The following is a 144,179-nucleotide window of genomic DNA, read 5'->3' as shown; positions in this document are numbered from 1 at the left end:
GGCAACCAAAAATATCCATTTTTATATGTCAACATATCCTGCAAACAATGTATTCAACAGAACATTCCAAACCATAAGCTCTTCAAGCATTGTCGTGCTAAAGTGCACCATTTTTTGGCATACACATCTACCAAAGCATATTCAAGCACAACATATTCCTCAATAGCATACATCCAAGTCAAGTACACCGAGCCAATATCAAGTGCCAATAATCCATCTGAGTGATGATAATGTCCAAAAATCCATATCCTCTCTGATTTTTCCGTTGTGGATGCGAAGCATCAGGAAAACGCTTGTACAAGATTTGCTTAAATCATGAAAAGTGTGAGTGTTTATGGTACAACAAGGGAAAATTGGGACACATAGTGTCAAAAAATGGGATATCCACAAATATGGAGAAGATCGAGGCCATTACTACAGTGTTTAGACCAACCATCGTAAAGGAAGTGTAATCATTCATGAGACACTACATGTATTATAGAAGATTCATATACACGTACGCAATGTTGCCAAACCCCTTTATGGAAAGATGAATGACTTCAAATGGATTGAGGAATGCAAAGAATCATTTCAAAAATTAAAAGACACTTTAGTCTCCACACCCATCGTGAAAGCACCAGATTGGAACAAAATATTCCATGTACATGTGGATGCTTCAAACTTTGCTATTGCATGATATACCACTAGTATTAGAATTATTTAAGTACAATGTTTGTAGGAAAGAGACCCCCTTTCAGTATGCAGAAAGTAAAAGAACTTCCCAAGTCATCAGTGAGTGTTCCATCTAGAGTAAAGTAGCTTGCCAAAGTAAAAAAACCTTTTGCAAGATAAGATAGGGTCCTTACCTGCATCCATCCAAACAAGACAATAATTTAGTTAGCCTTGGATGTGTTTTACAACTATCAATGGACCATACCAGTTGTTATCCATGTCCATCTCTTAAAGAACTTTTTTATTTTAAACAAGCTAGGTTATTAGTTTTTATGCTTCTAGTATTAATTATTACTTCCAGTCTAAGTGACAGAATCCCTCTTTTAATCAGAGTGGTACAATCCCCCAAGAACCCAACCATCATGAGTTTTTTTTAAAAAATTATACTAGTGAGGTTCTTTTTGAATTAAAGCAAAGAAATTTCCTTCTAATTATAGAATTGATGCTGTAATATTGTTCTCGAGTGGAGTCCAATGTACATTCAATCTTAAACACTAATGGCTAGCCAACAGGTAGAGGCATAGCACGTTCAAAAAAAAAAACTAATTTGAATGCCATAATGATCCGATCGTTTAAAGTATGTCACGGACCATGTTCCAACTCATGGAAAGCATCATAGCCCAATATATAAGTCCAAAAAATGCAACAGCTTAGCATTACCTCCATACTCCAAGAAGCGGTATCTAACATGCCATATAATATTACCAGCGGTCAGAATAGTAAAGAATCATTTTTTGGTTCCTTTCCACATGCCAAGCCCAAAAAAGCCATATACTTACCTTCAAAAAGAGCAAAACAGTCAACCATTGGCAGTTCACCTAAAAAAACCGAGGGTTATGCCTAGCACGAGGTCAACTTTCCTCACATTGTGAATCGACACAAGGTACCCAATGATTTGAATGATACAAAGCTAAGATTAGCTTTAATTTTTAAAAAAACCAGTTTAACGTCGAAAGACCAGTCAGGACTGTAGTCAAAAAATCCTACAACGGTTTGAAAAGGGCCCAAAAAAACAAAAAATTGCCATATACTTACCATCAAAAGAACGAGCACAGAGAGGCAAATTACCAACCATAAGCAGCTCAGAGATCGGAATGTTACTGAAGTCCATTTTTTTCCATGTGAGTCCCCACAGTAAAACAAAGTACCAGGCGCATCAGACGCTACTAAGACCAAGACAACCCCTCTATATTGAAAAAAACCCAATATAATGCCGAAAGTTTTCTGCAGCCAGTAAAACGCTGCCAAACTATTGAAAACTAGGTACATGGTCAAGCAGTAACAACCATATGCCATGCTACAAATCAAAATGTCTAAGAACCACAATAAACGACTGTCAAACAAAACCAGTCAAAGCAAAACCACCACAATGTTTTTCTAAACATCTTTCCCTACTGTGTTCGGCAAAACGGCAGAATAAAGCTTAAGAGAATCCAATCAAAAAACGGCCGTGAGATAAGTAAAGGCCAAAAGAAAACCTGAGATTTTGAGTAGTAATCTCCATAGCTCTAATTGTGAAGCAGGTAGTAAATCCTCTCAGACAAAAACACAATAGAAAACAACCACAGGCTAAGTGAGGGGCAAGGTGCACCCTCACCTTATTTATATAGAGGTTGGACAGCCAGTCCTCTGAGTGTGAATGATGAGAGAGGCGAGCCGCCCTGCTATGTGATAGTGTGGTGCCATCAAGCGGTACACAAAAACCCTTGCAAGGGGAGATCCATAGCTAGGAAGAGCAAGCTGCCTACTGAGCATATGAGAACAGAGCGTTTACTCACGCTCGTCACTCCAGGGGAAAACATTATACACTTTTTTATTCAAGGGCAGGGTCCCATAGCCTATACATGGCTTATTGTAAGCAGTATCCCATCAAACGTCGGGCAAGATTAATGAGCATTGGGGGGGGGGGGGTGGAAAGAATAGTAACTAAGTATCTATAGTACCATAGTGTGTGTGTGTGTGTGCATGCGCGTGTGTATGTGTGCGTGCACATTGCCCAGTTTGACACGAGGCCTCAAGTGGCTCCTCATGAGCATTAGCACTCTAGAAGCCCTGCATTTATCTCTCTCTCTCTCTCTCTCTCTCTCTCTCTCTCTCTCTCTCTCTCTCTCTCTCTCTCTCTCTCTCTCTCTCTCTCATTTTTTCACAACTGAAGATTGAGAGAGAGAGAGAGAGAGAGAGAGAGAGAGAGTGTGAAAATTAGGGAGATAGGGAGAGATTGGAGAAGAGAGAAAGAAAGAAAGAAAGACTATAGTAACACCTATGAAAGGCCAAAATTGGCCTATGGGACAAATTTGTGCACGAGAGAGAGAGAGAGAGAGAGAGAGAGAGAGAGACCCTACATTCATTTTTTGATGATAAGAACCTTGCCACCAGGGAGAGTGTAGGTCACAAGCTCCTTTGTTTGTAGGAGCCCTACATTTCACTACTCTGCTTCTTAGAGAGACTGACGTCAACATGGTAGCGAATCTACGATGGCCTCAGAGTAGTGAAATGTAGGGCTCCCGCAAACAAAGGAGCTTGTGACCTACACTCTCCCTGGCGGCAAGGTTCTTATCATCAAAAAATGAATGTAGGGTCTCTCTCTCTCTCTCTCTCTCTCTCTCTCTCTCTCTCTCTCTCTCTCTCTCTCTCTCTCTCTCTCTCTGTGTGTGTGTGTGTGTGTGTGTGTGTGTGTGTGTGTGTGTGTGTGTGTGTGTGTGTGTGTGTGTGTGTGTGTGTGTGTGTGTGTGTGTGTGTGTGTGTGTGTAGCAGTTTTAAATGACCTACTCTAGGCGAAAAAAGGTCCGATTTTCACATGTAACAAATCTTCCTTGGCTTTCACAAAACCCATTGTATCAAACAATGAACCATTTACTATTGATAGAAGCATACTATTTTGGAGCTTATGATCATACTTAGAATGATTGATAGTCCTTCTATAATGAGTATCTTTTCAGAATTGAAAAGATAACGGTGGTTTTTTTTTTTGAGTTCATATTTAAGATAGTCGTTAACGTTTGAAAGTCAAGAAGAGCACGGGCCGCGTCCACTTGCTCTTTGATGAGAATGGGAATACAATTCAAAACCAAGATGAGATGGCTAGTCTAATGCTGAACTATCTAAGCCAGATTATTGGCCAACCAGAGATCCAATCCCAGGAAGTGGATGAAGCCATAGCGACTTTGCTTGAGAGGGTTGTGAAGAAAGTTCCCCAATCGGAAGGAAGCCACCCGGAAAGGGCATTCTCTGAAGATGATTGTTCACTAGCATTACAAGCTCTTGGCAAGGAAAAGTCCCTCGGTTGGGATGGGATGATGGCTGAGTTCTTTAGAGAATTTTGGGATGATCTCAAGGTCCTAGTCACACGGTTGGCTAACCAAGCCATTATTGAAGGGTCGTTGGATACAAGTGTAAAGAGAGGGCTTATCAAACCCATCCCCAAAGAGGTATGTTGCTCTCAACTTAAGCATTGGCGACCTATTATGATGATGTCAGTAGCTTACAAAATTATTACCAAGGCAGTAGCCCTCATACTAGCCCCCCTACTAGACAGGATCATTTCTCCCCATCGGCATGGGTTCATTAAAGGAAGATCCATCTATGACAACATCTTGGCAGCAATGGTAGGCATCAAATACGTAGCCTCCACCAAGCAAGAGTGAATTTATACAGCTTGACCTTGATAAGGCTTATGATAGAATAACATGGTCATATACAGAAGCTATCATGGAAGCTCTAGGCTTTGGGCCTTGCCTATGTCGCCTCATTCGCACACTGGGGGCTGGCAGCCAGTCAGAGCTCTTGTTTAATGATGGAATTGTGGGATCCTTCGAGGTCCAAATATCTATCAAGCAGGGATGTCCCTTGGCCCCCTACCTTTTGCCATCGGATCGCATCCTCTCATCACCATGCTCGAAGCCAGTGCCGCACGAGGGGAGTTACAAGGCCTAAATTTACCGGGCAATGACTAGCTCTTAGCAAAACTATCCGTAGATAATTTGCTCCTTTTCTTGAAGGCCTGCCCCCAGGTTGTCAGGAAAGCACTAGAGATTGTGCTAACGTTTGCAGTGGCCTCGGTTTCCAAGTGTAATATTGAGGAGTCAAGGTTGATCTCCCTATCAAAAAATGACTCCTTGGACCCTTTTTACTGGTCAGATGAGATTGTCTCAAAAGGGAATATCTTCAATTATCTGGGGGGTCCCTTGGGGGTGGATGTAACTCACAAACAAAGATTTAATTGGGTCCTTGAAAGAATCATAGCAAAAATGAAAAGGTGGGAGTTTTCTCTTCTCCCATTTTCAATCCAAATTAAAGTAATAAAGTCATTTAGGCTCCCCTATATTGCCTTCAACAGCCCAATTCTCAAGATGGCTAAGTGTCACCCAAAAGAGTTCTTAAAACCAATAAAAGATTTTTATGGAAAAACACACAAAATCCTCCAGATCATGGCAGTGGGTCAGATGGGAGCTTGTCGTTCGACCAGTGGACCAAAAAGGTCTCCAAAATCCAAAAATGGAACCCCACTCTAAAGGCATATATCATTTAATCATACACGAGAATAATTGGTATAGCCCCCTCACAGAATATAGAAGAGACAATGGCCAAAAGAATGGAGGGAGAAAGTCATGGAGGACATTTGGAAACCAAAGTGGCCGCATTTTATGAAGATTGTCTTATGGAAGGTGATGTGGGTGCCCTACCTACGGGCATAAAGATCCAGGAGAGAGGCATTGGGCCGAATCGATGCTTGGGGTGTAGGATAGCTAGTAAGGATCTTGCTTACCTAATCATGGAATGTCACGTGATCAAAGGCCTGGCAGGGAAAATCAAGGACGTGGCAGATCGGATTCTTTAAGACTGATATGTTCCTTGGTGGCAAGAAGTTGGGAAGCCCTGCTCTACTCATCTGCACTCAAACTGTCGGGTACTTCTTATTTCATCATATATGGCAAGCGAAGAACCGTCTTGTGTTTGAAGGAGATCTTGGCATGGGAAGCTTCTCAGAGATAATACAAGAAAGTAGAGTAGTGATCTATACGCTAGGACACAAGCAAGACTTGGAAGACTGGTCTAGGACTACCCATGCGATAAGTAAAGCTTAGAGCTATAGTTCACCTACACTTTTAAGTTGATGATGATATGTCTCGATGAGAGGCATTAGACATCCGACTTGTAATCTTCAGCACCTCAAGGCTCAGTCTGAGCTTGAGGTTGGTTTGTAATTTTATGATGTGCTTAATACAACGTACTGTGAGTTTTGGAAAAAAAGAAGTTGTTAATGTGTTTAAGAAATCTGATCACTTTTAAGGATCACATGGTCTTTCATTGAAGAGGTCATGAAATCACTAGGCTTTGGGCCGCGGATGTGTCAGATGGTCAACACATTGGGTGCTGGTAGCCAATCGGAGCTTTTGTTTAATGAGCAGATTGTGGGGGCTTTCGAGGTAAAAAGATCAATCAAGCAAGGCTTCCCACTATCTCCTCTGTTGTTTGCAATTGGATCTCATCCCCTGGTGACAATGCTTGAAGACAGTGCTTCAAGAAGAGATTCAAGGGCTATCCTTTCCCAATAACGACCAACTGCGGCAAAGTTGTTTGCAGATGATTCCTTGCTCTTCCTCAAAGCTTGTCCTCAGGTGATTAGGAAGGCGCTAGAGATTGTGCAAAGGTCTGCCATTGCATCAGGGTCAAAGTGTAATTTTGAAAATTCTAGGCTAATTTCCATCTCAGAAGATGACTTGTTCACTCTAGCAATGTGGACCGGGGAGATTGATTCCAAAGGGACAATATTTAGGCACCTAGGATCCCCTCTGGGGGTGGATATAACCCACAAGGAAAGATTCTCATGGGTGTTCGATAAGATAAGGAGCAAGTTGCATAGGTGGGAGTATGTGCTTCTCCCTTTCTCAAGAAGATTGAAAGTGATCAATTCGTTTATGCTCCCCTATAGAACATTTAATGGCCTACTTCTTAAGATAGCCAAATGAAACTGGAAGGAGTTCTTAAAATCCGTGAAAAGATTCCTCTAGAAAAAAAAACAATAAAGACTCACTGCCATGGCAGTGGGCAAGCTAGGAGGCCAGAGCAAGACTAGTAGAGCAAGGCGATATTGGAATACTCAACCCTAGTACTCACATGGAGGCCCAATATGCCAAGTTTGGGGTTGCAATCACAAAGCAAGACCAAGCCTGGGCTGTTATGACAAAGGTCATGATGGACAATGCCAAACTGTGCTCGCAAGATGGCCAGTGGAAACGACTGGAGCTACACAAAAAGCAACTTGCAATCACAAAGCAAGACCAAGCCTGGGCTGTTATGATAAAGGTCATGATGGACAATGCCAAATTGTGCTCACAAGATGGCGAATGGAGCTGCACAAAAAGCAACTTGCCCCTCAGTGGTCTAACTTGAAACTTGGGGGCTTAATGGGCGAGCTAGCTTGAAAGTGCAACAAAGCAGCGAAGGCCTTGGAATGGGGAGAGGAAACTAGGTATTCTCACAAATTGATGTCTCACTGGTCCCCTTGGCTGTCTGTCACAAAATCTAATATCTAACCAACCCAAATGATTTTCTCATATTAAATTGATCATTTAATGGGGGAGAATAAACGGGAACGGGAACAAGGGTCATGATGGACAATGCCAAACTGTGCTCGCAAGATGGCCAGTGGAAACGACTGGAGCTACACAAAAAGCAACTTGCAATCACAAAGCAAGACCAAGCCTGGGCTGTTATGATAAAGGTCATGATGGACAATGCCAAATTGTGCTCACAAGATGGCGAATGGAGCTGCACAAAAAGCAACTTGCCCCTCAGTGGTCTAACTTGAAACTTGGGGGCTTAACGGGCGAGCTAGCTTGAAAGTGCAACAAAGCAGCGAAGGCCTTGGAATGGGGAGAGGAAACTAGGTATTCTCACAAATTGATGTCTCACTGGTCCCCTTGGCTGTCTGTCACAAAATCTAATATCTAACCAACCCAAATGATTTTCTCATATTAAATTGATCATTTAATGGGGGAGAATAAACGGGAACAAGGGTTAGGATATAGACATGTGCTTATAAATCTACTCTCAACACGGGGCCAATAGGAAAGGGGCCCAAATTAGAGATGGTCCATCAAAGAGCAAGGCTAACCAATGGAGCATAAAGACCTAATGGTTAGCCTCATTGAAGACCTCTAATAGTTTGTGTTAAAAGTCCTTTGACCTTAGGTAAGCTAGGGCTGTGCTAGAGGTGGGAACCCGGCACAAGCTTAAGGTGCTTGACATGCCCGAGGACTGAGACGCTTGAAGTGCTTGATGATTGAGATGTTGAGGTGCTTGTCATGCTTGAGATGCTAGGGTTGTACTTGAGGTGAGAACCCAGCCCAAGCTTGAGGGGCTTAAGGGCCAAGCTTGTGGTGAGAACTAGGCCCAAGGTTGAGGGGCTTGAGGTCGCACAAAATTCACAGTGAATCCCTAAAAGGAGGGGGTGAGCCATGCAAGGGGGGGGGGGGGGGGGGGGGGGGGGGGGGGGGGGGGGGGTGTCTTGACCACTCTCTCTCCCAAAGGGCACCCCTTGCCCAAGAGGCAAGTAGGACACATGTCAAGTCCTTAGCTAGGTTATCCTCATGGTGTGCCTAAAGCTTATTTGTTGGCCTTCCAAGGGGTCCAATGATACTTTAGTGGATTTAATTAATTTTTTTTTAGCATTTATCAAGCCCTCTCTCAAAGGGGAAAGGGGGACACTTTTGTCCCAAGGCTACCCTTGTTGCTTGGCATGACTCTTGCTTGTGATTGGATAGGCCTGGAGGGGTCCAATGAGCTTCAAGCATGAGCTACAAGGGGGTCGATCAAAGCAAGTAGGGGGCCTGCTTGAGGGGTATACTCTCCCACACACACACACACACACACTCTCATTGTGTGAAGTGCAAAGTGCAAGAGCTTCCTCTCCTTCTCCAAGCAAGTAGAGGTTGAGAGCCTACACCAACGCTCTAGCTATGGAATGCAAATCCAACCAAGATCCATGTTTCAATGCTTAAGCTTGCCATCTTCATTACTATGCTATTATGTATCCTAGCAAGAAGAATGATGATAAGTGAGGAACTAATCTTTCTCCTATGAAATGTTTCTTCTTCCTCTTCCCTACCGTCATTCCCTGCTAGCTCTCTCCACCTTCGAAGGTGTTTGAGGTCTTGGGACTGAGGCTTGGGATAGCTAATGCTCTCCACAAAGTTTATGTTATGCTCGTGATGCATGAAGCTTTCCATCTTCATTGCATCACCTAGATCACAAGGAACACAAAGATTGTATTGTAACAAGTCTCTCTTGATGGGAGAAACCATAATACAAATGCCTATTGAAGGGGGGACCGGCTCCACATAAATGCGGTCCTCAAATGTTGTCATGTTCTCTAAACTCTCTCTCTTGCAAAAGTATTGTTCATGCCAAGTTAACTAAATGCTATGTTTATGTTGCTACCATCAATTATGTTCACCCGTTGTGCTCACAAAGTAATTTCACAAAAGTACTCTCTCAAATTTCCGCTACTCTGAAGTTAATAGGCCAATTCCATTACATTGGTATCATAGCATTTGGTTTATCTTTTCTTGCTTAAGAAGAGAGGTCCTTATGTAGCCTATAAATGGTTGATTTTGTTAATTTTATTAGGGTAAGTGGGATTGGGATCTATTATCGTTTTTGTTGAGCACACTACATGGGATATGGTGCACACACCTTTGGAGCTTTGGACTTAATAATGGAATCTTTTTAGACTTGGCTACGGCTTTACCATTATTGAGCCATAAGAAGTCCGAAAGGAGCTAGCCCTCGACAACTTTGCAATATTAGACCCACTCCACTACTCTCTATAATTAACCACTTCGAGCCGTGGGTGTAGATACTTAAGAGACAATTTTCAAAGGCTAAGAGGAGTAGCAACTATGGTTTTGAATTGCCAAAGCATACACTAAGTACGTACACAAATTTTGTTAACATGCTTGACAATAACCAAGAGAGTAGAATGAACATTGATAGCTTTGATTTTGCATATGAAGGTGCTAATGATGATGCCCCCATGTTTGTCAATTATCTCATTACTAGGTTGCAACAAGCTATGCGCAACCCTGCTTTGCAAGCCTAAGTTACTCAACAACTTCGCACTTATGGGATTTCCTTTCTGAGGAGAGAGAGCTTAAGAGGCCTCTTGAAGACACCCCCAAAAGAAGACTCTCTCCCATACGAGAGGAGGTATCCAAAGAGCAAGAAAGCAATGAAACTTTAAGTTCCTTTGAAGATGTGGCTCCACGAAGATGGCAATCTAGACGGTCGCCAACTCCTCCAAAGAGGAAACAATCAACACACAGTCCTTCTCCTTGTCATTTCAAAAGGGAAGAGAGGAAACAAAGGAAGAAAAGGGCAAGAAAGAGGTCACCCTCTTCTCCTTCTTCTTCACCTTCCTCCTCTTTCAATGAAAGCTATGGCTATTCTCCTAGAGAATATAGGAGGGGAGGACATCGCAAATCATACCCTACATGGCGAAGGTCACAAAAGCTAAAGAAGTTCAAAGAGGGAAGAAAGAGTATCTCGTTTCTCACCTATGATGGCACCTTTGGTGCTTGTTGACCGTTGGGTCAACAACACAACATAACTCAAGTTTCGTACCAAAGTCTTATCTTTTGCGAGTTATGAAATGCTGCGGATTATGGCTATAAACGTCATTTGTAATGAGTAGTTATTCTAGTTTCAGAAGCCGGGGTGCAATGGCACTTCCAGATTGTAAATAAAAATCCATTTGACCCTTTCAACCCCAATTTTGGTTAAACCTAAGGTAGCCTTAGTATATAAGGTACCTAGGTCATTTTGTAAAAAGACTTTTTCATAATCAAAACTTAGCGCTGCCGTCTACTGTGTGTGAGAGAGAAAGAGAGTGAGCGTGAGCTTCATCCTCTCGCTACGTCCGGCTCGCTCAACGCATTGGAGATCCGACTGCACCATTGCTGTAGGCTCGAGGAGAGCTACGCGACAACGCCAAGCATTCCACGCGAGACGAAGTGCACACGCCGACGCATCTACGAGCTATTTGTGGCCGTAAGTGTATCAAACGATGTCTGTTTTTTGCGTGCTAATAGTCTATAGAATCGTGGCGACATAAGCTACGCATAGGTACTCATAAATTTCAATTTCAGCACTTTCAAATTTTGGCTCTGTCATCCTACGCGTTTTCCGCAGATGGGTTTAGAGTGAGGGTTTTGAGTGTAGAAGCTTAGGGACAGGTGTATCCTAGTGAGGGGATGGTGTTCCTTAAGTTTCGTACGAATCTGGCATGATTAGGTGAGTTACCTTCCGTATGTGTGTATGTGGCTAGGTGGTGTAGTTGAGAGCAGTGAGGTTCTTGATTGTGGTTTAGTTGGCCTTCCAGAGTGTTGTATGTGTAGGATGGTCTCAGCTTGACAAGCTAAAGAGATTTCCTCCGTGTGCCTATCGTGTCATATGTGTCCTTGATTGACATTATGTTGATCTAGGTAGTGTTTGCATGTACTTCATGGGTGTGTGAGTAGCTCCCCGTCCAACATTGGCGCCGCTGCCGGGGACACAAAGACCTAAGTAGGTTTCCTACTAACACTCATGTGATGGTTGCTTGATTTAGTTTCGGCTAAAGAAAGCGTTTTTCTTAAGTGGATCCGGAAGAGGATATTCCACGATCAAGTGGATAGCCAGGAAGCGTGTCTTGCTGAGGGTCTGCGACTAGATAGGTTAAGTTAGGATCTGTGGATTAGAGTAGTTGTTGGTGGTCGAGTGATTTGTGAGGTGATAAAAACGTTTACTAGTCCGTGTGTGGCAGTGAAGTGTTTTTCTACTAATAGATGCAAAACCCCATATGATTTGTAGGAGTAGCTTTAGGTAAGTGATCCGATTCTAATCTAGAGCTATTCAACACTGAATTATTTGCTAAAGTGCTTGATTGCATTTCAAATCACGAAAAAGTATGCTTTTGAGGATAAAAATGCATTAAACAAGCTTGTGTGGATATTTTTGTATGACTGACTGATGCTGTGCATATAAAAGAGCATTTGCAAGGGTTCTGTGAAGAAAACCTGCAATTTTGTAAACATAGACGTCCTACGCGTAGGATGTCTCAAGGGGGTTCTAGAGACCAAATTTGAAAATTCTGACTGCACCAATGGGTTCAGAGGGTAGGTTTTACCCTAGTAACATATTGACTTGGGTGTTTTTCCCTATTTTTGTTGACCAAAAGCCAAAAGGCGGAGTCAGAAAACGCAAAATTTCAAAAAAGGCTTAAATTGAGTGATTTTTGCATGTTTTTGCAATTGTGAAGCATACTTGCAGTTGCTGAGAGCATAAGGAAGCATCAGGGACACTTCAGTCTCAAAAAATCAGCAGTAGACATCCTACGCGTAGAATGTCTACAGGGTGATCTGGTGGAAATTTTGAAAATCTGAGGTTACCAGTGTGTTTAGAAGGTAGGTTTTACCCTATTTTCACCTGGAAAGTGGAAATTTGACCAAATTTTGACAGATCAAAGCCAAAAGACGAGAATTGCCAGACATCCTACCCAAATTGTGCCCAAGGCATAATTTTGAGACCAAGCCATAGGATGACTCCAAAGGCATGTTCTAAATGTTGTATTGATTGCATGTGAGAGTTTTCAGCTCATTTGGGTGAGAAAATTGGGTTCAAAGCGGACTTTAACACTTTTGATTGAAAAAGGCAAGAACAGCTAAAAATTGGGACTTTTGAAATCCAAACCAAAATCTAAGCATTTCACCGGGTTGCTGACATCAAAGGGAAGCTTTGGGCCAAAAAGACATCCTACGCGTAGGATGTCATATGTGTGATTTGGCACTCCCAACTTAATTTTGAGCATACCACAATGATCAGCACCTTAAGGAGAGTCTGTAGTTCAAATTTGGGTTCATTCTGAGCAAAAAGACATCCTACGCGTAGGATGTCTCCTGCATGATTTTGAGACCAAAATTCTACTTTGACCATACCATGCTGTCATATAGCCTTAGGCAAGCCTCCTAGTCAATTTTGGTCCAATTTGGAGTTGAGTTGACTTAGGAATTCATCAGAACAGACATCAGGCTTCTAAAGAAGATTCTTGATCATTTGACCAACCTATAGGTGTCAGAATCAAAAAGTAAAAATAGATGTGAGTTGAGCACATCAAGGGGAAGCTACAGTGCAAGTTTGAGCTGAAACAGAGCAAAAAGACATCCTACGCGTAGCATGTCTCCAGCTTGATTTAGGACTCCAAACCAACCTATGAACACACCACTGTGATCAGCACATCAAGGAGAAGCTGGGGTGAAAATTTCAAGTCATTCTGAGCAAAAAGACATTCTACGCGTAGGATGTCTCCAGGCCAGATTTAGTGTCCAACTGTACTTTTGATCATACAGAAGTGTTCACAGAGTCACAGAGATCCCAAATCTTCTTTCAAAATTGAATTTGGACTCATTTTGACCAGTCTAAACTGCATTTCACTATTTTGGCCGTAACTTTCACAAACGGTATCGGATCGGAAAAGTTTTTATATCAAAACGTAGCCTGAGAGCGGCTTTACAGATCTTAGAGCAAAACTTGAACTAAATGTATGCCTATGACCATTTAGTTCAACTTTGAAAAAAACGACGTTTGAGGCCTCAAAATTCATCCGGGAGTCGGGGGTGTCTAAAAGCGACAATTTACGAGAATTGTGACGAAACGGTTGCGGTTTTGGACATAGTTTCGACTCTTCCCTAACCAAAGCACGTGAACACAGTGGACTAAGTCTACTTGAATCAAGCAAAAGCTCTTAAGCCCAGAAATCATGTCTACCCTAGATTCAAACGCAGCTTACACAAGCTTGGAGATCCCGACGATAGAGGAATATCCTCCCACAATGGATCTTCCAAACTTGCAATTGATAAAGACCCATCTTGTTGAGAGAGTTTGGATGATTGGTCATGAGAGTGAAGGACTATATAGATACATTGACGACAATGAGGTCAATCTTTATAGGTGCTCAGATCCATACCTAGAAGAGATAACGGATTACAAGCTCTTATATGTCTACACATACGGAGTCGACTGTCAATGGAGATCTATAGTTGTCGACAAGTATGGACGAGAATATAGAGTTGTAGAAAGCACAAATCCACAGACTGTACTAGAAAGAGGTGGATATTTGGTCAATGAAGGACCACAAATGCCTCCACCAAACACGAGAATTCCTATAGGAATTCCAAGAAGAGAGCCATCAGGATTCCCTTCAAGAGCGATAACGAGAGAAGGATTGGGAGAGTCTCTGGTTAGACTTGTAGACAATCCACGAGTTAGACCATCCCAAGTCCAGAAATGGGTAAACAGAAAATACTCCGAAGATAAAGATCCGAGAGATCACGTAGCGGCTTTTAGAAGAGTGATTAGAGCAGAGAAAGTTTCAGATTTTGCGACACAGTTTGCGGGATTTGGATTGACTCTAGAAGATGATGCAGCTACATGGTTCGACTCGGTGGAAAAATGGGATTTTGAGACCCTAGATGAGCTGTTTGAGGAGTTTATTGAAGAATTCTCGCCAAAAGGCATTGCTCACAACACGGTCTCGCAAATCCATAGATTCAAACAGAAAGAGGATGAATCAGTACGCAAAGCATCATTACGACTCAAGAGATATGTTAGGCTCTGCCAGAGAGAGGAATTACCTACGCAAGCACGACTGATGCTGATCTTTATCCATGGAATGAGACATGCGGGCCTTCAGAAGGATTTGCATATGATAAGGAGGATGACGCTAAACGAGTTGATCAAAGAAGCTCTTTATCTAGTGGATAACTGTGAGGCATACAAAGAAAAGGACTTAAAGAGTCAAGGAGATGACACATCCTCTCAGCACAGTGTTTCACAGATAAGTGAGTCCATTGCCAAGCCAACGGCACCTATTGATCAAAAAAAGCTTATCGATGACTTGGTCAAGAGGTTGATTCCTCTTGTAAGGTCCGATTTGGGGAAGCCGAAGTGGTGTGAAATTGAGAGAAAATGGACGAACCATACGGGGGAAGAGTGCTATTATAGCATGGAAAATGCTAGGGAGAGGTATGTACAACCTGTTCCAGAAGCACCTACTCCACCTAGATACATTACGGGGAATGCGCCAAGACCAGTAGGAGTTTTAAGGCCACAGCTTGTCTTAGGACAACAACCTCCGCTGCCAGGTGCTAGAATGCAGGTAGACATGAGATACATGCCAATGATGAAAGCATCAAATAAACCAACGCCAGTACCAGCTACAATGTGGTATAGCAACCAAAGTAAGTACTACCCTTCGGAGAAACAAAATGTGAAAGAAACACATGGAGTGGTGAGGCCGGTACAACCTCCACCTCCTGGGTTTCAGTCAAAAGAAAGAAGGTATGAAATGGACGAAAGGACATTTCGATTCATTGCAAATAGCGTCTTATCTAGGTCAAAGCTTGCTTATAGCCAAGAGAAAATGCTAAAAGAATCTCCTCAACCAGAGACAGACAAAAGTCGTGACAACCACTTGGTCAAACAATGTCCTCATACGGAGATCACTGAAGTAAATGCCTATTGTCTTGAGTGTGGCATCACTCACTTGATCCCTGATTGCCCGAAAAAACCAAACCAAATCAGGAAAATCACGACAAATGTATCAGGGATTGTTCAGCTCCCAAGTAGCTCAGAAAATGAAAATGTTGTACCAGTTCAAGTGGTTACGAGAGCACAAGCTCAAAAGAAAGCTGATGAGAATCCAGAGACAAAGAACACAGAAAGTGACACGAGTCCAAAGACAGATGATGGACCAAAGACAGACGCACAAAGTCAAAAAACCAAGAGCAAACGAAATAGTTGGAAAGCTAGAAAGACTAGGATGAAAGCACGCAGGGAACGAGAGCGAAAATCCCTAGCTGAGAAGCTTACCAAAGCTGAGGAGAAGATAAAACAACATGAGGAAAAGGAGGCACCTTCTTTTACACAGATGGTTAAACCTCTAGAAGAACCATCCACGGATGAGAAACCGAGAAGTGCTAGTTCAGGAGGATATGTGTTGGTAGAGAAGGTTAATGAGACATTAGATGCCCTCTTGAAAGCCTATGATGCGAGGCTCAAAAACAACCAAACCCAAGAACACAGGTGGATGACATATCCCTATACGGAACTAGAAAAGCAAAGGTTTGAAATGTGCCATAAAATGATTCAAACAACCCAAGCTTTACTAGAACCACCAAGTGCAAAACCTGAGGATGTGATCCGTGTCATGCCTACACAAGCAATACCACCAAACCGGGAACTAAAAGAGCCAGATTCTAGTCATGAGCACATACCAAACCTCAAAGACCCAGCATTAGAACCAAGGATAGTACTGAATACCACGGATAACTCTTCCGAGGGATTTCACCAAGCTATACCTGAGGATTGTAAAGAGATAGATGGTCTTGACGAATTGTGGAAACAAGTCAGAGAGGCCAATGAAGCCGATGACCTAAGAAGACGAGTAGACAAGACTGGTGATGAACGAGGAGTGTTTCTACCACCAATAGAGGAATTTGAGACTGGATCTCAAATGAATCTAGACGTGCGATCGTATTGGGGCGACAAAGGATCTGTACAATCTATGGATAGTCAACCCCATTCGCTAAGAACACTACCGTCCTACATGGGAGAGTACGAGACCAAGTCAAATGTGGTTGCAATCCCATCACAGAGACTGTCTCCCAACAAGGCCATCGATTCAAAGGGGCTAGTAGATATTCTATCTACCCTAGTCACCTGTACAATAATGTTAGCCGAGTTGCTCAGAATAAGACCAAACATGTGGGCTAATGTGGGTAAATATCTAGAGAAATTTGGTGTAAAAACCCCAATGACTCAAATCGAGGAAGGCATCAAAGAGCTTGAAATGCCTCAACTAAATACTAGGCCAGTGCCATTAAACAAGGTAGGTGAGTATTACGAGGGAGAAGATGGAAACACCACCCTTACTTTGGAATTCAATGGTGTAAAAACCATGGCAATCCTTGACAGTGGAGCTGGTGTGGCCATTGCAACCAAAGAGGTTTGGAAAAAGTGGGGAAAACCTGCCTTGATATCCACACGAATGACCCTGCAGCTTGCAGACGGACACAAGGAAAAGCCCATAGGACTGCTAGAAAAAGTAATTGTTACTTCTTGTGGCATTGAATACGAACACACTTTTGCTGTTGTTGACTTTGGCAAGAAGAACAACTATGAAATCATTCTGGGAAGACCATTCATGCGACAATTGAAAATGGTCCAAGATTGGGGTTAGGACCATATATACCTGAGACATATGGAAACCATAACAAAGATAAACTTGAGGGACCATAGCTACAGGGATGTGACGAGAACACCGGTTGAGGAGTTTGATTCCGCCACAGTAGCAGGATCAGAACTTCCAGCTTGGTTAGGTAAGCCTAAAGAACTGTGGATGTGTGGAGCTTCACAATGTGGTAGCTTGAAACGTGAGGAATGTATCCTAGAGCGAGCTATGGAGGATAGGGACTATATCCCAAAACCATTTCCCAAAGAAGAGTTAGAGCCTTTTGGATGGGAACACATCTTGGCTACTCTGGACGTGTGCGCCGTGGAGGATGCTCCCACAACAAAGTTTTGTGATGAAAATGGCTATGATGTCGTTCCTTATTTTGCAGTGAGTGTAATCCAAGAAAACAAAGAGCACCAGACATCAACAAGCTCTCGAAATAAGGAGGAAACAAAGAAATGTGGAGAATCAAAAGATGAAGAAGACGACGAGTTCTATGACTCTGTAGAACACTTCGAGCTTCAAGAAGATCAACGACCAGGGAATCAATGTCATCGCTACACGAATAAAGTGCATCAAAAGTGGATTCCGAAGTCCTCGGTGAAGACACAGCCACCACAAGCATCCTCATACAGGGCTCCTAATAAGGATGCAAAGACTCAGCTAGGAGGAATACGACCAGAGCAACGAGCTAACAATGCTCTAATCAATGGGCTAGAAAAGTCATCCAAGAAACTACCACCCACGAGCAAACAGACAATAACTTTCCACTACCAGCCAAAAAATCAAGGGAAAGTACAAGAAGTCAACCTTGCTGAGGATAGTAGCGCTAGTGATGAATCTTACGACATCCCCTATCATCAACTCAGGCCATCACTATCACCAACCCCTTCAGCAACAACCATGACAGGTCAAAAGAACCGGACAACAAGTCAAAGCCAAAAATCTCGACAAATCTGGATACCAAAAAGCCAGATCGACCGAAAACAGATATGGATCAAGAAGACAAAGATCTCTAATGACAAATCACAAGATCCAACACCAAAACAAAAACATGAAAGCGTGCACGAACAAGTAAGAAGATCACAAAGTCGCAAGCTTTCACAACTCAGGTTTGGGCTCCAAAGAAGTTGATTCAAGCACAAAACAGTCAGGAATTCATTTGGATTCCAAAACAACCACAATGTCAACTTTCAAAGCCTGAATCCCGTCACCAACCAAGCATACAAGGGCTGAAGCAAAGACCACTGTCGACTCACACAACAAAAAGGTGGATCCCAAAGAAGTCTCTTCAAACACAAACGAAGCACGGGAAAGTATGGGTTCCCAAACGAGCGTCAGCAACAAAACAGCCAATAATCACAAAGAAATGGGTCCCAAAGAAGAACAACAAAACTGCTGTCAGTGCATCGCCGCTTGAATTCTTACAATTCTTCCTGCGATTACAGTACAGTTAGAAGAGAGCAAGTCGCTTCAATCAAGCAACGATACAGGAGCTTCAAAGACCATTACATTGCTTAGAATAGGAAGCCTCGCCAACAAATGCCAATAAGCAAATTGCTTATACCCACATCTTGCACATCATAAATCTTTTCCATGCATTGACTGTGTATGCATAATAGGGCTACATTACAAGGCCTGCATAGGCACAACTTTTAATTGCCCAAGCACAACACATACCCTTTGCGATACCCTGTTGTAAAGGATGACTCCAAATAGGAAGGGGGGAGGCATTCTGAATGCGGACCTAACATTATGACTATTAGAGGGCAATGTTTTGTGAGATGCATTTTATTGTGATAATTTTTTGACGAAATTTAGAGTATATGCCCTCATAGTAGTGTTACAGAGGAGTATGGGGACGAAATCCATATATGAGCCCCTAGGGACATGTGTATAGTGTACATAGCATTTAGATTTCTATTTGAATTATTTTTCTTTTGTTTAGTTGTTTTAAGATTTTCTTTGTTTATTATTAAGAAAAGATAAAAAAAATCCCATAATCCAAATGAAGAACAGACTGACGAGAGGCCTGAGCACTACAAAGAGAAGAAGGTACCGAAAAATGATGAAACTTCACGAAGTATGTCTCAGCAGCCACTACAACAGCCGAAGAACTTGTCACAAAGCAGTGTCAACATGCAACCGACAAATCATACAAGTCAGAATCGAGTAGCTAAGCCACAAAAGGAGTGAGGTGTTAGTCCCAAAGCTTCAAGTAATATTCTCTGTGGTCTAAGCGTCTTAGCTATTCTAGGTACTGCTCAAGCTGGAAGAGTTGAGCATATTTACGTTGTGTCGCTCATGCTGGTATAGGTGAGCAAAAGAGTCGAAGTCTAAGTACTTAAGTCCGGTGAAGTGAAGGAGAAGGTCCAAAAGACACTCACGTACTGGGCACAGTGAGATACGAGTGGAGAAACTTCTACATCGAAAACCCTTCTTGGAAAGGTGGAAGCTATTGAGACATCTTTTGATGTCACATGTGCTACATTTATTCCTCGAAGCACCCATCATCTCCTTCTTTCACATTGCATGCTTTTGTTGACAAATTTCTCGTATGCATATAGAGTGTCCCATAATTGGCACTTGCATCAGGCACTCTTTCCGTGTTTCACCCAAGCACTCACCTTTCATGAACATGTACTTCACGTTCAACTGCTCAACTCTAATAAGAGCATATACCAAAGGCATTTTTTTTCCCACCGGGTTTTTTCCCTTTGATCATCCAGGTTTTAGACCCTAATCTAAAGACATCTATCACCATCCTCTTGTACATATTCCTTCTACATCAACAATAATAAAATGCTACTCAAATGAATTGGAGCACCAATTTCAGATCATAGCATACTTCTCCTCAAGGGCGAGTCGAAGAATGGCCTACAATGACAAAGCTGCAGACAACACTAACAACATGATTGCACAGGAACAATGAAGTCCCCAATGAAGAAGAGCAGACATAAAAGTAGTCAGAGGATCTCAAAAGATGAATGGTTATGATGATAGATGTCCGCTCTAATGGATCATAGTTCTTGTTGTGGTTCGACAAAGATACAAGCAGTGCAACAGATGAAGCCAAAACAACAGCAAAGTGTTGACCGCTGGGTCAACTACACAACATAACTCCTTACAAAGTTGTCATTGGCTCACAAGATCAGAAAGCCAATCACTCAATTCTACAGATTGTAGAAGTTGTTTTTGAGAATCACAAATACTCCGAATTGACAGATTTGCTGGAGCAAGTGATGGATGGAGCTTTCTCTATCCATGATGATAAGAGTCAAGTTAAACAACATTGGGTTCTTTTGAATTTAGATCTGGCAGTAGACCTATAATGACAGAAACAGATGCTGCAGCTCGGAGCGTGGATGTGAAAGACATAAAGTTCGTCATCAATTATGATTTTCCTGAATCATGTGAAGACTATGTACATCGGATTGGACGAACAAGACAAGCTACTACAAAGGCTATAGTCTATACTTTCTTTCCAACAACAAAACGACAGCAAAGACCACATCGCCATCGACAATCAGGTCATGTCGGGGATGACATGAACGCGGAAGGGGGGAATGTTGACCGTTGGGTCAACAACACAACATAACTCAAGTTTCGTACCAAAGTCTTATCTTTTGCGAGTTATGAAATGCTGTGGATTATGGCTATAAACGTCATTTGTAATGAGTAGTTATTCTAGTTTCAGAAGCCGGGGTGCAATGGCACTTCCAGATTGTAAATACAAAGCCATTTGACCCTTTCAACCCCAATTTTGGCTAAACCTAAGGTAGCCTTAGTATATAAGGTACCTAGGTCATTTTGTAAAAAGACTTTTTCATAATCAAAACTTAGCTCTGCCGTCTACTGTGTGTGAGAGAGAAAGAGAGTGAGCATGAGCTTCATCCTCTCGCTACGCCCGGCTCGCTCAAGGCATTGGAGATCCGACTACACCATTGTTGTAGGCTCGAGGAGAGCTACGCGGCAACGCCAAGCATTCCACGCGAGACGAAGCGCACACGCCGACGCATCTACGAGCTATTTGTGGCCGTAAGTGTATCAAACGATGTCTGTTTTTTGCGTGCTAATAGTCTATAGAATCGTGGCAACATAAGCTACGCATAGGTACTCATAAATTTCAGTTTCGGCACTTTCAAATTTTGGCTCTGTCATCCTACGCGTTTTTCGCAGATGGGTTTAGAGTGAGGGTTTTGAGTGTAGAAGCTTAGGGACAGGTGTATCCTAGTGAGGGGATGGTGTTCCTTAAGTTTCGTACGAATCTGGCATGATTAGGTGAGTTACCTTCCGTATGTGTGTATGTGGCTAGGTGGTGTAGTTGAGAGCAATGAGGTTCTTGATTGTGGTTTAGTTGGCCTTCCAGAGTGTTGTATGTGTAGGATGGTCTCAGCTTGACAAGTTAAAGAGATTTCCTCCGTGTGCCTATCGTGTCATCTGTGTCCTCGATTGACATTATGTTGATCTAGGTAGTGTTTGCATGCACTTCATGGGTGTGTGAGTAGCTCCCCGTCCAACAGTGCTACCGACAAAGTGTCAGCAATTTGTTGCGGCCTTTGGAAATGAGGGCTTTACAGAGTCCTCCAAGCTACGTCATGTAGCTATGCACTTCCAAAAATCAGCTCGTCAATGGTGGGTTAGCCTTTGTGGAAACGGCGAAGCCCCAAAGACATGGAAAACTCTACAAATTTCCATCATGAAGCGATTCCTTGCAAGCGATGCAAAGGACAAAGTGCTTACCAAATGGCGCAACTCGAAGCTTCTCTCTCATGAGTCTATCCACAAGTATGTAGACAAGTTTTGGGATTTATATCTCAAGGCTAGTGTCTTCCAAAAGATAGACTTTGCCGAGGAAAATCAATAGTTTTGTGCGGGATTACCTGAAGAGGTGGCCGAGTATGTCAACTCTCAACGGCCTAGTTCTATCACTGAAGTAATCCACCACAACATGGTTGCTTCGTGCATCAACTTCCAACAAGGTGCTAGACGGAATGTCGAGCCAATGGAAAATAAAGACAAAGGTGATGCCAAGGGGAAAACCAATGCCCAAAATTCTTCCCAAGGCACTTCCAACAACAACAACAACAACAATCGGTCGAAGGAGAAGAAAGTTTACAAAGGCAAAAACAAACTCTCTCCTGAAGAGCTTGAAGCTTTTTGCAAGGACCATAAGTGTTTTAAGTGCGGGGAGCAAGGACATGGTTATCATTCTTGCCCCGAGAAGAAATGTTCGCAAATGAGACTCCTAGAGCTTCCACCATCGAAGCTCCAAAAGAAAATTTTCCCGCCTCATTTGTTTATTGGAAAGCTTGGTTTGCGTCATGAAAACTTGAGACTTTGGTGGTCGGTTCGTAGAATAAATGGAGTCCCCAAGAAGTAGTGCTTCCATGCGTCTAGTGCATGTAGAACAACTAAATTGCAAATTTTCTTTTGCAATTTAGTTTTCATGCTGCTCGCATTGCTGGTAAGCACAATCAAGTGTCCGATGCACTTTCACGACAACCAAAAGTTAAGCGGTGTCTATAGCTACTCACAATGATCTATCTTCTATGATAGATGAGTATGCTACTGACCCTAACTTTAGAGACATAATGTCAGCCCTTGATTTGGGGAAGAAAGAGGAACCATTCACCTTGCAGGATGGTTATCTTCTCCAAGGCAATAGGCTATGTCTTACCCATTCCCTTCGTGAGAAAGTTATGTATGAATCCCATGCTCCTCCCTATGCAGGGCACAGAGGCATTCAACCTACTCTCCAAGGAGTAGAGATGTATTTCTATTGGCCTACCATAAAAGTGGACATAAAAGAGTATGTTTCAAAATGTGTAGTATGCCAAAAGACCAAGTATGATAGAGGGAAGCAACCTGCATTACTCCAGACATTGCCTATCCCAAATTCACCATGGGAGAGTATATCCATGGATTCATCTTTGGATTACCCAAGCCTATCCATGGGAATACGGGAATATGGACAATAGTCAATAGGTTTAGCAAGCAAGCACACTTTATTCCTGTCAAAAAGACTATTAAGGCACACCAAATGGCAACTCTCTTCATATCACAAATTTTCAAACACCATGGATTACCAACATCCATCGTGTCAGATAGAGATCCTAGAATGACCAATAATTTCTGGAAAGGTCTCTTTGAAAATCTAGGAACAAGATTGAGTTTTTCTTCGGCCTATCAACTACAAACGGATGGCCAAAGTGAGATAGCCAATCTTACGATACTCGATCTACTAAAGACTTATGTTACAGAAGTAGATCAACGCTCACAATGGGAAAAGTACTTACCTCTTGTAGAGTATGCCTACAATAATACTATACATACCTCTACAGGAAAAGCACCTTTTGAGATTATAGAGGGAAGACCTAAAATTCCCTTGCTCCTTAAAGTACATGGGAAGATCTTCGCTGCCGATGAGTATAGCCGTGACCTACAAGAATATTTTTAAAATATTAAGGAGGCTATATCCATCTCTCAGCAAAGGCAAAAAGCTGCTACTGACAAGCACATAAGGGCCTTAACATTCAAAGAAAATGATTGGATCTTACTTAAGTTTCCTAAGGCTCAATTAAGGCAAACGACGGGCAAAAATCCTACGGGCCATTAAAGTATTATGCTAAGCTAGCAAGAAGATCTATTGGTCCTTTCCAAATTTTGAAGTCTATCAATGAGATGGCTTACCAACTCAAGTTATCCAACCATTGGCTCATACCAATGCTTTTCATGTGAGCCTACTCACGCCCTACAAAGGAGAGCCACCAAGTGAACCAATTATTGAAGACCCTCCCGAAGTTCAGGACCAAGAAGAGGTGCTACAACCCGAAGCTATTATTCGGCATGAAGACAAGGTACTACAACATGGTAAGATTATGCAACGATATCTTATTAAGTTCAAAAATTATCCTTTTGAAGATGCTAGATGGATGCAAGGAATACAGCTTAAGGATAATATGAACCTTGTTAATGCTTACAATGCTACATTAGAATAAGCACATGTACAAATTTGTTTTAAATGACCAATGTTTTTGTCTTATAAGACTAGATCTCTTTTTCATTGTGCACAAATATCAATAGTATGCATGCTTACAATCATGTTTGTGATGACGAAGTCTCTCAAACACCACGTAGAATTTATCACTCTACTTAGGAGAATGAAATGGACTAAAAAGCAGACATGCTTGCGGCAGCTATGTCTCCCAAGAGCCAAATGGATTAGTCACCCATCTTGGAAAGATGTCGTAGGTTAAAAAGGGATCCTCTACCCGCTAAGTAAGATTGACTAATGACTCAGACTTTATCTCTTCTATATCATAGTCGAGGACGAGTATGATTTCAAGAGAGAGGCAATGTCATAAAATCTAATACCTAAGAAAACCGAATGATTTTCTCATATTAAATTGATCATTTAATGTGGGAGAATAAACGGGAACAAGGGTTAGGATATAGACATGTGCTTATAAATCTATCTCAACACGGGGTCAATTGTAAAGTGGCCTAAATGAGTGATGGTCCATCAAAGAGCAAGGCTAACCAATGGAGCATAAAGCCCTTAGGGTTAGCCTCATTGAAGACCTCCAATAGTTTGTTAAAAGTTCTTTGACCTTAGGTAAGCTAGGGCTGTGCTTGAGGTGGGAACCCGGCCCAAGCCAACACACACACACACACACACACTCTCTCTCTCTCATTGTGTCAAGTGCAAAGTGCAAGAGCTCCCTCTCCTTCTCCAAGCAAGTAGAGGTTGAGAGCCTACACCAACACTCTTGGCTATGGAATACAAATCCAACCAAGAGCCATGCTTCAATGCTTAAGCTTGCCATCTTCTCCATCTTCACTACTATGCTATTATGTATGCTAGCAAGAAGAGTGATGATAAGTGAGGAACTAATTCTTTCCTTTATGAAATGTTTCTTCTTCCTCTTCCCTACCGTCATTCCCTGCTATCTCTCTCCACTTTCGAAGGTGTTTGAGGTCTTGGGATTGAGGCTTGGGATAGTTAATGTTTTCCACAAAGTTTATGTTATGCTCATGATCCATGACGCTTTCCATCTTCATTGCATCACCTAGGTCACAAGGAGCACAAAGATTGTATTGTAACAAGTCTCTCTTGATGGGAGAAACCATAATACAAATGCGTATTGGAGGGGGGATCGGCTCCACATAAATCCGGTCCTCAAATGTTGTCATGTTCTCTAAATTCTCTCTCTTGCAAAAGTATTGTTCATGCCAAGTTAAGTAAACGCTATGTTTATGTTGCTACCATCAATTATGTTCACCCGCTATGCTCACAAAGTAATTCACAAAAGTACTCTCTCAAATTTCCGCTACCCTCAAGTTAATAGGCCAATTCCATTACATTGTGTAAGGCGGGAAGCATCCTTTTGAACCCTGCTTGGAGGAAGGTGGCCAGAAAGATGAACAACAAAGGACTCCAACGCCTTTGGGACTACAGTAGCAGTGGCAAGAAAGGGTCGGACCAACTTGCCTCCCAGTTCCATCTCAATGTGACTGAAAGATTTTTGGTAAATACAGTAAAGGCCAATTCCATTACATTGTGTAAGGCGGGAAGCATCCTTTTGAACCCTGCTTGGAGGAAGGTGGCCAAAAAGATGAACAACAAAGGACTCCAACGCCTTTGGGACTACAGTAGTAGTGACAAGAAAGGGTCGGACCAACTTGCCTCCCAGTTCCATCTCAATGTGACTGAAAGATTTTTGGTAAATACAGTCTTAGAATGGCTTGACAATTGTTGGCTACCGACCTGCAAGTCTAGGTTTGATTGGTAAGCATGCAGTGGCCCACAGACAAGCCCACAGACAAACACTTCCAAAAACCACACACCAAGGATGTGTACAACATTCTCATAGTCTCATTGGATTGGTTCTTCCCCTTGAACAAGTAGTGGGGCAAGAAATGGCCAGAGGCAAGATGGGTGATAATGGTAAAGAACATTTGGCGCCCACAATGGCCACTTGGGATGAAGGTCATTATATGGAAGGTACTCCGGGGGGCCTTTCCGACTAGGGTGAAGGACCTAGCTAGAGGTATTGGTCCAGATAGATGCCCGTCATGCAGATCAGCAAGTGAGAACCTCCCACACCTTTTTAAGGAATGCCCGATGATCTGTGGCCTCGCAAGTGGGTTGAAAAGATATGGAAGATTGGGTTCTTCAAGAACGATCTTTTCATGGGTGGGAAGGTGTTCGAGAGCCAACCACCGCTAATCAGTACACAAATTGTCAGGTTTTGTTACTTCAAACAAGTTTGGAAGGCCACGAACTATCGACTAATCGAGAACTAGGCTTGAACAACTAGGTTCACGGAGATCATTCAAGAAAGCAAGGAATCAATTATAGACAATGGGAAATGGAGGAATCTTGAAGAGTGGAATAAGGTTGTGATAGATACAATAACTAAACCACATGGGTAAGTTCTCCAACCAAGTGCTCTACATTTGCTGTGGGGTGGCCCCCCTATTAGCCAATGTAGTGATGGTTGGTGGAAGATGTCATGGCTCGACACAAGCATGACTAATAATTGTAACTCTTTTGGGTTGTTAATATAATCCACTCATGATTGTGAGTTCTGCCAAAAAAAAGAGGAAATCTAATCACTTTTAAAGGACGTGGATTTCTTACATGAGTATTGACAATGCAAAAATATATATTTCCTATTGCAGGGATACACCAGGATTGATATGTATTCAAAGCTTTAGAGATGACAAATACAATGGCATGATTGTTAAGACTTACACAAATACTAAGGCTTGTAAGACTTACACACTAAGGAAAGTAAGACATGCTATGGTATGTAAGAAGGGTTTCTTTAGCTCTCAATTATGGTGCAAAACCTTTGTTGATTTCCTTTTTAATTTGCCATACTCACAATTGTGAGTGGAACCGTTATATTCACTCATCAGAAAAATGTACCCAAGAACCTTAAGCACAATTCGTGCCTTGAGGGATCAATAGAACTACAGAGGGGCTGTTTGGTTATAGATGCAAGAGAGTTTCTTGAGAGAGATACAATGAAGGGTAACACCCACAAGCGGACTTGTACCACTATCATTTTCCATGGTATCAACTAGAAGGGAGCAGATGGCTTGTAATGATTAGACCCATTCACCAGAGCTCTTCCTTTGTCCAATAGATACTATCACTTCCCTGCTCTCTTGGATAATCTTGTTGAAGTCAACAATTGAGATGTCATCTTCAAAAACGTTCTGTTCCTAGATCTCCAAACTTGTTTGAAGTAGCAAAAGAGGACAGATTGTGTGCAGATAAGAAGAGCTTGGTTCTTTATGAATTTCCCTCCCATAGTCAAATTGTTCTTGTAGAAGATAACTCTCAATGTCTTTTGTATCCATTTGCAAACCTCGCCAGCCACTGCTTATAATCAAGCATTCTGTGAGTAGGTATGGGAGATATTCACTTGCCACTCTGCATCTAAAGCATCTACCTGATCCAATTCCCCAAGCTAGAATCTTATTGCCGATCGGAATAGCCCCCCTAAAGCACCTTCCATAGAGATATCTTCATCGCCTGGGGCTACTGGTGGTCCCAAATGTCACTGGCTATCTTTCCCCACCTTGACTCATGCCATTGCTTATGCCATTGTTTATTGACAAGGGAGAATCAATATTTTCTAGACATGAAGCTGAAGTAAATTTCCTTGGTTTGCAATTTAGAGAAATTTCTGTTTACAGGCCACCGCTAGGCTTTCCACTCAAAGTCAGACTCACAATTAGGTATTAGAACTTGATTCAGATCTTCGATGGATCTTTTGAATAAAAGGCTTTCAGTTTTGTTGAGGAGAAACTGAGTAGTCGATTGATTTTCTTCTCTCCACCTTGTGGTGCTACCATCCCAAAACTGAGCTAGATGTCTCAATCCTTTGGTATTGATCTTCCTAGTGATCTCTCTCCAGACTGGATTTACTGATTCACTTCCCACTTTCGATAGCCTTCGGGACCAATGCGTCATGGAGTTATGGAAATATATAGCCATCTCCCCCCATTCCAGGGTCTCTGCAGCTTTGACAGATTTGTAGACAGCTCGCTCGTGATTCCCCCCAACCTTAGTTTCATCCACCAAGGTGCTAGAAGTTTGTTGTGTAAATCTAGCTCCTTCCAAGGGCCCCCTTGAAAGGAGAGCCTCACTTTGTCAATCATGTCTCCTATCATAATGGCCCATGCTTGGCTAGCACAACCAAAAATTTAGCACATTGAGCCTCGACATGCACTTCAAGGTTGAGGATCCCAAGGCCACCTTGCTCCTTAGGTCTTGCAACAATTTCCCTTTTGGCCCATTGCCAAGAGAGCAAGGCTTTTTTTCAATTCTTCCAAAGGATTGGTGAACCAGTTTCAAGTAAGAAGGAAAGTGATGCCTAGAATGATGGGCATAGGTATACGATGGGGAAAACAAACCTCCTACTAAGAGAGAAAGTTACACATCACTATCAAATCAAGGTGACATGGGAGAGACCTTATGTGTCTGTGCCCCTTTTTATGAACATTTGTCCATCTCTTTTGTTTGATCATGGTCATGCGAGGGAGATGACCTCCTCCCTCCTTCTCTAATCTAGGTCAACCATCTCCTTTTGTGTTTGTGCCTTTTTCTATCGTGGTTCTTCTTTGAATACTATTTTCCCTCTTTCATGCTACAACCTTGCTACACAAAACTTCACATGGGATGCCCATCTCATCTGTGTCCTTTTCATTTCATTATTATTGAGATGGTCAGTTATGGATGTCACTGGGTATCAAACAAGCCCGAAGTATGAGTAAAGGACTTGACAATGCTATGGGCCCTATTTCAAAACATTCGTGATATCAGAGGAAGCAAAGAAACTCCTAATGCATCAACTACACGACCTAACATGTCCACCAAGCTATTGCACTTTTCATATGTTGTGTGCGAAGGTCTTCATAGGGAACGATGGGTTCGAATCTATGCCACATGCTTTGTCGCAATACTAAATCTCAAAGGGATTGATTGGGGCTGGCACAACTATGGGTGGCAAGTTCTCTCTCACTCTTTCTATGGCTCAACCATCTCTAAGCTACATGTGCCCCTCTCAATCCTCTAAGGGATATGGATATGGGCACCTTGGAGGTTATGAAGAACTCTATCAAATGATGCTTTCCTTATTTTGTACTTTGGGTTCTATACCGTATGTTGAAGGTGTAAGGTGATTTGGATCCTAGGCTCAATGTGATGGCAATGACGCAATGAGATTGTCTTTATAAGAGCATGGTCATGCGAAGCATAGTTATTAGTAAGATTTCTGATAACTATGCTAGTCAGTCGCAAGAGGCACAAGTGCATAGTACAACCGTGCATTACAAATGTAACTATGCCAATTTTGGCATAGTTGCGCATAGTAGCTATTGAGTTTGATGTATAAATTAATGTGCAATTTTTTGATGTTCACTTTGGGGAAGGAGGGCAAGATGGGCAACACCTCGTTATCTTGCTCAGACGCTTTAGTGATGGGTAGCGGGCTCCATTATCCATAAGCTATAAGCGACCACACGGTAGTCCTTGTAAGGATGAGCCTTCATGACCATGCAGTAGTTTTGCCGTGCATTGTTATTTCTGAATGCGTGGTAATGCGTAGTTGTTGTTATGGAAAGACTGCCTAAGCATTGTTTGGGAAAAATCATTGAAAATTATAGTACATATGTACAATCTCATTTAGGCTAACCATCGGGTCAAGTCCATTTGGATTACACTTAGAGCAAAGGAGCTAATATAGAGACAATGAAATCGTCCAGTGCAAAGTTTCACCATATGTGGATGGATTTGGAGCACGTTGAGAAGTGAGATATAAACACACTAATTTAGAGACAACATGCTCCCGATATTAAACCTGGACACTTGTGAATTAGGTTTCGGCAAGTAATCTCAGCTATGCATGGCAGCTTGTTTGCTTATTGATTGGCTTCTCTATCTCTATTTACTCTACATCTCGAGAAGCACTATACTTCTGCCTACGGAGGAGTGTTGGAGATGCGAGTGCGGGTTGAAGGTTTGGTATATTGGAGGAGAGGTCAACTTGTGGGAAGGTGGGAACAAGGTTGAGGAAGGACGCGGAAGGCAAAACTAATTCAGACGCGGTCCTTATTAATGTTACTTTTCCACAAAAGCGTAGCGTTGACCTGGCTGGCAGAAAGAGAACTAGCGCATGCACATACACACAGACACGTGACACACCTGCCACACACACTCTAAGCTCTCCTACTCGCCCCCCCATTTGGCATTTCACATTTCACAACAAGTGAAAAGGGAGAATGTGCCACGGGATTCGGAATCGATTTGTCCAAGGGCCGGTCCTCTCTCTCTCTCTCTCTCTCTCTTGCAGGCTCGTCATAGTCGGCTGCCCCTCATCCCCTCCCCTGCATTGCACCCCTGCTTTTTATCTCTGTCCATAGCTTTTGTCGCTTTTACAGCTCACACCCAACTGGGCTTTTGTCAGTCCAAGAAGGAAAGGAGTAAGTACACACACACACACACAGAAGAGAACGCACATACACTCGACCGTGCGTGTCTGGCGTTTCCGATCTTTGCAGAGATCCTTAGAGAAGAGAAGGGTGTTTGCAGCGACTGAAGCTGAGGAGGTTTCCAAGGGACAACTGCTTCCCCCACCTCTGTGATGCGTAGGACAGCCCCCGTTGCAGGTAAAGAGGATGCGGATAAGGAAGACCTTTTTCATTAGCGCATACCCTTGATTCCCTATTTCGACTGCTACTGAGTATTCGCACCTTGTCAAGGTACAATATTCCTTCTCTCTTTGTCTGTGTGTGTGTGTGTGTGTGTGTGTTGGGGGGGGGGGGCGGCATATGGGTGTGTTTGTATGCTCATTTTTGGGTCATGCTTATCAATTCAGTTGCATCAAGGGATGCAAAGCAACATCAAGTCAATCTTAGCGATATGATATATTACGTGCAGTATAGTTGGCTCTGTTGATTCCAACATATTCTTCTCTCTTCTTCTAGTACTGAGATCTTGGCTTTCTATCTTGTTGCCTCCTCTTCCTTCTTTAAGATGGCATTGGCTATCTATGATGGCTAACTTAATGGCAGATTTATTCAGTGGCCAATCCTGCCTAAAATGTAGAACTTTTGGTGGCTATCTATATTAGAGAATCTTTTGAAGGCAATCAAGTTTCAATGAGGTTGATTTGATCACTGAAAGAGGAAGAGGAGGATCTGGTGTTGGCTTACTTTGTAGAGTGGAGCGAATGAGCGAAAAGTCAAGAATTGGAGTTCCTGGTCGTCAGTTTGTTGTCATCTCTGTATCGGTTGGGCATCAAAGTATCTAATGTGGCTTATAGCATAGGAGGCTCCAACAGCCACTAGGGTTATAGCTGAGCAGGTCAGAACTCCAGCGACAAAGGGGAGAGATCCATAGTAACATGGTGATAACACAAGTGAGAGAAAGAAGAACGGGCAAAGGTTGACAATAGTCAGCCCATTAATTTTAGTGAATGTTTAATTAGTACAGATAAAAAGGAGGCGGGAACTCCAAGTTCCAACAACCATTGGGTAGTGGAGGGAGAGATCCACATTAACAATGATGTTAACACAAAGCAAAAGAGAGAGAGAAATGGGACAAGGTTGACAATAGTGAGCCCATTAACTTTAGCCGATGGTTAGTCAGTACAGCTGAATGTTGTGGCCAGCCGCGAGAGTACAAAACGACTAGAACCCAACAAAAGGGGGCTCCCAAGAATACCCTAAACAAGAGTGCCTCCTTATATTGATGGTGCCTCCTATCCTGGAGTAGATGGTTTGACTTGTCAGTTCTACTTGTAGCATTGGAATATGCTTTGCCATGTATTACTGTAGGGTATGCAACATTTTTTTTGATACAAGAGTGATGCCTCCCACTATGTCTTCCGGTTTGACTTCTCTTAGACCAAAGGATGGAGATTCTTCCTACTTACGACAATGGAGACTGACACTCATGTCCTACGTATAAGATGGTACCTCGAATAATTAGTGTGCACTTGCGGCCTTTCTTGCCTGATGGCATTCATGCTTCTTGGATTGGTTTTTTTCAAGACCGATGCATCGTATCCAATATCTTAACCAGGCTATTGAGTGGGCTCGCCGTTGATAGTTAGGACAACAAGTTGCTGTTAGGCTTCTCAAATTTTAGATGGCACTATGCAATGAATGGGCTTGGCCAGCTCGGTTTTGATAATGTCATGTGTCACATGCACATGGCTCTGTGTGCCACATGGACATGCTTCATGGACTTCCAGAGCCGGTTTTCCCCTTCTTCCTAGACAGAGATGTCTAGAATCCTAGGAGGATTAGTACCGGCGATTTTGTGAGCCTGTTCCAGGACGTGCATGTCCAGACAAGTCCATTAGATTAGGTTTTCCAGTTTTGGAACCCTCTTGCATAAGTGGTTTGTTCACGCGTTTTGACAGATGTTATTACACTACGGTGGGCATCTGGCATGACGTGCATGTAGTTCTAGGTTAGACGAATCCAAGGAGCCATTCCCTGCGTTGATCAGATTCATGGGTGGGCGGATGTGCGACAGTTTCACCCAAACAGACAACCCTTGGCTCAATTTTTAATATATCATATTTATGATTTATTTGTTGGGTGACCTGGTGGACAGTTGCCCTACCTCCATTCTTAAGGCCTATTCTTCACGTGTAAAGGGAGCAGGAGAGCCTCGCTTGAAAACAAGTTGTAGAAGCAGATGCAGATCAGCCCCAGCGCTAGTTTGAGGAGGAACCAGCCCTAGCGTTTTCATACAGCAGCAGATGCCAGTATCGTGGCAAACCAGCCCTAGCGTTTTGCATCCTCTCACCCCAGGCTGCCCTTCCACAAGCAGACCAACCTAGCATTAGCATTTTTCAGCCCTAGCAGCAGATCAGCTACAGCATTTTCAGATTCAGCCCTTCTCCTCACGGGGAAAAGGCTCGGATCAGCCTATGCGTGTGTGCCCACCAGTTGCGGTCCGGTACTTCAGCAGCCCATCGAGCCTCCCCTCGGCCATTCCCTCGCAAGCATCTAGTGCTCCATTGCTGTCCATCATCGGCCTCATTGAGTTCTGCATTTTCAGCCCTTCATTCCTCTCACATCGGGAGTGCAAATCAGCACCGTGGTGGCAATCCGCAATCCCACATCGACAAGGATCCAAGGTGCATCAAATCAGCCATGGAGGTGCGTCTTTCCGAGGAGTTACCGCGCGATAGTCATCATTCGAGTCAGTATAGTCTGCACTTGAGGTATTGCCTTGTGTGTACATTCCATTTACGCAATCTAAAGCAAATACCACATGAGCAACGGTGTGGGGGGCCCTTGAGAGGGTTGGTTGGGACCCCATGGTGTCGCTCTCTTCTTCTCTCTCTTTCTCTCTCCCTCTACACATCTCTATTGCTGAGAGACCCATGGTGTCGCTCTCTTCTTCTCTCTCTTTCTCTCTCCCTCCACACATCTCTATTGCATTCTCTCAGCCCCTCTCTTCAGGGGAAAGTAAAAGGAACCATCATCCAAGCAAAAAGCAATCACTAACTCAAGGAAAGAAAGAAAGGATTTTGTGGAAGTGTAAAACTAGATCGTTCAGATCCGCCTTCTATCCTTGAAATCAATCCAGTTGTTTTGCACAACACTATTTCTAGTAGAGTACAAGGTCTCCCTAGGGCTTCAATCTCTAGAATTGAGAGTGATGACCCTTCTAACCATAGAATTTTTGCTTAAAGAGATTACAAACGGAGATTGATTTACCTATCTAGAGCCATGGAATTGGGTTCTTTTTCTTATAAAATATTTGAAAGGTATAGTATAAGGATCTTATTTAAGCTCTTGTATACCCTTGAGAACTACTCTTATGAAGATTTGGAGCTAAGAGAGTCTATCACAGACTTGGACACTCCAAGTCAAAAATCAATCGCGACAGCACCAAATAACCACTTCAAAACAATTCACAGATCACAATAGATTTGCAATGGCCTGGCGGAATTCCGTGCCTAGAGATATTGGCCCCAAAGTCTGGTGCCCCTTTCGGTATTTCTTTTTATATTAATCACATCAAAGTACAAGAGAGTGGCTAGGGTTTCACTCTCAGACTCTGCGTCCAGATGCTCTGAGAAGTGAAGCTCTCACCACTTATTTAAAGATACAAGGGATGCCCAAAAGCAGAGTCCCAAAAGCTTTTAAAATAAAAAGCATAAGAGCTCAAAAGCTCTTCTCTCTCAAGTTCTCCTATTTTTTTTGGTTAAAAAAAAGCATTCTCTTCAAAAGCGAAATTTGTGTCGCTCATCATTAAATTTTTTTTTTCGACCTCCGCGATTTCCGGAAATTAGGGTTTTTGGCAGAAATTAGGGTTTTTGCTGTCCGCCACGTCATCACTTTGTGACATACCCCCCTCTTGAAAGCATTGTAATCGACCGCGATTACGCCTGCAAAACCGACAAAAGCCATAAACCGTCTTAGCAGACATTGACTGTTAGTACCTACGCACTAGGGACACACATCTAGCACATGTACCAAATCGACAGTCACATCACACGACATCATAGGACATCACCAGACATCACAGGACATCACATGACATTCAACATTCATTCGGATCTTAGACCATGATTTATCGGCAATGTAGCTAGCAATCATATCTAGGTCCAATCGGGACCTCATCGATGTCCGATTGACTAACCCCGATTGCAACCATGTCTATTCGAGATCAATCAGACCAAAATGCTGTAGTCATTTCGGCTATCAGTTCCTGCACTCAAAAGAAGTCAAGAACAAATCAGTATCATTATCAGGAATTCCATTTCATAAAGTCATCCAGCAGAATACTGTCAGCTCTTAGTATCCTTGAAGCTCAAAGAGATATCAGTGACTTTAGTATCAAAATCAAGGCATCTGTTGACAAAGGAGCGGAGTGACTCCCCTCTTGTGCATCCCACTGCACCAGATCTCCGGCCAAGCTGAATTATGGGTTCCGTTTGGAGTAGACTATACTAAACCAAAACATCGGGTAAAGTTTCACAATCCGAGGAGTATCTGCTAAGTCCTCCTCTTCCATCCACTTCGCATCAAATGCAGGATAATTCTTGTTCTTAACCAAGAACCGCCTTCGGACTTTACCCTTATTCTTCGTATCCTTATGTGCCAAAATCTGTTCAGGAACAAGGATCTCCTCGTTTTCTTCCACTTCGGGTTGTTCATCAGGCTCCCCATCATCAGGCACATCACCTTTAAAAGGTTTCAAGAGACTCACATGAAATGCATTGTGAATCCTCCAAGTATATGGCAGTTTCAGTCGGAAGGAGACATCATGTATCTTGTCAGTGATCTGGAAAGGTCCGTAGTATCGCATACTAAGCTTTGGAAAAAGCCTCTCCTTTCCCTTTTTCTTTCGTAGGCGTGTCTTCTCAAAACGTAAGAGCACCCAATCATCCTCCTTCAATTTCATGTCGTGACGATGGCGATCCGCTGCCAAAAGAGGTATCTCTCTACCCCCTTCATGGTGGTAGCAATGCCGCGGTTACCCGTAAAAGGTGGACAGTGGCATTCAGTCATAGCCTTATCCCTCAACGGCTGTGTAACGCACAACATAGTCTTTTTCATCAAGTAGCCTTCCCGAAGGGAGTATCCAACTACTGTCTCCCCATCTCGTATCCGTGTGAAAAATATCTGCAAAATTTGTATCTGTGGCATACCGATCGACCATATCCTCGAAGCTCCTATGACGTATCGCGGAAATAGCCAAAACCAACGGTTTCCGAGACAAAGCATCTGCCACCACATTCTTCTGTCCCTGCACATGGACAATCTGGAAGTGGAACTGTGACAAGATGTTCGCCCACCGCATCTGCTTTTCCGAAAGTTGCTTCTGTGACAAGAAGTAGCGCAAACTCTGATGGTCTGTAAAGACAGTAAAATCCGCTCCGAGTAGGTAATGCCGCCACTGAGTAAGAGCATGGATAACCGCCAAAAGCTCTTTCTCATAGATTTGTGCTGTCATCTCCGGCCTAGAGAACAAACGGCTCTCGTAAGCTATGACATGGCCTTCTTGCATCAAGACCGCACCCAGACTACGACCACAAGCATCACAATATACTTCAAATGACTTCTGCAAGTCCGACAAAGTCAAAATAGGTCCCGTAGTCAATTTCTCTTTCAATGTCCAAAAGGCAGTCACCTCTGTGGGTCCCCACGGAAAAGGTACTCCTTTCTGTGTCAAGGTATGCAAAGGGGAAGCAACCTCTGCAAACTTTCGTATGAACCGCCTGTAGTACGAACACAGTCCCAAGAAGCTTCTAACTTCATGGACATTCCTCAAATCGGGCCAATCACGGATAGTCTCTATTTTGGCCGGGTCCATTTGCACTCCTGCTGTGCTGACACAATGTGTCCCAAAAAGTGTATCTTTGGTAGGAAAAAATCACTTTTCTTTGCATTAATCACTAACTTGTGACCTCGTAATGCCTGAAAGACCTGAAGCAGATGATCTCTGTGTTCTGCCTCATTCTTGGAGAAAACAATGATGTCGTCAAAGAAAGTGCCAACAAATAGTCTGTACTCTCGAAAAATCCTATCCATCATCCGGTTAAATGTCGCAGGAGCATTGGTTAAGCCAAAATGCATCACCAAAAACTCAAATAACCCAAAAGTCGTTCGAAAGCTGTCTTGTAGACGTCTCCCGGCGCTATCCTGATCTGATGATATCCACTCTTCAAGTCAATCTTGCTAAAGCACGAGGATCCCTGTAACCTGTCGAGTATATCATCGATCCTAGGAATCGGAAATCTGTTCTTGATGGTGATTTTGTTGAGAGTGCTATAATCGATGCACATTCTCCAAGATCCGTCTTTCTTCAAAACCAACAACACTGGAGAGCAATACGGTGAAGTACTAGGCTGGACAAGACCCTTTTCCAAGGGGTCTTTCACTGGGCTCATAATCTTTTCATTCTGTAGTCGGCTTACACGGTAAGGTGGCCAATTCGGTGGCGTGCTTCCAGGTATCAGATCAATGGTTTGATGTCAGGCCCTCTGAAAAGCAATCGGCATGAGTGTGGAGAAAAATCTTTATATATATATATACATATATGTATATATATATATATGTATATATGTATACATATATATATATATATACGTATATATATATATATATATATACGTATATATATATATACGTATATATACGTATATATATATATATATATATATATATATATATATATATATATATATATATATATATATATATATATATATATATATATATGTATGTATGTATGTATGTATATGTATATATCTATACATATACATATATATATATGGCGTTCTTTTGATCAGGTCAAAACATATTCAAACTTTATCCAGCGTTCAGTTCTCTCCCAAAAGAATGAGTAAGAAACTGAAGTTCATCAAGTACAATCTCTAAGCCCTTCATTTATCAAAGTCGCTTTCTCGGCCCGGTAGTCAACCACGGCGTAGTTCTTGTGGTACCAAGGGATCCTGAGTAGAACGTCACTCGCGTGCCCTGAACACCCTCGATGTAATGGCAACATCCCATCCGCGTGCCAGTCGAACTACCTCCGCATGTGGCGTCAATCTGTTGGGCGTAATTTCCAAATCTAGCCGCCAATTCCAAGTGAAAAGAAGTTGGCCTTGGCTCCTTCAAAAGAGCTTCCTGATCCTTCACTTTGCCCCAAAAGCGGCAAAGTTTGTACTTTCATTCATTAGATTCGGTGCAAGTCCCACGCCATGTGGTATTAGTTCTGCTTTTCTATCTTTTTCTGCCTTATTCCTCAGCTGCTCTTGAACTCTCAGGCGTGTCGTCGTCTTCATCATTCTGTTCTTTCTGTGCCTTTTTAGGACACTTCGCGGAGATATGTCCATGTTCCCTGCATCCAAAGCACTTCCCCTCTCTGATGAAGCGAGCTCCGCTCCTGAGGAGTAAGTCTGGGTCGTGCATCCTTTTTCTCTGGGTTGCTCTTTCTTTTTCTACTTTCATTCCCAGAAGTCTGTCCGGTTCGTTGTGTCGTGACCTTATCTGTGGGGTAGGTCAGACTGCCAGAGTGAATTGCAAAGCCCCGCTTCGCATGACTCATCAACTCCTGAATAGAAGCTGACTTCTGTTCCAAGCAGTGGTCTCGGATCTCTGTAGGTAGACCCAAGGTAAACCGCTCAATCTGTTCTCTGAACGAGATCTTCTTGAATGAAGAGGCGGGTAGAAAAGAGCTCCAGAATCTTTCACAGTAAGAATTCACCGTATCGCTCTTGGTCATCCGGAGATGGTTCCAAGCAGCTCGTATATCTCATTCATATTCTTGCGTCAACCAAGAAGAAATAAAAAGCTTTTTAAATTTCAGCCATTTAACTGGCGTAGTCTTGTTTAAAAGAAGCGTGGACCACCAAGTATGAGCATTCCTCTTAAAGTAAGAGGCAGCTCTCCGAATCTTGGAGTGCTCTGAATAGCGTCCTCCCACGAAAGCGATGTCAAACTGCTGTATAAAAGACAAAGCCTTCGAAGCATCTGAGTATCCTGAAAAAGTATCAAACTTGATCGAGTGGCCACCTTCCTTAAACTCTCGGACTTTCTTGCTTTTATCTTCGAGAAAGTCATACTGGTTAGCTTTGTAAAAATTCTTCTTGTTCGCATAAAACTTTCCGTCATCGGAATCTGAGCTGTCTGTAGACAAGTCCTCAGTAGAACTGTCAGTCTCTGGGCGAGATGTAGCCTTCTTTGCCTTCTTCTTGCCCTTTCCGAAGCTTTGTGTCTTGCTTCGCTTTTTGTTTTTTTTCTGTCTTCTTCGCTCGAGTCTGAAGAGCTAGAAGAACTGTCAGAAGAAGATGAAGAACTAAGTAAGCCTTCAAACTTGACACGCTTCTTTTGTTTCTTTGCCTTGTCAAAAGTCGATTGATGATCCAAATAACCTGGAAAGTCAGTGCTTTTCTTCTACTTTTTGCCGTGCTTTTTGGCTTTCTTTTGCGCGTCAAAAAGCTGAGCAATCCGTGCATCAACCACGTTCTCTAGTTCCTTCTCCGTATATTTTCTTGGAGGCAGAAGGTTTCTTGAGAGTGGGTTTCGGGAGTGTTGTTGTGGTTCTCTGCCACTCCATCTGTACCTCTTCCAAAGAGGTCTGGTTCATATATTTTGCCATCTTCGGGTCCTTGGCAAAATTGAGCATCATCTTTGTTGCATCGCCAATCAATTGACGACGCTCCATCTCTCTTTGCTCCGCCTGAGTAGGCCGAGGCGGTCCATACTCTCTGTCTGAATCTTCGTTGTGATCCCAGCCTGCATCTCCAGATGCAGAGGGAGTCGACTGATCATTGCCTGAAGCCATAGGTGCCGCGGAAAAAATAAAAATAAAAAATTCGGGGATCGGATTTCCCGTAGAAGAGAAATCGGCCGTGCTCTGATACCACTGTCACAGACTTGGATACTCCAAGTCAAAAATCAATCGCGATAGCACCAAATAAGCACTTCAAAACAATTCACAGATCACAATAGATTTGCACTGGCCCGGCGGAGTTCCGTGCCTAGAGATATTGGCCCCAAAGACTGGCGCCCCTTTCGGTATTTCTTTTTATATTAATCACATCAAAGTACAAGAGAGTGGCTAGGGTTTCACTCTCAGACTTTGCATCCGGATGCTCTGAGAAGTGAAGCTCTCACCACTTATTTAAAGATACAAGGGATACCCAAAAGCAGAGCCCCAAAAGCTTTTAAAATAAAAAGCATAAGAGCTCAAAAGCTCTTCTCTCTTAAGTTCTCTTTTTTTTTTGGTTAAAAAAAAGCATTCTCTTCAAAAGCGGAATTCGCGTCGCTCATCATTAATTTTTTTTTTCAGCCTCCGCGATTTCCGGAAATTAGGGTTTTTGGCAAAAATTAGGGTTTGCAGGAATTTTAGGGTTTTTGGCAGAAATTAGGGTTTCTGTTGTCCGCCACGTCATCACTTTGTGACAGAGTCTCATAGTACTCAACTTCGAGTACTGTTAGGCAAATTTCTGAAGTCCAAATGTCCTAGTTTGAAAAATCCCTTGGTTGGAAAGAAAGATTTGTTGATAACTATCTTTACCTCCCTTGACTTAGACAAGATTGAATTAAGCTCTATTTTGAGATCTCAAGAAGCTTTGGATGCTCTCCCTCCTTGTGTGAGAAAGGTATGGAACCATCTTGTCGTAGCTTTCAAATATGTGAGAACTTTAGGACAAAAAGCTTTCAACTATAGTGACATAGGACGTAATCTTAAAAAGCAAGAGAGGCTAGCAATCTCAAGTATTGATTGCCCTTGTAGTAAAACTGCCTTTTCTTCTTACATAAATGGAGCTTTGGGTCATGTAGTTACTGCCGATTGTTCTATCCTTCCTTCGGATTCCTTGAAAGACCTTTTCTCAAGAGGTACTAAATGTAGGCTCCCTTCCTCAAACGACTCTTGTCTTCTCAAAGCCATAGAAAAAGGAATTTCTAGTTTCGTAGTAAAGTTTGAGGAGTCTTTAGGAGTTCAAGGTATTTTTACCCATTGGAAGTCTGTAATCCTCAAGAAAGCTTCTTTGAAATTAGCATCTTGCTCTCGGAACGTTTCTTTAGAAAGGAATAGCTTATCTTCTTCTGATTGTGATGCTCTTAGGAAATTTCATCGTGATTTTGTAATCTCTTATGTAGATAAGTGCTCTAATAACTTTGTTGTTACGTGCAAAAAGTTTTATTTAGAATGCTTGTTAGGTGAAGTAAACTCTCAGACTTACAGTGATTGTGATCTTTCAATGCAAGAGGTTATCTTGAAACATCAAGACTTTTGTAAGTCTTTTGGTTTCAAGTGCCAGCCTAAATTACCTTTTTTATATACCGTTTGGAAGTTCCACAAGAATCCTATAAAGCCTAGATTTATAGCTGCTTCTTGTAACACGTCTTTGACCGAGGTTTCCAAATGGCTTAGTTATTGTTTCAAAGCCATTTTACCTAGCGTAAATGAATTGTGGAATAATATGCTAAAGGAAGCAGACGTACCTACCGATTCAAGTTGGATTTTAAATGATTCAGTAGGTGTGATTCCTGTTTTAAAGTTGTTGAACTCTTCAAGAAGCCTTAAGGAGAAATCTTCTCCTTTATGTCTCCAAACTTTTGACTTTACAACACTATACACTTTGACTTTACAACACTATACACGAAGCTAAATTTGGAGGACCTTAAATTTAGAGTCAAGTCTCTTATTTCAAAAGTTTTTGCGTATAAGCTTGAAAAGGATAGGTACAAGGCATTGCTAGTAGAAAAGTCAGCCTTGAACTTTGACTTCTTATGGCTGAAAAGTAAGAATGTAGATGTAGACAAAGGAAGAAAGAGATTCACCAGGATTGTAGATGACATTGACATCATATCTTGGTTAGATTTTCTTTTGGACAATTTATATATAACCATCGGCGACTCTCTTTTCAAGCAAACAATTGGTATCCCTATGGGCACCAATTGTGCTGTTTTTCTTGCTAATTTCTATCTTTACTTATGAGTTTGATTTTATGGAGCGTCTTGTCCTTGCTAACACTGGCTTAATATTTTTGCACAAGTTATGCAATGTAAGACGCTTTGTAGATGATCTTTTTGTCCCCGACGTTCCTTCTTTTCAAGATTTTATGTACTTGAATTCGAGTTCTGTAGGCGGAGGAATTTATCCCAATGAGTTTTGTGAACTTAACTGTACCACAAATAGTGATTGTTGTGCCTTTTTAGACCTTAAGATTTTTCAGACTCCCTTGGGATTAGAAGTAGATATCTATGATAAGCGCCTTGAACCAGAATATGCCAATCAAAAAATCATCCGTATGCCTCACATTTCTTCGAACATTTCTCTTTTAGCTAAGTACGGTGTCATTTGCTCTCAACTATTTAGATTTTCTCGTCTTTGTTCTAGTAAATATACTTTTGTTGTTCAATCTTGCCATCTTATTTCTTTACTAGTTGAAAAAGGATACTCATTCAAAAGAATCATGAAAAAAGTTCGTTCATTTTTGCATCGTAGTAAGTTTATTTTTAGTGTTTCTTCCTTTGGAATGTTCAAGATAATCAGTAGTAAATTCAATAGAAGTGGGGAGCTAAAAAGCCCACTTGTTGTTTGTCTTAATAACACCTTATGTTGTTGTTTTGATCTTTAGCGCTTCTAGTATTTTCACTATAGCTTGACAATTGCTAGCCTTTATCATGGCTAAGTATGCCCATCACCTCCGGAGGGTGATAGAAACTCAGCTCGTTGGTTTTGTAGAGTACGTGCAAAGCATGAATGACCTCTATATAAACCTGCACCTACTCTTGGGCACTGACGACGTGAATAGGGATGTCATAGCTGTTGTCGAAGCTATGCATGATAAAGGTGATAATCTTATTCTTTCTGTTTGGACAAGCAGTGAAGTTGAGATCATATATTGTCAAGTTTGGTTCTTTGCTCTTTGTAGGTTTGTAGTAGTATTCATTTTTCGATTTCATATTTAGCTTACTTGAGGACTTAAGAATGTGTTCCGTTAGAAGTTGTTGTGTGAAGTTTGATTTCTAGGAGTAAGTTTTTAAGATGTCTTATCCTTTTTTTGCTTAAAGTTGAGTACTTGTTTTAAGCCAAGTAAGTTGCGTCAACTTATTTTACACATGCCTTTTCTAAAAACATTTTTAAGTTAATAATGTTTTGTTTTATCTAGTTTTGTTTCGTAGCAAACAAAGTGATTTAATTTGTTTGTTTGTTTGTTTTTGTTTTCCTTGTCTTGTGTCCCTTGCTTTTATAGTTTTATGAGTGCTTTATTCCCTCTTATAATTCGTGAGTTTAGATAATTCGTGAGTTTAGACTATTCTGAACTTATGAAGGTATATAGATCTTCACGATAATCAATTCCGTTGCACCTGACATTGGTATCAGAGTTTTGAAGATTTTGCACTAATCCGCTAATCCCCAAAAAGTTTTTTTCTCTCTTGTGCTGTCACGTGCGCACTTCGCTTGCGCTATGTGGACATGCTTCTGCCATGGTCTAGCATGAGTCAGCCTAGCTTAGGATTGAGCCTTGCACTTTGTGAGCCTCTAGTAGGAAGTGCATGCGTAGGCCGGTCACAGTTGCATACCCTCTCTTGCACAATCAGTTAGCATGAGCATTTTTCAGAGCATTGAACCGTTTTTGCCAAAGTACACATTTTTCACTTATTTATTAATAAGTGACTTTCGTTGGAAAAGTAAGTAGGGCAATTTGCTAAAGATCGATAAAAGAAACCCAGAAGAAGCATGGACACAAGGATGCAAGCACCCAGCAGTCAGGCAGCACCTCAGCAGGAGCCTCAGTGTTTTTCACAAGAAGAAGAAGGCCCGATCAGCCTGGCGTTTACAGTTTTGAGCCTTAGCCTCGCGAGAACCCGCATCCTTTGGTTGCAGATCCTTGCCAGATTCCCCATCTAGAATCCAGATCAGCCTAGCATTTTGCAGATCCAGCCAAGACAGCCTGGCGTGTAACAAACTTGGACACCCCAAGTCAAGATTCTACTGCGACACAATAGAGATTCACTTCAAAACAATTCACAATTCACACTTGAGTCGACACGGCCCGGCGTAGTTCCGTGCCTAGAGTTATTGGCCCCAAAGACTGGCGCCCCTTTCAGTATTTCTATTGTATTAATTTGTGTTCAAAGTACAAGAGAGTGGGAGGGTGCTCACTCTCAGACTCTGCATCCAGATGCTCTGAGAAGTGAGGGCCTAACTACTTAATTATTGGTTACAAGAGATGCCCAAAAGCAGAGCCCCAAAAGCAATAAGTGAAAAACTTAAAAAAATAAACCAACTATCCCCACATGCGCACTTCACTTGCGCCACGTGGACACGCTTCTGCCATAATCTAGCATGAGTCATAGCTTAGGACTGAGCCTGGCACCCTTGTGAGCCTCTAGTAGGACGTGCATGTCGAGGCTAGTCACACTTGCATACCCTCTCTTGCACAAGAACATTCATTTCATCATGCAGGCATTTTTCCGCATGAACCACCTCTTATCAGTCATTTTATCAAAAGTGACTTTTGGAATTCTTTTTGTAAGTTTGTTGGAAAAGTAGGTAGGGCAAATTGCTAAAGATCTATAAAAGAAACCCATTGGGCACTCAACAGAAGTAGAAGAAGCAGGGACACAAGGAGGCAAGCACCCAACAGGCAAGCAGCACCTCAGCAGGAGCCCTAGCGTTTTCTCAAGAAGAAGAAGACCCATATCAGCGTGGTGTTTTCAGTTTTCAGCAGACAGCCTAGCGTGTTCAGTTTTCAGCCTTGACACCGTCGTCGTCCCATCCATCGTCGTCGTCGACGTCCCCATCCATCGTCGTCGAAGTCCCTATCTTGATGACGACACCATCACCATCGTCATCGCAGATCTCTATCTTGATGAAGACACCTTCGTCATCGTCACAGTCACCATCGTCGACATCATCGTCGTTGACGTAGACCAACAGTACCCGTCTCGTCGACTTCACTGTCTTCGACACAGAACTGTCGTCGACATAGACCCTTGTCTTCGACACAGACCCTTAGTACCTCGTCGTCGACTTCATCGTCTTTGACATAGACCTCGTCATCGACCTGCCCGTCTTCGACATAGAACCCGCAGTACCCGTCGTCGACATCATCATCTTCGACATAGAACCTCAATACTCCTTCAGTACCTCAGTACCCAGTACCCAGCATCACTAGCGTCAGTATCCATTAGCATCAGCATCTCATCATTTAGTCATTGTAGTAGCATTGTGCAAAAATAAAGAAAGTACTTGCTTTGGCAACAAAGCAAGGGGGCCCTTGGGGGTTGGACCTGACATCCCTATGTCGTCTCTTTTCTCTCTCTCGTCTCTTTCTTTCTGTAACAGACTTGGACACTCCAAGTCAAAAATCGACCGCGACAGCACCAAATAACCACTTCAAAACAATTCACAGATCACAATAGATTTGCACTGGCTCGGCGGAGTTCCGTGCCTAGAGATATTGGCCCCAAAGACTGGCGCCCCTTTCGGTATTTCTTTTTATATTAATCAGATCAAAGTATAAGAGAGTGGTTAGGGTTTCACTCTCACACTCTGCGTCCAGATGCTCTGAGAAGTGAGGCCCTCACCACTAATTTAAAGGTTACAAGGGATGCCCAAAAGCAGAGCAGTACCCGACAGCTCGGCTACATTGCATTTTTGGATGCGGTCCCAAAGAGGATTGATGGTCAGATAACCAATGCGAGTCCAACGGAAGCATCCCCTACAATTTAGGGAACTGCTATTTTGGGCCACGAAATCTATTCGCGTCACTAGCTTTAGAATGACAAGGGGAACATTTTATTACTCTGGTGTAAAGTTAATTGATGCACCACTCGAGAGATTTTTAAGCAGGAAGCCCAATGTGGATAATTGCATGTATGAGTGCCAAGTGACACTTTTTGGCCAATTTACCAAGTTTGGCAGAAGATGACTCGTAACTTACTTTTTGGAGCAGTTTGAAGGCTGATAACTCTGATTTTCAGCCATTTCTCTCCATTTTTGAGCTTCCCATGACTTTACCTAGGACCAAGGAGCTCATTTTCAGCATTGGTAGGCATCGGATGCGTGTTTATAGGGTTGTTTTGCTGCGTTTTCAACGATATGCAGGTTTTGGCAGCCATGGAAATCTTCCCCTTTTTGCATCTATTTGTTCACAGATGCATTACAGGTCAACCACAAAAGAGGGGGTGCTTGATTTATGATGGGGGGATGCTTCATTGAGAACCTGTCTCACAGGTTAAGAGCTATGGAGTGCCACGACCAAGGACAGAAGGGTAGCCTTGGAGCGTGAGCATGAGCAAGCGCGTTTGGCGGCCGAACAGAGAGCCCAACACATGCAAGAGTTGTTTCGACTCTTTTTTAGTATGCAAACACAGATTGCAAAGGATCAAGAAAAGGAGACTCTCTCAGTCTCTTCTTTTCCAAAGCATGACACACATGATTTGCTTGATAAGGATAAGCATGATGATTTGCATGATCAAGATGTGATTTCTCACGAGCATGATGATTTCCAGGAAAAAGATGTGATTGTTCACAAGTATGATGGGTTAGTTGATGCTTTTCCTAGTGAAGCTAACCTCATTTAAGATTCAATCAATCACCAAGAACCGATCTTGGCTCTCGAGTCGAGGTCCACAGAACCCCCACAGGAAGATTCGTTCGATCACGAAGAACCAATCTTGGCTCTCGAGTCAAGGTTCACAGACCACCCCCAGGAAGTACTATGTGTTCGTATGATAAGTCAGTATGCATTGTTCGAATGAAACTTGTTCGAGTGTTTTCGTGATGCTTTTTTGTATTTTAATCACTGTCCTTATGTGATCCCTTTTCATAGGCATGACATATTGTACGATGAACACGATTCACTCATGAATGAGCACGGATGTATGCGGATTACTCATGAAAAGGTGAAATGTTTGCATTCAAGGAATTCACATTCTATGTCGCTTCCTTGGCATGACACAGTATCAGAAAGAGCACAAGAAGGATTGTGTGTTTGATGAACGGTTTGGCACTTCGTCTATATGTTCATCTACATTGCATGCACAATCTTTTAGGAAGACTAGAATTTTTCCAATCGCTTTACATGGAATTCATGTTTTTGTGTTGGAAGTGGTTTCAGAAATTTTCATCCTCGGAGATTCTTGAAGAAGATAGACACATGACTATCGACGAAGTTGAAGCATCGAAGGAGCCACAGATGACTGTCGCTTTCGGCGCGGCTCAAAGAAGCAAGAGTTGCAGACCTTTATGAAGTTCAAGTATCGCATGACCCACACATTAGTGTGGGCCGGGGAAGAGTCCTTTCCAGGATTCCAGACGCTCTTGGTGATCTCCCTCGATGCCATAGAGTTCGGTACCAATACCTCACTTTGAAAAGGAGGGGATGTCACGTGCACATCTAACCCTATGTGTACGTGGACAAGCTACTTCATGGCAAGGGCTCAGTTCAGTTAGATTAGGAAGTGATCTGGCACTTTTGTGAGTCTGTTCGCAGACCGTGCATGTTCAGACACTTAGAGTAGATGCATATCCTCTGGTTGCACATAGCATGATCATCAGATTTCAGTCAGAACCCATCAGGAGCATTTTTACAGTGCATAGACCTATTTTAGCCAATTTTCACTTATTATTTTTAATTGACTTTTGTTGGGAACTAGGTAGGGCAATTTTAGAAAGCAAGTATATAAAGAAACCTAGGGCTAGCACTTTCTGACAGAAGAGGCAGCAGGAACCAAGGTTCAACAGGCACCTTCTCAGCAAGATCCACCCCCCCCCCCCCCCCCCCCAAAGCGTTTTTGCAGATCAGCCCTGGTGTTTGCATTGCAGATCAGCCCCGGGGATAGCAAGATAGCAGATCAGCCCTAGCGTTAGCAGATTTCTCCAGTAGGACAGGACCAGCCCTAGCGTTAGCAGATTTCTCCAGTAGGACAGGACAGGACAGGTTCAACAGGCACCTTCTCAGCAAGATCCACCCCCCCCCCCCCCCCCCAAAGCGTTTTTGCAGATCAGCCCTGGTGTTTGCATTGCAGATCAGCCCCGGGGATAGCAAGATAGCAGATCAGCCCTAGCGTTAGCAGATTTCTCCAGTAGGACAGGACCAGCCCTAGCGTTTTTGGTTTGCAGATCAGCCTCGGCGTTTTGCAGATTCATCGCGACGGAACCTCAGTAAGCACCAGCGTTTTCAGTTTTCAGCAGTCAGACATCGCAGTAGACGTCCCAAACCTCGCAGATCTCACCTTCCCGCAGCAGATCCTTGCCGTATGGTCAGAGCCCGCGTAGTTTGCAGATTCAGCCCGAAAAATGCAGATTTCAGCATCTGCATTTTCAGCACGCCGTCGTTGCATTGTCGTCATCGACATAGAGTCAGAATTCAACAGATAGAAGATTTGCAGATTTCAGCCATTAGCGTTTTCAGATTTCAGCCCGTCTCGTCGTCGTCCTCATCGTCGGCAAGTCCAAGCATTGTAGAGATTTGTGCAATCAATAGTAGACCGCTCTCGCCATAGAGAGTGGAGTCTTCAGAGGAGGGTTTTTGACAACATTCTAGTTTCGTATTCTTCTCTCTGTATCTCTCAGTCTCATGCACCTTCATTCACAGTGTTCACCACTTTGTTTGTGTCCATTGCACTCTCTCACTAAAGGAACGGAAGGCTCTCCCTTCCGTAAGTAAAAGGAACCTTGAGCTCAGTTCGAAGCACTCATCTTGAGCAAAGTTCAACATTCACTTCCGCTGCACCTTACATTGGTATCAGAGCTTTGGCAGTGTTCTGTATCACTCAAGGAAAGAACCATAGAATTTTTTTGCTTGTTGCGGTGGCACGTAACCCAAGTCCACTTGGGCGTGACTATTCCTAATCGCGTTTTTGAAGAGTGACAGGAAACCCAAGAAAGAAGGGCTTGTCCAGCCTCTCCTTGTTCCTCTTTTCACTCATTGAGAGCAGACTGTGCACTTAGAGGCCGGCCAATCGACGTGAGGTGCGAAAAAGTAACCTTGGTGTGAGCGCAAGGCCGCCAAGGGGTGCGCCCGTGGGAAAGAGAAGAGCTCGGGTGAAGAGAAGATCCAAGATCCTTCTCTAACACAGATTGCAAGCGAAAGAAGAACCTCAAGAACCTCAAGAACTCAAGAACCCAAGAACCCAAGACCCACAAGAACCCAAGTTCCTCGTGAACTTAAGAACCCAAGACTTCAGTGAATGGTCATCACCCGAAGCGGAATGGATACTTCGCATGGAGGTGGTGAGCCTGGGAGTGGCGAAGAAGAGTTTTCCCCACCAGGAGGTTTTTTTGACCCTCCCCCTTCCCCATCTACGCCAAGGATTGCACTAACTTCTATGGAGGCTTTTGACAAGATGATGATGGACAAGAAGTTAGAACGCGAAGCAAGAAATGCAGAAAGAAGAGCAGAAATGGATCGTAAGCAGAGAGAAAGACGAGCCGAAATGGATCTCGAGCACCAAGAAAGAAAAGTAGAATTCGCTCGCGAGCGCGAAGAAAGCCGGTTAGCCTTTGAGCCTAAGCGCGAGCACGCGTGCTTGGCGGCCGAAGACAGAACGGTAGCCTTGGAGCGTGAGCATGAGCAAGCGCGGTTGGCGGCCAAACAGAGAACCCAACATATGCAAGAGTTGTTGCGGCTCTTTTTTAGTATGCAGACATGGATTGCAAAGGATCAGGAAAAGGAGACTCTCTCAGTCTCTTCTTTTCCAAAGCATGACACACATGATTTTCATGATAATGATAAGCATGATAAGGATAAGCATGATGATTTACATGATCAAGATGTGATTTCTCACGAGCATGATGATTTGCAAGAAAAAGATGTGATTGTTCACAAGAATGATGGGTTAGTTGATGCTTTTTCTAGTGAAGCTAACCTCATTGCAGATTCGTTCGATCACAAAGAACCGATCTTGGCTCTTGAGTCGAGGTCCACAGAACCCCTACAGGAAGATTCGTTCGATCACGAAGAACCGATCTTGGCTCTCGAGTCAAGGTCCACAGGCCACCCCCAGGAAGTACTATGTGTTTTTATGATTAGTCAGCATGCATTGTTCGAGTGTTTCATTCGTGATGCTTTCTTGTATTTTAGTCACCGTCCTTATGTGATCCCTTTTCATAGGCATGACATATTGTACGATGAACACGATTCACTCATGAATGAGCACGGATGTAAGCGGATTACTCATGAAAAGGTGAAATGTTTGCATTCAAGGAATTCAAATGTTTTCTGTGTCTCTTCCTTGGCATAACACAGTATCAAAAAGAGCACAAGAAGGATCGAGCATCAAGCATCGGCATTTCCATTGTGATTTTCTAGAGTTGATTGATTTAGATAAAAAAGTGAAGATTTGACCCCATTGTTTGCGTGTGTTTGATGAACGATTTGACACTCCGTCTATATGTTCATCTACATTGCATGCACAGTCTTTTAGTAAAACTAGAATTTTTTGAGTCACTTTACATGGAATGGGTATGTTCATGTTTTTCTGTTGGAAGTGGTGTCAGAAATTTTCATCCTCGGAGATTCTTGAAGAAGGTAGACGCATGACTATCAACGAAGTTGAAGCATCGAAGGAGCCACAAATGATTTTGTGTCGCTTTCGGCGTGGCCCAAAGAAGCAAGCGTTGCAGACTTTTATGAAGTTCAAGTATCGCATGACCCACGCATTAGAGTGGGCCGGCGAAGAGTTCTTTCCAGGATTCTAGATGCTGTCGGCGATCTCCCTCGATGCCATAGAGTTCGGTACCAATACCTCACTTTGAAAAGGAGGGGATGTCACTCGCACATCTAACCCTATGTGTACGTGGACAAGCTACTTCATGGCAAGGGCTCAGTTCAGTTCAGTTTAGTTAGATTAGGAAGTGATCTGACACTTTTGTGAGTGTTCGCAGACCGTGCATGTCCAGACACTTAGAGTAGATGCATATCGTGTGGTTGCACATAGCATGATCATCAGATTTCAGCCAGAACCCGTCGAGAGCATTTTTACATTGCATAGACCTATTTTCCCTATTTTAGCCAATTTTCACTTATTATTTTCAAGTGACTTTTGTTGGGAACTAGGTAGGGCAATTTTAGAAAGCAAGTATATAAAGAAACCTAGGGCTAGCACTTTTTGACAGAAGAGGCTGCAGGAACCAAGGTTCAACAGTCACCTTCTTAGCAAGATCCACACACACACACACACCCCCCCCCCCCCCCAAGCGTTTTTGCAGATCAGCCCCGGGGACAGCAAGATAGCAGATCAGCCCTAGTGTTAGCAGATTCTACAGCAAGCTAGCAGATCAGCCCTAGCGTTAGCAGATTTCTCCAACAGGAAAGGATCAGCCCTAGCGTTTTTGGTTTGCAGATCAGCCTCGGCGTTTTGCAGATTCATCGCGACGGAACCTCAATAAGCACCAGCGTTTTCAGTTTTCAGCAGTTAGACATCGTAGTAGAAGTCCCAAACCTCGCAGATCTCACCTTCCCCCAGCAGATCATCGCCGTACGGTCAGATCCCGCGTAGTTTGTAGATTCAGCCCGGAAAATGCAGATTTCAGCATCTGCATTTTCAGCGCGTCGTTGTTGCATCGTCGTCATCGACATCGTCACCGACATCGTCACCGACATAGAGTCAAAATTCAGCAGATAGAAGATTTGCAGATTTCAGCCATTAGCGTTTTCAGATTTCAGCCCGTCTCGTCGTCGTCCTCATCGTCGTCGACATCGTCGGCAAGTCCAAGCATTGTAGAGATTTGTGCAATCAATAGTAGACCGCTCTCGCCACAAAGAGTCGGGCCTTCGGAGGAGGTATTTTGACAACATTCTAGTGTCGTATTCTTCTCTCTCTATCTCTTAGTCTCATGCACCTTCATTCACAATGTTCACCATTTTGTTTGTGTCCATTGCACTCTCTCACTACAGGAACGGAAGGCTCTCCCTTCCATAAGTATAGGAACCTTGAGCGCAGTTCGGAGCACTCATCTTGAGCAAAGTTCAACATTCACTTCCGCTGCACCTTACACACATTGACGAGTCTCTCATGAAGTGTTATGGTCATGTAAAGGGTCAGCGTTTTGTCGTATTGTTTGATCCAGGTAGTATGCATGATGTGATTAGTGCCTCTCATGTAGAGAGAGCCCGCCTAGAGGTTAGTCAGACATCTCCTCTTGAGGTGTCTGGCTTCGCTCCCAGTATGGACTCTCTCATCACGCAAGAGTGCTTTGATGTGTTGTTTACAGTTCAACAATTTCCTTTCCGTAGGAAATTTGTCGTGTTTCCTCTCTCAGGATGTGATATTCTTTTGGGCATTAGATGGTTTCGTGAGCATAATCCTCTCATTGATTGGGAGGACAACACTCTCACATTGAATGCCAAGAGTGACTCTCCCATAATCATTCGTGATGAAGAGGGTCTGCATTCTTTGCCTCTTATTTCTCATGTGCAAGTGAAGCGTGAATTACGACGAGGAGCACAAGCGGCATTCATCTATGTTGCTCTAGTTACCCAGAGTATTCAGGCTCCAAACAGGTGTTCAACTTTGTTTACCAAGTTTAAGCATCTCTTTTTGCAGGATGATCTTCCACCGCGTCTCCCACCTGAGCGGCCGGAGGATCATCGCATCGAGCTTATGGGGGGGGCACAGCCTGTCAGTAAGGGCCCTACCGTTTGAACAAGACCAAGAAGAAGAGTTAGAGCGGCCACTCACAGAGTTGGTGGCTAGAGGATTCATACGTCCTAGTGTAGGTCCGTTTGCTGCCCCTATTTTGTTTGTCCGCAAAAAGGATGGTTTGTCTCATTTGTGTGTTGATTACAGGACATTGAACAAGATGACCGTCAAGAACAAGTTTCCGATGTCTCACATTGAGTATATCCTTGATAGGCTCAATGGGGCAAAGGTCTTCAGCAAGGTCGATCTCAAAAGTGGATACTATCAGGTAAGGGTATTCAAAGGCGACATCTTCAAGACCGCTTTTCGCACAGAGTGAGGGCAACGGGAGTATGTGGTTATGCCTTTTGGATTGATAGGTGCCGTGGGTACGTTTAACCATCTCATGGTAGGCCGTTTTGGCGATATGGTTGGTTTATACGTGTTCATCTTTCTTGATGATTTTCTCATTTTTTCTGCATTGTGGGAACAACATGAAAAGAATGTAGAAAGGGTATTGACCTGGTTGGATGAGTGTCAATTGTACATTGCAGCTAAGAAATTTGAGTTTTTTCTCATTGAAGTTACTTATCTGTTAGGTACAGCGGAATGATTGTTTGCGCTTTGCTCTAGATGAGTGCTCCGAACTGTGCTCAAGGTTCCTTTTGTTCTTATGGAAGGTAGAGCCTTCCGTTCTTAATGAGAGAATGCTATGATCACAAACAAAGTGAATGGACAATGTGCGTGCAAGTGTATGAGATTGAGAGATAGAGAGAGAAGAGAGAATACGACACCAGAGAAGTTGTAAAACCCTCCTCCGAAGGCCCCACTCTCGTCGGCGAGAGTGGTCTACTTATGGATTGCACAAGTGGTACAATGCGGATGCAATGGACTGATGCAACTTGGGACTATGCCGATGACGACGACGGTGACGACGACGACGACTTTAGGGCTGAAATCTGTGGTCTTCTATCTGTTGAATTTCTGCTAATCTTTGGGCTGTTTTGGGTGGCTGAAAATGACTGTTTTGGCTGTGTTTTCGAGGGCTGAAAATCGCTATCTTTTGCAACCAACTAGGGCTGAATTTGCTGCAAATCTTAACTGCTGAAAACACTGCTCATCTGCTGCGGTAAGGGCTGAAAACCAAAAACGTTGGGCTGACTGGAAATCTGCTGGCGTTAGTGAATGCTGATGCAAACGCTAAGGGGCTGATATTGGAAACGCTAGCAGATTTGGTAGTGCTAGCAAAAACGCTAGGCAAACTGGAAGGCTCGCGATGTCTGCAAAGCTGAAAATGCCAGATCTAGGGAGGATGTTGGTGAAGACCAAAAACGCTAGGCTTAGGGCTTGAGGTTGACCAAACACTGAGGGCGTAGAGGTTCTTGATGGTTCCTGTTGAGAAGGTGCCTGTTGAGCGGGGAGCTCCTGTTGCCTCTTCTGCCAGAAAGTGCTAACTTGGGTTTGCTTACATATTAACTTAGCAAAATTGCCCTACCTACTTTTGTTGGAAAGTCACTTAAAAATAATAAGTGAAAAATGCCAAAAATAGGGGAAATAGGCTAAATGCACTGGAAAATTCCCCTAACCGATTCTAATGGATTCTGATGGGAATTCCGATGGTCATGCTGTGTGCAACCAGAGGATATGCATCTATGCTAAGTGACTGGGCATGCACGGTCTACGAATAGACTCACAAAAAGTGCCAAATCACTTCTAATCTAGACTGACTGGACTGACTGAACCTTGATCATGCTGTAGCTTGTGCACGGACACATAGGGTTGGATGTGTCACGTGACATCCCCTCCTTTTCAAAGTGAGGTACTGGTACCGAACTGTATGGCGTCGAGGGAGATCGCCAATAGCATCCGGAATCCTAGAAGGGACTCTTCGCCGGCCCACTCGGATGTGTGGGTCGTGCGGTACTTGAACTTCATAAAGGTTTGCAACGCTTGCTTCTTTGGGCCGTGCCGAAAGCGACAGTCTTTTGTGGCTCCTGTGATGCTTCAACTTCATCGAGAGTCATGCTTCCTTCTTCTTCAAGAATCTCCATACATTCGTGCTCATCCATGAGAGAAACGTGCTCAACATACAATATGTCATGCCTAGAAAAAGGGATCACATCAAGACGTTGACTATGTTGGGTTAAAGGCCTAAATAACCCCTTTTTGTACATTTTTATACTATTTGAACCTGGACACATTTTTTAAAGGTCACTTTTATAATAAAAGTGGGAAAACCCAAAACTCAATTATTGAGTTTTCCCCAAAAACGTGAGCCCTCTCTCTCTCCCTCTTCGTTCTGCTAGCGCTTCCTCTCCTGCTGGCTTTCGCCACCTCTCTCTGCATACACACTGCACATCTTCGCGTGCTCTATCACTTGCACACACCGCCGCGCGCTCAACAACTGGTATCAGAGCCAGATTAGGGTTTCAGAAGCTTTGCGTAGGTGGCTGGACAACAGGCAAAAGGCTTCTCTCGCGTCAAATTTCCGCTTTCATCGCGAAGCCCCTTGCTTCCGGTGTCACCTAGGGTGATTAGGGTTCCCAAAACAGCCTAAAATAGGTTGAAATTAGGTCAAAACAGGTAAAAACCAGAAAATTACAGGTCAAAACAGCAAAACGCAGGTGTTCTAAATCGATTCCTGTGAATGCCCCTTGCTTTTCCCACTCAAAACAGGTCCATTTGATGCAAATTGATGCGCCAAAACAGTAAATTTGCAGAAAATTCAGAATTGGACTGTTTTTTATGTACACAAATTGAGGTTTATGTACGCCTTTTGTGGGTTTATGCAAGTACGCATTGGGAATACTTGTTAATTGCTGAAATTTTCAGCACATTGTATGCAACGTGCGGTACATTGTGATCAGTGAAAATTTTCAGATTTTGTGTAGACACTCTCTTCTGCATTTTTATCCGTGCAAATGGCCTCTACTTCCTCGTCGTCTGATGCCAAGAGCTTGATGGAAATTGAGCGATTTGACGGTACAGGTTTCGACCTATGGCAGTACAGGATGCAGGGGATTTTGTTCCTCAAGGATTGTGAGGACGCCCTTTTGGTTGTAAAGCCTGTGGATATGCCGGATGAGGATTGAGCCAAGCTCAACAAGATGGCAAAGGCCTATATCAAAATGGCTGTGACCGATGACATTCTGGTGGACATAAAGGGCTTGGACACTGCACATGCAATTTGGCATAAGTTGAAGGCCACTTATGAGAATGCCACCCCTGTGAATCAGGTGCATTTGATGCGCAAACTGGTGAACATGATGCTCGACAAAGCCAAGTCGGCTTCTGAGCACTTAAGTGCTTTCACCAGTGTTATGAGTCAGCTACAGGATATTGGGCTTCAACTTTTTGATGTCAAGTTGAAAGCCATATTTTTGTTGATGACTTTGCCAGACTCTTGGGAAATCCTTGTGGTTTCTTTGAGTAATAGCCCCAACCTCACATATGATGGAGTGCGAGGCTCCATCTTAAATGAGGAAATTAGACGCAAGTCTAGTGGTGGGGAAGGTGGCAGTTCTGCTTACAATGCGAGAGGCAGAAGTCAGAAGCAAAATACAGGTACCAAGACTCAAAACAGGAGCAAAAGCAAGTCTAGGGATAAGGATGTGACTTGTTACCAGTGTGGTAGAAAAGGCCATAAGAAGCCAGATTGTAGGTATTTCAAGAAAGAGCAAGAAAGAAAGAAGGAATCACAGGAGAAGAAGAAGACAGAGGATAAGAAAGGGGAAAAATCAGCAGTTACCTCCTCCAAGGATTCAGAGACTGTCAATGTATCCTCTAGTGTGGTTATCACAAAGTTATCCGACAGTGAGGAGATCTTGGTTGCAGCTTCATGCCCCTCAGATTTTGTTGTAGCAAATGCAGAAGACATGCTTATCTCATGTAGAGATGCCATTGATGCATTGCTAATTGCAAATGATGGCCTTACACAGTCTTGGATAGTAGACTCGGGTGCCTCATTTCATGTGACTCCATCTGTGGAGTGTTTTGCTTCTTATCATGCAGGCAAGTATGGCAAGATTTACCTTGGGGATAACCATGCTTGTGACATTGAAGGAATGGGCACTGTGCGCTTGGCATTAAACAATGGCCAAGAGTTTATGCTTAAAGATGTAAGGTATGTACCAGGCATCAAGAAGAGTCTATTGTCTGTTGGCCAGATGGATGCACAGGGTTATACAACCATTTTTGTTGGGGGTTCATGGAAGTTGCTTAAGGGATCAATGCTCATTGTCAAGGGATGCAAGAGTGGTACATTGTACTATTTACATGGCAAAGCTTTGCCTAGCAAGTTTCTTGCAGTGGCCGAAGTTGCTTCTCATTTGGAGTTGTGGCACAAAAGACTTGGCCATATGAGACAGAAGGGACTTGATGTGCTCTCCTCTTTGAAGAGGGTTGATGTAAAGGGCACCAAGTTAGATTTTTGTAATGACTGTTTGTATTGTAAACAAAAGAAGTCTTCTTATTATTCTGGTGTCTCGCGCAAAGCTAATGCTCTTGATTTAATTCACTCCGATGTATGTCCAATGCCTGTTAAGTCTTTTGGTGGTGCATTATACTTTGTTACATTCATTGATGATTGCACTAGGAAAGGGTGGGCATATTTGTTAAAGAATAAGAGTGAGACATTTAATGCATTTAAGAGGTTTCATGCTTTTGTGACCACGCAAAAGGGTATAAAGCTTAAATGTCTGAGATCTGACAATGGGGGGGAGTACACGTCTGCTGAATTTCAGTGTTATTGCGAAGAATATGGGATTAAAAGGGAGTTGACAGCCCCTTATAATCTATCTTCTAATGGTGTGGCTGAGAGGTATAACCGTACTTTATGTGAGAGAGTGCGTTGCATGTTGTCCACGGCTAATCTCCCTCATGGGTTTTGGGGAGAGGCTTTGAAAACTGCAGTTCATGTATGCAATCGCTCTCCTAAGAGTACGCTGAAAAATGACATTTCAGAGGAGGTTTGGTCTGGCAAACTTTCCTCTTATGATCATTTGAGAGTGTTTGGCTGCAAGGCTTTTGTCCATGTTCGTAATGACTTGAGGACAAAGCTAGATGCCAAGTCCATCCAAGGACTCTTCCTAGGTTATGGGGAAGAGGGTGAAATGGGCTACAGGATATGGTTGCCTCAAATTAAGAGGGTTGTACGCAGCCGAGATGTAGTGTTCAATGAGGCTAAATTGCTGAAAAATGCTACATCTTCTGAAATTGACAAGAAATCGGTCAAATTTCAGCCTCTCTTGCCACCTATTGATGTTGAAAAAGAGCCTCAGGATGCATTACCGCAAGCTGAAATTGATAATCAGCCGGTTAACCTTGAGCCAGAAGAGGTAGGACATGATTTAAATGCTCCAAATGAGGATGGACAGCCACTTGTCATGGCTGAAAATGATTTTCAGCAGCATGAGCATGCTGAAAATGAGTTGCCTCCTGATGTAGAACCTGTGCCCTAGAATGTAGATCATTGGGTACGCAGGTCTACTCGTGTCAGAAGGTTGATACAGCGCTTTGACCCCTCTTTGCATCATGTTATGTTGACAGATGAGGGTGAGCCTCTTACATATAAAGAGGCAAAATCATGTGAGTTAAGCAGTAAGTGGGAGCTTGCGATGCAAGAGGAAATCAAATCTTTGCATGCAAACAATACTTGGGATCTTGTGCCATTGCCTAAAGGAAGAAAGGCTCTTCCTAACAAATGGGTTTATAAGGTCAAATGTGTTGATGGAAAGCCCAAGTATAAAGCAAGGTTAGTTGCCAAAGGGTATGCACAGAAAGAGGGGATTGACTTTCAAGAGATTTTTTCTCCTGTTGTAAAGCTTACGACATTGCGTGTCCTTTTTGCTCTTGTTGCAGTGCTTGACTTAGAATTGAATCAAATGGATGTAAAAACAACTTTTCTTCATGGTGACATTGATGAAGATATCTACATGAAGCAACCTGAGGGTTTTGTAGTTCCTGATAGAAAGGAACTTGTATGCAAACTGAGAAGGGCATTGTATGGTTTGAGGCAGTCATCACGTCAGTGGTACAAAAAGTTTGATACTTTTATGCTGTCTCAAGGCTTTAAACGCAGCCATTCAGACCATTGTTTGTATACAAAGAAGGATAATGATGGAAGTCCTATAATCCTTGTGCTATATGTAGATGATATGTTGATTGCTGGGAAGCATAAGTCTACCATTGATGCTCTTAAACGTCAGCTGAATTCAGCTTTTGCAATGAAGGATTTAGGTGATGCTGAGCACATCTTGGGCATGAGAATCAAGAGAGATAGAAAGCTGAAATTGCTCTTCTTATCTCAAGAAAAGTACATTGCTAAAGTACTTGACATGTTTAACATGGCTGAAGCTAAGTCACTTGGAGTACCTTTACCTCCACACACTAAACTTAGCAAAGCCGATTGCCCAAAGGATGACGTGGCAGTGAATGCTATGAAGGGAATCCCTTAAGCATTAGCTTGTGGTTCTCTTATGTATGCTATGGTTGCCACTCGTCCCGACATTGCCCATTGGGTGGGAGTTGTTAGTAGATACATGTCCAATCCCGGCAAAGCACATTGGGAAGTTGTGAAATGCATTCTGAGATACTTGTCAGGTACACAATCTAGGTGTATATGCTATGGCAAAAGTGACCGGAAGTTGCAGGGCTATTGTGATGCAGATATGGCAGGAGACTTGGATACCAGGAAGTCCACTAGTGGCTATGTGTTTGATATTGCTGGTGGTGCTGTCTGTTGGTGTTCACGACTTCAGAAAATTGTGGCATTGAGTACTACTGAGGCTGAATATATTTCAGTCACTGAGGCTTCTAAAGAGGCCATATGGTTGGGCAGACTTGTCAAAGAGCTTGGTATGCCTACTAGTACTCCTGTCTTGGGATGTGATAGCCAGAGTGCTGTCTATTTGGCCAAGAACGCCATGTTTCATGCACGGACAAAGCACATTGATGTGCGATACCACTTCATACGACAGGTATTGGAGGATGGTCTAGTCACCTTGACTAAGATTCACACACAGAATAACCCTGGAGATGTTCTCACCAAGAGTCTTGCTAAGGCTCAACATGAGCATTGCATACAGCTAGTGGGAGTTGGTTAACTTAAAGGCGTCATTTATGCCTTTAAGTGGGAGGCTGTTGGGTTAAAGGCCTAAATAACCTCTTTTTGTACATTTTTATACTTTGTACAGGTTCATGTTGAACCTGGAGACATTTTTTAAAGGTCACTTATAATAAAAGTGGGAAAACCCAAAACTCAATTATTGAGTTTTTCCCAAAAACGTGAGCCCTCTCTCTCTCCCTCTTCGTTCTGCTAGTGCTTCCTCTCCTGCTGGCTTTCGCCATCCCTCTCTGCACACAGACTGCACATCTTCGCGTGCTCTATCACTTGCACACATCGCCGCGCGCTCAACAAACTAAAATACAGGAAACGATGACGAATGAAACACTCGAACAATGCGTGCGTATCAATCATGCGAACACATAATACTTCCTGTGAGGGTTCTTGAGACCTAGGCTTGAGAGCCAAGATCGGTTCTTCCTGAATGATCGAATCGTCCTGTGGGGCTTCTTTGGACCTCGACTCGAAAGCCAAGATCGATTCTTCGTGATTGATCGAATCTACAACGAGGTTAGCTTCGCTAGAAAAAACATCCACTAACACATTATCCTTGTGAACAATCACCTCTTCTTCATGCAACTCATCATGCTTGTCATTGTCATTTAAATCATCATCATGCTTCACACAATCATGCAAATCTTGTGTGTCATGCTTTAGAGAAGAAGAGACTGAGAGAGTCTCCTTTTCCCGAATCTCTTGCATGTGTGCCTGAGCTTGAGAAAAGAGTCGCAAGAACTCTTCCCTCCTTGCTTTGATCTCGCGATCAAATTTTACTTGTCTTGCTTTGTTCTCTGCTTGTCTTTTTGCTTCGTCTTCTACGTGTGTGCGTTCCATTCTACTTTTCTTTCTTTGCATTCACGATCCAATTTGGATTGTCGTTCTTTGGCTTCCAAGCGTGCTTGCTCGTGCTCACGTGCTATGGCTGCCATTCTTTCTTGGTATGTGCGCTCTATGGCTGCTATTCTTGCGGCATTTCTTGCTTTGCGTTGTAAATTCTGTTCCATAAACAACAACTCCAACTCCTCCATTGGAGTTAGTGCAATCGGTGTCGTAGATGGGGAATGTCACGTGACACATCCTAACCCTATGTGTCCGTGGACAAGCTACACCACAATAGGGTTCAGTCAGTTTAGTCAAGTCTAGATTAGCAGTGATCTGGCACTTTGTGAGTCTATTCGTAGACCGTGCATGCCCAGTCACTTAGCATAGATGCATATCCTCCGGTTGCACACAACATGATCATCGAAATTCCCATCAGAATCCATTAGCATCAACAGTTAGGGGAATTTTCCAGTGCATTTAGCCTATTTTCCTATTTATTGGTATTTTCACTTTATATTTTTAAGTGACTTTCCAACAAAAGTAGGTAGGGCAATTTTGCTAAGTTAATATATAAGCAAACCCAAGTTAGCACTTTCTCGCAGAAGAGGCAGCAGGAGCTTCCCGCTCAACAGGCAACTTCTTAGGAGTACCCCCGTCAACATCATCAGCACTTAGCCTCGCCATCTCCATTCCCTTCACGTTTTTCCCTCTTGCAGTCATCGCCCACAACCTCCAGTGCTTGGCGTCTTCAGCCCTTACCGGCAACAGCATCAAGTCATCACTAACGCTAGCCTCCCTTTGGGATCCTCAGCGTTTTCAGCCTCAAAGCACAGCCAGCCCTGGCGTTTTCACTAACTCTAGACCACTAGCAACATCAGCGTTTTTTGCTCAGCATTAGGACTCATTCCAGACTAGCGTTTTCAGCTTTAAAGGACCTGCTGTGCCAACGTTTTTCAGCCAAGGACACCTCTCCAAAAACGCAGCCTTAAGAGCAGGAAAACCAGCGTTTTTCATCATCATTTCAGCCCGACCAAGACAATCATTTTCAGCAGCAAGAAACAATCATTTTCAGCCACGAAGACAACCCCAAATTCAGCCCTAGAAGATCACAGATTTCAGCCTTAGCCGTCGTCATCACCGTCGTCGTCATCGGCATAGTCCCATTGCATCAGTCCATTGCATACGCAGTTTACACCTTTGTGCAATCCAAGTAGACCACTCTCGCCGATGAGAGTGGGGCCTTCGGAGGAGGGTTTTACAACCTCTCGGGTGTCGTATCTCTTCTCTCTCCTTCTCTCAGTCTCATTCACTTGCACGCACAATATCCACTCACTTTGTTCGTGATCATAGCACTCTTCATAGGACGAAAAGCTCTCTCTTTCCCTAAGAACTAAAGGGAACCTTGAGCAATAAAGATCACTAATCTTGAGAAAATACAACATTTATTCCGCTGCACCTTACATTGGTATCAAAGCTTTGGAAGTGTTCCGCATTACTCAAGGAAAGAACTACAAGAATTTTTTTTGCTTCTTGTGATCGCATGAACCCAAGTTTACTTGGGCGTGGCGATTCCTAATCGTGTTTTGTTAAAGAGTGACAGGAATCCCAAGAAAGAAGGGCTTTCCTAGCCTCTCCTTGTGTCTCTTTTCACTCATTGAGAGCGGACTGTATACTTAGCGGCCGGCCAATCGACGTGAGGTGGGAAATAACAACCTTGGTGTGAGCGCAAGGCCGCCAAGGGGTGCGCCCGCAGAAAAGAGTAGAACTCGGGTGAAGAGAAGATCCTTCTCCAATGCGATTTGCAAGCGAAAGAAAACCTCAAGAACCCCAAGAACCCAAGACTCTCAAGACTCAAGAACCTCAAGAACCCAAGATTTTCACGAATCAAGGATCTCAAGAACCTCAAGAACCTCAAGAACCCAAGATTCTCACGAATCAAGGATCTCAAGAACCTCAAGAACCCAAGATTCTCACGAATCAAGGATCTCAAGACCCTCAAGAACCCAAGTTCCTCGCGAGCTTAAGAACCCAAGATTATAGTGCATGGTCGTCACCCGAAGCGGAATAGATACTTCGCATACAGGTGATGAGCATGAGAGAGGCGACGAAGACTCGTCCCCACCCGGAGATGATTTCTTCAACCCTCCCCCTTCGCCATCTGCACCTGACCCTATGGAGGCAATGATGAAGCAAATGATGGCCATGATGGATAGACAGGAAGACAGGCGCCTTGCTTTAGAACGCGAGCGCGACGCAAGAAAAGAAAGAAAAGAACTAAGGAAGGAAGATGCGGCAGCACGAAACGCAACATTGGAGGCCGATCGTGCCGTACATAGATTGGCTTTGGAGGCCGAGCGTGAAGCTCGACGAGAGCTACGCACTCAAAAATTGATTGCCCAAGTCCTAGCCTCGAAGACCGAACCACCCAAAGATCGTGGGAGTTCGTCAAGTGGCGCAAGCCACGATGCAGATTCCAATCATCTAGTCACAGAAAAGTTGATTTTCGTCAAGTATGACAGTAAGATGGATGCTACAGTTATTCATTCTTGGTTGCATCAATTTAATGCTTATTTTGCGACAACTAAGAAGACAAGCAATAGCAAAGTTTTGACGACAGCTATGTACCTTGCCGGTGATGCCATTAATTGGTACCACGCATGGCAAGAGGCACAGCTAGCCGCGCACCTAGAGGCAGCCGACGATTTCACGCCCCTCTTTTCGTTGGGCTGATTTCCAAGACAAGCTCAAGGCGCGGTTTATGCCACCTCAGTACCTCGCATGGTTAAAAGACGATTGGCGCGCTCTCAAGCAAAATGGTATACTGGTCATGTCTTTTTCTAATCGTGTTTTGCAGCTAGGTACCCAACTACGCATGTCGGATGAAGAGTGCAAAGAGGCTTTTCTCTTTGGATTGGACGAGTAATCAAGTACGATGTCGAGGTACTCGATCCAATCGATCTCAACAAGACGGTAGCGATTGCTCTCGCACAGGAGATGAAGCACAACAAGGAAAAGCCTAAGGAGAACAAGACTTCCACAAGTACCTTGCAGAGTTCTCAGAACCCTTAGAACAGTAAGAACGGTAAGAATGATAACTCTTTCAACCAATCTACCAACAGTATCTCATCAAAGAATTCTTCCAATGAATCTAAGGGTAAGGCTAACACAACTGCTAAACCTAAGCTTACTCCAGATGAAAAGGTAGCACAAGGAATTATAGGAGGATACATCACGTCGGAAGAACAAAGCACTTATTCCAAGGGAGGTCGTTGTTTTCATTGTCACATTAAGGGTCACATAAAATGAACATGTCCTAAGCTTGAATCGAATGAATCTAAAGAACCCTGTAAGGTGCAGCGGAATGAAGGTTGTATTTTCTCAAGATTAGTGATCTTTATTGCTCAACGTTCCTTTTAGTTCTTAGGGAAAGAGAGAGTTTTCCGTCTTATGGAGAGTGCTATGATCACGAACAAAGTGAGTGGATATTGTGCATGCAAGTGAATGAGACTGAGAGAAGGAGAGAGAAGAGATACGACACCGAGAGGTTTGTAAAACCCTCCTCCGAAGGCCCCACTCTCGTCGGCGAGAGTGGTCTACTTTGATTGCACAAAGATGTACAATGCGTATGCAATGGACAGATGCAAGTTGGACTATGCCGATGACGATGACGGTGATGATGACGACGACTCAATGGCTGAAATCTGAGATCTTTTAATCGCTGAATTCGGGGATTGTTTCAGTGGCTGAAAATGACTGTTTTGGCTGCGTTTTCTTGGGCTAAACTTGGGGGATCATCTGCAATTGAATGGGGGAATCTACTAATGTTCTGCTGCTGAAAACCTGCGCTTTTATCCCTGCTGAAACTGATGATAAAAAACGCTGATTGCTGAAAATGAAAACGCTGAGATCTGCTGCAGTTTGCTGGCGTTTTTGGATGAAAAATGCTGGTTGAAGGGCTGGCGTTTTTATGGCTGAAAACGCTGGGCTGAGGGGTGCTTGGGCGATCATGCAAGGGAAGGGAAGCGGGGGAAGTTGCTGTGGTAGGAATCGCCAAGGGAGGGATGGAGATAGCGAGGATCTACTGCTGGGGGGGGGGGGGGGGGGGGGGGTGTTTTCTGCTGAGAAGTTGCCTGTTGAGCGGGAAGCTCCTGCTGCCTCTTTTGCCAGAAAGTGTGAACTTTGGTTTGCTTATATATTAACTTAGCAAAATTGCCCTACCTACTTTTGTAGGAAAGTCACTTAAAAATAATAAGTGAAAATCCCAATAAATAGGAAAATAGGCTAAATGCACTGGAAAATTCCCCTAACTGATGCTAATGGATTCTGATGGGAATTTCGATGATCATGTTGTGTGCAACCGGAGGATATGCATCTATGCTAAGTTACTGGACATGCACGGTCTACGAATAGACTCACCAAAGTGTCAGATCACTGCTAATCTAACTTGATCGGACTGACTGAACCCTGCTGTGGTGTAGCTTGTCCACGGACATATAGGGTTGGGATGTGTCACGTGACATCCCCTCCTTTTCTAACTGAGGTACTGGTATCGAACTGTATGGCGTCGAGGGAGATTGCCAACAGCATCCGGAATCTTGAAAGGGACTCTTCGCCGGCCCACTCAGATGTGTGGGTCGTGCGGTACTTGAACTTTATAAAGGTTTGCAACGCTTGCTTCTTTGGGCCGCGCGGAAAGCGACACAAAGTCTTTTGAATCTCCTTCCTTGCTTCAACTTCGTCTAGAGTCGTGCTTCTTCTGTCTTCAAGAATCTTCATGGCTGAAAATTCCTGAAAGCATCTCCAACACAAAACCATGAACATACCCATTCCATGTAAAGTGAAGGGAAAAAATCTTGTCTTCTCTAAAGACTGTGTATGCAATGTCGATGAACATAGAGACGGAGTGACAACCCTTTCATCAAACACATGCAAACAATGAAATCGAATCTTTTTTGTTTGATCAAAATCAATCAACTATGGCAAATCACAATGGAAATGCCCATGCTTGGTACTCATACAATCATGTGCTCGTTCAGAAACTGTGTCATGCCAAGGAAGAGACATGGAATGCGACTTTCTGACATACCAGCTTTTCAACTTTTCATGAACAATCCGCATACATTCGTGCTCATCCATGAGAGAAACGTGTTCAACATACAATATGTCATGGGATCACATAACGATGCTCACTAAAATACAGGAAACGATCACGAATGAAACATTCGAACAATGCGTGCGTATCAATCATGCGAACACATAATACTTCCTGTGATGGTTCTTTGGACCAAGGCTCAAGAGCCAAGATCGGTTCTTTGGGACGGAGTGACATAGAGACGGAGTGACAACCCGTTCATCAAACACATGCAAACAATGAAATCGAATCTTTTCTGTTTGATCAAAATCAATCAACTGTGGCAAATCACAATGGAAATGTCCATGCTTGGTACTCATACAATCATGTGCTCGTTCAGAAACTGTGTCATGCCAAGGAAGAGACATGGAATGCGACTTCCTGACATACCAGCTTTTTAACTTTTCATGAACAATCCGCATACATTCGTGCTCATCCATGAGAGAAACGTGCTCAACATACAATATGTCATGGGATCACATAACGATGCTGACTAAAATACAGGAAACGATGACGAATGAAACATTCGAACAAAGCGTGCGTATCAATCATGCAAACACATAATACTTCCTGTGATGGTTCTTTGGACCAAGGCTCAAGAGCCAAGATCGGTTCTTTGAGATCTATCGAATCTTCTGGTGGGGGATCTGTGGACCTCGACTTAGAAGCCAAGATCGATTCTTGGTGATTGATCGAATCTACAACGAGGTTAGCTTCGCTAGAAAAAGCATCAACTAACACACCATCCTTGTGAACAATCACATCATCTTTATGCAATTCATCATGTTTGTCTTTTTCATCCAAATCATCATGCAAATCATTATCCATCAAATCATCATGCTTCTCATAATCATGCAATTCCTGTGTGTCATGCTGTGGAGAAAAAGAGACTGAGAGAGTCTCCTTATCTCGAATCCGTTCAACCTTGTCCTGCATATTAGCAATGAGAGATGGAGAAGGAACAATGTCCTCTCCATGAAAGACAGTAGGAGAATCACTTTTGGCATTGATAGTTAAAGTGCTAGCCTCCCAGTCAACGAGAGGGTTGATTTCACGAAACCATTTCATGCCTAAAATCATATCACATCTTGAGAGAGGAGAAACAACAAATCTTCTAGTGAAGGCAGTCTGTTGAATTGCAAAGAACACGTCAAGGCACTCCTTCGTGATGAGAGCATCCATACCAGGACGAAAGCCAGAGACCTCGATAGGAGATCTCGGACTAACTTCGAGGCGGACTCTCTCAACAAGAGAGGGGCTGATCACATTATGCATACTACCTGGGTCAAACAATATGACAAAACGGTGCCCCGACGTACGACCATAACATTTAATGAGAGAATCATCAATGGGAGGGTCTTGAGAAACTTTGGGCACAATCGTGTTATCATTCATTGCATTGACAGATGTAGTGGGTGCTGTGGGTTCTTTAGATTCATTCGAGTCAAGCTTAGGACATGTTCTTTTTATGTGACCCTTAATGTGACAATGAAAACAACGACCTTCCTTAGAATAAGTGCTTTGTTCTTCCGAAGTGTGTAACCTCCTAGAATTCCTTGTGCTACCTTTTCATCTGGAGTAAGCTTAGGCTTAGCAATTGTGTTAGCCTTACCCTTAGATTCATTGGAAGAATTCTTTGATGAGATACTGTTGGTAGATTGGTTAGAAGAGTTATCGTTCTTACCGTTCTTACCGTTCTTACCGTTCTGAGGAGTCGGCGAGGTACTTGTGGAAGTCTTGATCTCCTTAGGCTTTCCCTTGTTGTGCTTCATCTCCTGTGCGAGAGCAATCGCTACCGCCTTGTTGAGATCGATTGGATCGAATACCTCGACATCATACTTGATATACTCGTCCAATCCAAAGAGAAAAGCCTCTTTGCGCTCATCATCCTGCGTAATTGGGTACCTGGCTGTCACCAGCGTGTGACTACTATCTATCCTTTTTGTTGATTTCTTTCTTATTAGTTATTTACTTTGACTTTTTGGAAACACCCCTCGGGAAATCTAACTGCCCTGCATTGCATAGCTAGTGTCGAACTGTCCAGAGGGAGTCCAGGCTTGAGGGCAAGAGAGCACTAAGGTTGGACAAAGACTATGGTTAGCCAAAGTGGGGTCATTGACTAGCCAAAGTGGAATCCTTTGCTACAGAGGCTACATTTCAGTTTTTGATGTGGCTGCAGTGTACAAAGAGGGTCAGATGACCTAGAAAGATACAATGGCAGCATCTCCTAAAATTTAGGGAACTGCTATTTTGGGACCTGAAAATGTGTTTGCGTCATTACCTCCGGAATGACAAGGAGAACATTTTCTTACTCTGCCGTGAAGTCAACTGGGCAACTGGTTGGGAGATTTTTAGGCGGCAACCCCGAAACGGGAAAATGCTTGTAAATGTGTCAAGTGGCACAATTCTGTGCACTTTCCTCATGCAAGAGAAGGGGGCGCTGATTTTAGAGAGGAGAAGGGCTCATTTGCAGATTTTTGTCACAGGTTAAGACCTATGGAGTGCTTGCTTTCCCTCCTATGTACGGTGCGGTGCCAGGAGTGATGCCCTGCACGCTACGCAATGCCCTCTCTCTCCCCTATGGCAGTATGTTATGCCCCTCTAGTGGGCTTTTCAATTGACCAATGTACAGTTGTGTGGGTTCATGCACGATTTTCGAGGCAAGAGCCTCTTGCACAGGTACTGGATTAGCTAGCGGCTAATCCCCTGCAGGTACAGGTGAATTCGGAGAGGTTTTCACGCCAGAAATCTCGTCCGATTCAAAGGGTAAGTAGCCCTACGGGTGCGGGAGCTCGAGGACTTGCTACGGATGCGACCGGCACGCGAAACGGAGCCCAAAACAGTAAATTACAGCCTGCTGTGTATTTTTGCAGGTTTAGGGTTTTGGCCCTAAACGGTCCCTAATTCCCCTAGGAGGTTCGGGGACGCGAGGGGACTGCTGTACAGGTGATCTGGCGCATTTTCGGGGCTGAAAACAGAGAATTCAGCGTGCTGCAGATTCTTGCCAGGTTTTGCAAAGTGCCCGTATGCGTTGGGAAAGTCATTCAATGCATGGGAATACTGATTGTGAAGGGTCCTAGTACAGTTATGTTGCCGAAATCGGGCCGGAACAGTTGAAATTCAGCCAAGTTTGTGCGGGGCAGCTTGTAGGGAACCACAACGTTTATTCCCTCTATTAAGCAATAAAGAAATACTGAAAGGGGCGCCTAAGTTAGGGGCCAATCTGGTGTCGTCTTCTCATACAAGTGCAATCTAGCAGCTTGTATCCCTTTCCCCTTTGTTTTGTCTTGAAAGTACAGGTAGAATAGACGACTAATAATGGGTGAAAGCTAAATCAAGGTTTGAAGTAAAGTCTACCGCCCTTTTTGAAAGTACAGGCCGGTTTCACTAGCTGCAAAACACGATTAGAAAAAGACATAACCGGCATACTTGAGAGCCCGCCAATCATCCTTCAATCGTGCAAGGTACTGAGGTGACATAAACCGCGCCTTGAGCTTGTCTTGGAAATCAGCCCAACTAAAAGAGAGGGGCGTGAAATCGTCGGCTGCCTCTAGGTGCACGGCTAGGTGTGCCTCTTGCCATGCGTGGTACCAATTAATGGCATCACCGGCAAGGTACATAGCGGCCGTCAAAACTTTGCTATTGCTTGTGTTCTTAGTTGTCGCAAAGTAAGCATTAAATTGATGCAACAAAGAATGAATAACAGTAGCGTCCATGTTACCGTCATACTTACTGAAAGTCAACTTTTTTGTGATTGGATGGTTGTGGCTTGCGCCACTTGACGAACTTCCACGATCTTTGGGTGGATCGGTCTTCGAGGCTAGGATGTGGGAAAGAAATTCTTGATGGCGAATCTCCCTTTGAGCTTCTCGTTCATCGCGCTCGCGTTCGAAAGCAAGCCGATTTTCTTCTTGTTTTGCGGCAAGAGCAATGCGCTCACGTTCTTGAGCAAGGCGATTTTCATCGCGCTCGCAGTCCTTGGCTTCTTGTGCTTCTGCTTTGCTTGCGAGTTGTGCCAATGCAACTCGATTCGTTTCTTGTTGTTGTGCCATCATGTCCAACATCGATTTGACCATCATCTCCATAGGAGTGAGGACAACTCGTGGCGTAGATGGCGAAGGGGGAGGGTCGAAAAAGTCTCCTGGTGGGGAAAAATCTTCGCCGCCTCTCTCATGCTCATCACCTGTATGCGAAGTATCCATTCCGCTTCGGTTGACGACCATGCACTATGATCTTGGGGTCTTAAGCTCGCGAGGAACTTGGGTTCTTGAGGGTCTTGAGGTTCTTGAGGTCCGTGATTCGTGAGAATCCTGGGTTCGTGAGGTTCTTGAGTCTTGAGGGTCTTGGGTTCTTGGGGTTCTTGAGGTTTTCTTTCGCTTGCAAATCGCGTTGGAGAAGGATCTTCTCTTCACCCGAGTTCTACCCTTTTCTGTGGACGCACCCCTTGGCGGCCTTGCGCTCACACCAAGGTTGCTTTTTCCCACCTGACGTCGATTGGCCGGCCGTTAAGTGCACGGTCCGCTCTCAATGAGTGAAAAGAAACACAAGGGGAGGCTGGACAAGCCTTCTTTCTTGGGATTCTTGTCACTCTTCAACAAAACACGATTAGGAATCGCCACGCCCAAGTAAACTTGGGTTCGTGCGATCACAACAAGCAAAAAAAATTCTTGTGGTTCTTTCCTTGAGTAATGCAGAACACTTCCAAAGCTCTGATACCAATGTAAGGTGCAGCGGAATGAATGTTGTATTTTCTCAAGATTAGTGATCTTTATTGCTCAAGGTTCCTTTTAGTTCTTAGGGAAAGAGAGAGTTTTCCGTCTTATGGAGAGTGCTATGATCACGAACAAAGTGAGTGGATATTGTGCGTGCAAGTGAATGAGACTGAGAGAAGGAGAGTGAAGAGATACGACACCGAGAGGTTTGTAAAACCCTCCTCCGAAGGCCCCACTGTCGTCGGCGAGAGTGGTCTACTTTGATTGCACAAAGGTGTACAATGCGTATGCAATGGACAGATGCAAGTTGGACTATGCCGATGACGACGACGGTGATAACGACGATGACTCAATGGCTGAAATCTGAGATTTTTTAATCGCTGAATTCGGGGACTGTTTCAGTGGCTGAAAATGACTGTTTTGGCTGCGTTTTCTTGGGCTAAACTTGGGGGATCATCTGCAACTGAATGGGGGAATCTGCTAATGTTCTGCTGCTGAAAACCTGCGCTTTTATCCCTGCTGAAACTGATGATAAAAAACGCTGATTGCTGAAAATGAAAACGCTGAGATCTGCTGCAGTTTGTTGGCGTTTTTGGATGAAAAACGCTGGCTGAAGGGCTGGCGTTTTTATGGCTGAAAACGCTGGACTGAGGGGTGCTTGGGCGATCATGCAAGGGAAGGGAAGTGGGGGAAGCTCCTGTGGTAGGAATCGCCAAGGGAGGGATGGAGATAGCGAGGATCTACTGCTGGGGGGGGGGGGGGGGGGGGGGGGGGGGGGGGGGGGGGGGGGGGTTTCTGCTGAGAAGTTGCCTGTTGAGCGGGAAGCGGCCTGCTGCCTCTTCTGCCAGAAAGTGTGAACTTTGGTTTGCTTATATATTAACTTAGCAAAATTGCCCTACCTACTTTTGTAGGAAAGTCACTTAAAAATAATAAGTGAAAATCCCAATAAATAGGAAAATAGGCTAAATGCACTGGAAAATTCCCCTAACTGATGCTAATGGATTCTGATGGGAATTCCGATGATCATGTTGTGTGCAACCGGAGGATATGCATCTACGTTAAGTGACTGGGCATGCACGGTCTACGAATAGACTCACAAAAGTGCCAGATCATTGCTAATCTAGACTTGACTGGACTGACTGAACCCTGCAATGGTGTAGCTTGTCCACAGATACATAGGGTTGGGATGTCACGTGACAATGTGTTAGTTGATGCTTTTCCTAGCGAAGCTAACCTCGTTGTAGATTCGATCAATCACGAAGATCCGATCTTGGCTTTCGAGTCGAGGTCCAAAGAACCCCCACAAGACGACTGATCATTCAAGAAGAAGCGATCTTGGCTCTCGAGCCTTGGTCAAAAGCACCCTCACAAGAAGTATTATGTGTTCGCATGATTGATACGCACACATTGTTCGAGTGTTTCATTCGTGAAGGTTTCCTGTATTTTAGTCAACATCGTTATGTGATCCCTTTTTCTAGGCATGACATATTGTATGTTGAGCACATTTCTCTCATGGATGAGCACGAATGTATGCGGATTGTTCATGAAAAATTGAAAAGTTTGTATGTCAAGAAGTCACATTCCATGTCTCTTCCGTGGCGTGACACAGTTTCCAAAAGAGCACATGATTGTATGAGCACCAAGCATGGGCATTTTCATTGTGATTTGCCACAGTTGATTGATTTCGATCAAACAGAAAAGATACGAGCGCATTGTTTGTATGTGTTTGATGAACGGTTTGTCACTCCATCTCTATGTTCATCTACATTGCATACACAGTCGTTAGAGAAGACAATATTTTTTTCCTTCACTTTACATGGAATAGGTATGTTCATGGTTTTGTGTTGGAGATGGTTTCAGGAATTTTCAGCCATGGAGATTCTTGAAGACGACAGAAGCAGGTCCCTAGACAAAGTTGAAGCAAGGAAGGAGATTCAGAAGATTTTGTGTCGCTTTCGGCGCGGCCCAAAGAAGCAAGCATTGCAGACCTTTATGAAGTTCAAGTACCGCACGACCCACACATCAGAGTGGGCTGGCGAAGAGTCCCTTCCAGGATTCCGGATGCTGTTGACGATCTCCCGCGACGCCATACAGTTCGGTATCAGTACCTCACTTTGAAAAGGAGGGGATGTCACGTGACACATCCCAACCCTATGTGTCCGTGGACAAGCTACACCACAGCAGGGTTCAGTAAGTCCAGTCAAGTCTAGATTAGCATTGATCTGACACTTTTTGTGAGTCTATTCGTAGATCGTGCATGCCCAGTCACTTAGCGTAGATGCATATCCTCCGGTTGCACACAGCATGATCATGGGAATTCCCATCAGAATCCATTAGCATCAGTTAGGGGAATTTTCGAGCGCATTTAGCCTATTTTCCTATTTATTGGTATTTTCACATATTATTTTTAAGTGACTTTCCAACAAAAGTAGGTAGGGCAATTTTGCTAAGTTAATATATAAGCAAACCCAAGTTAGCACTTTCTGGCAGAAGAGGCAGCAGGAGCTTCCCGCTCAACGGGCAACTTCTCAGCAGTACCCCCGTTAGCACCATCAGCACTTAGCCTCGCCATCTCCATTTCCTTGGCGTTTTTCCCTCTTGCAGTCATCGCCCACAACCTCCAGTGCTTGGCGTCTTTAGCCCTTACCGGCAGCAGCAACATCAAGTCATCACTAACGCTAGCCTCCCTTGGGGATCCTCAGCGTTTTCAGCCTCAAAGCACAGCCAGCCCTGGTGTTTTCACTAACGCTAGACCACCAGCAACATCAGCGTTTTTTGCTCAACATTATGACTCATTCTAGACCAGCGTTTTCAGCTTTAAAGGACCTGCTGTGCCAGCGTTTTTCAGCCAAGGACACCTCCCCAAAAACGCAGCCTTAAGAGCAGGAAAACCATCGTTTTTCATCATCATTTCAGCCCGACCAAGACAGTCATTTTCAGCCATGAAACCAGCAAGAAATAGTCATTTTCAGCCACGAAGACAACCCCGAATTCAGCCCTAGAAGATCACAGATTTCAGCTCAGCCGTTGTCATCACTGTCGTCGTCATCGGCATAGTCCCATTGCATCAATCCATTGTATATGCATTGTACACCTTTGTGCAATCCAAGTAGACCACTCTCGCGGACGAGAGTGGGGCCTTTGGAGGAGGGGTTTACAACCTCTCGGGTGTCGCATCTCTTCTCTCTCCTTCTCTCAGTCTCATTCACTTGCACGCACAATATCCAGTCACTTTGTTCGTGATCATAACACTCTCCATAAGACGGAAAGCTCTCTGTTTCCCTAAGAACTAAAAGGAACCTTGAGCAATAAAGATCAGTAATCTTGAGAAAATACAACATTCATTCCGCTGCACCTTACAGAGAAGGGGGAGGGTCGGAAAAACCTCCTGGTGGGTCAAATTCTTCTTCGCCTCTCTCATGCTCTCACCTCCAAGTGAAGTATCCAGTCCGCTTCGAGTGATGATCATTCTGAAGTCGTGGGTTCTTGTGGTCTTGGGTTCTTAAGTTCACGAGGAACTTGGGTTCTTGCGGGTCTTGGGTTCTTGGGTTCTTGGGTTTTCTTTCGCTTGCAAACCACGTTTGAGAAGGATCTTCTCTTCACCCGAGCTTGACTCCTTTCTGCGGGCGCACCCCTTGGCGGCCTTGCGCTCACACCAAGGTTGGTTTTTCCCACCTTACGTCGATTGGCCGGCCGCTAAGTGCACGGTCCGCTGTCAATGAGTGAAAAGAGACACAAGGGGAGGCCGGACAAGCCCTTCTTTCTTGGGATTCCTGTCACTCTTCAAAAAACACGATTAGAGACCATGCTAAGTGCACGGTCCGTTGTCAATGAGTGAAAAGAGACACAAGGGGAGGCTGGACAAGCCCTTCTTTGTTGGGATTCCTGTCACTCTTCAAAAAACACGATTAGGAATCGACACGCCCAAGCGAACTTGGGTTCGTGCGATCGCAACAAGCAAAAAATATCTTGTGATTCTTGTGGTTCTTTCCTTGAGTGATACGGAACACTGCCAAAGCTCTGATACCAATGTCAGGTGCAGCGGAATGATTGTTTGCGCTTTGCTCAAGATGAGTGCTTCGAACTGTGCTCAAGATGAGTGCTCAGAACTGTGCTCAAGGTTCCTTTTGTTCTTATGGAAGGTAGAGCCTTCCGTTCTTAATGAGAGAATGCTATGATCACAAACAAAGTGAATGGACAGTGTGCGTGCAAGTGTATGAGACTGAGAGATAGAGAGAGGAGAGAATACGACACCAGAGAAGTTGTAAAACCCCCCTCCGAAGGCCCCACTCTCGTCGGCAAGAGTGGTCTACTTATGGATTGCACAAGTGGTACAATGCGGATGCAATGGACTGATGCAACTTGGGACTATGCCGATGACGACGACGGTGATGACGACGACGACTTTAGGGCTGAAATCTGTGGTCTTCTATCTGCTGAATTTCTGCTAATCTTTGGGCTGTTTTGGGTGGCTGAAAATGACTGTTTTGGTTGCGTTTTCGAGGGCTGAAAATGGCTATCTTCTGCAACCAACTAGGGCTGAATCTGCTGCAAATCTTAACTGCTGAAAACACTGCTCATCTGCTGCGGTAAGGGCTGAAAACCAAAAACGCTGGGCTGACTGGAAATCTGCTGGCGTTAGTGAATGCTGATGCAAACGCTAAGGGGCTGAAATTGGAAACGCTAGCAGATCTGGTAGTGCTAGCAAAAACGCTAGGCAAACTGGAAGGTTGGCGATGTCTGCAAAGCTGAAAAACGCCAGATCTAGGGAGGATGTGGTGAAGACCAAAAATGCTAGGCTTAGGGATTGAGGTTGACCAAACGCTAAGGGCGTAGAGGTTCTTGATGGTTCTTGCTGAGAAGGTGCCTGTTGATCGGGGACCTCCTGCTACCTCTTCTTCCAGAAAGTGCTAACTTGGGTTTGCTTATATATTAACTTAGCAAAATTGCCCTACTTACTTTTGTTGGAAAGTCACTTAAAAATAATAAGTGAAAATGGTAAAAAATAGGGAAAATAGGCTAAATGCAGTGGAAAATAGGCTAAATGCAGTGGAAAATTCCCCTAACTGATTCTAATGGATTCTGATGGGAATTCCGATGGTCATGCTGTGTGCAACCAGAGGATATGCATCTATGCTAAGTGACTGGGCATGCATGGTCTACGAATAGACTGACAAAAAGTGCCAGATTACTTCTAATATAGACTGCCTGGACTGACTGAACCCTGATCATGTTGTAGCTTGTCCACGGACACATAGGGTTGGATGTGTCATGTGACATTATCTTGGTTATATCATTTCTGCAGAAGTCGTCAAGCTAGATCCTGTGAAGGTGGAACAGGTACGTAATTGGGATTTGCCCAAAATTGCATATGGTGTGCATTCTTTTCCTTGTTCATGTCAAGCATATAGTTCGCACATAGAGAATTTTGCACGCATTGCCGCACCTATGACAGATGTTTTGAAAGGGGTAAAGACTCACCGACAGCGCATGGATTTACCCGAGGTAGCCATTGAGGCTTTCGCAGCTCTCAAGGTTGCGGCTATAGAATCGCCGTGTCTCATCCTCGCCTCTTGGAATGACCCCTTTTAGGTATGGACGGATGCAAGCAATGTCGCCATAGGCGCTGTGCTTCAGCAGCATGGCCGTCCCGTAGCTTTCCTTAGTTGGAAGCTCAATAGTGCAGAAAAGAACTATGTAGTTTATGATAAAGAACTTTTGTCTGTCATTCACTCACTTAAGCATTGGAAGCATTTTTTGTATGGTAGAGAGTTCACAGTTCGCACACACCAAGCCCTCAAGTGGCTCTAGTCTATGCCTAGTGCACATTGGAGTGATCGTAAAGCACGGTGGTCACAATTTTTTGAGCAATCTAGAGGTTTGATTGGTTATGTGCCTGGAAAATCTAACCCTGTTGCAGATGCGTTAAGTCGCAAAGGACAGATTTTGGCTCGAGTCACGATCCACAGTTTCTCTTCAGGGTGTGTCTTTTGATAGCATGAAGAACCAATATGCAGCAATGGTTGCAGGCTCTTGCTTTCCAAGGGCCAAGCAACTATCTCATTTGTGATGGTTTGTTGTATTTTCGTCAACGTCTATGTGTGTTGCCCTCTCTCAGGACAACCATATTGCATGATGCACATGACTCTCTTACGGGTGGGCACAGGGAATGGACGCTACTCTGGAAGAAATAGAAAGATTCTTTTATTGGCCTAAAATGCGAAAAGATGTGTTTCGTTATCACACAATACACTATATGTCAAAAGGTAAAAGGTCCTCGGGGTAAGCAACAAGGCCTCTTGCTTCTGCTGCCTATTCCCGATGGACCTTTTCAAGATATTTGCATGACTAACCTTCCACCTAGTTTGCATTCAAGAAACACTCAATATTTGACAATTGTTGTTCGTTTCAGCAAGTTTTGCATCTTGATTCCTAGAAAATAAGAAAATAGTTCATTTAACAACATCAAGTCACTAAAGAACGGAGCCAATCTTCAGATCTCGATCGAGGAGCCTAAACCGTAAGTGAAGAAGTAGAAGCAGCATAAGAAGTTTTGCCAACTTGCAAAGTCTTGCCGAGAGGCCTTTTTTTAAAGAGAAGTTTTCGCCAAGTTATGGGACCCCATCCAATGGGGCCCAAGTGACCCAAAGGCCAAAAAAAAAAAACAAGCCCACATATACAAGCGCGTAGAAGCTGAGGACGTGGCATTATGTACGGAATGCCGGATTTTATGTTGGCTGCTGACATGGAAGATTGTACGGATATCCACATTTTATGATATCCACGTTTTATGATATCCACGTTTTATGCTGACTGTTGATGTGGCAGAGCTGTACAGATTTTCGTAAAACGTGTTGGTAGCTTTTTGGATGCAGCGCTTTTGGACTAGATGCTTTTGAGTTTATTGCTTTTCATGTAATTGCTTTTGAGGCCAAGGACCTAGGGCTCAGTCTCTGGCACGCTTCGGTGAGAAGGTGCAGAGTGCGAGTACCGGCATTGTACTGAGTTCAAGTAATTTAAAGAAATACCGAAAGGGACGCCAAGGTTTGGGACCAGTACTCTTTGGGGTGGAATTCCGCTATTCTGCGTTGTGTGTGCTCTCTTTTCAGTTCAATTGTTATTGAAGTGCTAAAAGTCTATTCAATCTGTTCTTTACCGTTGGCACATGGTGCCATATGGTGCCTGTTTCATGACAAAAGGAACGTAGGTGCTTCCATTGTTCAGTCGTAGCTTACATGAAAAAGGATTGTCGTAAGAAAGAATCCAAAAAGGAAGCCTCTACTACGTCAAATTTTGACTCTACCCCTCAAGTGAATATTGTGAGTAGGGTAGAGTAAGAAGCTAAGCTGGAGGGGACTTTCGAAGAGGATCAACTTATAAAATGTTATGGGTATGTGAATGGTCAAAGGGTCGTTGTGTTGTTTGATTCTGGAAGTTCTCATGATGTCATAAGTGAATCTCTTGTGAAACGTGCACGTCTTCCGGCTTCACTCATCTTCACTCTCCTGGTGCAAGGGTTTTCTGAAGGCATGGACGCTTCGATCTCTCAAGAAGTCAATGATGTCGCATTAGTCATTCAACAAACTCAATTTACTTGCTGTTTTGTAGTCTCTAAACTTGTAGGATGTGGTATCATTTTGAACGTTAAGTGCATTATCGATTGGAAGAAGTTCACGCTTGTCATCAACAATAATGTGTCACAACGAGTCCTCATTCGAGGTGAGATAGGCATTCCCTCTCTCTGTCACAAACTACTGACGTGTCAAAGCTCTGAAGAATGGAGCCAACTTGCAGATGTCGGCCGAGGGGCCTAAACCCTAAGAAGAACAAGTAACAGAAGAAGAAGTCCTACCAACTTATGGGGACCCCGTCCGAGGGGGCCCCAAGTGACATAAAGGATTAAAATAAAGCAAGACCCACACACACAGAAAAAATTGCGTAGTAGTTGATGACGTGGCAACTGTACAGAAATTCCGAAAATTGCGTTGACATGATGACGTGGCAAATTGTACGAATTTCCGTGTTTTGCGTTGACTGCTGTACGGAATTCCATGATTGTAAGGTGCAGCGGAATGAATGTTTGAACGTTGCTCAAGATGAGTGCTCCGAATTGTGCTCAAGGGTTCCTTTTTCTTATGGAAGGGAGAGCCTTCCGTTCCTTCAGTGAGAGTGCAATGGACACAAACAAAGTGAATTGACACAGTGAATGGAAGTGCATGAGACTGAGAGATAGAGAAGAGAATACGACACCCGAGACGACGTAAAACCCTCCTCTGAAGGCCCCACTCTCTATGGCCAGAGCCAGTGTTCGGGAAAATTCATTTTTCCAAACATACAAAATTCCTTTCCTTGAATTTGCCAAGAGGAAATTTCAGAAAATTAGGCTACTTTTTTAGGTTTTTACACTATTTTTCTCTAATATGGGGCGGAATTTCTCCTTTTCCCCTTGTTGTGACCGGCATTTTGGAAATTGAAAACGGCACGATATTAAGCTGACACACATTTTTCCCGAACACTGGCGAGAGCGGTCTACTTATGATTGCACAAATCTCTACAATGCTTGGACTTGTCGACGATGTCAACGACGATGAGGACGACGACGAGACGGCCTGAAAACTGAAAACGCTAAGGGCTGAAATCTGCAAATCTCTATCTACTGAATTCTGACTCTATGTCGATGGCGACGATGCGACAACGACGCGCTGAAAACGCAGATGCTGAAATCTGCGTTTTCCGGGCTGAAACTGTAAACTTCGATGGATTCCACTGTGCGGCGAGGAACTGCTGCGGGAAGGTGAGATCTGCGAGGTTTGGGACTTGATCTGCGGTGTCTAAGGGCTGAAAACTGAAAACGCTGATGCTTCTTGGTGTTCCGTCGCGTTGAATTTGCAAAACGCTGGGGTTGTCGTGCAAATGCAAAAACGCTAGGCTGATCTGATGTTCTGTTGTCACTGGGTTGATGCAGATGCAAAAACGATGGCTGATCCTTGTTCTTGTCCAAAAACGCTAGCTTGCTGTAGTGATGCAAAAACGCTAGGCCTCTTGGGTTCTACTGAGAAGTTTCCTGTTGAGCAAGGTGCTCCTGCTGCCTCTTCTGCCAAATAGTGCTAGCCTAGGTTTGCTTATATACAAACTTACTCAATTTGCCCTACCTACTTTCCAACAAAAGTCACTTAAAAATAATAAGTGAAAAATGTCAAAAATAGGGAAAATAGGCTAAATGCACTGGAAAATTCCCCAGAAGGATTATGATGGGAATGCTTATGATCATGTTGTGCAACCAGAGGATATGCATCTACACTAAGTGCTTGGGCATGCACGGTCTACGAACAGACTCACAAAAGTGCTAGAACACTTGCTAATCTACACTGATTGGACTGACTGATCCCTTGTCGTGCTGTAGCTTGTCCACGGACACATAGGGTTGGATGTGTCACGTGACAGTGATTTATGATGGCAGGCTTTTGCAATTGCTTTTGGACCAGAAGCTTTTGAGTTTGAAGGCTTTTTATGTAAACTGCTTTCATAAGCCAAGGGCCTTTAAATATGTGCTAAGGGCTTGTTCTTTGGCATGCTTCCAGGAGAAGGTGCAGAGCGTGGAGTTCCGGCTTGTACTGTGTTGATGCAATACAAAGAATACCGAAAGGGGCGCCAAGGTTTGGGGCCAATACTCTCTGGAGTGGAATTCCGCCAGTCCGTGTTGCGTGTCGTCTTTCTCTTTCAGTTTAGTTGTTATTGAAGTGCTAAAAGTCTGTTCAGTCTGTTCTTTTCTATTGGCACATGGCGCTCGTCTTGTGACACTCTCCCTCTCATTTCTATGGAGTGTCACAAATTGATGACGTGGCATGTCCAACTTATGAATCTTTGTCGAGGGGCCTAGGTGTCATTAATAAGAAGCAAAGAGCATGCTTACGTGGCTATTGTACGTACTCCCGTAAAACGTGTTGGCTGCTGACATGGTAAAACTGTCCGCGATTCCGCTGGCTGCTTTTAGCAACCCTTGTAAAACCTTTATAAGTGACCGAAGGGGGCTCACTTCTCAGAGCTGGACGCAGAGTTTGAGAGCGAGCACCCACGGGTCGGTTGTACTTTGCTCAAAGATTAATTTAAAAAGAACTACCGAAAGGGGCCTTGTCTTTGGGGTTACTATCACTTGGCACGGAACTATGCCAGGCCGTGTCATCTCTCTTTTGATTTGTGAAGTGTTTTTAAGTGAATCTATGCTGTGTTGCGGTAGAATCGTGACTTGGGATATCCAAGTTTGTTATAGTGGTATCAGAGTACGGTCGATTTCTCTTCTATCGGGAAATCCGATCCCTTTTCTCGCAACACTTATGGATTTCGAAAAGAATCAATCGATCTCTGCTGCAACTGCTGAGGCGGGAGGAGGCAACACAGAAGATTCAAACGACATAACAGAAGAAGAATACGGGGCACCTCGGCCTACACGGTATGAACTCCAAGAGATGCAACGTTGACAACAGGTTGACGAGTGCACAAAGCTGATGCTTCAATTTGCTAAAGATTCTCAGTTTGCAAAATTTTTGTCTCAGCAATCGACAATTAAGAAACCTCCTTCTCCGAGGATGTTTACAAAACAAGAACTTCAAGAGGTGTTTCAGACCATATCAATCAACTTTTGGACATGAAAAATAAATCGAAAAAGCAATTGAAGAAAAGCAAGAAGGGGATTGACTACCCTGGTTACCTGGGCCGTCAATCTTCTTTTGCGTGTGCTTTTGAAGGACTACCCAGTTTTTCTTCCTTTTTTTTTTGACAGTTTTTCTAGCTCTTTTGACTTGAGCGAGGAGGACAAAAAAGGCAAAAAGCGAAGCAAAAAGCAAAGCTTCGGAAAGAGCAAGAAAAAGAAACTCAAATTTCGACCAGTTTTTGATAGCTCTACAGAGGAGTCATCCTCTGACAGTTCGGACTCCAATGACCATATGTTTTATGCGAAGAAGCAACACTTATACAGAGCCAATCAGTACTCTTCCTCGAAGACAAGAACAAGAAAACAAAGGATTAAAGAAGGTGGACAATTGATAAAATTTGAATCCTTTTTTGGATTCCGAGATGCTTCGAGGGCTTTGGCCTTCATCTAGTAGTTTGACATAGCCTTCTCTGGAGGGTATTATTCAGAGCACTCCAAGATGAGGAGGGCTGCATCTTTTCTCAAAGGAAATGCTCGAACATGGTGGTCCACTCTTCTTATGAGGAAAGAAGCTCCAGTCAAGTGGCTGAAATTCAAACGGCTCTTTATTTCTTCTTGGCTGACCCGGAAGTACGAACGGATGTATGAACCGCTTGGAACCATCTTCGGATGACCAAGGGAGATTCTTTGGACGCTTTTTTGGAACTCTTTTCTACCAACCTCTTTATTTAAGAAGGTCACCTTTAAGGAACATATTGAGCGGTTTTGCTACGGACTCCCTACAAAGATCCGAGATTACTGCCTTGAACAAAAGTCGGATTCTATTCAAGAATTAATGGGTCATGCGAAACGGGGTTTCTCGATACATACAGGAAATTTGACTTACCCTATTGATGAAATCTTGACTCAAAGGACTAGACAGACTTCCAACAATGAAAGTAGAAAGAAAAAGAGTTCCCAAGAAAAGCAGGATACATGACCCCGACTGACTCTTAGAGAAAGGGCTAACTATCTCAAAGAGGAGAAGTGTTTTGGTTGCGGGGAACTAGGGCACATCTCCGCAAAGTGTCCCACAAAGGCACAACAAGGACAAATTGAAGACAGGCCAGAGAGTTCTAGAGCGACAGAGGAATGTGGCAGAAAAGGCAAGATGAAAGCAGGACCGGTACCGGATTGCATGGGAACTAACCCAAGCTAGATAGATGAAAGTACAGAACTTTGCCGAGCTTGGGGCAAAGTGAAAGATCAAGAAGCCCTTATCTTTTTTGATGGAGGAGCCAAGGCCAACTTCATTTCACTTGAATTGGCGGTGTGGCTCGAGATTACGCTCTACAGGATGGAGCCAGCGACGGGGGCAGTTCTAGCGGCGCTTGGACGGCATGTAGCCATTATGCCTGTCATTGGCAAACTTCGTTTGCATTGTCAGGGGTATTTAGGGCACGAGGACTTTTACATCATGCCTTGTGACGTCCTCCTAGAAGTCCCTTGGTACTTTAAGAACAACGCCGTGGTCGACTATCAGGCGAAGAAAGCGACTTTGACAAATGAAAGGGCAGAAAAATTGTACTTGATGTAAAACTAAAGGGCGAGTCCGTCCCTATTGTATCGGCTTCGGCCATTTCCAAATTAATGAAATCTAGTCTTTTTGTTTACTTGATCTATTTGAAAGAGTTGAATGACGAACACAGAACGAGCATGTCTGAACTAGACAAAGAATGCCAAGATTTTCTCCACACACATGCTGATTGTTTGTTTGAAGGCCTGCCAGGCGAGTTACCCCCATCTCATCTTGAGGATCATACTATTGATCTGATTCTTGGAAGCACACCATCAAACCGGCCACCTTACCGTGTTAGTCGAGCCTAGAATGAAGAGATCATGAACCAAGTGAAAGATGACCTTGAAAAGGGTCTTATCTAGTCGAGTACTTCACCCTACAGCTCTACGATTTTGTTGGTATTAAAGAAAGACGGATCTTGGAGAATGTGCATTGATTATAGAGTTCTCAATAAAATCACTATCAAGAACAGATTTCCGATTCCAAGGATCGATGATATTCTTGACCGACTTCATGGATCCTCTTTTTTCAGTTGGATTGATTTGAAAAGTGGATATCTTCAGATCAGAATCGCTCTCGGAGATGTCTACAAGACAGTCTTTCGGATAAGCTTTGGTTTATATGAATTTTTGGTGATGCCTTTTGGACTTACCAATGCTCCCAACGACTTCTAACCGAATGATGGATAGGATTTTCTGAGAGTATCGATCTTTTGTCGGCACTTTCTTTGATGACATTATAGTCTTCTCCAAGGATGAAGCAGAACATCGACAACATCTGCTACAAGTCTTTTAGGCATTGCGTGATCACAAATTAGTTATCAATGTCAAAAAGGGTGAATGTTTCTTGCCGGAAATACACTTTCTGGGACACATCATCTCAGCAGCAGGAGTACAGAATCCAGATGGACCCGGCTAAGCTTGACACTCTCCGCGATTGGTCTGATTTGAAGAATGTTCATGAAGTTAGAAGCTTCTTGGGCTTGTGTTCTTACTACCGGCGGTTCATTCGGAAGTTTGCAGAGGTAGCTTCCCCTTTGCACATATTGATACAGAAAGCTGTCCCTTTCTCTTTGGAGAGCGACAAAGGTGAATGCCTTTCAGACACTTAAAGAAAGACTGACTACTGGACCAGTGTTGGCTTTGCCAGATTTGCAAAAGTTATTCGAAGTATATTGTGATGCTTGTGGCCGTAGTCTGAGAGTGGTCTTAATGCAAGAAGGCCATGTGATTGCCTATGAAAGCCGATTGTTTTCAGGATTAGAATTGATAGCACAGATTTATGAGAAAGAGCTATTGGCAGTGATCCATGCTCTTACTCAGTGGAGACATTACCTACTCGGAGTTGATTTCAGGGTCTTTACTGATGATCAGAGTTTATGCCATTTCTTGTCACAAAAGCAACTTTCGGAAAAGCAGATGTGGTGGGTAACATCTTGTCACAGTTTCACTTCTGATTGTCCATGTGCAGGGACAAAAAAACTCGGTGGCAAATGCATTGTCCCGGAAGCCCTTAATTTTGGCTATTTCCACGATTCATCATAGAAGCTTTGAGGATATGGTTGATTAATACGCCATCGATTCAGATTTTTCCGATATATTCACTCGGATACAGAGTGTGGAGGTAGTAGCGGGATATTCCATACAGGATGGCTACTTGATGAAGAAAACGATGTTGTACGTCACACAACCGTTGAGGGAAAAGGTTTTGATTGAGTGCCATTGTCCACCTTTTACGGGTCACCGTGGCATCAACACCACCTTGAAAGATGTGGCACGTTATTTCTTTTGGCCGAGACTCAAGAAGGATGTGGACGACTTTGCTCGTAGTTGTTTTGTTTAGTATGCCACAAGGTCAAGTTTGATAGGCATAAGGCACAGGGATTACTACAGCCTTTACCCATTCTCACCCGCCCCTGGGAAAGTATTGCAATGGATTTCACCTTTGATCTCCTGAAGACACAGAGTGGATACGATGGCATTTGGACTGTCATCGACAGATTTAGCAAGCAAGCTCACTTCATTCCAGTGAAGAAAACAGTCAAGCCAGATCATTTAGCGAGACTGTTCATTGCACAGATATTCCGATTACATGGCATGCCCGAGACAATAGTCTCTAACAGAGATTCTCGATTCACGAGTTTGTTTTGGAGCTCTATTTGGGAGAACATTGGCACACGGTTGCAATTCTTGTCATCATTCCACCCGTAGACAGATGGGCAATCTGAGATTGAAAATTCAGTTGTTCTGGATTTATTGAAGTCTTACATCTCTGATTAGAAGACTCAATGGAAAAAATAATTGCCTTTGGTGGAATTTGCCTACAATAACACGGTTCATTGTTCGACGGGGAAGGCGCCATTTGAGATAATTGAAGGTGCTCCGAAGGTTCCATGTCACGAGGACGTGGCAATTGCTAACCTTAGTTGTTGGTTTCTTTCCAATGATTTTTGTTTTATTTTTGAGACCCTCTCCTTGAAGTAGCAAACGGTCGGACATTGTATGGCCAATGTGAATGGTAGTTTCACTTGCAGATGGGTAGTGGTCGACACTGAAATTTGTATGGTAAGAGGATGTCTAGGCTCAAAGTCAAGGTGTGACTACCAACAGAAAGTATCCGACAATTGGGCCACATTGCACTTTTGGATGCGGTCCCAATGAGCATAGATGGTCAGAAGACCACAGGGAGCCCAACGGAATCATTTTCTAAAATTTAGGGAACTACTATTTTGGGCCGTGAAATGTATTCGCGTCATTACCTCCGGTATGACTAGGGGAACATTTTACAACTCTGCCGCGAAGTCAATCGAGCAAGCAGTCGGGAGATTTTTAAGCGGCAAACCCGAAACGGGAAAATGCTTGTAAATGCGCCAAGTGGCACATTTCCGTGCACTTGCTTAATGCAAAGAAGAAGTGGCACTGAATTTATAGCTGGGAGGCTCATTTGCAAGTTCCCTGCCATAGGTTAAGAGCTATGGAGTGCTTCCTTTCCTTCTATGTACAGTGTGGTGCCAGGAGTGATGCCCTGCACGCTACACACTGCTCTCTCTCTCCCTTACGTGCAGTTATGTGATGCCCCACAAGAGGGCTTTTCATTTGACTGATGTACAGTTGTGTGGGTTCATGCACGATTGCCGAGGCAAGAGCCTCTTGCACAGGTACTGGGTTAGCTAGTGGCTAATCCCCCGCAGGTACAAGTGAATTCGGAGAGGTTTCACGTGAGAAATCTCGTCCAATTCAAAGGGCAAGTAGCCCTACAGGTGCGGAAGCTCATGGTCTTGTTACAGATGCGACCGGCACGTGAAATGGAGCCTAAAACAGGGAATTACAGCCTGCTGTGTATTTTTGCAGGTTTAGGGTTTCGGACCTAAACGGTCCTTAATACCCCCAGGAGGTTCGGGGACACGAGGGGACCGCTGTAGAGGCGATCTGGCGCATTTTCGGGGCAGAAAATAGAGAATTCAGCGTGCTGCAGATTCTCGCCAGGTTTTGCATAATGTACGTATGGGTCGGGAAAGTCATCTATTGCGTGGGGATACTGACTGTGAAGCGTCCTAGTACAGTTATGTTGCCGAAATCGGGCCAGAACAGGTGTTTCTCAGCCTAGATTATGCGGGGCAGCTCGTAGGAGATCACAAGTTTTATTCCCTCTGTTAATGGATAAAGAAATACCAAAAGGGGCGCCAATTTTGGGGCCTACAGGTTGTCGGCGTTTGCTCGGGGCATTCTAGCTTCCGAGCCGTGTGTGTATTCAAGTGTTAATTCCCGTTACAGGTTACCTTTGTAAAGAGCTCTGTGTGTGTCTAAAGTAAAGAATTTCGGGTGAAAGCCAACGCCTACCGCCCCACGGGCCGGTTTCATGGTTCCGTTGCCCGGACATCAATCACTTTTTCCTCAAAGAGTGAGCCTTGGTTGTTTTGGGTAAAGACACAGGGTGCAAGAACGCGGGATTACACTGTGGTCGACAAGGGGAAGGGCATTATGGAAGAGGGTTCCTCTTCAAAGGACAGGCAGGAGATCCCTATGGTTTTCGTGATTGTCGAGAGCTCACGGCCACGTCAGTTTGTACCTCCTGTCAATGTGAATGTCCCTCGAGTAGTACAGGGCTTTATGCCTGGGCAACTTGAGGATGATGCGTTCAAGACTCAGTTAGTTGCCGCGGTGAACGTCTTTTCGCAACTGGTGCAAAATCCAAGGCTTATGGAGTTCTTGCAAGCGCCACTAGTGCAACAGCAAAATAGGCAACCTACGCCGCGTACGGAGCTTGTTGAGGCTCAAAGCCCATGTACTTCATGCTGCTCAGGAGGTTAGGGAACACTCGCATGTTGTGGAGTCGAGGGCTCCAAAATAGGTTCCTCCCGTGCTTGAACAGGTGGCTAGAACGCCTATTCCACAGGTTATGCCAGTTCAGCCCGCCACCTTTCAGAGCCAGCATGTTGTCTTGAATGGACAGAGAACTGGATACCAGGCTATGCACCCAGTTTTTCCACCACCCACGGTACATCCTGTGTATTTCGGGGGTGGATCAATGTTCCAAAGTATGGCTGGTTATGCGCTTGGAAGTCAGCCGTACATGCCAAGAACAGTGTTTGGGGGTATGCAAGGCATCATGCCAAACCCCATGTATGGTAGTATCGGCATGCAACAAGGTTTTCACTGCAACCAGGGCCAGTCTGGGTGCCACAGGGTCATTTTGGCATGGCTGGTTTTTCTGGACAGCACTTAGATATCGCACCTCTGACGCAAAATGTCAATGGCCAAGATGTGCCGATCATGCCTACTACAATGCCCATGTTGCAGACCATCCCTTATGACAACTTGGGGACACAAGAGAAGCCAAAGGCTTACAAAGAAGGTGGTGCAACTGTAAAGTTCAACACCTTCAGTGGTTTCGAGGATAAGACAAAGGCCCTCACTTTCCTCCAGCAGTTTGATACAACTTATGCGGGAGGGAATTTTACAGAGGTCTCAAAGGTCAGGAAAGCTGCCACTTTCTTAAAGGACAATGCGCTTAAATGGTGGACGAGATTGTTAATGCAAGGACAGACACCCGCCACTTGGGTTTACTTCAAGCAAACGTTTGCATCTGCTTGGCTGTCAAATGAATTTGAAGCCGACATCATGACAAATTGGCACCAGCTTACTTCAGCTTCGTGCAAGAGCTTGCTGAAGTAAAGCGTTACTCTCAGTGACCTCCTCCAGATTTGTGCCATTGATAGAGTAGATAGAGAAGTACTGTTGTGGGTTGCCTAAAGGGCTTCGTGTTTACTGTACCAAGAACAGAGTGGCTACCCTCACTCAGCTAATGGAAGTTGCGAACACTAGTCTTGCCTTGTTGAAAGGAGAGGACAGTGGATTTCCGAGCAACGACAAAGGAGGGCAGCAAAAGAAAAATTCAGCGAAGAAGCCCTTTGTGAAAACAGCTTCTGATGCGTCACAGGGGTCAGAAAAGGCCACCAAAGACAAGGAATCAGCTGGGACTTCTGGAGCGCAGGCAAAGAAACAGAAAAGGAAGCCTTTTGTGCGCAAGTCGCTCGAGGAAAAGAAGGTCCTAATGGCTGAAAATAAATGCTTTATATGCGAGCAGCCTGGTCACTTTGCTACCAATTGTCCACAAAGGAAAAGACCAGCTGACTCAGAGGATAAAGAAGACCAGAAAGGCAAGAAGCCTAAACCCACGGTAGGTTTGGTGCCAGACATGGTGGGTGACAGGCCCAACACAGATGCTAGTGAGTTATGCAGGGCATGGGGTAAAGTTAGGGATCAGACGGCACTCATCTTCTTTGATCCAGGTGCGAAAGCCAACTTTATCTCACCAAAGTTAGCTATGAAGTTGGGCATCAGAGCTGAAGAGATGGGGTACACATCAGAGGCAGGGTTGGCATGTCCTGGCCACTCAGAGTGTGTTATTCCCATCATTTGAAAGCTGCGTTTGCATATTCAGTCGTATGTGGATACAAAAGAGTTCTACATCATGCCGCTGGAAGGATGTGACACCTTGTTGGGGATCTTGTGGATGTTCCGAGTGCATGGAGTCTTGGATGCCTACAACAAAAAGATCACTGTACAGCATAGGGGCAAAACTCACATCTTGGATGTAAAGCTTAAAGGAGAGTCTGTCCCTATTGTATCTGCTTCTTCTATCACTTCTGTAATAAAGAATCGTCTTTCTGTGTACTTGATTTTTGCACGTGATGTCTCAGATAGTAATTAGTCAAATTTATCTGTGTTAGATAAAGAAAGGTCAACATTTTTGCAAAAGTTTAGTGACTGTTTTTTTGATTCATTACCGTCGCAATTGCCGCCAGAGAGCCCTGAGGACCATCGGATAGATTTGGTGCCAGGGTGTAGCCCACCAAATAGACCTCCCTACAGGGTTAGCGCGGCGCAGTAGAAAGAGATTATGGGCCAGGTTGAGGAGTTATTAGAGAAGGGGCTGATTCAGCCTAGTTCTTCACCCTTTTGCTCCCCAATGCTCCTAGTGCAGAAGAAGAATGGCTCATGGCGCATGTGCATTGATTACCGTGCGTTGAATAAGAATACCATCAAGAATAGGTTTCCTATTCCTCGAATTGATGATATTCTCGATTGTTTAGAGGGTGCTGCAATTTTCAGTAGGATAGACCTTAAGAGTGGGTACCATCATTCGTATAAGGCTAGAGGATGTGCACAAGACTGCGTTTAGAACGACATTTGGTCTTTATGAGTTCCTAGTGATGCCGTTTGGGCTAACAAATGCTCCTGCCACGTTCAACAGAATGATGGACCGGATTTTCCGCTCGCAACAACAGTTTGTTGGGACGTTCTTCGATGACATGATAGTGTATTCGAAGAATGAAGAGGAGCATAGGCGTCACTTGACCCATTGTGTTCGAAGAGCTGCGCAGTCACAGGTTGCTTGTCAATCCTAAGAAAAGTGAATTATTCCTCGAAGAGATCCACTTTCTTGGCCACATAGTCTCAAAGGATGGTGTTAGAATGGATCCCGCAAAGAGATCCACTCTCTTGGCCACATAGTCTCAAAGGATGGTGTTAGAATGGATCCTAAGAAAAGTGAATTCTTCCTCGAAGAGATCCACTTTCTTGGCCACATAGTCTCAAAGGATGGTGTTAGAATCGATCCCGCAAAGGTCGAAGCTATCAAGACATGGCCAGACTTGAAGACTGTGCACGATGTCAGAAGCTTCTTGGGATTGTGTTCCTACTATAGAAGGTTTATCAGAAATTTTGCAGAGATAGCATCGCCTCTTCACGCTTTGCAAAAGAAAGAGGTCACTTTCAGATGGACCCAAAAGGAGATTTCAGCTTTCAGTCTCTTAAAGGAAAAGTTGACTTCAGATCGAGTTATTGTTTTGCCAGATCTCAGGAAGTCATTTGTGGTCTAGTGTGACGCGTGTGGCAGTAGCATCTGAGCAGTGCTAATGCAAGATGGATGGGTAGTAGCTTATGAAAGCCGAATTTTGCAAGGGCCAGAGAGGACTATGCAAGTCTATGAGAAAGAGCTCTTGGCAGTGATTCATGCGCTCTCTAGCTGGAAGCACTACCTCTTAGGTGCTGATTTTGTTGTCCAAACAGATCATCAGACTTTGCGATACTTCTTGACACATTTAAAGTTATTTGAAAAGCATATGCGATGGACAAACATTCTTTCCATGTTCCACTTCCAGATTATGCATGTGGAAGGCAAGAAGAATGTTGTGGCTGATGCGTTATCAAGAAAGCCACAAATTTCAGCTGTGTCAATTCCTTATCATCATGAGCTAGATGACATGAAGGAATAGTATACTGCTGATGAAGATTTTGCAAGGATCTTTGAATAGTTACAAGAGGGGCAACATCACGAGCACTACCTCCTCAGACATGGTTTTATGATGATGCATGGCAGACTTTGTGTCACTAGGCCACTGCGACATAAGGTCATGGAAGGGAGTCACGTCCCACCGTATGCAGGGCATCGTGGCATTGATGCAACAGTTAAAACGGTAGAGACATTCTTCTATTGGCCTACCTTGAGGAGAGATGTGGATGCCTTTGTCCGAGCATGCATAGTTTGCCAAAAGGTCAAGTTTGACAGGCAAAAGGCACCAGGGTTGTTACAACCATTGCCGATTCCGGATAAGCCATGGGAAAGCATTGCTATGGACTTTATCTTTGATCTTCCAAGAACGCCAAAAGGGAATGATGGTATATGGACCATTATCTGCAGGTTCAGCAAGCAGGCCCATTTTATCCCTGTCAGGAAGAAGATAAAATTTGATCAGATGGCACGCTTGTTCATGTACAATGTGTTTAAGTACCATGGTATGCCACAATCGATTATCAGTGATCGTGATCCTCGCATGACCAATTTGTTTTGGAGAGGATTGTTTGAGAACATGGGCACTACGCTCAAGTTCTCGTCTTCGTTTCATCCACAACCTGATGGACAGTCAGAAGAGGCTAATTCTACTGTCTTAGATTTGCTGAAATTCTATTTGTCAGATAATAAAGGCAAGTGGGAACAGTATTTGCCTATGCTTGAGTATGCGTACAATAATACGGTGCATTCGTCTACTGGCAAAGCACCTTTTGAGATTGTTGAAGGCGGCAAAAAGGTTCCTCCCATTTTGCATACAAAGGACAAAATCTTTGAGGCAGATCGATATGTTGAGAACATGGATGAGATGTATAAGAAAATTAAAGTTGCCTTGGAGAAGACTTAGGCAAAGTAGAAAAAGGTTGCTAATCGTCACCGTTGTGAATTGCTGTTATCACTTGGTGATTGGGATTTGTTAAGGTTCGAAAAGGTAAGGTTAAAGAAAATGAAGGGCAAGGAATGGCTGTTTCCTAAGCTCAGTATGCGTTACTATGGGCCTTTTCAAGTGCTTGACAAGATCAGCGATGTGGCTTACAGGTTGAAATTGCCTGATGCATGGAAGATTCATAATGCGTTTCACGTGAGTCTTCTAAGACCCTTCGTGGGTGATGTGCCAGAAGATATGCCAGATGAGGATCAGCCAGAAGTTGAGGAACTTGATGAGATCCTGGTACCTGAGCAAGTTTTGGCACATAAGGACAGAAAAGTTAAAGGACAGGTTGCAAGATGCTATTTGGTGAAGTTCAAGAACTATCCGCCTATGGATGCAAAGTGGATGGAAGAGCATGAACTGTCAGAGTCACCAAATGTATTGCAGCTTTACCTTGAAGCCTTTGGGTTACAGCCTACTTATGCCCCAACCCAACGTGTGCAAAGGAGGGGTAATGATAGAGCTAGCACATCAAATGTACTCATGGATTCAGTGCAATAGCAGTGTACAGTTTGACAAAAGTATGAAGGTCTCATTAAGTCATTTGTATATATGTTTTGACAGTCTTTCTTGCGGATACATGCGATGATAAAAGGGTGCTTACTACACAAGATTATCTAAGGCATGTATTTATGGTATGCAATCAAGGACGTTTTCGATTTCAAGAGAGGGGTATGTCACGAGGACGTGGCAACTGCTAACCTTAGTTGTTGGTTTCTTTCCTTTGTTTTATTTTTGAGACCCTCTTCTTGAAGTAGCAAACGGTCGGATATTGTATGGCCAATGTGAACGGTAGTTTCACCCGCAGATGGGTAGTGGTCGGCACTGGAATTCGTATGGTAAGAGGATGTCTATGCTCAGAGCAAAATCATATAGGTCCCCCCGTCGCACTTAGCAAGTTGGTGGATACTAGGAAGTGAACTCAATAAAGGCCTAGAGTACACGTGTGACTATCAACAGAAAGTATCCGACAGTTGGGCCACATTGCACTTTTGGATGCGGTCCCAATGAGGATAGATGGTCAGAAGACCACAGGGAGCCCAACGGAATCATTTCCTAAAATTTAGGGAACTGCTATTTTGGGCCGTGAAATGTATTCGCATCATTACCTCCGGTATGACTAGGGGAACATTTTACAACTCTACCGTGAAGTCAATTGAGCAACCAGTCGGGAGATTTTTAAGCGGCAAACCCGAAACGGGAAAATGCTTGTAAATGCGCCAAGTGGCACATTTCTGTGCACTTGCTTAATACAAAGAAGAAGTGGCGCTGAATTTATAGCTGGGAGGCTCATTTGCAAGTTCCCTGCCACAGGTTAAGAGGTATGGAGTGCTTCCTTTCCTTCTATGTACAGCGTGGTGCCAGGAGTGATGCCCTGCACGCTACACACTGCTCTCTCTCTCCCCCTTACGTGCAGTTAGGTGATGCCCCACAAGAGGGTTTTTCATTTGATTGATGTACAATTGTGTGGGTTCATGCGCGTTGCCGAGGCAAGAGCCTCTTGCACAGGTACTGGGTTAGCTAGTGGCTAATCCCCCGCGGGTATAGGTGAATTTGGAGAGGTTTTACCTGAGAAATCTCGTCCGATTCAAAGGGCAAGTAGCTCTACAGGTGCGGGAGCTCGAGGTCTTGCTACAGATGCATCCGGCACGCGAAACAGAGCCTAAAACAGGGAATTACAGCCTGCTGTGTATTTTTGCAGGTTTAGGGTTTCGGCCCTAAACGGTCCCTAATACCCCCAGGAGGTTCGGGGATGCGAGGGGACCGCTGTAGAGGTGATCTGGCACATTTTCGGGGCAGAAAACAGAGAATTCAGCGTGCTGCAGATTCTCGCCAGGTTTTGCGAAGTGTCCGTATTTGTCGGGAAAGTCATCTATTGCGTGGGGATACTGACTATGAAGCGTCCTAGTACAGTTATGTTGCCGAAATCGGGCGAGAACAGGTGTTTCTCAGCCTGGATTATGCGGGGCAGCTCATAGGAGATCACAGGTTTTATTCCCTCTGTTAATGAATAAGGAAATAGTGAAAGGGGCGCCAATTTTGGGGCCTACAGGTTGTCGGCGTCTACTCGGGGCATTCTAGCTTCTGAGTCGTGTGTGTATTCAAGTGTTAATTCCCGTTACAGGTTACCTTTGCAAAGTGGTCTATGTGTGTCTAAAGTGAAGAATTTCGGGTGAAAGCCAACGCCTACCGCCGCACGGGCCGGTTTCATTCCATCCCTCTCAGCACTAAAGACAAGATTCTTGAAGCCGATCAGTACACGAGGGACTTGGACACTGCATCTGCCAAGATCCGGGAGGCTTTAGAGAAATCTCAAAAATGACATAAGAAGGCAACAGATCGACATCGTCGCGATTTGAAATTAAAGGAAGACGATTGGGTGCTCTTACATTATGAGAAGGCACGCCTAAGAAAACAAAAGGGGAAGGAGCGGCTTTTTCCAAAGCTTAGCATGAGGTATTATGGCCCTTTCTAGATAAAAGAAAAGATGGATGATGTCTCCTTTAGACTCAAGCTGCCCGATACTTGGAATCTTCACAATGCATTCCATGTGAGTCTATTGAAGCCTTATAAAGGTGATGTACCCGTTGATGGGGAGCCTGATGAGCAACCCGAAGTGGAGGAAACCGAGGAGATACTCGTTCCAGAATAGATTTTGACACACAAGGAAAGAAAGTTAAAAGGTAAAGTGATTCAGCGGTTCTTGGTTAAATTCAAGAACTATCCTGCATTGGATGGAGGAGGAGGACCTAGCAGATACTCCGATTTTAGAACTTTACCTTGAAGCATTCGGTCTAGCATAGTCTACTCCGATAGAACCCCGAATTCAGCAAGCGTGAATCTATTGCAGCGGGTTTGCACAAGAGGGGAGTTACTCCTCTCCTTTGTCAACAGATTATTCCGATTTTTGAATAAGGTCACTCATGTCCCCTTTGGGTTTCAGGGATACTAATGGGTTGACCAGTATTCTGCTGTATGACTTTATGACACGGAATTTCCAAAATTGAATATGATTGATTTGTACTCTCTCATTTGACTTGTTTGAGTGCAAGAACTGAAAAACGAGATGACTACAACATTTCGGTCTCATAAATCTCTATAGACATGATCGCAATAAGGATTAGTTAATCACGGATTAGTGAGGTCCGGACTGGATCTAGATGCGATTACTAAATACGTTGCTGGTAGTCATGGTCTGAGCTTTGGAATGAATTTTTCTGTGATTTGTCATGTGATGTCGAGTGATGTCGAGTGATGTCTTGTGATGTGACTATCGATTTGTACAAGTGCTAGATGTGTCGTGTCTAGTGCATCGCTACTAACAGTCAGTGTCTACTAAGACAGATTATGGTCTCTGTCTGTTTGGCAGGCGCTATCGAGGGCGATTACAATTCTTTCAAGAGGGGGGTATGTCACAAACTGATGACGTGGCATGTTCAACTTATGGACCTTTGCCGAGGGGTCTAGGTGCCACTAAATAGAAGCGAAGAGCATGCTGACGTGGTTGTTGTACGGACTGTCGCAAAACGTGTTGGCTGTTGATGTGGCAGAACTGTACGGATTTCCATGATTTCTGTCTCCATTAAGTAAGAGCATGGATAACCGCCAAAAGCTCTTTCTCATATATCTGTGCTGTCAATTCCGGCCTTGAGAACAATCGGCTCTTGTAGGCAATGACATGGCCTTCTTGCATTAGCACCCAGACTACGACCACAAGCATCACAATATACTTCGAATGACTTCTGCAAATCCGGCAAAGTCAAAACTGGTCATGTAGTCAATTTCTCTTTCAATGTTCAAAAGGCAGTCACCTCTGTGGGTCCCCACGAGAAAGGGACTCCTTTCTGTGTCAAGATATGCAAAGAGGAAGCAACCTCTGCAAACTTTCTAATGAACCGCCGGTAGTAAGAACATAAGCCCAAGAAGCTTCTAACTTCATGGACATTCTTCAAATCGGGCCAATCACGGATAGTCTCTATCTTGGCCGGGTCCGTCTGCACTCCTGCTATTGAGACGATGTGTCCCAAAAAAAAAGTGTATCTCTGGGTTCGGCTCACACGGTAAAGTAGCCGGTTCGGTGGTGTGCTTCCAGGTATCAAATCAATGGTATGATCCTCAGGACGAGCTGATGGCAACTCGCTTGGCAGGCTCTCTGAAAAGCAATCGGCATGAGTGTGGAGAAAATCTTGGCGTTCTTTTTTTCGAGGTCAAAACATATTCGACCTTCAATCATCATTCAGTTCTCTCCAGAAAATGAAGTAAAGAAAGTGAATTTCATCAAGTATAATGGCCGTGCCCTTCATTTGTCAAAGTCGCTTTCTCGGTCCAATAGTCAACCACTGCGTTGTTCTTGTGCTACCAAGGGATTTCGAAGAGGACGTCACAACCTCCCAAGGGATTTACGTAGAAGTCCTCGTGCCCTAAACACCCATTGCAGATGAAGTTTGCCAATGATCGGTGTAATGGCAACATCCCGTCCGGGTGCCTCTAGAACTACCTCCACCTGTGGCCTCAGCCTGTCGGGTGTAATCCCAAATCGAGCCGCCCCTTCAAGTGAAAAGAAGTGGGTCTTGGCTCCTTCATCAAAGAAAATGAGGGCTTCCTGATCTTTCACTTTGTCCTAAATGCGGCAAAGTTTTGTACTTTCATTCATCTGATTCGGTTCGGGCCCCATGCAATGTGGTACCAATTCTGCTTTCATCTGCCTTTTCTGCCACTGTCCTCAGCTGCTTTCAAACTCTCTAGCATTTCTTCATCTTGTTCTTTCGGTGCCATTTTAGGGTACTTCGCGGAGATGTGTCTTGTTTTCCCGCATCCAAAACACTTCCCCTCTTTAATGTAATTGGCTCTTTCCGGAGGAGTGAGCCGGGGTCGTGCATCCTTATCGTTCTGATCTTGGGGGCTCTTCTTCTTTCTACTTTCATTTTAGAAGTCTGTTCTGTTTTCTGCGTCATGATCTCATCTGTAGGGTAGGGCAAACTGCCCGAGTGAATGCCAAAGCCCCATTTTGCATGACTCATCAGTTCTTGAATAGAATCTGACTTTTGCTCTAAGCAGTGATCGTGGATCTCCGTATGAAGTCCAAGGTAAACCGCTCAATCTGTTCTTTAAATGAGATCTTAAATGAAGAAGCGGGTAGAAAAGAGCTCCAAAATCTCTCGCAATATGCGTCCAAGGTATCTTTCTTGGTCATCTGAAGATGGTTCCAAGCAGTTCGTATGCCGCATTCGTACTTCCGAGTCAACCAAGAAGAAATAAAAAGTCTTTTAAATTTCAGCCATTTAACTTGCGCTTTCTTCTTCAATAGAAGAGTGGACCACCATGTTCGAGCATTTCCCTTGCAGTAAGAGGTAGCCCTCCGAATCTTGGAGTGCTCAGAGTAATGCCCTTAAAAAAAGCTATATCAAACTGTTGTATGAAGGCCAAAGCCCTCGAAGCGTCTTAGAATCCAGAAAAAGTGTCAATTTTAATTGACTGTCCACCTTCTTTAAATTCTCGAACTTTCTTGCTTTTATCCTCCAGAAAGTCATACTGGTTGGCTTTATAGAATTTCTTCTTCGTTGCATAAAATCTGTGATCATCGGAGTCCGAACTATCTGAAGACGAGTCCTTTGTAGAACTATCAGAAATTGGGCGAAATCTAGGCTTCTTTGCCTTTTTCTTGCCCTTTCCGGAGCTTTGCTTTTTGCTTCCCTTTTTCCCTTTTCTGGCTTCTTCGCTCGACAGAAGAGCTAGAAGGACTGTCAAAAGAAGAACTGTATACTTCTTCTAATCTGACATGCTTCTTTTGTTTTCTTACTGAGGCAAAAGCAGATTGACGACCCAAATAACCCGGGAAGTCAGTTCCTTTCTCTGCTTTTTGTCGTGCTTTTTTGCTTTGTTGCGTCAAAAAGCCGGGTACTTCGTGTATCAACCACCTCTTCTAATTCTTGCTCCGTAAACATCCTCGGAGTAGGCTGTTTCTTGAGTGCCGGTTTGAGGGGTGGTTCTGTGGCCTTCCGCCACTGAGAGTGCACTTCGTCGAAGGATGTCTGCGTCAAAAATTTAGCAAATTTGGGATCCTTCGCAATGTTGATCATTATCTTGTCGCATCGTCAACCAATTGTCGACGCTTCATGTCACGTGACACATCCCAACCCTATGTGTCCATGGACAAGCTACACCACAGCAGGGTTCAGTCAGTCCAATCAGTTTAGATTAGCAGTGATCTGGCACTTTTGTGAGTCTATTCGTAGACCGTGCATGCCCAGTCACTTAGCAATAGATGCATATCCTCCGGTTGCACACAGCATGATCATCAGTATTCCCTTCAAAATACATCAGATTCAGTGAGGGGAATTTTCTAGTGCATTTAGCCTATTTTCCGATTTTTGGTTATTTTCACTTATTATTTTTAAGTGACTTTCCAACAAAAGTAGGTAGGGCCATAAAAATGCAGATGTTCCCCCATTTTCAGCCATAAAACGCAGCCAAAACAGTCATTTTCAGCCACCGAAATAGTCCCGAAATTCAACGATTAGAAGATCTCAGATTTCAGCCATCAAGTCGTCGTCGTCACCGCCGTCGTCACCGTCGTCGTCGTCATCGGCATAGTCCAAGTTGCATCAGTCCATTGCATTTGCATTGTACACCTTTGTGCGATCAAAGTAGACCACTCTTGCCGACGAGAGTGGGGCCTTCGGAAGAGGGTTTTACAACCTCTTGGGTGTCGTATCTCTTCTCTCTCCTCCTCTCAATCTCATTCACTTGCACGCACAATATCCACTCACTTTGTTCGTGATCATAGCACCCTCCATAAGTCGGAAGCCTCTCTCCTTCCCTAAGAACTAAAAGGAACCTTGAGCAATATAGATCACCAATCTTGAGAAAATACAACAATCATTCCGTTGCACCGTACATTGGTATCGGAGCTTTGGAAGTGTTCTGCATTACTCAAGGAAAGAACCACAAGAACCACAATAATTTTTTTTGCTTGTTGCGGTCGCACGAACCCAAGTTTACTTGGGCGTGGCGATTCCTAATCGTGTTTTGTTGAAGAGTGGCAGGAATCCCAAGAAAGAAGGGCTTGTCCAGCCTCCCCTTGTCTCTTTTCACTCATTGAGAGCGGACCGTGCACTTAGCGGCCGGCCAATTGACGTGAGGTGGGAAAAAGCAACCTTGGTGTGAGCGCAAGGCCGCCAAGGGGTGCGCCCGCAGAAAAGGGTAGAACTCGGGTGAAGAGAAGATCCTTCTCCAACGCGATTTGCAAGCAAAAGAACACCTCAAGAACCTCAAGAACCCAAGAGCCCATGAACCAAGACCCTCAAGAACCCAAGTTCCTCGTGAACTTAAGAACCAAAGATCCTAGTGCATGGTCGTCACCCGAAGTGGAATGGATACTTCGCATATAGGTGATGAGTATGATAGAGGCGACGAAGATTTTTCCCCACCAGGAGACTTTTTCGACCGTCCCCCTTCGCCATCGACACCACGAGTTGTACTAACTCCTATGGAGATGATGGTCAAGTCATTGATGGATATGATGCTGGCACAACAAGAAGCGACTCGCGTCACTTTGGAAGCGAATCGCGTTGCGTTGGCACAACAAGAAACCAATCGCCTTGCTTTCGAACGCGAGCGCGATGAACGAAATGAACAAAAGCAGAAAAGGACGCCGAGCGTGAAGCTCAAAGGGAGCTGCGCACTCAAGAATTTATTTCCCACGTGCTAGCCTCGAAGACCGAATCACCCAAAGATCGTGGAAGTTCATCAAGTGGCGCAAGCCACGATGCGGATTCCAACCATCCAGTCACAGAAAAGTTGATTTTAAGTAAGTATGACGGTAAGATGGATGCTACAGTTATTCATTCTTGGTTGCATCAATTTAATGCTTATTTTGCGACAACTAAGAAGACAAGAAATCGCATAGTTTTGACGGCAGTTGTATATGTTGCCGGTGATGCCATCAATTGGTACCACGCATGGCAAGAGGCACAGTTAGCCACGCACCTAGAGGCAGCCGATGGATTCACGCCCCTTTTTTTCGATTGGGCTGATTTCCAAGACAAGCTCAAGGCGCGGTTTATGCCACCTCAGTACCTCGCACGATTGAAGGACGATTGGCGCTCTCTCAAGCAAAATGATATGCCAGTTATGTCTTTTTCTAATCGTGTTTTGCAGCTAGGCACTCAATTACGCAAATCGGATGATGAATGCAAAGAGGCTTTTCTCTTTGGGTTAGACGAATACATCAAGTTTGATGTTGAAGTCTTTGACCCGCGGATCTCAACAAGGCGGTAGCAATCGCTCTCGCCCAAGAGATGAAGCACAACAAGGGAAAGCCTAAGGAGAACAAGACTTGCACAAGTACCTCGCAGACTTCTCAGAACCCTCAGAACGGTAAGATTGGTAAGAATGATAACTCTTCTAACCAATCTTCCAACAATATCTCAACAAAGAATTCTTCCAATGAATCTAAGGGTAAGGCTAACACAATTGCTAAATCTAAGCTTACTCCATATGAAAAGGTAGCACAAGGAATTGTAGGAGGATACATCACGTCGGAAGAACAAAGCACTTATTGTAAGGAAGGTCGTTGTTTTCATTGTCACATTAAGGGTCACATAAAAAGAACATGTCCTAAGCTTGAATCAAATGAATCTAAAGAATCCACAGCATCCACTACATCTGTCAATGCAATGAATGATAACACGAGTGTGTCCCAAGTTTCTCAGGACCCTCCCATTGATGAATCTCTCATTAAATGTTATGGTTGTACGTCGGGGCACCGTTTTGTCATATTGTTTGACCCAGGTAGTATGCATAATGTGATCAGTTCCTCTCTTGTTGAGAGAGCCCGTCTCGAAGTTAGTCGAGATCTTCTATCAAGGTCTATGGCTTTCGTCCCGGTATAGACGCTCTTCATCACGGAGGAGTGCCTTGATGTGTTGTTTGCAATTCAACAGATTGCCTTCACTAGAAGATTTGTTGTTTCTCCTCTCTCAGGATGTGATATGATTTTGAGCATTCGATGGTTTCGTGAGACTAACACTCTCATTGATTTTGAGGCTAACACTTCTTAATGCCAAAAGTGATTCTCCTACTGTCTTTCATGGAGTGGACTTTGCTCCTTCTCCATCTCTCATTGCTAATATGCAGGACAAGGTTGAAAGGATTCGGGATAAGGAGATTCTCTTAATATCTTTTTCTCCACAGCATGACACACAAGATTTGCATGATTATTAGAAGCATGATGATTTGAAGGATAATGATTTGCATGATGATTTGGATGACAATGACAAGCATGATCAAGATGTGATTTCTCACAAGCATGATGAGCTGCATGAAGATGATGTGATTGTTCACAAGGATGATGTGTTAGTGGATGCTTTTTCTAGCGAAGCTAACCTTGTTGTAGATTCAAGCAATCACGAAGATCTGATCTTGGCTTTCGAGTCGAGGTCCAAAGAACCCCCACAGGACGATTTGGTCATTCAGGACGCACCGATCTTGGCTCTCGAGCCTTGGTCCAAAGAGCCCTCACAGGAAGTATTGTGTGTTCGCATGATTGATACGCACGCATTGTTCGAGTGTTTCATTCGTGAAGGTTTCCTGTAATTTAGTCAACATGTTATGTGATCCTTTTCTTAGGCATGACATATTGTATGTTGAGTATGTTTCTCTCATGAACGAGCACGAATGTATGCGGATTCTTCATGAAAAGCTGAAAGGTTTGTATGTAAGGAAGTCACATTTCATGTCTCTTCCTTGGCATGACACAGTTTCCGAACGAGCACATGATAGTATGAGCACCAAGCATGGGCATTTCCATTGTGGTTTGCCACAATTGATTGATTTCGATCAAACAGAAAAGATTCGATCTCATTGTTTGCATGTGTTTGATGAACGGGTTGTCACTCCGTCTCTATGCTCATCTACATTGCATACACAGTCTTTAGCAAAGACAAGATTTTTTTCCTTCACTTTACATGGAATGGTATGTTCATGGTTTTGTGTTGGAGATGGTTTTAGGAATTTTCAGCCATGAAGATTCTTGAAGACGAAAGAAGCAGGATTCTAGACGAAGTTGAAGCATCGAAGGAGCCACAGAAGACTTTGTGTCGCTTTCGGCGCGGCCCAAAGAAGCAAGCATTGCAGACCTTTATGAAGTCCCGCACGACCCACACATCAGAGTGGGCCGACGACAAGTCCCTTCCAGGATTCCGGATGCTGTTGGTGATCTCCCTCGACGCCATACAGTTCGGTACCAGTACCTCACTTTGAAAAGGAGGGGATGTCGCGTGACACATCGCAACCCTATGTATACGTGGACAACCTCTCCTCGACAAGTTGTCTCCCACCTATATCCAGTGTGGCATAAGTTGTCATAGTGCATGGTGCGTCTCCGAGTAAAAGACGATGTCTCTCTCCATAAAGCTGTCCTCAAATGCCCCTACATCAAGACGAAGTGACCCATTATAATTCCATGCTGCCATCTTTAGTGTGGTCCCGTAGGTCTCGCACTTTCATGTGGAGCGTCGCTCCAATATTACCACCCTTCCATCTCTGTAAAAATCAATCTTACTATTCTTCCTTGCCGTTCTAATATTCGGCTTTACCTCCTCCATATGAGCAATTTGCGAGAGCGTGAGGTCATCTCCAAGAAAGATGCCCGTCTTCTTAAGAGTTAATCTCTTCTTCAAAAAGTCCTTCGCGTCCATGGAGGGGAAATGAAGGATAAGTGCCCGTTGCTTTGAGGTTTCCCATCGCTTCCACTTTTCTTATTGCCCACTCTCCAAGCCTTCGTATGTGTCGGCTCATTAGCTAGTTCTTTTACCTCTTCATCAAAATTATCTTGGTCTTTGAGGCCACAGACCTTCACGTGTAAGGCACGCACATGCCCCTCTTCCAGTGTCAAGTTAATGATGGTTGGTGTGGGGGTTGTTTTCTTGCCTTTTCCTTTCTTGGCGTTCTCGATCCATTTCTCAGCCTCGTCCGCTTAGAGAGAGAGAGATGAAATGAAATGAAATGTTATATCAACATCTTTAAAAGGCCAAAGTGACCTATGAGACTAGAAACTTACAATGTGGTGGATCTGATACAAAGTCTGAGTAACAATACTATGAAATCCTAAGCTGCTAGATGTGAACTAAGCAGATAGCTGCGATTGTGTAGGATATGAGTGGGGGTGAAGCGAATGGGGAGACTAATACAACACAATGTGGGTGTATCCTTTGTGAGAGAGAGAGAGAGAGAGAGAGAGAGAGAGAGAGAGAGAGAGAGAGAGAGAGAGAGAGAGAGAGAGAGAGAGAGAGAGAGAGAGAGAGAAATGAAATGAATGTAATATTAACATCTTCAAAAGGCCAAAATGACCTATGAGACCAAAAGGTTACATGTGGTGAATCTAATACCAGGTCCGGGTACGAAAAGTACAAAGAGTTGAAAAGAAAATATTGGGTAGGGGTGGGGTGAAAGCTGATACAAAGGGAAGACAAAGCGTGAGCTAATACAATGGAGCTCTCTGATAGTCGAGGCATCATATACATATACATCAGTATCGTGGACGGCTCCTATGTCGCGCCAGTATGGTATGGAACCTCTGTGGCAGTCTGCGTCGATATCGAGAGGGCCCTCTCATCCGTGGGCGATGGGACCGCCCCAACTCTATCGCCCGATCAAGCAGTATGCCTCTGGTACCTCTGGCTGGTGTTGTTATGCTGTGGGGGTTGCTCGAACTCCTGTGTCTGTGACTGAAAGAAATCTGCGACTTTCCGTTGTCACTGGATCTCTCTCATTGTGCCCCTCTTCAAGAGGTCCTCTGTGTGTGTGCGAATCTCTAGTAAGTATAATCCGAGGCATCTTTGATCCTGGTATCTCATGGCTGTAGAAAGTGGCCCAAAACCCTCTTTGAATAGACAGTGAAAGCGGCCTCGTATCTCATAGTATACTGGGCAGTGACATATGTAATGTAGCTCTATCTCTGGCTCTATTTGGCACACTTGACAAAACCTGGATTGAGCGGGTACTCCTCTAAATCTGCTTGTCTCGATCTCTAGCTGATGTGAGGATGTGCGTATCTGACCAATAGCATATCGTATCCCGTGGGATAGATGAGTATCCATGTATCTTGGTCTGATCACAGAACCATCCTCCGTGAGTTGGAGAAGATGCTCTCTATAGAAAGTCATCTTCGTACCTAGCTCATGTGTAGGTTGTATCCATGTCCTCTTCGTATCCAACTGAATCAAGTCCTGTCTGATGAGCCTAGTAATCTCTGCCCTTGTGAGGGGGATGGAGGGTGCATCCAGAGACTACTGAAATGGGGGTAGCCGGTCTATACTAAAGCCATGTAACTGAAACCAAGATGCCATCTCTGCATACCAACATGATCTATCTCCCTACAATGCCAGTTGTCACGAAGACTCTTGTGCTAATCGAGCATATCTGTCTCGACTCTCTAGGGAGAGCCCAAGTGCTATGCATAAATGAAACTGATCGAGTGAGTGCCTCCACTACCAATGGAGGAGCAGCTAGCTCCGCCCTAACAATGTCATGTGGTACTGAGGCCTTGGCCCTAATCATCCGAAAAATCATAGACACCAATGGCTTCTCATACATCTCCATCCATCAATACTGCCAGCTCTGCTATGATGATCAACTGAGGGGCCCCATATCTCCACTCCGTACAACATGGCCAAAGTGACCAAAGTGTCAAAGAGCCAAAGCTTCATCTGAGGTTCCTGGAATTGAACGTGCGAACATATCCTCTCAAGTCTCCCCAATGCTGCATAGGCACTGGTCAATCGCGTATCTGTTGCACGTCTCAGGGAAAATATTGGACCACTGAAAACCACCCCAAGATAAGTGTATGTATCTGCATACTCCACAGTCTCTCGACCATATGTAAAAGTGGGGACGGACCTCCTTACCCACTACGCCGTGGTGTTAAACACCATTACCTTGGTCTTACCAAGGTTCACAGACAATCCACTGTCTTGTGCAAATACATGCAGTGCATCCAAATGACGCTGCATCCCTTCTGGAGAATCAGAGATCAGCACAATATCATCAGCATATAATTGCAACGGAATCCATGTCCTTGCAAGCTGAGCACCTCTATCACCCTCTGTATGTACATAATCTGAAAACTTATCTACATATATCCCAAAGAGAGTCGGAGATAGGGGACAACCTTGCTTCACCCCAATGGTGGAGTGAACCATGTCGGACATGCCTTGAGTAGTGCGTACTTGTCCTACCATTGTCCTGTATAAAGCTAAGATCCCCCAGATCAGCTCTGTGGGCACCCCCATGTCTTGCAATCTGCGTATGAGTCTGGCTCATGGCACTGTATCAAAGGCTTTGTGGAAATCCACAAAGCTACAATATATCCTCCTGCCATGGTGTCTACCCTCCTCAATAATGGCTGTGTCAAAATCTGGTCAAGAGTGGAGAAACCTCTCCTGAACCCTGCCTGTCCTGCTGCCCGTATGCCCTCTCTCTCTGCCCATCCACTTAACTCATGCTCAAGAATTGATGCATATAGCCTAGCTAGAGTGTTACCAATCATGATGGTTTGGTAATTTCCGGGAAGCATAGGATCTCCCGACTTGAAGATAGGCACAATAGTGGACATACTCCAAGTCTCAGGGAAACCTCATATATGGCTCTATTAAACATCTTAGCAAGAGGCTCTGCAAGCATATCTTTGGCATGGATAAAGTGTTTTGCTACCAGACCATCATGATCCTGTGCTCTTCTTGTCTTCATCTTGTCAATGGCTTTCCTTACCCTCTCAGCAGTGAAGAAAGTATATGTTTTTGGGCATGCCTCTGGAGGGTTAGGCAAAGGTGGCTGCCCCGATGCTGTATAGAGAGATGTAGCGTATTCCCCCCATGTCTCTGTGGAAGTGATGGCTGGCGGTGGCGAGTGCTCATTGAAAAGCCTCCATGCCTCACTAGAGTCCCGACTCATAAACAACTGATATAGATCACGCTCTAATTGAGATAGGTAAGCCCTCTTCTTTCGTCACACTAGGCGGCGGAAGATAATACGTGACTGTCTATGTGTAGTAGTACCCATGAGCACCTCTCTCTGATATCTGATCCTCGTCTCTCTACACTCCTCATCATACCAATTGTTCTGAGGCATGCTCCCAGATCGTCTGCGTGTAGGCTGGCTGTGGGGAGATGCCTCTGATGCTACATCATGCAGTGCCTCTGTCGGAATTCGGGTGAGCTCATCTAGTGGTCGTCCTGGCTCCTGAGTGCATAGCTGCCTGTATATCTCATCAGTGTACACGTGATCCGTCTCCCTCGTGAAGGTATACCGAGTATGTGTGGAGGCCTCTCCCAATGGAACTATGTTGAATTGGAATGATAGAGTGAAAGACAAGATAGCATGATCGACTGCTACCCCAGGGCCCAACCGGTCTAGTTCCCACCGTGAAATCTTGAAAGGAAGGAATGAGTCTTGGCGGAGCCATAACATATTCCACTGTACTAGCGCCATGCCGATGTGGAAAGCATGTAAAACCACCAGCTGCAGGGAATCTCTGTAGGCCATTTGCCATTCCATGTGCAGTCCTCATATCAATCAAGTATCTGCCATACTCAGTGTGCTCCTCGTCTTGTGATAATCTAGACAGGCCCATTTCTGTAATATCAAGCTCCCCTAGCAACTCCTCTGAGGTATCATAGAATACTATTGAGGCAGTCCTAGCATTGAAATCCCCCAGGACAATAATGTCACTGTCTCTGGAAAACTCCCATATATCATCATCTAAAATAGAGAAGGGGGACTGTCCTCTAGGTGATGCATATATTGACGTACTAGGGGGAAAATAGCAAATAGCGATGTAGAGATCTGCCTGTCTCTGCGTTCAGTTTCACCCACATGTACCTCGCATGCTCATCCCTCCGAGCTATATGTATCAGAGACTATAGCTCCTCCCTGAATAAGACTGCCACTCCTCCTGAACCTCGTCCTCTGCGCTCTGATCGAGTCTCCTATCTGCAAGTTGTCTCCCATCTGTATCCGCTCACATGGGGCATGGATTGCCCCGGGGCTTGATGCGTCTCAGAGTAGAAAATGATCTCTCCCTGTGAAACTATCCTCAAAGGCCCCTACATCAAGGCGCAAAGATCCATTACAATTCCATGTAGCCACTGTGAGTGTGGTCCCACAGGTCTCGCGCCGTCATGCGGGGCGCTTCTCTAGAATAACCACTCGTCCATCCCTGTAGAAGGCCACTTTCCCCTTCTATCGAGCTGTCATTATCTCGGGCATAACTTCTTTCATATGAGCAAGCTGTGTGAGTGTGAGGTCATCTCCAAGGAATATGCCCGTTTTCTTTAGTGTAGGATGCTTCTTCAAGAAGTCCTTCTTTGCCTCCATGGATGGGAAGCGCATGATTAGAGCTCTTTCTTTTGAAGTCTCCCCATTTCCTTGTGTCTTCTTCCCTACCCTCCATGCCTTTGTATGAGTAGCCTCACTACCCATCATGCGGAGAAGTTCTTTGACTTCCCTTCCACATCATCTCGGTCTTCTGGACCGGTTATTCGTATGTGCAAAGCTCTAGTCTTCCTTCGCTGCTCTTCTTCTAAAGTCATGTTGAGAGAGAGAGAGAGAGAGAGAGAGAGAGAGAGAGAGAGAGAGAGAGAGAGAGAGAGAGAGAGAGAGAGAGAGAGAGAGTTTATATTGCCAGATGCACTGTAGTTACACTTGAAATCAAGTCACAAGAGAAGTAAAGATGCCCTCCAACCCAGGTGGGAGGAGGAAAGTTCGCTGTCCAAAATGTACCGCGCTTTTGACAGAGCCTCAGACACAGATCTATGAGTGTCCTATATGCAACACGCTCCTTCTAGGTCAGGACACTGTTGGCACCATTATGTGTCGTCTTTTGTATGCTTGTAATCTGTCATATGTAAAAGCACACTTGTTTTTTCCTGCTTGATGGTTGCAGCTAAAGGATATGGAATTAGCAGATCATCTGATAACAGGTTGCACATAAGCGGTGGAGATGAAGAAGACATACAGAAAATCATTGATGGAGGATCCAAACTAGAGAAGGCAAGTCTTATAAATAATGACCAAGAGCTACTCACTGGGGCAAGTGTAGGCAGTGAGAAGAATAGAGATTTTGAGAGAGAGTATAGTCTTCAACCAGAAAGCTCTTTGCCATTGGAACCATGTGACCCATCTCTTTCTGGGGTAAAATTGTCAAAACAAAGTTCACCAAGAAGTGCGGCTGTGTCAACGGACTTGTCTGCAGACTCACTTGGTCATGAAAAATCAGGCGATGTGTCACCCAGTCGTGGATCTAGACATCGGTCATCTGATCTGGACTCAGCTTCACATTCTGAATCCGAGGCTTACATAGATTCTCCTTTGTGGTCTTCTGAGAATGCCAATGCTAGTGAGGTGGCAGAAGTTTCTTCCTTAATAAATAGCCTTGAAGGTTCGAGCTTTGTCACTAGTTCCTGTGAACCTGCGAGTACTATGACTAGCCTCGACTATGCTGAAAGGCCGCCAGAGGAAAATGACTCTGGAAAAGATGCTAAAGATGATTCACATCAAAATACCGATCTACAGTCTACAGAAGGACTTGCTTATGACAAGGATGTTGATCCATCTTATACAGCATCTTTGGATGGCAATGAAAATGGAATTGCTGGCAGCACAAGCTTTACAGCCCTGCCAAGCAGTCTTCTTGGTAAGCAGACACCGAAAGGGGACTCGAAGGATTTACAGAATGACGGCGATCACAAGGCAATGGCTAATGTGGGAAAATTTCGGCTATTTGATCTCAGTGTATTTGGAATTTACAATGAAGAGACCTATAATGAGTTGAGACGTGGCAAAGTTGCACACTATGAAGGCCTGGCTGAGAATGACAATGATGCCAACAATGTACAACCACCTGCTGAGAATGAACTTGGGTCAAAGGTTTCGGATGTTGCTGCTCAAGGCCTCTTATCTGAGAAGGATGGCTTTCGAGCTCAAAGCCATGAGAACTTACCACACTTCGAGAAGAATCCAGGTCTCTCCGAATCACCAGGCATTGATATTGGGACCACTTGCATTGGAGCAGGAGATAATGGGGAGATGCATGTCAATGCTTCTCGAGAAGGTACTGATACACAAAGTTTGGATTCCTTTGCAAGGGAAGCAGACGATGTGGGCTTTGGTAGTTTGGAAGATGGAAAGTCGCTTGATAGAGATAATGAGGCTCTAGCAAAGGATCGCTATGGTGATGATTTGACTGAAAGGGAGCTTAATTCCAAGGGGGCTGCCGTAGACATTTCATTTGGTGACTGGCGATCACAGCAGGTCTCAAAGTCTTCACATTCGGCTGTGGAGCTGGATCCAGATGATAAATTTGATAATGAGAACAGAACTATTAATTTAGCCACAGAAGATGATACTGACTCTTCTTGGGGTGATGATGAGGGATTGACCTTCTCTAGCACTGCTAAGGGGCTGAAAGGAACTGATCAAATGAACAAAGATGCTCAAGAATCCCTTGGTGCAAGGGAAAGTGATGCTACATCTCAGGCCAAAAATTTTACAGAGAAACCGGCTTTTCCCTTGAGAACAACAGCCATGCAAAAGTTTTTACACAGAGATGACCAACCAAGTGCAGCTTCGGAACAATCTTCTCAGAGTCTCATGAAAGAAGACTCTATACTCTATGAGGCTCCCTATGTGGAGCCCTATCCACCTCTTCTGGGTAAAAGCCCTCAGGAAGCTTTAGAACAGACACTGCCGCTGATGCCAGAACAGGAAGAGTGCAATGTCCCACCCAAAGAACATGATCCTCCCTCAGAACCCTTGGAGGGCACAGAAAAAGAAATTTCTGAGCTTCGAAGTCAGAGCCCCCCTAGTGCCCATAGCTCACCTAGCTCAAACACCAAGAGTGCAGGCGTATTGCTTACTCCTGAGCACTGGGAGGAGGAATTGACAGGGCAAGCTGCTCTCGCAGAACATGCTCACTCAAGGAAGGATGTTGGATTGGTAACAGGGCCACAGGAAGATGGAACATTGGGGAAGATGCGCACAAACCTGGAGACTGTAGCTCTTGCTTCCGAGAAATCTGACTATGTCAATCAATGGAATGCAAACAAGCTAGGAAATGCAGCAGGAATGCCTGTTTCTTTGAGGTGGAAGGGGAAGGGGAGTAGTACTCAATCTATCAGCAGCACAGAAGATGAAGGGGCCTATGGGATGGAATCAGAGGCTGGCAGTGGCCCAGAGAAGGATATGTTTAGGGAGGAAGTAGTTAGGACAACTGGAAGATCGTTTCCTGACAAGGAGGGTATATTTGTGTCAGGTCAACAGCCAAGAGACCCTACCAGTAGAGTTTCTCAACGGGCTTGGGTGGGTACCAATGAAGCAAATCGGCAAAAGTCTGGGAGTGGGGAGCTTGCTACTTCCCGCAGGACAGCAAGAAGTAGGCCTTCAAGCGAGAGGCTCTCGATTCAGGGCCCGCTCATGGGTGTCGACAGGCTTCCCGTAGAAGAAAGGAGTTCTGACTCTGACACTTCCCGTTGGACAGGCGTGAGTAGGCCAGCAGAGCAGTTTCCTGGTTATCTGGGCCCAGAGTTGAATCTGAACAGGGGTGAGTTTGATCAAAGGTCAAATTATTTCTACAATGGTACTGCTGACTACAACAGTGATAATTCTTCTCGGTCTCAGAATGTTCCCCCTCGTTCTTATTACAGTGATTATATGTCGAACTCTTATGGTTCATCGGCAGGAGCTGCGAGGACATATGCATTCCAGCTACCTCCTCGAGGCTCAATTCCCCTAGCTGCATCACATGAACAAGGCCCTTCTCACCCGACACACACACATCAGTGTCTCTCTCCTTCTTGCTCAGTTTGTATCCAGCAGCACCAGCAGCAGTACTTCTTACAGCAGTCTCAGATGCATCAAAATACAATGCTGCATCAATGTGCAGCTTGTGCTGCTCAAGCTTCAGCAGCTTACCAGCCCATGCATCACCATCTGCATGGTCACCATATACACCATTCAAATCCTTCACTACACAATCATGACTCGGGTGTTTTACCAGCTGAAGCTCGTAAACAAAACCGGTCAAGTGTTCACCAACACAATCATCCAAATCTGTTGGCAAGAAGAATGAAACACTATCCCCCACTTCCTGGGAAAGGTGCTCCCCCCTTTGTATTATGCAGGCATTGCAATCAGATGCTACAAGTTCCTGATTACCTTCCTCCTGTCAGTGGATCTGTTCAAAGACTGCATTGCAGTGCTTGTGGGAAGAATTCCAAGTTTTCCATTTCACAATCAGATAACAGGGATTTCTGGTCAACGGTGACTGGAGTGACAGCAAATGCATCTGATCGGCACGAGTTTGTTGCAAGAGATAAACAGCACACAGATATTCCAACTGTCTATTCATCTGGGCCAAGTTTTTCGAGTGGGGTTTTTCCTTCCGCACAGAGTCTACCTGGGAAGGCAAGGCTTGTTCCTGGTCAACAAGGCTCTCAGCATGCATGGGTTGAGAATCGAGCTTCTCCACATCCAAGTGCTTATGGAATCCCTCCCACACAGTCAGACTTTGTGGGCCCCCGGCATCAACTCAGACCAATGGCAGGTACTACTGGATCTGGGCAGGCACCGTATGGGAGCACTATGCGGCATAGCAAAGGAAATCATGCCTCCAGTGATACTGGCCTTTACAATGAAGACTACTTCTCATCATCAGCTTCTAGTGCATCTGGCGCCAGCCCAGGGAGACATTCTCAAATGAGTCGAGAGAACCAACGAACACAGCCACTTGTTTTGAAAAGACCCCCTCTTGGAGATCAAAAGTTCGGTGTGGACTCTCCTGCCTGGATGACAATGAACGAGCAGGGTAGATCTCCCCCAGAGGACCCTACCTTCTCGGATCGTTTGTTCCAGAAAGGGGTCAGTGAAAATAGGAATAGAGTATCTGGGTCAAGTTTGCAGGGATCTGTTTGTGACCCTAGTGATGATGGCCCTCGTTATGCACAAGTGGAAAGGTTTGATATCCCTTCAAAAGACGGGAACTGGTATAATGACCCTGCAGATGATGATTACTCTGGCATGAGCACTCCCAGAAGCCGTGTTGAACAAGGACGGAAGTTGCCTGTTGCTCCTGGTTCTCCTCTCATAGAGCATTTCGCTCAGGATCCTGCCAATGACATTCCTTCTGCTCAACATAGACATCCGCTGCAAAGTTCTGGCAATGGCTCGAGGTCCACTCCCTGGTCACCAAAGGCTGTCTCCCAGGCTTCTCCTCCTTATGACCCCTATTCACAGGATGCCTTCGCAGATGTTGGTGAAAGACCGTATGAAGATGACCGCTTACGGCTGCCAGTCCAGGATGGCAGTAAAGGATCCAAGTCTTTTACAGGTTTATTGAAGAGGAGCATAAAGGACCTTGGCAAAGGAGGGCAAGGAGGAGGAAACCGTCGGAGGGTGGTTGTCAATGGCTACTTGGTCCCAGAGGCAGCAGTTCGGAAGGCAGAAGAACGAGCAGGACCAATACACTCCGGCACATACTGGTTTGTTACTACTCAGGCTTGCTAGAGGTGTGATAGCCTTGAATATTGGATTTGTAAAAGAAGCTGTGGACTGAGGTAGCTTATGTGAAACAGGTATGATTATCAGGCAGGATTCTGGGGTGTTTTGGGTGGTCCTTGCCTAGGAATATTGATGGTGAGCCTTTATAATCTTTGTGTGTGTAGCGCCTGAGTTAAAAGGTGACGTTGTTCAGCAATTTGTGAACTTCTTGAATTCGCTTCCGTGAAATGATGTTGGATGAACCTGTGTCGCAGCCCTGTATTGAGGAGTTCCAGTTCCCTCTTGCCAGAGACTGCGCTGGTGGAAAGACAGGGATCTTAGTAAATGGCCGGGAGCTTCACGACAAAGACATGGAAGTACTTGCCAAGAGAGGTCTTCCAATAACTCCAGGCAAGGCATACATACTAGACATAAGTGGAGCACTTTTTGATGACGTATCTGGTCAACCTCTGAAGGGCCTTGGGAAGCTTGCTCCCTCGTAAGTGGTTAAATAGAGAAGCTCAAGTATGCTGGTTCCTTCATTGCATGTTCTCAATGGATTGGATTGTTGTGCTCGTAGGATTGAGAAGAGGGGCCGGGGGTTTGGCATGTCTCCATCTACAGCACAGTCTTGATGCGTTAGATGCAATGAGTGTTTGGGGATGTCATGCTGGACAGGCTACCAGAGGCATCTATAACACAGTTTAAGCTCTCTTTCAGCTTTCCAAGGTGGTTTCCTAGTAAATCTGGTCTTCTGTAAATTTTGTTATTGTGTATTATTGGGAATAAACCACCTTTTAAACTCCTTTTTGGTGTGTGCAGTTGAGATTTTGTACATGTTCGTGCCACCGTGGCTTCCATCTCAGTGGCCTCAATTCTTAGATACCCCGATTTTGGTTACCTCTTGAGTGTGTATGTACATTATAAGAAGACTCGCCCATGGTCTTTATTCTTTGATTGCCCCACTTTGGCATGCTCATATGTAAGCTATGTATCAGTTTGGACCAGAATGATGTATGTGTTTGCCAAATCAATTTAGTTTCTGATGACGCCATTCTCTCTTTTTGTGTCAGCTTTCGTATGTTATGATATTTTTTGTTTTAAGGGGCATGTCAGAGTGTTGAGAATGAGAATGACTTTGAAAGCCGACTTTGCATGATCTACATCTGATGTCTACATTGTGTCTACAGGCTTTGAAGCCATTTATTGATGATAAACTCGCTCCAAATCATGCTGTCCTGTGTTTTACTTTGGGGGTTTGCACAGCTATCACTGATGCTGGGTCTCTAGTAATCTGTTGACATACATGTGAAGAGCACAATGAAGAAGCAGACTGACATGATTATGACCTATGTTTTGGCAAACATATACATTTCAAATTGTATGGTAGCGGTATTTGAATATCACCATGTACAAAGGAGAGGGGCTTGAGAATGATTGATGATTCTACATTATCTACTTCCTAGGAGTAGAAGTGGGTGTAGTGCTGTAAGCATAGCTTTTTATTCGTTGTCTACACCATCTTGACAGTGGATAATTTGATGCACTCTACTTGGATTGAGGAATGGAAATGGTTGATATAATGAAACATCCGTTCTCGGTATGCATATGCTCGCATGTGTGTGTGTGTGTGTGTGTGTGAGAGAGAGAGAGAGAGAGAGAGAGGGGGGGGGGGGGGGCATGCGCCATTGCACAATGGCCCACCTTGCTTGTGCCCGGCCCTCCTACATTGGGGCGAGACTCCAAGCTTGTGTTGTGGGCATCTAATTGAGGTGTGGGACTCACCTCATGAAGGGGTGTGGCTAGGAATGTGCATGGAGAGAGAGGTGGGGTAATTTAGTTGAGTTTGCATGGTGATCTAATTTTCCTATATATGTAATCTGTTTTGAGTTAATTAACACTAGTCTTGTCAGAGAATGGGCCACTTTAGTGGCTTTTGGAGAACTTTGTAAAAGAAATCAGCAAAATGTGAGAGAATTTCAAAATAAGAAACTGCTTCAGGGAAACATGTCCAACACAGTGCGAGTTGAATAAAATTTAGAGAAAAATCTAGTGGTGCAGAAGTCTTCAATCCGTAACCATCTCTAAGGTATAATGTGGTTAAAAGCACAAAATTCTACTCCATTCCAAGGTCAACGAATCTTTAAGCACATTGAAACTTCATACAGACGTGTGTGATGGGTCTATGAACCTATTATTATTTTTTTCCTCTTTATTCCATTGTCTCTCTTGGCTTCATGGCTATGGATGTTATCAGAGCAAAGACCTACCTTATGCTTTGGAGTTGAGTTTTTTTCAATAAAATTGTGTTAGTTTGAGTTTGAGCCAACAATTAGCAGTTTTGCGATGATTAATAAACTCCATCCCATTCAATTTTGTGATGGTTAATAAACTTGATCTCTATATTGTTTAGACACTGCCATTCTTGATAAGATTTTCCTTATGGAAGTTTATGATCTTGTATGATGGACTCTCTACTATGATGTTAGTTATTGTGGTGATATATCTACTCTCTTAGTTGAGTACACATTCTAGAGGAGTTGTGTGATAAGGAGGGATTGTTGGGTTTTGTCACACAATCGTTGCGGGGATCTTAAGCGTAAATTGTGGATATCTAGTTGAGGTGTAGGAATCACCTCATAAAGGTGTGTGGGTGAAGAGTTATTCATGTGAGTTTGCATGATCTCGTTTTCCTATATATGTAATCTCTTTTGAGTTCATTGAGCCTCTTGTTTTGTTGAATCTTGTTGTATGGCACGGTGTCAGGTGTAGCCGAATTGAAATGCTTAACAAGATCTAGACTTTACATTTTCACAAATCTTTACTTCTTTCCTTGCTTGAATCTGTGCTACTTACCACCGATGATGTTTTTTTTTTTGGAGAGAGAGAGAGAGAGCGAGAGAGAGAGCACACGACAATTGATGGGGTCCAACTAACCCTCTCAAGGATCCCCCCAATACCGTTGTAGATGTGGTATTTGCTTTTGATTGCGTGAACAGAATGTACACACATGCAATACCTCAAATGTAGACTCTACTGACTTGAACGGGGAATGTCGTCGTGGTAATTTCTTAGAATGAAGCACCTTCGGGGTCGATTTGATGCACTTTTGGATACATTTGGATGTGGGGTTGCAAATGGCCAGCAAGGGATAGATTAGGGCCTGAATTGTGCTCCGGATGTGAAGAGGAATGAAGGGTGGATGGATGGCTACAAAAGCACAGTAGATCTGATGCACTTAACATGGGTGAAAATGTGGCTGATGATCGAGAAAATGGACAGTGATAGGAGCACTCGATGTGGCGAGGGAATGGTCGAGAAGAGGCTCGATAAGATGCCAAACTGGATTGCAACAAGGATATAGCGTTAGCAAATGCGAGGTTTTTTCAGGAGGAATTGGACCAAACACCAAAACGCGAACAGATATGAGCTGATTTCACTTGCAAATCTCTAAACATTGGCAAATCTGGAGACGTTTGCAATTTGGAGCAAAAACGCCAAGGGAACTGCTAGATGCAAAAGATGATGGGCTACTCGGTAACCTTGTGCTAAAAAGCTGATGAAAAGACGATGGTCCTTGTGCTTCTTTTATACTGACTTGTGGGTAACAAGTCGGGAACATGTGCAAAGGTTGGGAAAATGTGTGCACATGTGAGTTTCAGGCAGTCAAATGGCCATAACTCACTCATCCATGAACCATTTGACAAAAGATGGATTGACACATTCCTCTAGCCTATACCTACATGTACATCATGTCAGATGCCCATTGAAGTGTAATAACGTCTGCCAAAATGCATGTGCAAAACATTATGCAAGAGGATTCCAAAACTGAAAAACCTAATCTAATGGACTCATTTGCACATGTAGGTCATGCAAGTAGGCTCACAAAATTGCCGGTACAAATCCTCCTAAGATTCTAGACACTCCTATATAGAGATATGTAATAATTGGCTCTGGAAGTCAATGAAGCATGTCCACATGAAGCATAGCCATGTGCATGTGACATACCCTCCTGCTTAAGGTGAGGTACGGGTACCTAGTTGCATGGCCTCTTTGTAGGAGGCTAGCAAATCTCGATAGTTGATGAAAAAATCCTCATCTACCCATGCAGATTTTTGTGCCGCTCAATCCTTGAACTTTCAGGAAGTATTGCCTCGCTTGTTTCTTTGTTGCGTGCTTGAATCGATGCAAAAGGATCTATTAGTTAGCCTCCTATGGAGTACGATCAACTGCACTAGAAAATGAACCATTCAGGACAGCTAGAACTAACTGAAAATATTGTTCCCACTTATATTTTTTTAATCATGAACATATGCTTTGAGAACATCAAATGCCAACCGGTTGTATATTTCAATTTTCTCATCAGATTATGGATGAAATGCTGAAGAAAAAGTCAATTGAGTGCCAAAATTTTCAAAACAAAGCATGCAAAAATGGGATGTGAACTTTGTATTACAATCTGACTTAGTAGACCACACCATGGATACCGATGCTTTATGAACAATCGTTCAACATCATGTGCAATAACATTGGTCTTGCAAGGCATTGATATGGAAAATTGATAGTTAGGCATTGCTTGTTCCATGCAGATGAGGAAGGAGGTGAACTGGTTATAAAATCCATACTTATATTCTCAAATGGTTCGTCAGAAATAGGCAATGACATGAGTAGACCTTGTTGCTTACCATGAGGGACTTTAACTTTTTGACATACAACACATTTCGTAACATGGTTGTACACATCCTTACACATCTTTGGCCGATATAAATATCGTTCAATCATTTTTAATCGAGCGTTTATATACCTCTGTGACCATCCGTTAATGCATCATGTGTCATGCAAACTTGGTGCTCTGCTAGAAGACAACAAACATAAATGGTTCCTAAAGAAAAGTAGACCATCATGAATGACATAATTGCACGGACCTTGTGCATTAAATGGCTATAATCAATGCTTTTTAAACTATGAAACTATGTGATGATTATTGAGACCATCAAAATCACACCTTGAATAGAGAAAAAAGAATGTGCTTCTAACGAGAGAATTTGTCCTTTCCTGAATGCATCCGCAACAGCGTGAGCTTTGCCAGGTGCATACTCAATCATTCCACCAAATTGCTAAAAAATCTGAGACATCGTGCTTGTCTATCACTCCAATATGCACTAGGCATAAATTGAAGCCACTTAAGTGCTTGGTGATTTATACGAATGACAAAATCACACCCCATAAATAATATGCTTTCAATGCATGAATAACATAGAGAATTATTTATCGTAGACATCATAATTCTTCTCAACGCTATTTATATCTACTACTGGCTCTACTTCAAGCGTACATTAATTAATTAGCAAGATTCCACCTTTTCTTATCTTAGTGTAGAAGACATGAATTGCTTGACCACGTTCACACGCAAGGTATCTCTTGACGATACGAATAGATAAACATTGCAACGAAACACATAATCTTAACGTCCAGAACACATTCCACTCACTTTCGAAGATAATTACCAGATTGCACTGGGACGATCATATTGATACTCAAGATGACTATGTAAATTCAATTATCAGACGCATAGTTACATAAGTTCAGTCAATGGGAGTACATGCTGGCAATAAAGAACCAAATACATAGCAACAAACGAACCCAGCAGATGTCGAGAATGAGCCTGCAAAATTTCCAGCACGCGTAGTGATATTTTTTCGCATCTTGAGACTCTATTCAATGACATGTCTGTTCAGCAGGTTCGCAAGCCTGCATAACAGTGCATTCAACTTGCTGAGCTACGTTTTCAGCTTTGATACCTCAGCACGCAGCATCAAGATCTGCTCCTCTAGCTTAGAAACTTGAATATCAGCGACGTTTGTCTCGCATTCATCAATTGTGTCCTTCAATCTATGTATTGCATCCAAGACATCAGATCGAAGACCTGCATAACCCTCCACCTGATTCCTAGACACTTCGTGCAAAATTTTTGAGACCATCTCCTCGATCTTCTCCAATCGTGGATCCTCGATTTCATATAGTGAGTCATCTATTTGCGTCTCTGTCATCGTGTCCACCAAGTTCGTCTGGTCCATTTTACCCTGCATTCACAAATCAGAAAGTTTTAGCTTGATCACATGGAACAAACAGAAGCAATTACAAGAAGTCGGAAATACATTGCATCATGTGAATGTTGTTACGCCAACACTATGGACCAACGGGATATAGTCATCGCCTATCTGTGGGCTCCCTCCGTCGCTATCATCATCGTCATCATTCCAATTTCGTTCACTACAGTTATCTTCCCGATTAGCTGGCACGCTTGCTGGACTATTGAGAAATCATTCCTATGTATATTTATGAACCTACCTCTCAACTCCTTGCCACCGAGAATGGAACCAGTCAGCACGTGGGTGAGTTGTACCACATTCATCATTGTTGATAAAGATGCTAGCAACATCTTGGTATATTGTGGTCGATGGATAAACTATGCATCTCCACAGAGCTTTTTTCCTAATTGCATCCCACAACCTTGATATGGTGTTACCCATGCCGATGAGGGATAGTATTTCCCAGTTTTTAGCATTTTATGGACGGTCGATAAGAAATCATTTCCCAATGGATGCCCCAATCTAAGCTTCCAGAACATATACGTCCTATCAAAGATATTTGCGGGCGTTAAACAAACTTTTTTCTTCAAGTCATCGCCGCCATACAAGCTATACAACTCGATCCCCTTGTTGATCTCATCTGCATGAATATTATGCATGACCACTCGAAAATACGGTTGGTCTTGGTCCTTCAAGCAGTAGCCAAGCATACCTTCGAAAGTATGCATGTTGCGTTGCTTCAAAGCTCGGCAAAGGACCATCCCACCCACAGGCACAGCCTTGTCCCACCCCAAGTATTGCTTTATTTTCCTATTTGTTGCCACCAAGGAGCTAGTGCAAAGCCGCATGACCATCTGGAAGTGCAAGTGAAAAAGAGTCCCCCCTCTTTCGACAGCACAAAGACCAACAGCTGTTTCCCTTTCAAGGAATGCATGGATGGAACCTAACAAAGCTACATCAATATCTGAACCTCCTATAGACACTGTAACACTAACCTCCATCAGCCTACTGCTTTTGGGCTTCTCAGACCTCCCCCTACGAGCTGGCAAGGACTCAACCCCATCCCTTTTTTGTTTTTTTGAAATATTACCCTCATTTCCACTCTGTTTGCAGCGCGGCTCTGCTTTCAGTCGAACCATAGCCCTTTCTATTAAACAAAAATACACAACTGAATACACACACAACAACACGCACTAACTTGCTTGTGCTTGCATTTAGCAGACAATCGCATGCGCACAGAAAATCACAAGAAGTAGCTCCCAATGGAGATCGTGAGCAATCACCAAAAGCATTCGCAGCGCTATAAAATGACGACCAACACGTGATTTTGCCCAGCTATAACCAGCGCCACCTGTCCTGACACATGCTAGAGCGCTTGGCTCGCGCTCATTTCGCTTCCTGCAATTTCGTTCGCATCTACAGTGATTCGCCTTAATATGACCCACAAAAACTCGTTTTCGGGACCTACTTAGTTTATGAGAGAGATTCCATTGGATGATTACTTTGCTATAAAATTACACCTATAGCAATGTTTATAGCACCATTTCAAACCTCAAAATGCTCCTCCCAAGAGGCAAGCACGAGACATGGTGCCTCTATGTCTGGTACTTTGAGCGCTTTAAAAGCACTCTTAGCGGCATCGGGGATGACTACGCACTGACGACACAAATCTTGGCATTGTTTAACAAATGAGACAATGGTGTGGCATTGTGTGCAAAGTATCGGTAGCGGCCATTGAGGACCACCACCACAGATGTTATTTGTTATCGCCACCCATCTTGACTCTGACCAATGTTTTTCACATTGATTTTTAGGGAGGAGAACCAATAAGCCAAAATCATTAGAGTGTGGAAGACAGCCTTGGTTTGCAATTTAAAGAAGTGTCTATCCTTGGGCCACCGCTAGGCTTTCCACTTGAACTTGGACTTGCACACATCTATATAGTAATTGTCAAGACCCTCTACTACTCCATTGATCATCAATCTTTAGTCCCATTGAGGTGGAATTGGACAGCCAGATGATTTGGCCCTTTCTAGCTTTGGTTGTTGTCCCAAAAATGAGCCAATCGACTGAGCCCTTTGTTGTTGATTTTTTGGAAATTTCTCTCCAAAATGGGTTCAAAAGGATTCTTCCTACTTTAGAGAGCCAAGGAAACCAATGAGTAATGGAGATTTCAAAGTACCTTGTAAGATCACCCCACTCCAACGTCTCTGTAGCTCTAGTACATTATTGTACTGACTCGCCCGTTGTGCCTCCAAATCTTAGACTTGTCCAATGGGGGGCAAGCAATTTGTTGTGCACCTCTATGTCTTTCCACTGGCCACCTTGTGAGGAGAGTTTTGACTTGTCAATCATGTCCTTCGTCATAACCACCCAAGCCTGGTTCTACTTCTTGATTACCGTAAGAAATTTGGCACACTAGGTCTCCACATGTATTATAGGGTTAAGAATCCCGATGCGCCCTTGTTCCACTAGTCTCGTGAGGACAGACTCCCACTTGGCCCAATGCGATGGCGTTGACTCCTTCGTATTATTCATCTCTTCACCGGTTTCAAGAATTCTTTCCAATTACACTTGGCTAGATTAAGGAGCAGATCAATGAAGGCTATGTATGGGAGCATAAACAAATTGAACACTTTCACCTTGGTCAAGAAAGGAAGAAGTACATACTCCCACTTTCACATCATATGCCTTACATTTCCTCCTCTTGAGATGTTTTAATCCTCTAATACATGTTGGAAATGAGAGTGAGGAAGCCGTTTCTTATTATCGCACTCTCACCCATGCTGAATTGCTCTCTTTTTGACAATAGGCATTCTTTATAGAGTGTATTTCTAGCCCTTTTTTCTCGTATGTATGTCAAACATCTTTTATGGCTTGTAAGGAAGTTTCCATTATTTAAAAAACAAAAGATATGCCTAATGACTTTAAAAAAAATACTCACCAAAAAATATTCACGACCTATATAGTGCAAGGACACTTTGAAAGAGAAAAAAACTCTAAAGGAAAAGAAAGCAAAGAAAAACAAAAATGTACTAATGTGCACTCGACCATTGCTTCTTTATACAAAAACAAAGTCTTTTGACTTTCCACTTCATGGTCTTTTCATTTCCTAAACTCACCCTTCACTTATGCACAGAAGATGTTTTGAAAGGTTTCCAAAATTGGGGAGACCTAATGATTAAGATTAAAATTAAAAAGTATTCTTAATGGCTTCAAAAAAATTAAAAGGTATTTCTACTTCAAAGATTCCTTCAATAACAACAAAAATAATGTGCTACTATGTAGCACACAACAACCTTCATATTTTTTTTGACTTTTCACCTTTATCTATCTTTTCATTAACTCACCCTTCACTTACGCACCTAAACTCAACACCTTTCACTTACACACTTAATATGTTTTGAAAGACTTTTTATTTTTTTGAGATTGGAGAGACCTAATGATAGTCTTGAATACGATTGTTAGATTGGTCCGATTTGCTTTTGTCTATTAACATGGAAAATTATATTTATTCTAAGTAATTGGGGTTTGTTAGCCATTGTTCCAAATCGCTTTAGTAACATGTAAGGTCCACAATACTTTGGTGATTGATACTTTTGGACAAAGTATTGTCATCGCGGTTAAATACTATTTCAAGCACTCCACAAAGCCATTACTTTCCTTCTTTAAAAAGCAAGACTTTCTAAGGGGATTTGCATAGATCCGTGCTCAATCTTGGTCACATCGCCTGTTGCTTTCACTAAAAATGAGGATTTCATTCATTTCTTCTGGAAAATTCTTAGATGCTTGTACTCTTTCCTTTTGTAGTTTGGCTATATAAGGAGCCCTAGGCTAAAATCCATACAGCCATATAAATGGACTTTAACATAGGGAAAGAGTGTGTGACACTAGTATCCATAAATTCTACAATAGGTAAGTACTCTTCCTAATTAGTTTGATGTTGATTTACATAGGCCCCTAACATATCCGTAAGGATTTGATTAACTCCTTTGCGTGAAATGCATATAGGGTAAAAAACCCATAAATTCATTTTATATTTCCAAAAATAATCTAGCCTATTTTGGGGGTCTTACACTACACTTTGTAGGAATATTGGTTAACCTAGCAACAATGACCCATACAGGAGTATTTTAGTGGAAAAATGGTTGCAAGAATGTAAAAAAATGGAGAAGATGAAGGAGAAGCTCGAGCTCACAAAACAACAAGTAGTATTATTGAGTGTATATGGTAACAAATGCCCTCTGGAGTGATGCAATGAGCATGAGTTGGTACTGATATATAAGGAAGTGCCATACCCTATGTGATTATTCACAAAGGGTTTGCAGGAATCTTTGAACTTCTCACGTGGAAGAGCCTTTTTTGAAAAGTTAAACATGATTGTCTTGCATAGACCATAAGCCAGCCCGACCTCTCCTACATTGAGTCTCACCGTAACATAAAGATAATGCACCTAAATGTGTTTTCAGAGAGCATGGAACATTGGGTTCCTTGCAACTATTAAAACACTATTACTGTAGTGGAGATCATGGTGGCAAAACTTGTAAAGAAGAAACTGCTTAACAAAACACAAAGGAGAAGAGAAACTCAAATATACAATGGGAAGTGGACTGCCTCTTTATATGGACACAAAAGGTCTTTGACTTTTCACCTTGATAAGTCTTTTGACTTTCCACCTTCAATTGTCTTTTCATTTCTTATACTCTCCATTTACTTACACACTTAAACTCACCCTTCACTTATGCACTTAATATGTTGTGAAAGAATTTTAATTTTTTGAGAGTGGGGAGACCTAATGATAGTATTGAATACAATTATTAGATTGATCCGATTTGCTTTTGTCTATTAAGATGGAAAATTAGATTTTTTTTTCGAGTAATTGGGGTTTGTTAGCCATTGTTCCAAATCTCTTTAGTATCATGAAAGGTCCACAATACCTTGGTGATACTTTTGAACAAAGTTAGTATCTTTGCGGTTCCATACTCCTTCAAGCACTCCATGGAAATGTTACTTTTCTTTTTTAAAAAGCAAGACTTTATAAGTGGATTTGCATAGATCCGTGCTCCATCTTGGTCACATCGTATGTTGCTTTTTGTAAAAATGAGCATTTCATTTATGTATTCTAGAAAATTCTTAGATGCTTGTACTCTTTCCTTTTGCATTTTGGCTACATAAGGAGCCCTAGGCTAAAATCCATACAGCCATATAAATGGACTTTACCCGTGAAAGAGTGTGTGGCACTAGTATCCGTAAATTCTATAATAGGTAAGTACTCTTCCTAATCAGTTTGATGCTGATTTACATAGGCTTTTAACATATCCTTAAGGATTTGATTAACTCGTTTGCGTGACATCCATATAAGGTAAAGAAAACCATAAAATCGGTACAGATTTCAAAAATAATCTAGCTAATTTTGGGTTTTTACACTAGACTTTGTAGGAATCTTGGTTAACCTAGCAACAATGACCGATATAGGGGTATTTTGGTGGAAAAACAACTACAATAATGTAAAAAAATGGAGAAGATGAAGGAGAAGCTCAAGCTCACAAAACAACAAGTAGTATTATGGTGATTGTATATGGTAACAAATCCCTTTGAAGTGATGCGATGAGAATGAGCTGGTACTGATATATAAGAAAATGCCATACCCTATGTGATTAGTCATAAAGGGTTTGCAAGAAGCTTTGAGCTTCTCACGAAAAAGAGCCTTTGGTGAAAAGTTAAATAGAATTGTCTTGCATAGAAACATAAGCCAACCTAACCTCTCCTACACACAGTCTCCCCATAACATAAAGATAATGCACCTAAATGTGTTGTGAGCGAGCATGGAACATTGGGTTCTTTGCAACTACCAAAGCACTATTACTGTAGTGGAGATCATGGTGGCAAAACTTGTATGCTCTTTTCACCATATCGGGAGTGAGGGTTTCTCTCTATATGTGGTACACTTGTAGGAGGATGAGAGAGAGGGCAAGGACACTTTAAAGAGAAGAAAACGCTAAAGGGAAAATAAAGAAGAAGAGAAACACAAATATACAATGTGAAGTAGACCACCTCTTTAAATGGACAAAAAAGGTCTTTGACTTTTCACCTTCATATGTCTTTTGACTCGACCTTCATCTGTCTCTTGATTTCCTTAACTCACCCTGCACTTACACACTTAATATGTTTTGAAAGACTTTTTTTTTCAAGATTAGGGAGATCTAATGATAGTCTTGAATACGATCATTAGATTGATCTGATTTTTTTTTTGTCTAGTAACATAGAAAACTAGATTTATTTCGAGTAATTGGGGTTTATTAGCCATTGTTCCAAATATAATACGTTTGACCCAAAAAACAACTGTATAATACGGTGACACGTCATTGAAATCGGCTTCCCATATTATTTCTCTGCACTTCAATCGAATAAAACTTCAATCGAAGGATTCTTAGTATATAAAGTGCTACCACGTGCTCTCCTAGCACCATTTGACACAAACAAATATTGTTTTATTTTGAAAGAGTGATCCTCTCTCTCTTTCCATTAGAAATTTGAAAACATAAAATAATTAAAAAAATAAAGATTTAGGCTAATTATAAATTTTATATATAAGTTGTGTATTATAATTTATAGTAGAATTTATTTTTTAGTTTTAATTTTAAATTGAATATTTTTTGATTAATTTAAAAAACTATAACTTTCCTCTTTTTGTGTTTGAGTTTTCTCCCACTTAAAGAGAAGAAGATTAGGATTTTAAGCCGTCTATCAATGTGTTGGATTATATACTCACACTTGAAGATGCATATGTGTCATAAATAGACATTATTTGCCTTTGTGCTAGAGTAAACACATTCAGTCCCACTTACAATAATTTTTTGTTTTACGTTTATTTTGAATGTTATTGCAAAAGGCAAAGCTAATACTTTTAATGTAAAATTTATAGGCTTAGAGTTTTTGCTTGAGAGACTAGAAACTTTACTCAAGTGTGCACTGACACGGGATATAAATTAATGTTTATGGTTTTTATTTACTCAAATTTAGACTTTAGGATTATATGACCGATTTACTCAAATTTAGACTTTAGGATTATATGACCGATTACACGTCTTATTCGGTATTATTTGGGAATACAGTGTACAATATTGTATAATACGTATAATTTTCATTATACGGCCGTATAAATGCAACCCATCTCTTTATTATCATGAAAGGTCCACAATACTTGGGTGATACTTTTGGACAAATTTTATACTATTTCAAGCACTCTACAGAAACATTACTTTCCTTCTTAAAAAAGCAACACTTTCTAAGTGGATTTGCATAGACCCATGCTCAATCTTGGTCACATCATATGTTGCTTTCAATAAAAATGAGCATTTCATTCATGTCTTCTAGAAAATCCTTAGATGCTTGTGCTCTTTTCTTTTGCAGCTTGGATACATAAGGAGACCTACGCTAAAGTCCATACAGCCATATAAATGGACTTTACCAGTGAAAGAGTGTGTGGTAGTAGTATCCGTAAATTCTACAATAGGGATATGTAGAGGTATTTGTAATGGTTTCAAAAAAATTAAAAGGTATTCTTAATTCAAATCTTTTCTCAAATGCGCTAGTGGCACGCAGCAACGTGCAATGACAAAGCACGTAGATTTGCAACAGTATCAGTTGGACATGAAGGAGACTCTAAAAAGAAGAAAGCGCTTAACAAAAAATAAAGGAGAAGAGAAACACAAATATACAATGTGAAGTCGACCACCTCTTTATATGGACACAAAAGGTCTTTTAACTTTCCACCTTTATATGTCTTTTGACTTTCCATCTTCATCTGTCTTTTCATTTCCTATACTCACCGTTTACTTACACACCTAAACTCACCCTTCACTTATGCACTTAATTTTTATTTTTTTGAGATTGGGGAGACCTAATGATAGTCTTGAATACAATTATTAGATTGATCCGATTTGCTTTTGTCTATTAGCATGAAAAATTAGATTTTTTTCCAAGTAATTGGGGTTTGTTAGCCCATTGTTCCAAATCTCTAGTATCATGAAAGGTCCACAATACCTTGGTGTTACTTTTGGTCAAAGTAGGTGTCTTCGCGGTTTCATACTACTTTACTCCACAAAAATGTTAGTTTCTTTCAAAGGTAAGACTTTCTAAGTGGATTTGCATAGACCTGTGCTCAATCTTGGTCACATCGTATGTTGCTTTCAATAAAAATGAGCATTTCATTCATGTCTTCTAGAAAATCCTTAGATTCTTGTATTTTTTCCTTTTGCAGTTTGGCTATATAAGGAGCCCTATGCTAAAATCCATACACCCATGTAAATGGACTTTACCCGTGAAAGAGTGTGTGGCACTAGTATCCATAAATTCTACAATATGTAAGTACTCTTCCTAATCAGTTTGATACTGATTTACATAGGCTCTTAACATATTCTTGAGGATTTGATTAACTTGTTTGCGTGACATCCATATAAGGTAAAGAAAACCATAAAGTTGATATAGATTTCAAAAAAAATCTCGCCAATTTTGGGGTTTTTACACTAGACTTTGTAGGAATCTTGGTTAACCTAGCAACAATTACCCATACAAGGGTATTTTGGTGAAAAAAAGGGCTACAAGAATGGAAGAAAATGGAGAAGATGAAGGAGAAGCTCAAGCTCACAAAACAACAAGTAGTATTATGGTGAGTGTATATGGTAACAAATCCCTATGGAGTGATGCGATGAGCATGAGCTGGTACTGATATATAAGAAAGTGCCATACCCTATGTGATTAGTCACAAAGGGTTGCAGGAAGCTTTGGAATCCTCACCAGGAAGAGCCTTTGGTGAAAAGTTAAATAGGAATGTCTTGCATAGACAGATAAGCCAACCCGATCTCTCCTTCATAGAGTCTCCCCCCAACATAAAGATAATGCACCTAAATGTGTTGTGGGCAAGCATGGAACACCGGGTTCCTTGCAACTACCAAAGAGCTATTACTGTAGTGGAGATCAGGGTGGAAAAACTTGTATGCTCTTTTCACCATATTGGTAGTGAGGGTTTCTCTCCATATGTGGTACACTTGTAGGAGGATGCCTAAGAAGGGTTGAACTTCCTTGCTAGCCAAATAAATGGATGCAATAGAGGGTATCTCCACAATTGCAATTAATTTTGTAAATGTGTTGAATGCATGCATGTCTAGCACAATGAGCTTTGGCCATTTCCAAAGAAGGCAAATATGTGATAACAATTCTGGGTCTATCGGGCGGGCGGGCGGACGGGCGGGCTCCAACAAACAAGGAATCATAATATTAAGAACAAGCATTTCAAGATCATAAAAGGAGATACCAAGTCTAGCTTGGTTCCTCTTTTCTTCCCCTTGCATTTCCATGTGATGGCCTTGCCATACAAATTGTTGATGCTATTTAATATATATGTGATGTCTAGCCTTGTGAGTCGAAAACACTCTGTTGTGACATGTATCAAAGTCTATTGTAGAGAGATAGGAATGACAAGGCATAAAATAATTGAGATACAATTTATGAACATAAAACTGAAGGAAATTTTCATGGCAAAAGAACAATTTTAAAGACATACAATCAAATAAGGATGTCCTCTCAATGCTAAAGAACAATTCAAACGACATATGATTAAGTAAGGATGTCCTCGAGCAAAAGAATATCACATTGTGCGCCCAAATCTCTATGCCATGCATTTACTTCAAACCATGACCTAGCCTATGGAAACTGAGCTAGCTCCAATCCAATACTTAGTTTTACGATGCTCGGATTGTAGCCTTACCCGATGTGAGATTCTCATCTTAAGACTTGGCACAAGACATAATAGTGGCAACAAAATTATGTATACATGTATATCTATCAAACACAATAAAGGTTGACATCAAGTATCTAGGATACAAGAAAACATGTGAATAAAGCAATTTACACAAAGCGAGACCAAAATTCAAAAATTGAAGTGGACTACTTACCTTGAAATTTAGGGTTGCAATAATGTTACCATATACATGTGGTAGTGATGTGTGTGAACACACTAGGACCGCCGGGGCATTTTTTCCCTCTTTAGGAGGTTTGTTCCCCCGTGCATTGTATATACGCCCATCACTCTAGGGCTATCCATCTTTCCATTGCATACTAAGAAACACACTCTCTATTGTGTGCCTTGAGCTTCCTTCGTCTTCTCCAAGCTCTGTGCGTTTCTCTGCAACCCTAATTCCAACAATTGGTATCAGAGCAGGTCACGTCCTCCTGGGCTTAGTCGCCAACTGCTCCAGTACACGCCTGCTCACTTTCTCCGATTTCAATGAGCTTTGGCGAGCGTTCGCAGGTCGACAAATATTTTGGGTAAGCTCAAAGAGCTTGGTCTGCTCAGAATTTTGATTTGGGCTCATTTCGGTCTCCGTTTCCACTACAGGCAGTACTGCATAGGCTATTTCCTCATTTTGTGCAGAATTTCTATCAGTGCCGTTTTCTGCATAACAGGTGCCTTACAGTCTTCTACGGTTTGTGCTATATAGCACAGGTTGTTCCCGCTCCGTTTCTCCTATTTTCGGGCAGTTTTCACATCAGGTGCAACATTTACCATGGCTGACAACAACAACACAGATGTGTTCAAGATGTTTGCTGCTGAGGACAGGTTGTTGGATGGGGACAACTACCCTATGTGGGCTTATAGGATGCAACATGTTCTTGTGTCAAAAGGTGTCTGGAATATTGTGCAGGGCATTGATGTACGTCCTGGTTCTGAGGATGTAGGCGATATTGAGGATGTTGCAGGTCTTGCTGCAAGGATTGCAGCTGTTAGAGTTGTTTTGCCTACGACAGAACAAGCTCGTTGGGATGTTAAGGATGCGCAGGCTCATGCATTGATTGTGTTGTCTGTGAAGCGCACCATTGTTCCTCACATCCTTTCAGCAAAATCTGCAAAACAGGCTTGGGATATTCTAGCAGGTCTTTATGCAAGCCGCAATGAGGCTAAAATTTCTTTGCTGCGTAAAGAGCTGGAGTCGAAGATTATGCATGAGGAAGATGATATGGACACTTTCCTTGCTAGTGTCAAGGATATCAATGAGCAACTTATTTCTGCAGGTGAAGTTATTTCAGACATTTTCCTTGTGCAGATTGTTCTTGATGCCTTACCAGATTCTTACCAGACTTTTGCTAGTACTTGGAGACTTATGACCCAAGGAAATCCAGAAGTTGTCAAGTTTGATGCATTATGCACATTGCTATTGCAAGAGTCACTTTCCAGAAAAAACAGGACTAGACAGCGTGCAGTTGAACAAGCTTTTAGTGCTTCTCAAAGAAAGGGTGGTAACAGCAATGCAGCCACTTCTTATGGTTCTGTTGCGAGTGGAAAAAATTATGTTCCTAATGCTTCTGCTGGCAGCAATTCGTCTGGAAATTCTAGTGATAAGGGCAAAAAGAAGATGCGTTGCCATTATTGTAAACCCAATGATCACTTGATCAAGTCGTGTCCTAAGTGGAAGGCCAAAGAGGCTAAGAAGAAAGAGGGTGGTTCCACTGCAAATGCTGGTTCCACTACAAATGCAGCCATTGTTGAGTCTTCTGTGAAAGGAGACTGTGTTGTTGATGTTGATGCAGAATGGGCTTTTAGCGCAGAGTGCACTTACAATCCTGCTGTCCATGATGCATGCTTGTTAGTTGCTGCAGATTCACATGTGTGGTATTTCGACAGTGGTGCTACAAAGCACATTACCTCACATCGTGAATTGTTTACCTCTCTCGAGTCTGTCCCTCATGGGACTTCAGTCACTTGTGCCAACAATGCCTCTTATCCAGTTCAGGGAGTTGGAAAGATTGTGCTCACTGCTGCTAATGGCAGTTCCTTCACACTTGTTGATACACTTTATGTACCTGGGATCAAGAAGAATCTCTTGTCTGTATCCGCACTTGCTAGACTTGGACTTGTAGTCAAATTTGTGGATGACAGATGTACAGTTCATGATCTCAGTTTTGGTGATGAAATTGTTGCATCTGGCCTTTTGTGCCGTGGGCTGTATAAGCTCACTTTGTATGACAAGTGTGGAAAATTTTTTGCAAATGTTGTTGCAGATTCAAGGGCTATTTCAGATGCAAAACTTTGGCATGCACGTTTTGGTCATCTGAATTTTTCCAGTTTGCTGCGTTTGCAGAAATATGACATGGTTGCTTCTTTGCCACCTCTTGAAGCACCTGTCAAACATGTTTGTGAAGGCTGTATTTTGGGTAAGATGCAGCGTTCTAAGTTTCCAAAGGATGGTTCAGTTTGGGCCACATGCAGGTTGCAACTTGTGCATAGTGATGTTTGTGGGCCCATGCAAACTCCGTCCTTGGGCAATTACCTGTACTTCGTGACTTTCATTGATGATTACTCCAGGCATGTATGGGTATTTCTGCTTAAAGCGAAGTCCGAAGTTTTTATGTGCTTCAAACAATTTCTGGCTATGGCTGAAAATGTCTCGAAATTGTACTATGGCACCCTCTGTTCCGATCGAGGGGGGGAGTATATGTCTCATGAATTTAATGCATTTTTGGCTAGTTGTGGGATAAAACACCAATGTACAGTGCCTTATACGCCTCAGCAAAATGGTGTTGCTGAGAGGAAAAACAGGTCACTGACAGAAATGGCACGATGTATGGTCAAAAGTCAAGCTTTACTGCATTCTTTTTGGCTTGAGGCCATCATGTGTGCCACTTATGTACTTAACAGGTGTCCTACGAAAGCTTTGCAGTCTATTACTCCATATGAAGAATGGCATGATAGAAAGCCTTCTATTGAGCACATGCGCGTTTTTGGCTGTTTGGCATATGCTTTGGTGCCACAAGTGCAGTGCAGAAAATTGGATGATAAGGTTGTCAAATGTATTTTTGTTGGTTATAGTGCTGAAAGCAAAGGTTACAGGTTGTATCATCCGCAAACAAAACTTATTCTGGTTTCTCGGGATGTAGTGTTTGTGGAAGATTCTGTTTAGCCCTTGCTGTCATGTACTAGAGACAGTAATGTAAGCTCACAGGACATTTATGACACTTTGTTGCCTCTTTTCAGTGGTGGAAATACGAATGTAAGTTCCAATGAGGCAAATGTACAGCCTATGGGGGTTTCTGAAAACGTTTTAGATCAGCCTATTATTGATGCAGATGTACATGATGTACTTGATGAGGAAAGGACTGAAAATGAGCAGGCTAGAGGTATGCCAAAATGGCTGGTGTGCACTTTGCGTGACAGTAAATTGGATGCACCTTTGTCTAGTCGTACTCGTTCAGGCTCTCGCCATGCATCTTATGCATCGGATTGTTATGCTTTGGCTGTGTCTAGCTTACATGATGTTGAGGAGCCTCTGTCTTTTGATGAAGCACATAATTTAGAAAATTGGATGGCTGCCATGCAATCAGAATATGATGCACTTATAGAAAATGACACATGGACTTTATGTGATTTGCCTCCTGGCAAAAAGGCCATTGGTACGAAGTGGGTTTACAAGTTGAAACGCAAGCCGGATGGTGAGATCGATCACCATAAGGCTCGACTTGTTGCAAAGGGTTATGCACAACAAAAAGGCATAGATTATGAAGAAAATTTTGCTCCCACTTGTCGTATGACTACTGTGCGTTTTCTATGTGTATTGGCAGCTCATTTTGGTTGGGATGTACATCAATCAGACATTGTTACTGCTTTCTTGAATGGTGAAATATTTGAGGAAGTTTATGTAATGCAGCCTCGCGGTTTTGTCATAAAAGGACAAGAGGACAAAGTGTGCAAATGTAACAAGGCTTTGTATGGGTTGAAGCAATCTCCTCGTGCTTGGTATGAGAAAGTTGACACTCATTTGGTGAAACAAGGCTTTCGTAACAGAAAGCACATTGTATGTAAAGCGTGAGGGTGATGTACTTCTCATTGTGGTTCTTTATGTTGATGATTTGCTGATCACTGGACCAAATGAGAGACATATTGCTGAATTTAAGGCTGATTTGAATGCTACTTTCAAGATGAAAGATTTGGGGCTGTTGCATCATTACTTGGGTATACAGTTTAAGCAGTGTGATGGTGGTATTGCCTTGTGTCAGAAAAGTTACATAGAGACATTGCTATGTAAGTTTGGACTTGAGGATTGCAAACCTATTTCCACTCCCATGGAAACATGTTTGAAATTGAGTCTACATGATGCTGGCGATCCTGTTGATGTCACTCTTTACCAAACTGCTGTTGGATGCCTCATTTATGTATGCAACACGAGGCCAGATATTCAGTTTGCAGTCTCACAGGTCAGCAGATTTATGCATAGCCCAGGGTCTAAGCATTGGCAGGCTGTCAAGAGGATTTTTCGCTACCTTAGTGGCACTTTACATCTTGGCTTGTTTTATCCCAAGGGGGGATCATTGCCGCCAGACTTACATGCTTTTTCGGACTCAGATTGGGCTGGTTGTTTTGACACGCGAGTGTCCACAAGTGGTTTTTGTTTCATGCTTGGCAGCTCATGTATATCATGGTTGAGCAAGAAGCAACCTGCTGTGGTCAATTCGAGTTGTGAGGCTGAGTACAGGGCAGTCTTCACAGCTACGGTTGAGTGTGTATGGCTCAAACGCTTTATGGCTGATTTGGGTGTTGGACAGGACACTGCCAACACTATCTACACTGATAGTCAGAGCGCATTAGCAGTTGCGAGGAACCCAATTTTTCATGCTCGCACAAAGCACATTGAGGTGCATTACCACTATGTCAGTGAGAGGCTCTCAGCAGGAGATATCAGCTTGGCTTATGTGCCAACACAGGACAACCTTGCAGATCTTTTCACAAAGGCATTGTCTCGTGAGAAGCTTGAAGCTTTCCGCAAAGCTTTGGGCTTACTCCCCTTTGTGGACTGATCCTGTTCTCAGGGCATGGCACTTCCCTTTACTCATGTGCCAGCTCTCGTTCACCGCATCACTCCAGGGGGGATTTTCTACCATATACATGTGGTAGTGATGTGTGTGAACACACTAGGACCGCCGGGGCATTTTTTCCCTCTTTAGGAGGTTTTTTCTCCCGTGCATTGTATATACGCCCATCACTCTAGGGCTATCCATCTTTCCATTGCATACTAAGAAACACACTCTCTATTGTGTGCCTTGAGCTTCTGTCGTCTTCTCCAAGCTGTGTGCATTTCTCTGCAACCCTAATTCCAACAAAAAATGCATAGATAGAGATGGAGAAGAAGCTCAAGGTACACAACATAGATGAGCTTAGAGATGGAGAAGAAGCTCAAGGTACACAACATAGATGAGCTTCAGAGTGTTGTGAATGACATGTATGTAGATGCAAGTTAGAACGGCCAAGCTCTAGCGAGATAGAGCATATTGATTCTCTTAGAATAGAGATGCCTCCTAACATGGAGATGAGCGATATGGAGTTATTTAAAATGCTCATGCTAGAGGCTGATATGGTGATGCCTAGACACATGGATATAGTCCCTATGGACAATGACGGAGTGACGACTACCCTGCAATCAAGATCAACGCATCCATGCGTGACTAGTTCTTGTGGTAATGTAGTGAGGGTTAACATACCTACTGCAGATAGATTGGCAAAGATCACTACACAAGGAATTGATGCAATTGGCATGGATATGTTGGCATAGATTACATGTTTATTATTCACCATTGGGACTCTCATGTACAACCTCTTAGTGTCAAGACCTGAGATAGAGCAGCTGCTGCTGTAGTGGAAGTGTTTGCAATGGGGTTTGTCAATCCTGCAATGGCTGACACTAGCATGATACATCATGGAGCAATGCAAGTCATTATAGGATACCTACATGGCATGCGGGTGAAAGCACGCATTAGTGGTACAAAAAAAAGACCAATTTTGAATTCACATATTTGGTGATGCTTTGTCATGGCCATAAAACAAAAGATGCCATATTCTTTTTTTTTTTTGGGGGGGGGGGGGGGGGGGGGGGGGGGGGGGGGGGGAAGGGGGGGACTCCCAATTTTATATTATGAGCTACTTTTGACCAAAACCGTGTGTATGTGGTGTAATAATTGCAAGGACATCCATTTCAAATCGTTCTCTCTCTCGCGTGCGAGATGAGCTATCCTCCGTGCTTGGAACTGACTGGCCGATTGGCCTTCCTATTGTCACATCACAAGCTTCCTCTGCATTGAGTCGTGTTGTGCGGCCGTCCTCTTTGCTGTGCTCATCCCAATCTCTTCTTGGTGTCCCCTTTGCTCGTTGCTATGAGGTCCCCACGGAGGGCTGGTGCTACTAAGTCCACTCTTGAGAGAGTAGCCACGCCTACCAAGGGAAACTCCAAGCTCATGTCTCCTCGTAACACTAAGACCACACTGTCTGTGCCCTCCGAGGAAGTGAGGACACTAATTACTCATGTAAGCAAGCTGAGTTTCTCAGCGATGCACACGGAGGATCTTCTATCCTTGTCGATGATGATAGGTCTACATCGAAGAGCAGAGGTGAGTTGTGCATGTTGTGATGAAAACTGCAAATTAAACATTTTTGCATGCGATGCTATTAATGCAGATTAGTTGAGCATTGTTTGATCTATATGTCAATACATAAATAAAAGATGTAGTTTTTTAGGGTTTAGAGTAGCTGATTTTCAAAACTTAAGGTCTTGCATGTGTCCTAGTGCAAGCATCATGTTTGAGATTTGCAATGCACATGCCAATTTGCATGTTACAAGATTTGATACTATATGTATGTTGTAAAAGAATCATTCTAACTATTGGAATGTGTGAATTGACTTGATCTTTGTAAGGAAAAACAAAATGGAAGATTACCTCATGCTCACAAAATTCTGTCATATAGCAAAGGAGCTACACAAGGAGTATGGGATAAGCCTACTAGGGGTTCTTCCAAAGGATCTAATGAATTTATGCTCCCAGAGGATCAATGGTTAATGATGTTCAAGTTTAAGAACGACAAAGGTGCCAAGATTTATCTTAATCACGTGCACCCTCGCTTCATAGACGACTGCTGCAGGCTGCTCTTCCACAAAGTGTATCAAGCACCACCATCTTGTGGAGAGATCACAACAAATTTCGCTCGAGGGTACTCTTTTGAGAGGTCACACCATGACCATGCTGCAACAAAAGACCTTGCAGGCCACACCATGGCATGGGCCAAGTTTGGTGACAACGTTATTCAGAGTATAGAGCAAGAGGATGGGGGTTGGAGAGGAATATTGAGGGTTGGAGAAAGTCAAATGGTGCCTCTGAGACTTCCCATCATAGTGGGAAAAAGCCTCGCATTACACAGTCTGGCAGCAACTTGTGCACGAAGACCGAGCTAGCTACTGCTTATCGGCATAATTGGCCGGTTTGTGACTATGTCACTGATTTGGAGTTATTAGTGGAGAGGATGCCGGCCAAGATCAAGCACACTATTGATAGGATCTTTGAGATGAGGACCTCAATACAACTAAAAAAGGAGGCGCTGCTTAGGTGTGAGGGGTCCAACACTGTGGCCAAGCAGATAAAGGCAGACATCAAACTGTATACAACATGACTGCAAGAGCTCCAAAACCAAATTCCAATTAATGATGAAGGGGTGAAGGAGGTGGAAGCTGATCTTGCACCAAACCAACATATGTTACAACGCCTAGGGGTCACTGAGGACACAAAAAATCTCCAAATGGAGCTTGAGCAGGAGCAGGGATGGTAAATGCTCCCTTGGTCCTAGTTTATCCATCTAACTAGGGACACCTATGTTTTACATTAGGGCATTCAGGTACATTTGATACTTCATTGGTAGTTGTGTAGTGCATTTTGGTAATACATCTTGCAATTTTGGATTGTGCATACAGTAAAAGGTTTCCCTTGTACATCAACATCCTTGGTATTTGGTGCATACAATACTCTTTGGCACTACTGACTACTATAGGATTGGCTTTGGTATCTTTCCATGGTCTCCTTGGTATTTTTAAACACTTCCCCATCTAATTTTGGTACAACATCTATCTAACTCTGGTGTTTGCTTTGTCTTGGTACTTCCTTGAGGCTTCATTGATATACCACCAATCATAGCTTTCTCTAGGATTGCATTGGCATCTCCATGGTCTTTGGTGTATACAATAGTCTTTGGTACTTTTAATGGTTGTAGGGCTATCTCGGGTTCTTTTCCATGGTCTCTTTGGTATTTATAGGTATTGCCACCTACTGTATTTGGTATTGCTCCTAGCTAGATTTGGTATGTTTACTTCGTCTTGGAAGTACCTGGGTACTTAGACATCTAGGATGGTACTGCCTTGGTGCTTCCTTGTTATAGTACCAAATCTAGCTTTGATATCTTTGGTGAATAAGTACCGTTGGACTCTTTGGTACTCTTTTTGGTAGTTTTGGTCCTTTGCATTGTTTTGGTAGAGCCTTGGACCTTATCATTGTAGGATGGGACCACTTTGGTACCTCCTTGGCATAGTGCCAATGGTTGAGTCTTGGTATCTTTCCATAGTTTCTTTGGTAGTTTTTAATTCGTGCCTTCTAGTATTTTTGGTACTATTAGCTGCATTGGTGCTCCCTTGATATACCACCAATCAAAGCTTTCTCTAGGACTTCCTTGGCATCTCCTTGGTTTTTGGTGCATCCAATACTGTTTGGTACGGGTACTTTTCCATGGTCTCTTTGGGATTTATAAGTACTACCTCCAACTATATTTGGTATTGATTCTAGCTAGCTTTGGTATGTTTACTTTGTCTTGGAAGTGCCTTGTCTTAAAAGTGCCTGGGTACTTATGAAGTCGCGGAGCGGAGCGTGGGTCGACTCTCTCACACACACACACACAGTGAGCTTACACGGTACAGTACGCAGAGAACTGTTAGAAGGGTTATCTCCCAATACCTTAGTATTCACAAAGTATATGTGAGTATATACAAAGAGTTAGAGGTAAGTGAGTTAGGCGGGCGGGCGGCCATATCCGCATAAGAGGCCACTTGGGCTTTAATCCCAACAACCTCCCACTTAAAGTCCAATGTGGCACTTTAAGTAATTGTAAATCTATGAACATAAATGTACAAAGATTTACATGGCTGCCATCTATCCAATGCCCAATAACTCACGACAATGCACAAAGCCCTCTCCTGGAAGTCCCTTTGTGAGTAGATCAGCAGGATTGTCCTTGGTGTGGATCTTCAGCAGTTGTATCTGCTTGTCTTCAAGTACTTCCCTAATGAAGTGATATTTGACATCAATATGCTTAGTCTTCGAATGGAACACTGGATTCTTTGCCAATTGTATAGCACTTTGACTATCACAATATAACTCTGGCATATCTACTTTGATTCCCAAGTCTGCAACCAATCTACCAAGCCAAATAGCTTCTTTGCATGCCTCATTTGCTGCAACATACTCAGCTTCTGTAGTAGACTGCGTAACACAATCTTGTAATCGAGATCGCCATGATATGGCACCTCCAGCCAATGTAAAGACATAGCCTGATGTAGATCTTCTCTTATCCAAGTCTCCTGCATAATCTGAGTCAGTGTATCCTCTGACACTCAAATCCTGACTACCATAGCATATGCGCATACTCTTTGTATGTTTTAAGTATCTCATGATACCTTTCACTGCCTCCCAATGTTTCTTGCCGGGATTTGACATATATCTGCTAACCACTCCCACTGCAAATGCAATATCCGGACGTGTAGCAATCATTGCATACATCAAACTACCCACTGCAGATGCATATGGAATCTTATCCATTTCAGCCTTTTCTTCCTCAGACACAGGACAATCTTGTGTGCTAAGTTTCACATATGGTGGCAATGGAACACTCAATGCCTTTACCTTCTCCATATTGAAACGTTGCAAAACCTTGTCAATATACTCTGTTTGAGATAAACAAATCAACTTCTTTGATCTGTCTCTCTCAATGTGCATACCAAGTATATGACTTGCCTCACCCATGTCTTTCATGTCAAACGATTTTTCCATCTTTGACTTCAAAGCTGAAATTTCTTCCAAGTGTTTGCCAGCAATCAACATGTCATCCACATACAAAATAAGGATCAGCCAACTGCCATCCTTAGCCTTCTTTGTATATAGACAGTGATCGAACTCACTACGTTTGTAGCCTTGAGAAAGCATAAACTGGTGGAACTTATGGTACCATGCCCTTGGTGATTGTTTTAAGCCATAAAGACTCTTTAACAACTGGCATACCAAATGTTCCATGCCTTTCTCAACAAACCCTTCTGGCTGCTGCATGTAAATTTCCACATCTAAATCACCATGCAAGAACGCTGTCTTGACATCCATTTGGTGCAACACCAAATCCAATATAGCAACCAATGCAAGAAAGCATCTCAATGTAGTCATCTTGACCACTGGAGAGAAGACTTCATCAAAGTCAATGCCTTGTTCTTGCTTAAAGCCCTTGGCAACAAGCCTTGCTTTGTACTTTGGCTGACTATCATGAGCGGTGATCTTATACCTGTAAACCCATTTACAAGGTAGAGCCTTTTTGCCCTGTGGTAATTTAACCAACTTCCATGTCTGGTTTTTATGTAGAGCTGTCATCTCTGACTGCATGGCCAACTGCCATTTTTTCGAGTCAACCACTTGTAATGCTTCCTTGTAACAAGATGGTTCTCCGCAATCTGTGAGCATGACATAATTTAGAGATGGCACATAACGATCAGGTGGTTTGGAGACATGCTCAGAACGTCTCACCACAACTGATTCTACCTCTCTAGCCACTATAGGCTGTTCCTGAGCCTGACCATGCTGTCTTGATGTGCTAGCACTAGGTCCATCTTCCCTGAAGACAACTCTTCTGATCTCCTCTGTCTTCTCTGGCTTAGCGTGAAACTTGGCTTCATTGAAATGCACATCATTGCTACGAATAAGCTTTCTGGACTCAGGATCCCAAAGCCGGTAACCCATCTCGCCCGATTCTCCGTAGTCAAGAAATATACACTTCTTGCTCTTTGGTTCTAACTTATTTCTGAACTCCTTAGGAATATGGCTATAAGCTTCACAACCAAAGACTCTGAGATGATTATACGAAGGTGCCTTGCCTGTCCATAGCATCTCGGTCACTGCACTCTTATCCAGAACCCTACTAGGAGACCTGTTGATCAAATGGACTGTTGTAGCCACTGCTTCTGCCCAAAATCCATCAGGCAACTCAGCATTTGACAACATGCTTCTGACCTTCTCTTGTATGGTCCTATTCATACGTTCTGCAACCCCATTCTGTGAAGGATTATATGGTGCAGTAAGTTCCCGCTTAATCCCTTTTGCTTCACAAAAGTCTTGAAAAGCTTTGGAAACGTACTCTCCACCATTGTTAGTTCTCAAGCACTTCAGCTTCTGACCACTCTGATTCTCCACCAGCTGCAAGAATGTCTTAAAGACCTTGAGCACCTCATCCTTGTGCTTCAAGAAGTAAACCCATACTTTGCGAGAATAGTCATCTATGAATGTACAAAAGTACGCTGCTCCCCCTAGTGACAAACTAGGCATTGGTCCGCATAGATCACTGTGTACAAGAGCTAACCGTTCGTCCCTACGATTCCTCTTTGATCCGTGCGGTTCCTGTGTTTTCTTACCATAAACACAATGCTCACAAAACTCGAAATCTTGAAATGAAAAGCCAGGCAAATAACCATAATGAGAAAGTATTTCCATTCCTCTTTTTGACATATGTCCCAACCTACGATGCCAGAGTGACACACTTGGCTGCTCAATCACATTAATTACATGGTTTTTAACCTCTAAAACATGTAAAGTGTACAAAGTTCCTGACTTGCTGCCATGTGCTACAGTCATCGAACCTTTGGAGATCTTCCAAGTGCTGTTCCCAAAAACTGTCACATAACCCGCATCATCCAACTTCCCTGTACTAATCAAGCTCTTTTGGATTGTTGGAACATGTCTGACATTCTTGAGCCATAAAGAAGAGCCATTCTTAAACTTCAACTGCACATCTCCCACTCCAAGTATGTCACAAACCTGCTCATTGCCAAGTCTGACATAATCTTTAGTAGCCACATATGATGTAAACCACTCTTTGTGCGGAGAAACATGTAAAGATGCCCCTGAGTCAATAATCCAATCACTCATAGCATGTCCATCCTCTGCAGTCAAGAAAACAGAATCAAGATTGCTTGTAAGGAAGATGTCACCAGCTGCTATACCAGAATCACTGTCTGAACCAGATCCTGTGACATTCACCTCTTCAATCTTCACTGAACTCTTCTTTTCATCTTGCTCAGAACTCTTTGTTTTTCCTTTTTCTTGTTTCCACTTCGTACAGTCTCGCTTCATGTGACCCTTCTTGCCACAATGGTAGCATTCTATGTCATCCTTTGACTTCGAATCACGAGACTTACTTCGGTTTTGTGCCTTCTTACCCTTCTTCTCTTTAAACTGTTGTCTCCCTCGAACGACCAAAGCACTATTGCCTTTGCCTTTGTCAATGTTCTTCCTGTTCACTTCCTCTGTGAGCAAGCTGCCTTCTACATTGGCACTTGTAAGACCTTCTGGCGCGACAGAATTACTTAACGCTGTACGAAAAGTATCCCAACTGTCTGGCAAAGTGATTAAGAGAAACATAGCCTTCACTGAATCTGGAAAGACTATCTCCTGTGCTGTTAACTGGCTGAAAATTGTGTGAAATTCATTCAGATGATTTGACATGGCTGTCCCTTCCTTCATCTTCAAATCCACCAATTTCTTGAGCCAGTAAATCTAAGAAGCAACACTTTGTTTCTCGTACATACCACATAGCTTTTTCCATACGCCATACGCTGTAGTCTCTTTTGCTACGTTGAAGTAAACATTTTCTGCCAGTGTCAGCATGATTGTGGAACAAGCTAACTCGTCAAGATCTTCCCACTCATCTTCAGCCATACCTTCTGGTCTCTCCCCTTTGAGCTTCAGTGGCTTCACTTGTTTTTTCTGCACCAAAACCTGCCAAATCTGATTCTTCCAGAATGGAAAGTTTGTGCCATCCAGCTTCTTTATGTTGTAAAGAGTCTCACTTTGAGAAGATGCCATATCTGCCAAACTGTTTACTCCTGAGAAAAATCCGGCAGAGTTTCCCCTGTAAAATGGCCTTTGTACACAGTAAACAAGCTGTAATCAACAAGCTGAACACCTCTCCTCAGGAACTGTCAGTATTTTGAAAATTTTTGACAGAGTCTCCCCTGTAAACTGAGCTCTGGGAACCAAAAGATAGCTCAAAAAACAATCATAAATAGCTGACCAGTGACAAATCTAAAAAATCTCTGTAATATGCTGTCCTGTAAGCATACACTGTCTCCTCTCTGGGCGATGACAGAACCTGTATCTGTCTCAAGACTGAACCCTGAACAATGCCTCAACGGCCTGACGCATAAGATGCAATCCAGTGTCTACACAAAGTCATACATCCTAAGGGATAAAAGTCGCCGAAGAGGATGCGTGTAGAGGGGAACTCCAGCAACCTAATCCACCTCACACTGGGTAACCCAGCCCCCAGTGCTTGGCTTCAAAAAACCTCACACACGACCCTCTCAGATGGCTCAACAAACTGCCCAGAACTAGCATACATCCTATAATAGACCAATCACTGTCCTATGACCGCTGCGGCGGTCTGTCTGCTAGCGTGACTCACAACTAGCACACCCACAATCACAGTACATCAATCTGCAATACATGCCAGTGGTGTCAAGCCGTCGTATGGCCACACCTCCCCTGGAACCTGGCAAGCACAAGAAGTAGCAATGCAGACTGCAATATATATATCTGATGATATATATGTGTACCTGGTCTATAGATGATGCTCTGAAGACTAATAAGTGATGTATGTCGATGCCGATATTGATGTCGACCACCTCCTGCTTGCCAATCTACACAAGACGGATTTCTTTGCAGCTGAAATCTATCTTCTGCTGTAGTGCTCAGAATGAAATTCTGAGGGCATAAACGGCTTCGAAAGGGGGGTAAAACCCCAGGTCGCCTGATGGAAACGCTCCCGGAATGCCGAGTGTGAATTTTCGAACTCCGGATCCAGAATCTGCCGGAAAAGTGCGCGTGCGCACGATTGCGCAAATCCGCACTGAACCAAGGCTCTGATACCAATTGAAGTCGCGGAGCGGAGAGTGGGTCGACTCTCTCACACATACACACAGTGAGCTTACACAGTACAGTACGCAGAGAACTGTTAGAAGGGTTATCTCCCAATACCTTAGTATTCACAAAGTATATGTGAGTATATACAAAGAGTTAGAGGTAAGTGAGTTAGGCGGGCGGGCGGCCATATCCGCATAAGAGGCCACTTGGGCTTTAATCCCAACAACTTATACATGTAGGATGGTACTGCCTTGGTGCTTCCCTATTATAGTACCAAATCTACCTTTGACTTGAAGATGCCTTTGTATGTTCTTGATCTCTTTGGTGCATACAATACCCTTGGACTCTTAGGTACAATTTTTGGCAGCTTTGTAGGTAGTTTTGGTTCTTTGCTTTGTTTTGGTATTTCCTTGGAACTTATCATCGTAAGATTGGACTGCCTTTGTACTTCCTTGGCATAGTGCCAATCAATTAATCTTGGTACCATTCCATAGTCTATTGGGTGGTTTTTAACTCCTGTCTACTCTAGCTACTTATTGTACTAGTGCCTAATTACTGCCTTGGTACTTTGCTTGGTAGTCTTAGTGGTTTTGAATCTAGGTAGCAAGTCCAAATCTTCATGGGTACTACGAGTGCAATGATTGATATTTCGTGTGCAATGTCTAGTGCATGGCGTGTTCTATGAGATTGATTATTTTTCTTTTATTGTGTAGCAGACACAACATGACAAGCTAGAGGCCTCCTACAAGGAGGGATGGGTCCATTGCCAATTTGTGAATGGGATGCTCAAGGAGGTGAAGCAGGGAAAGAAGTTCACCCTCTTCTCCATGCTACCCTTTGTAGAAATTGAGAAAACAAGCCATGTGTTTGGCACGTGTGCTGCATGCGGGGAGTATCTAGAGGTGGTGTATGTTGTGGGCAACTTCATGTTAGAGTGTAGGCATCAATACAACCGTCTCTGCTTCAGTGCACTTTTGCACACTAGTGGCACATGTGTGAAAGAGGGGTGTGGCATGGTAATTATTGTAGTGGCAAAAGCGTATATCAATGGGCATTATATTGTAAAGGGTAAGTTAGCATTGTTTTCAATACGTTGAAATTTTCTACTTTTGGATTACGATGTTGATTGAGTGAGTCATTTGTGATTGTGAAGATGAGGAAGATGTGACACCTGCAAGCCAAGATCTGCAAGGAACAGACATGATGGGTGTGAAGAATGGTGGGCCTGGACCAACAAAGGTTTTTGTTAAGGATGTGGAGGACCTTGCCAGTATGGAACATGTTCAAGATGTCCTTGTGGACTTTGAATCTTGTTGGAGGAAGGAGAAAGTGGAGGGGTAGGATGTGTACACAGCGGGTGAAAGCCAAGGGGTGGATATTGCTATGGAGAAGAGGGAGGTTACTAAAGGCCAAGATAGTGTTGGAATGAATACTATTTAGGCCTCTGCAACGGACATCGACAAGCCACAGGACAAGCAAACCAAGTTTAATGAACATGGTGCAATTGACGAGGTGCTGCTAACTGCAGCTGAGGCTTGTGACAGGGTAGGGTGTTGTTGAAGAGAATGTCAAGGGAGAGGCCAATGATGTTAAGAAAGTTGACAATAGTGAGGATGGTGCTAAAGGTGGGACTACTGAGAAAAATGTAAACAAGGGAAAATTTCAGGATAAGGTGTCTGATTTGATTGATGTGGATGTGGATGCTACTGATCCGGAAAAGGTGGGTGACGCAATGCCGACATCCCCAGGTGATTTCACCTTGTCGGGCTTGTTGTCTGCAGTAGGAAGAAAGTGAGTCCGTGGATGTGCCAACAAGTCCCGTGCTTGCAAACTTTAGCTTATGCCTACCCTTGTAATTGACAGTCTGTGACTTGACGTAATGCACTGAGATTATATTTTGGTCTCCATCTATTACCATGTTTTTAAAGTACAGGTTACATTTTCCTTCTTATATTGTGCTCTCTTGTGGTATACTTTGACCCTTTGATCTTTGAATTGACCCTATAAGTAAGTTGTTGTAGGATCTTAATTGTGTGCTAATTGACTCAAAATATTATTATCATTGTAGAAATTGATTCATGATGGCTAAATCAGCTGATACAAAGCTGCCCAAAGATGTTATTGGATAAAGGCAAGTGGATGATTGTACTTGATGTGAATGGTGTTATCTTAAAGGGCTACAACCAACCACCATCAAAGATTCAATTTTTGCACCTCCCAGTGAAGGTGAGACCATTTGTATATTGTCTGGGTCGAGACTTATGGTGTGCGGTCAGGCTGGATGTAGAGGATGTGCTTGTAAATTTGTCCAAGCAAGAAGATATTATGATCTGGTCCTATTATAGAAGGGAAAGGCTAATGCACTTTCTAGGAACATGCCTACCATACTGTCGTAGTAGTAAATGAGTGGTGAAAGGTATACGTCTGACCCTCTTCTTGCCTCATGCTGATTACCAATGTGTATTGTCATTAATTCTACTTAACTTTCCCATACTCTTACAGATGTGTTCAGCCAAGAAGATTGCGAGATGTGGCTACTCAACATCCTTGATGTTCGATGTGTGCCAGCGGATGTGGTGATAAGCATGTCTTTTTGAAGCTGCTGAGATCACTA

General features: G+C 43.5%; 3 protein-coding genes, 1 long non-coding RNA gene and 1 pseudogene across 8 annotated transcripts; 3 read left to right on the top strand and 2 right to left on the bottom strand.

The window, feature by feature from the left end:
- The first annotated feature begins 30,289 nt into the window (after positions 1-30,289).
- On the top strand, positions 30,290-112,499 carry LOC147453290 (uncharacterized). Of its 5 annotated transcripts, XM_086518707.1 has the most exons (8): positions 30,296-30,760; positions 42,234-42,341; positions 106,655-106,753; positions 106,852-111,442; positions 111,536-111,596; positions 111,716-111,939; positions 112,021-112,169; positions 112,263-112,499. In XM_086518707.1, the coding sequence occupies exons 2-7, from the start codon at positions 42,248-42,250 to the stop codon at positions 112,073-112,075; spliced, it is 5,124 nt and encodes a 1,707-aa protein (XP_086374833.1). In that variant the 5' UTR covers positions 30,296-30,760; positions 42,234-42,247; the 3' UTR covers positions 112,076-112,169; positions 112,263-112,499. The 5 variants fall into 5 exon arrangements, with proteins under 5 accessions (XP_086374837.1, XP_086374833.1, XP_086374836.1 ...); XM_086518710.1 differs by lacking the exon at positions 42,234-42,341 and having other exon boundaries at positions 106,605-106,753; XM_086518708.1 differs by lacking the exon at positions 42,234-42,341 and having other exon boundaries at positions 106,594-106,753.
- A 4,526-nt stretch (positions 112,500-117,025) lies between these two features.
- On the bottom strand, positions 117,026-117,855 carry LOC147453289 (uncharacterized; annotated as a pseudogene).
- A 54-nt stretch (positions 117,856-117,909) lies between these two features.
- LOC147453288 (uncharacterized) lies at positions 117,910-118,677 on the bottom strand. Its single transcript, XM_086519367.1, has one exon. The coding sequence runs from the start codon at positions 118,669-118,671 to the stop codon at positions 117,910-117,912; it is 762 nt and encodes a 253-aa protein (XP_086375493.1). The 5' UTR covers positions 118,672-118,677.
- Positions 118,678-122,746: 4,069 nt separating this feature from the next.
- LOC147453287 (uncharacterized) lies at positions 122,747-125,333 on the top strand. Its single transcript, XR_015189024.1, has 3 exons — positions 122,747-122,797; positions 124,946-125,060; positions 125,138-125,333. It is a non-coding gene; the product is annotated as an uncharacterized LOC147453287 (long non-coding RNA).
- A 16,955-nt stretch (positions 125,334-142,288) lies between these two features.
- Positions 142,289-143,367, top strand: LOC147453286 (uncharacterized). Its single transcript, XM_086519138.1, has 3 exons — positions 142,289-142,633; positions 142,719-142,835; positions 143,128-143,367. Exons 1-3 carry the CDS (start codon positions 142,348-142,350, stop codon positions 143,358-143,360), a joined length of 636 nt encoding a protein of 211 aa, XP_086375264.1. The 5' UTR covers positions 142,289-142,347; the 3' UTR covers positions 143,361-143,367.
- Positions 143,368-144,179: the final 812 nt, after the last annotated feature.

Source organism: Adiantum capillus-veneris, chromosome 8 (assembly GCF_014529385.1).
Source record: "Adiantum capillus-veneris isolate H3 chromosome 8, ASM1452938v2, whole genome shotgun sequence".
In the NCBI taxonomy this organism is placed as follows: Eukaryota; Viridiplantae; Streptophyta; class Polypodiopsida; order Polypodiales; family Pteridaceae; genus Adiantum; species Adiantum capillus-veneris.
The sequence above is the reverse complement of the archived record's forward strand: the minus strand, read 5'-3'. Positions and strand labels throughout refer to the sequence as shown.

What these genes read in the sequence shown, in the direction of transcription:
- LOC147453290 (XM_086518707.1), top strand. Translation starts at nt 42,248, where the DNA reads ATGAATGACCTCTATATAAACCTGCACCTACTCTTGGGCACTGACGAC. An exon ending in ATACACTCCGGCACATACTG is followed by an intron (nt 111,443 to 111,535) that starts GTTTGTTACTAC and finishes TATGTGAAACAG; the next exon opens with GTATGATTATCAGGCAGGAT. An exon ending in CTTGCCTAGGAATATTGATG is followed by an intron (nt 111,597 to 111,715) that starts GTGAGCCTTTAT and finishes CCTGTGTCGCAG; the next exon opens with CCCTGTATTGAGGAGTTCCA.
- LOC147453288 (XM_086519367.1), bottom strand. Translation starts at nt 118,671, where the DNA reads ATGGTTCGACTGAAAGCAGAGCCGCGCTGCAAACAGAGTGGAAATGAG.
- LOC147453286 (XM_086519138.1), top strand. Translation starts at nt 142,348, where the DNA reads ATGCTCAAGGAGGTGAAGCAGGGAAAGAAGTTCACCCTCTTCTCCATG. An exon ending in TGGGCATTATATTGTAAAGG is followed by an intron (nt 142,634 to 142,718) that starts GTAAGTTAGCAT and finishes GTGATTGTGAAG; the next exon opens with ATGAGGAAGATGTGACACCT. An exon ending in GGATGTGGAGGACCTTGCCA is followed by an intron (nt 142,836 to 143,127) that starts GTATGGAACATG and finishes GTGTTGTTGAAG; the next exon opens with AGAATGTCAAGGGAGAGGCC.